General features: G+C 38.1%; 2 protein-coding genes across 5 annotated transcripts in view; one reads left to right on the top strand and one right to left on the bottom strand.

Annotated features, from left to right (window-relative positions):
* Positions 1–3,068, bottom strand: part of Usp5 (ubiquitin specific protease 5) — a 64,970-nt gene extending 61,902 nt beyond the window's left edge. The window contains exon 1 of the mRNA XM_083121431.1: positions 2,860–3,068. Within this exon, the coding sequence (XP_082977557.1) occupies positions 2,860–2,958 (99 nt within the window). The 5' untranslated portion in view covers positions 2,959–3,068. The remainder of the gene's footprint in view (positions 1–2,859) is intronic.
* Positions 3,069–28,006: 24,938 nt separating this feature from the next.
* LOC145986573 (glycoprotein-N-acetylgalactosamine 3-beta-galactosyltransferase 1-like) lies at positions 28,007–143,356 on the top strand. 4 transcript variants are annotated; one of them, XM_083120735.1, is made up of 10 exons: positions 28,007–28,142; positions 52,941–53,087; positions 130,740–130,881; positions 135,003–135,121; positions 135,839–135,991; positions 136,313–136,451; positions 138,384–138,502; positions 139,417–139,521; positions 141,276–141,433; positions 142,510–143,355. In XM_083120735.1, exons 2-10 carry the CDS (start codon positions 53,072–53,074, stop codon positions 142,768–142,770), a joined length of 1,212 nt encoding a protein of 403 aa, XP_082976861.1. In that variant the 5' UTR covers positions 28,007–28,142; positions 52,941–53,071; the 3' UTR covers positions 142,771–143,355. The 4 variants fall into 4 exon arrangements, with proteins under 4 accessions (XP_082976861.1, XP_082976862.1, XP_082976859.1 ...); XM_083120736.1 differs by lacking the exon at positions 28,007–28,142 and having other exon boundaries at positions 52,845–53,087; XM_083120733.1 differs by lacking the exons at positions 28,007–28,142; positions 52,941–53,087 and adding an exon at positions 112,629–112,767 and having other exon boundaries at positions 142,510–143,356.
* The last annotated feature ends 823 nt before the right edge of the window (positions 143,357–144,179 follow it).

The following is a 144,179-nucleotide window of genomic DNA, read 5'->3' as shown; positions in this document are numbered from 1 at the left end:
TCTGGTAAGGTTAGGTTAGGCAACCATTGTTAAAAAACATCACGACGCATCCTAGACACGTGGTTGCGTCATCTAAAACACGTGAACATCGTGTTTCAAGTGCAGAAAGCAAATGGCAACAATAGCAATTCCGTGTCGGAGAGATATTTTCCCAGAAGAAAACATGAATTGGCATTGAAAAGGATAAAACTACATTCCCGAACCTCAACGCTACAGAAAATGATTTCCGTAAGTACTTTCTTCTGTAAAAAGTAAGAAATCCGTCTCCACTATACGGAAGTGTTACCTTATATTTGTTAATGAATGTTTTCCCTTAGCATGAAGAGAAGAGCCCGAAGGTTTCACACAAGTGAATATAGCACCCAAACCGAAAGCAGCTATAATTTTACATCCATTAGGTTAGTAGTTGACAGTAATTTCTGATTTTGGTACTATTATCGTATGGGTGAAACACCTACGAATCATATATTTCGGACTTCTTTACATTGCTAACGCGTTGCGGAACATTTCTTAAGGCGAAATAATGCATTTCTAACTAAGATAATGTTTATTTTCTCTATTTATGAGTACTTACTGTTACTTGTTGTTTCGAATCTGTAACACATTATGGCCGTGATAGCATACTGGTTTAGGGGCAGTGTTGCCAACAGCACGAGAGAAAAACGGGCTAAATCGCACCCAAAATGGAGCTAAAATTCACATCCAAGGGGCTAGATTTACAAATCTTGGGTGTTTTGGTACAAAATTTCTGAAACTCAAGAACCACAACTAATCAACTGTCAAGATGAGGGGCATACGCTCAACTAAATTAAATTTTCTTATCTTAAATAATTTATTTCCCCCGTAAATTGTGGTGCAATAGATTACACAAAAGCATTACACATTTTCGGCATATTCCTCCTTCATATATATGCACACGCATACACACACACACACACACAAGGTCGCACACACGAACTAGTCTCTGGTCGAGCCTCACTGTTACGAACAATTCGTCGATTCCGCACCGCATTTCTGTAAACTTTCAAGGACCAGATGCAATACAACTCAACAAAGATTCGCATTTTCTGGAATCGACGCTATCCGTAATTCGCCTCGGGCTACACAGCATACCAAAACCAGAAACAAGGGAATAAATTGACAATGTGAACTTGCTACCTGCTCCAGAAGAGGGTTCGCAGGACGAGCTTGCAGGTGCAGAGTAGGGTCGGTTAAGTGAATTATTCTTTGCAGTTTACTTTACTCAAAATACCAAAAAACATTTCATTACTGAAAGGGCTACATTTGTAGCAAGATTTCTCTCTGTAGGGCTAAAAAGCCCCTTGGGGCTTTTGCTGAATTTTGGGGCTGAGTACGTACTCAAAAGGGCCAGTTCTGGCCCCAAAAGGGCCAACTTGGCAACACTGTTTAGGGGGCGTTCTGAGAGTGTTTTGTCGATTTATGCAGTGGTGCAACCTCGTTCACCGGAAAATATCTACTTTCGTGCCCCTATTTGAAATTATGCTAATACGTCGCATTTACGTGTAGAACTTGTAAAATAACCTTGCGATTTACCACGTTCATTGTCCATACACAGCAATTCGGAACCATCTTTCTTTCGCAATTCGGAACCATCTTTCTTTCGCAATTCGTTAATGCCCTTCCTTTACACACAACTCTCTTGCAACCTTGAATATTGACGTCAGACGAGGAATGCCTACGTGGTTAGGTTAGGCCTGTTAGGTTAGGTTCCATTAGCATAGATACAAAGAAAAAATAATATTTTCGCTAAGAGACGCGTTATCTTTGTATTGCCTAACATGAAAAAGGTCTCTCCTGTGACGTCAGAACACAATGTTGCTACAGTGTTGTGCGATAAGTGACACCCATTCGGGTCGGAACCATCTTTCTTTCGTAATTCGTTAATTCTCTTCCTTGCAACCTTGAATATTGACGTCAGACGAGGAATGCCTACGTGGTTAGGTTAGGCCTGTTAGGTTAGGTTCCATTAGCATAAATACAAAGAAAAATTGTAAAAACAGCTCTCTCCTGTGACGTCGGAACAGAATGTTGTGCGATAAGTGACACCCATTCGGGAAAAATGGCTTGTTCCGAACTCGACAGGTGGTTCTAGTGAAAACACGGCGAGGCTGAAACACTGGCTACGGGGTTGCATCGTCTTAACACATGGAACATTGCACTCTCATGCAAAAAGCAAATGGCGTGAGCAGAAACAGCGTGTCGGACAGAGATTTTCGCAGAAAACAACATGCATTCACATTAAAATGGATCAAATCTACATTCAGGAACTTCCAAAACGCTCAAGAAAATGATTTCCGTAAGTACTTTCTCCTGTAAATTTGAAGGAAATTTGAAGGAATCCGTTTTACCCATACGATAATGTTACCCTGATTTTTTTCTTTCGCTACTTTAGTGTGCATACAAATGGTTTTTAGTAAAAGCGGCGAAAGTACTCAGAGCTAGCAGGTTTTTACTTTGGAGGGCCATCCATACTTTTGGATCAAATAATTCCATTTTTATTTTTTTTCGCGCTGGAACCAATTTTATATTATGTAAAACATCGAAATCTGTCGATTTTTAAAATAAAAATCAACATAATTTTCGAGGGAATACAGTGGATTAAAGGCTCCAACAGAACAATTTCCTTTTTAAAGCCAATGTCTAGGAAGCGAGTAAGAATCCGTAAATCGCATATTTACATATACAGCCTCGCCCCAATGGTATGAAATATATCAGACCACGATCAGGGAATCTTCTGTAAAATTAACGAAAACCTATATTCACTGGAGGCAGAGCTTTATGGTACACAAGAAATATTATCATTGCATTAATTGACCTCAGCACGTCATTTCAACTTACCGGTGTATCGAACGAAAACACACACTCATCTTTATATATTCTATCACCCGGCTTTGGAACTCGGATGTCATGTAAATGCGGATTTAAGAGCTCCATCATATTAATTTCACACAATTCCCTTAGTCTTTTCGTTTTGAAAATTTTCAAGCACAACTACATAGACAAAATAATATCACCACAGATCACACACTCCTCATGCGCCAAATTACATCCATTCAAGGCATTACAATTTGTCCACAGCATGAATGGCATGAAAACAAAGTGAAGATAACAAGGGATGAATTGCATTTTCTTGAATGTCTTGGGATGGAAAACCAGCGAAAAAGGTTTTTATGAAATATGAATGGGAGGGTCGGAGGTAATTAATAGTCTCCGGGCGAGTGGTAATAAAATGTTGAAAATTTGATAACCTTGCCCAGATCTTCCACCACAATGGGTTTCGTATCATATGGCGGACGAAGATTCAAATCTCGTCGGCCTGGAGGTCCCATCAGGCTCGTAGCTAGAGGGGGGCAGGGGGACAGTTGCCCCCCCTGTGAAAAATACAGAACACGTTCCTACCTGGAATTCTCACTAATCTTTACAATTATATCATGTGATAATCTAGCAAACAGACACTTATTGACTTTGTGATTTATTAGGGTGTATGGGATTCCGTATAAGGTCGTATCAGGATTGGGGGGAAAAATTCCCTTCCAGATTAGACTTCGGGAAATGATTTCACAATTTTCAGTATCTAGAACAGTTGTGACAGTTTGAGTAGTATTGTACTAAAGGTGCCTAATGTGTTTCGATGTTTTTCTTGGATGTGTTGCCTCCCCCATGGCGCAGTGGTAGCGTCGTTGCCTTGTAATCAAGGGGTCCCGGGTTCGATACCCGGTGGGGGCACAAGTGGTTCGGATCCCACTTTAAACTGTAGGTCCAGTCCCGATTAGCCATACTGTGCATAAAGTGGACTTAAAACACCAACTCAACAACAACTCTTGGATGTGTTGCTATGAATTGCTTAAATTTTTGTTTCCCAAGCAGTGGCGTGCCCAGGGGGGGGTTGGTGGGGGTTAAAACCCCCCCCATTGGTTTCGTCATTTAAAAAAATTCAAAACAGAAATACATTTTATTTCATAAATCGCCAATATTGTAAAATGTTTACATTTGGCAATGAGAAATGTATTTGCTTCTTCAATTACTTTTGATAATATTGGAGTTGAGTTACAGCAATGCACAAGCATTCATTCATTCCTTAGTCACTGAAAAGGAAGGAGAATTTCCTTCTCAGTATGGTCAAGAAAAGAGCCGTAACCCTTGGAATGCGAACTGAAGGAATCCCTCCTCCCCTTTCTTTCACCCACGATGACCCTCTTAGGAGAATGACCCTCCCTTTCCTGTTACGACAGTGCTGCTAACTTCCCTTTTCTTTCTTTCCCCCTCTTATACCATTTATACCAGCAGAGCAAAGTTCTGTGAGATTTGGATCACTACAATTAGTAGGCAAAGTAAGTCGAAATCTTATTTCGCACCTGGATGCATATTTATTTCAAAATATCAATAATTATAATAATAATAATAATAATAATTGTTGCAGGCAGTAGCGAAGCATGGTTTTACGAAGGAGGCAAGCGATGTTTTGTACAATAGCATGCCGGGAGGAAAGGAGGGGTGAAGGATGCGTTATATAGCCCAACTGGCCCAGTCAGTTCATAAACAAAATAAAAGCAATTAATATGCCAAAATATTATACGTTTTACTCTTGTGCTCTTTACAAATTAGATATTTTTTTCTCAACCAATTTCCAGCCTTCAGTTTATTGAATTTTCTTGTAACATGTGTGAAAGATCTCACTTGAATTTGTGCGTAAATAATTTAGCAGTTGCCAACACTACTGACACTGACACTACTGGTTGCTGTCAACACTGGTGACGTAATTTGAGCTGGACCAAGCTGGATGCATGGTTCAGACATTCGACCGCCAGGTATCTTTGTCCCAAGTCCTGGTGTTCACTGGGGTTGTAGGGAGTTGCAGTATGCAAGTTAGCAAGTCGAAGTGGTCGTGTTGTGTGTTACGTTTCTGCGTGTGTAATAGATTTTTGACGTGGAACTAAAGATGGATAGGGAAAAGAGGAGAAATACGTATTAGATTATTTCCAAAAGAAACAAAAAATGGAAGTTGAAGCTTCACCTTCCACAAATAGAACGTCAGAAATGGTCGATTTAAGTTCAGAGGAATTCCATCCGAATTGCGAGAGTGAAACGTGCGAACTTTCAGACTCTTGATATTCAACAAGAAGGCATAACAGAAGATATTGCAAACCTTGTTGCAAAATTATGTCAAGGAACTGTCGAGGTAAGTGACGTTCATTATTTGATAGCAGATATATCCATAGGCGGATTTAGAATTGTTTTTCTGGAAGGCCACAACATGGGCTGTAAGCATACAATCGTGTGTGTGCAGGGAAGAGGGGGGGGGGGTGGCCGCGTGTGTATGTCTGGAAGACGTGTGTAGGATGTCACCCTATTTCACCAATAAACTTTCGCAGGGCGAGAGAACATGAAGATGAACAAGTTCCCTCAATGATTTCAGGGGCCTCACCGATGGTGGTGTAATCAAAGAGGTCCTGGGTTTGATCCCCTGTGAAGGTGCATTGCACAGTGGTACGTATCCCGATTAAAAATTTAAGTCCAGTCCCGATTAACGTATCTGAATATAAAATGGACTTTACAATCATTTACTTTTTGTTTTGTTCACGAACACTCGAAAGACGATATTACCTATCTTATAGATCCACCAAGGCATTTGAAACCCTGGCGTCGGAGCAGTGGCACGTATTTTCCGAGGTCCCAGAAAGCTTGGTGCTACTATACAGTGTATATGTATGCAACCACATTATAAAATCACGGTTGCCATGGACAGTTTTATTATTTTGTAGGAAAGGGATAAAATTTGTATTACGACACGGGATAGACTAGATAGGCATCCTATTAACTGTAAATATTCCTTACAAATCTTCTGAATATTTCTCTTGTACAAACGCAACAAATACAATAAGTAATATACGTGTGCAGTAATAAATTCATTTTCTGAAAGCATCTTTTCTGGCATCAGTGGTCGAACTAGGGGATGCTGCCTCCAGTTAAGAAAGTTTCACAAATCATACCCCCAATTAGAATAATTTTCATATTGAGCATCCTCCACCTACTGTATTGTCTCCATGTTGATCCATACAAGGATGTACCCCCTCGTATCTCCAAAATCGATCAAATATCCCCTCCCTTTTCGGCTACGAATTTCTATTTCGAGCACTGTGTGGCAAGATTTTGTCGGGCTCAGTGACAGATCCTGTGGTGCGGTACTGGGCTTCGGAGGGGAAGGGGGGAGTGGCCCCTTGAACAGTTGGTTTCGCAGTTCCATAACGTTAACATTATACAAAATTCCTCTCCATAGACCTAATATGAAAATGAATATGACACATTAATGACACTGTAGTAGAAAATGTTAATTACTGAAGGGGTTCGTATTTGTTTGTCGACTGTCAAAAAAATGTTTTCACCAATAATATAATAATACAATGCCAAAAATGTACACAATATTTAGCAAAATCATCTCCACAACAAGTACAATGTTGATTGAATTGATGTTTTAAATCCACAGTAAGGCCAATCGGGACTGGGCCTAAAGTTTAAAGTGAGATCCGAACCACTATTAGCCTCCACCGGTTATTGAACCCGGGACACCTTGATTACAAGGCGACGACGCTCACACTGAAATTAAAACTGTGGTATCGTCATCTTGCAGCAATGCAATGACGTCCAGTAAATGCTCTTGAAGCAATTGATATATGCAGTGAAGTAATATTTCCCTGGGTAAACACACGTTTGCGCATATTATGTACAATCCCGGTAACAACAACATCAAATGATAAATCATTCTCAACTTTGAGGCTGTTGAAGACCTATCTTCGACATACCATTTGCGAAGAAAGATTAAATGGGTTAGCTGCTCTGAACATTCACCGGGATATAAAAGTTACTTGTGACGGCATATTGTCAGAACTCGCACAGAAACTGTGGTACCTTATTTATTACTGTCTTTAAGACATCAAGTAGTCTTAATCTCTTTAATGTTGTTACAATGTTGAGTGTACATATTTTTTGTTTAAAAATTATATTTGAGCAATTAAATATAAAATATTAATAATTTGGAAATATTCAAGCAGGTGCTTTTATATGATGCAATAAAAACATGAAGCATCCATAGCAAATACATTGATTGCGTTCATTGGGGTAAAATCCAAGTATATTAATTATCTAATTTATTACAAGAAATTTGACCTGTGAACTGGAAAATGTATTGGATTCATAACCCCCCCCTTACGAAAATCCTGGGCACGCGCCTGTTCCCAAGTATATCTTTTGGTTATAGTGTGGTAGAAAGAGGAAGTGGATCAGGGATGGCGACAGGGGTGGGCACGGGTGGGCAAGCGCCCACCCAAAAATTCCTGTGCCCACCCAATCAAATTCAATAAGTACATATATGAATGATTCAATAAATAAGTGTTTTCTGGTGATCATAACATGTATATTTTACTTGTGAATATTATCTATGCTAGAAATGTTAACATATTATCAACCCATAAAAAGCCAATTTTGACATTAGAATGTGAAAGTACAGCGCCTTGAATAACGTAGTGTGTAAAACGCGCACGGTTCTGCGCTCTCTGGCTGGTTCCACTCGGAAATGATCCGCTAGAGGTGCTGGTGTTGACCCCGGTGCTTGGTGTTCGACTGCTTATAATGGAAGTAAATGGAGTTTTCGCTGCAACGTCTGATTCTTTTACATGAAGCATTTCTATGAATGTGATAATTGCTATGATATTTGGTACAGTGGTCCCGAAGATATTAACGAACATTCTAGACAGTCGACCACGTCCTGTTAGCGTCATACTTTCGTTAATAATACGGGAGAAAAAATACACGTGGAATGCTCTTGGCAACTAAATTTTTGTGTATGAATTAGGTTCATTATTATTATCATCATCATCATTTCTTTTAAAGATATACACACTGAAGCATTTGTATTTTTGATATTAACTGTCTTTTCTTCCGCTTTAAATTAATCGCGGCGATGATGATAATGATGATTGCATGAAACGACAAGGGGAACCCCACAAAACTTTCTTAGTGCCATCGACATGAGTGTAAGGAAACTTTCAAACCAATGGGACAAGCGACACGGGATGTTCACACGGTCACACTAGTGACACACACTTCCAGACTGTAAAATAGCATTCATTGCACATGAGGATCCAAACAGCAAACGACACGTTCATATGGTGTATTCGCGTGCTACTTGTTACTTCGGTCGGAAAGCTCCTTAAAGGAAGGGTGCTCAGACCGAAGTGACGCGCTACAGGGGGAGTTCCCAACTAAGTGACATGCGACATGGTGCCTTCAGTCTATTAGCAAGCGTTGCTTGCGAACAACAGATAGGCGACACGATAAACCGCACATTACAACAACAGATCTAGGCGACACGATAAGCCACACGTGTCGCTTTGTCGCTTCTGCGTCGCTCAAACTGGGCCATTTCCTCAATAGCTTGCAACATGTTGCCGTGGTTTGTTGTTCGCGCATACGCGATGCAATGAGTGTCTTGCTTTAGTGAGATTGCGCACCAAAGCGACAAGCGGCACGCGACACTTATCGCTTGAGGATTTCACCAACCGAACGCTGGCCTGTGCTTCCCGTCATGCCGCTACGATGTGAAATGTTGCTCTTGATTGGCTCCTTTCCAAGCAACATGTGTCACTTCGGTATGAAAGTTGCCTTGGACCGAATGACCCGTGTCGCTTTGGTGTGAAATCCTCGTATCGTTTGTCGCGTGTCGCTTTGGTCTAAAATCTCCTTGAGGAAACGGTGCAGTCAGAGCTTTTGTCCCTACGGTTCGAAAGGCTGCATTGATTTCCGACTGCTCGCTTTCAAGCGACATTTGTGGTTTGTCGCCTCGGTATGAAATATCTCTCAGGATACTATTTATATTCTATTAACATAGAAAAATAAATTGTAATACACAGTCCAAGACCTGACGTCCGGAATCACATTGCCATGTTTCTTCTTGTGTTACGCATGCTATTTATTTTTTAATTTAATTTTACTTTCCTTCCCAAATTAATGCCATTTCGTGACTGCAAATCACTCCACAAATATAACTGTTTCCATCAATTCACGTACAGACTTTCAAGACAAACAAATCTACATAATATATTCCAAAAACTAACAAAGCCGCATTACTTTCATAAGAAAATTAGCACCGACATTGATCGCACTGCCATCTATGTTTCTCATCCGTCGGGGGAACCAGTTTCTTGGGTCGTTTTCCACAATACGTTATTCAAGGCGCTGTAGTGAAAGTAATTACTAGAGCTATTGAAACATAAACTGTGATCAAATTCAAATGAATACTTCCATGAGGCTTAGGAGACTCAACATTTTGCAGGGTATGATCAAGATTAGATCAGAATTTAGGGTGAACTTGAGGACTGCAGCTTTGGGCCTCCACATGCGTATATAAATCCCGGCGTAAATAAAAACATCATCTTAGCGTTACTTCCTCCGGCAAAACAATACATTATCTCGACTTTTTAATTATTATTAGTATAATTTTATCAAGAAGACATATGGGCAGGCCATGTGACACGAATGGAAGAGGAAAGAATAGTTTACAGGATTCTTGTTGGGAAACCTGATGGTAAGAGACGAGTAGGAAGGCCAAGACGAGGATGGAGGGATAACGTTGAGATGACCTAAAAGAAATCGGCAAGGATGGGAAAGATTGGATTGATCTTGCCCCGAATAGGGACAGATGGAAGGCTTATGTTGCTGCAGCCATAAACCTTCGGGTTTAAGTATGCTAGAGAGTATAATGCTCTTTTTAATTAGCTCTGCATTGAAATTCCAGAAGTGTCCCTTTTTATTTCGTTACAATTTTTATATACGTGTCATCTTCAAATACCAATATGGTATGTTGGTAGCTTCGTTGCCTTGTAATCAAGGGGTCCCGGGTTCGATACCCGGTGGAGGCACATAGTGGTTCGGATACCACTTTCAACTGTAGGTCCAGTCCCGATTAGCCTTACTGTGTACAAACTGGACTTAAAACACCAAATCAAACCAAACCAAACCAAAGCCAATATGGTATGTGAAATATCACTTTAAATTCATTCTACTAATAAGAAGGAATCACAATAATCACTACAATACCGAAGTGAATAAATTTTAATAAACCAGTAATGTATGGAAAAAGCTACAGAATTATTCAATTGCTAATGAGTGGCTTATCCTATTTAGAAATCCTCGTCCCACACATAAAATTTTGCCACATAAATCAACCGAAAATGTCAACAGAATCTGTAGATATAGCTGAAGTAAAGAAAAAAAAAGTTGTCACGAAGTATCCAGAAGACGATTTTGTCAAACTGTTTTTAAACCCACTTTCATGCTCAGATAGGCTAATCGGGACTAAACCTACAGTTTAACGTGTAGTCCGAACCAGCGTGCATTGTGCTTCTACCAGAAGAAGGGCGGAGTCGAACACAGGACGTCTTCATTATAATGCGACAGCGTTATGCCAATGGGGAAAAATATACAGAAAGAACTCGCACCAAACGTGGCATTTTATCACCACAGAAGATGCGTCCATTTTAAGAGGATGATTGCCTGAGACAAATATTTGAGACTTTCGGAAAACAACGTCATTGTTCACAGAATTAGCTGCCTTGATCCACTAATGAAACGCTGTGCAATTGAAACTACCACCTCAACTTTCTAATAGCTATGGACTAATGAAACTCCATTTTTGGAAGAGTAAGTTGTGGTTGATTTGTTTTATTTAAAGTCATTTTTCTGCTAATTTTAATAATGACGACGATAAGGTTCAATGGTGATTAGATGAAAGTAACGAAGGGGCGAAAACAAACATATGCTCTGACACTCAAAATACAAACCCTCATAAATTATTTCCGTACTTTGACAGTGGTTCCAAGCGCCAGACTCGTTGTCCTGAAGGAATAAAGTTTCCAGGGTATGCTGTACAGAACAGAGGTTGACATTCTAGTGTGTTCGAAATGGTCACGCCATACAACCAAAGCCATCTATGAAAAATAGATGAATTATTACTGGCACGGTGATCAACTTCGATGAATTTCTTGTGTCCTAAAGAATTTTGTTACCTCAAAAAATATGTTCATGTAACCATACGTGTATTGCTTCTCTCGCATTAGTAACATGACGGTTCAGTAGTATCTGACCCCGCCAAGGCCTGTTTTCTTCGTGGGTGGTCTTTTATTTGCACGTACTTAGAATTTATTTGCACGGGTTTTAATTAATTCGCACGTACTTAGAACTAATTTGCACGGGTTTTAATTTATTTGCAAGTACTTAGAGTACTTTACATTTATGTATTTGCATGTTTATAACTTTTTATGAATATATATTTATTTATTTTATGAAAAATATGTATATAGAAGGTAATTAGAGGTACTAAACGCTATGCATATGTTTTTATATTCATTACTGCAAAGTATGTAACGTATAAATCGATAATAATTAATGTTTATAGTATTGAAAATAAGAGTTTATGGTTTATGAACAGCTATGAACGGTGGTAATGGGTGTAGGTACAGGTCCAATTACGAAAGAAGACGGTCCTGGTATTCGAACCCATGATATGTAATATTATTAATTAGTACTATGTAATAATTGCATTATATTATGAAACACGGTGGTGCAACACGCTAGACAGAAGACGGTGAACTTCGCGCTCCGCGCTGAGGGTAGAGGAGAAAGGAATTTGGGGGAAGAGCAGTCAAGGTCAAATGACGTCAGAACGTCAGAACAAAGGAAGAAGAACCAATCAGAGAACGAGGCGGTAGATTTTCAGAACCGGTTTTTTCAAGGTTAACCAGTACGCAAGAACAGGGGAAAGCTATGCAATACTGTAGGGCAGGGAAGGTATTCAACCAGACAACAAAGGATGTCTGAGAATGCGCAGCAATGGTCAAATCTCTGAAGCTATGCGGTTTCCGCCGCCAATTAATATTCCGCTCAGGTTTGCCTCCAAGGCACAGGACGCTTTAGCGCAGGTTTTTTTTATCTGTACTATGAAGAAGGGAGAGCTATTAGGGACGGGGCCTACAGTTTTCACCATTTGCTTTTATCACGGGGTAACGAACCTAGGACCCTTTGATTATTGATTTAGGTAGTAAATGTATGTTACTGTGTGCTATTTAAGTTAATTTTGAGTTTATTTTTTTTACCAAACTTTGACTTTATGTCAAACATTTTCACAGCTTATCCTTATTTTTACCAAAATAACACTATTTTTACTATTCAGGCAACATTTTTTATTAAATGTTGGACTCGCAAAGACATTTTTTCAACTTTTAACTTATTATTTTACAATTTTATGTTAATTTTTTTACCAAAATAACACTATTTATACTATTCAGGCAACATTTTTTATTAAATTTTGGACTCGCAAAGACATTTTTTCAACTTTTAACTCATTATTTTACAATTTTATGTTAATTTTTTTACCAAAATAACACTATTTATACTATTCAGGCAACATTTTTTATTAAATTTTGGACTCACAAAGACATTTTTTCAACTTTTAACTTATTATTTTACAACTTTAAGTTAATTTTTTACCAAAATAACACTATTTGTACTATTCAAGCAACATTTTTTATTAAATTTTGGACTCACAAAGACATTTTTTTCTACGTTTAACTTATTATTTTACAACTTTATATTAATTTTTTACCAAAATAACACTATTTGTACTAATCAGGCAACATTTTTTATTAAATTTTGGACTCACAAGGACATTTTTTCAACTTTTAACTTATTATTTTACAACTTTATGTTAATTTTTACCAAAATAACACTATTTGTACTATTCAGGCAACATTTTTTATTAAATTTTGTATTTACAAAGAGATTTTTTCAACTTTTAATTCATTATTTACAAATTTATGCCTATTTTTTACTCAAATAACACAATTCTATCTGTTCAGGAAAGACTTTTAGTTACATTTTCGACACACAAAGTGTGTGTTCTCAACTTCTATCTGTTTATTTCACAAGTTTAGGCTTATTATTACCAAAATAACACAATTCAATCTGTTCAGGAAAGACTTTTAGTTATATTTTCGACACACAGAGTGTGTGATCTCAATTTCTATCTGTTTATTTCACAAGTTTAGGCTTATTATTACCAAAATAACACAATCTTTCTGTTTAGGAAAGACTTTTAGTTACATTTTCGACACACAAAGTGTGTGTTCTCAACTTCTATCTGTTTATTTCACAAGTTTAGGCTTATTATTACCAAAATAATACAATTCTATCTGTTTAGGAAAGACTTTTAGTCGCATTTTCGACACACAAAGTGTGTGTTCTCAACTTCTATCTATTTATTTCACAAGTTTAGCCTAATATTTACTCAAATGACACGATTTGAACGTGTTTTTTTATTACATTTTGGACTCTCAAAGACAGACACACACACCCACACACACACACACACACACACACACAGAGAGAGAGAGAGAGAGAGAGAGAGAGAGAGAGAGAGAGAGAGAGAGAGAGAGAGATTTTCCAAGTTTACAGGATTATTCTCTAGTTTACTCAAATAACACAATTTAGATGTGTTTTGAATTATATTTTGGATGCAAAAGTATGTTTTGACAAGTTCTACCCTTTTATTTTACAAGTTTAGGCTTATTATTACTCAAATAACACAATTTAATCCAGTCAGGAAGGATTTGTTATTATATTTTGCATGCACAAAGAGAGGTTTTCAACTTTTTTATTGATTTTTGCAGGGTATGTATTAATTTTTATTTATTTTGTTTTGTATCATATATACATTTACAAATTTTTAACTTAGAGTTTAGTATTTATTTAATTTTTTCAAAAACACTAAAAAAAGTACTTTTAGCTAAAATGTAAGCCACAGAATATATTATTATTAGGGTTTACTGATTTCCACTATGCTATTTTTGGTTCTGTATTTCTACATGTATTTATTTAGGGCAGGTTACGCTTGCCACGTAGGAAAGTTTGTTTATTTTAGAGTTTGCTGAGTATTTTGTTACTGCTATACTAGGTAAAAGTTTTCTAAATATACCAGATAGAGCTCTATATACTTTTGTTTTTGCTATTTTGGAGATGATGCGATCAGCATCACTCTCCATCTGCTTTTTATTTTATGTACCCAATATTATTTTGAGGCTTAGTAAATTCTAGAGCCTATTTATGCAGGAGAGAGGGCTTGAAAATTTTGATCTCAGACAACCCACAACTATTTGTCAGAGTATTTTAAAGGATATTTTATATTTATTATGTGCCACTAGAATATCAAAGCTTGCTTAATTTTTATGTCTGTAACGCTGTTATTGTATTTCTAGCTAAGGCTTACTGGATAAAGTACACGAAATGTTTAACATTTCAACTATTTGCTTTTATACGAGGGCAATTTTTTAGTGTAACGAAAATTATGATGTGTCTATGAGGTCTGAAACCCCTTTACCGAGGGTCCATACTTGGACGCTTACTAATATTGTTTTTTCCCCTTACATATAACAATTTAACAATATAATTACAATACGAAGTTAACAGACGGCTTAGGGGCCAAGGTCCACTTTCCAAACTTTTTTACTATTCTAGAAGAATTATTTAGCTTTATAGCCTTTTTCAAGGTATTTTTGAAGTATTACTGGCTTCTTTTGGTGCATCAACACTTGGGTTATTTCCATTTGGTTTATTATACGAGGTTTATTTTTTACTCTAAGATCAATATATGTCTCCGAGGACTAAAATACATTTATTGAAGCTAAAAGCTTAGGCTGTAACTAGGGACTTAGCATGTATATCGACAATTTATAGGACAACACGAACCTTACAAAGGATTATAGGTGATGTACGACTACACGCCAGAGCTTTGTTAATCTGCAAGAAGCAGTTGCAACTAATGCTATGAGGATATAATGTTAATTTTTCATTGTTTCACAAGGAGGCTATTTTTTACACAACCAATATTTGCTTTTTCAAGTAACTACATGTACCAGAAGCACACATGCCAACACTAACTAGATTTTGATTTATACTATCTCACGTGCTAAATGTAACAAGAACACTGATTGTATATATTTTTGAGAATCCAACTATATCAGGATTTTCTATGTAAGTATATTTTTATTGACTGGCTTATTTAACAGATCAATCAGAAAGACGGCAAAATTCACTAAATGTAGGTGATTGCATGAAAATAACTAGATCAAGGGGTGACCAACAGTGAGCTGAATGTATAAATAGAGGGTTGCGCTCTATTATTCTCACCTTTGCTGGATTGGCGAAGGAACGCACTTGTGGGCAGTAGAATCTGAACGGGCTCCACCATGGCATCGGAGACTCGAAGCAGATGTTTTGGAGGATGAACCCAAGTAGGGTCATAGGCGCTACGACCAATTTGGTCATTCTTTTTATATGAGGAACCAATTTGGCCCACTCCCAAAATTAACTTAGATTGCTTATAACTTATGAAATTTGAAGTCTGCACAAGATCCGATGACAAAATCTAAAATTGTAACAACCCTGCCAGGGACTTGAACCCTGGACAGATAGGTTAAAAGCCTAGCGCTATACAAACTAAGCTACCTGCATTTTTAAAAAGTTAGTTATGTTAAGAAATATATTGAAACACCTGAGAACACTCTTGGTCTGGTTCGACAGAGAAGGAGACAACATTTCCAATTTTTTACAGACTGGGTGTATTTTTCCACTATAGAGGCCTTCACTATATGTAATTCGAAACGCTAAAGTTCAGCTAGCTTCCAAAATTGAGGTAAAAATTGTGTTTGGCGAGATTAACAAGTTACAATTATATCCAGTTACGGACAAATAAAGCTAAAAGTCTAAGATTTGCTGTACTAGCCAAGTTTTAGTAACATTTTCTTCACTTTAGTACAAATATCAAAGAAATAGGTATATTTTATTTATAATTTGACAAAATGTACTAGTATTTAATTCACAAAGTTAGGTAAAAAACAGTATTTTTTTAAAATATTTTTACTGCCTTCAAATTTTATGTTATTTAGCCACTAACAACTGGTTTACACTGCTTGGCATTCTTTAAATAGGAAAAGAAGAAATTATTTGTTTAGTATTTTTACTACTTTATATTTATTTAAGAAAACAATTCTACACTTTAACTTAATTTTAACAAATTGTTACTAATTTATATATCAAAGTTATGTTATTTAGAGTGCATAAAGGCGTATAAAGTTAATATTTGTACTTATCAGTTCAACTAACAATTATATTTTACACACAAAAGATACAGTTAAATTACTTGAATCAGAGAATAATATTTTACAGTAATTGATTCATTCAGCACTAGTCAGTACTTTTATGCATCAGAAAGTTTTCTTAATTTTCTATTACGCATGCTATTTTGGGCTATTCTTAAAATGTATTTCTAGGGCAAACTGGTTTAATTTTCTGCTTATAATGCAAAGTTGACAGTTTTCGCACAATGCATTGTACATTTGTTATATTCTCTACGTACAATCCAAATATTATGCTTATTTAATGTATAACTAACTAACTCTCTACCCTTCTTAAACCCGAAGTTTCATGGCTGCAGCAACACATGCCTTTCATCTGTCCCTGTCCTGAGCAAGATCTATATACTCCTTTCCTTCCCCACCAATTTCCTTTAGGTCCATCTCTACATTATCCCTCCATCTTTGTTTTGGTCTTCCTATTGATCTTTTACCATCAGGTTTCCCAACAAGAATCCTGTATACTCTTCTTTCCTCTCCCATTCGTACCACATGATCTATACACCTAAGTCTTCTTGATTTAATAATTCTAATAATATCTGGACATGAATACAAATTATGTACTTCTAATTTATGTAACCTTCTCCACTCATCTGTTTTAGGCCCAAATAATTTCCTAAGGATTTTATTTTCAAATAGTCTCAATTTATGTTCCTTTTTCAATCTAAGGGACCAGGTTTATTTACTGTATTTAACTTTTATTTTTTGTAATTAACAAAAATTAAAAGCTTATACTGTAGTTATTATATCTTTTTCTATCAGCTTATTTTGAAATTAATATTATTAGTTATAGTCTTTGATTTATAACTATATTGCTTTTTTATCAATTTATCTAAGAGTACACATGTGTACACACGTTTATGTAAATAGATATGCCTTTTTTCAATATTTTAGTATGAAGATTGCACTTTAGCTATTTAAGCAAGGGTAGGAAAGGTAGGATTTCTGAGAATTTGTTGCAGGATTATGTTGTCCAAGTATAGATGAGAACTGAGCTGGGAGACTGTTTTGAACATTTTCATGAGAGTTTGCATGTGAACTGTATGCAAATTGAGCACTATTGACTGTGCATGCTTCTAAGTTTGCTGTTATTTCACATCAACTTTGTGAGACTGTAGACAGTTTTCCTATTTCAAGTAGTTTTTATTGATTGTATTTGTATATGTTTTGGGGACTTAGCAGTTTTATGTTATGAGGCAGTTTGTTGTAGAATATTTTTACCGGATTGATTTGAGATATTGAGTGTCTGCTGTTTTACTTGTAATTATTTTCCTTCTTGTGTTGTGTATTTGACTATATTTTGTCCAAGTTCGTAGTATTTAGAATAATTGTTATTGACTTGTAGATGTAGGGAGTAATAATCCTTTGCAAGATGCCCTATACTTTAGTCTGAACATTATTCTTAGTGTTCACTTTTGAAGCCTTAGTATTCTGGTAGTATTATTAATGTAGAGGTAAAATAGGCTGAAATGTAGGCATTTTTTCTGATAAATTATACTCACTTAGTTGTTTCAGCAGGTAGAAGTTGCATGATGGTTTACTGCTGATGATGTTAATTTGCTCTTCTTATGTACTACGTATGATGTAGCTTACTTGAGTAATTGGAATTTTCTACTGAAAAAAGGATTGCTTGTCTATTTTATTCCTATGTTGTTGAGTTTGTCCATAAGCAAGCCATGTTTTTACTCTATTCTATGCCTTGGAAGAATCTAGATATATTGTGTTTGCAGTTTTATGTTTCTCTAAGGTTTCAGCTATGTAGTTTTTTAAACTGTGCTATGGGTGTGACTACTGATTTCTCTTTCTGGATGCCATGTTGGTTTCTGTGTATTCCTCTTGCTGCTTGAATTTGACTTTTTTTGACCTAAGTCAAATTCAAGCAGCTAGAGGAATACACAGAAACCAACATGGCATCCAGAAAGAGAAATCAGTAGTCACACCCATAGCACAGTTTAAAAAACTACATAGCTGAAACCTTAGAGAAACATAAAACTGCAAACACAATATATCTAGATTCTTCCAAGGCATAGAATAGAGTAAAAACATGGCTTGCTTATGGACAAACTCAACAACATAGGAATAAAATAGACAAGCAATCCTTTTTTCAGTAGAAAATTCCAATTACTCAAGTAAGCTACATCATACGTAGTACATAAGAAGAGCAAATTAACATCATCAGCAGTAAACCATCATGCAACTTCTACCTGCTGAAACAACTAAGTGAGTATAATTTATCAGAAAAAATGCCTACATTTCAGCCTATTTTACTTCTACATTAATAATACTACCAGAATACTAAGGCTTCAAAAGTGAACACTAAGAATAATGTTCAGACTAAAGTATAGGGCATCTTGCAAAGGATTATTACTCCCTACATCTACAAGTCAATAACAATTATTCTAAATACTACGAACTTGGACAAAATATAGTCAAATACACAACACAAGAAGGAAAATAATTACAAGTAAAACAGCAGACACTCAATATCTCAAATCAATCCGGTAAAAATATTCTACAACAAACTGCCTCATAACATAAAACTGCTAAGTCCCCAAAACATATACAAATACAATCAATAAAAACTACTTGAAATAGGAAAACTGTCTACAGTCTCACAAAGTTGATGTGAAATAACAGCAAACTTAGAAGCATGCACAGTCAATAGTGCTCAATTTGCATACAGTTCACATGCAAACTCTCATGAAAATGTTCAAAACAGTCTCCCAGCTCAGTTCTCATCTATACTTGGACAACATAATCCTGCAACAAATTCTCAGAAATCCTACCTTTCCTACCCTTGCTTAAATAGCTAAAGTGCAATCTTCATACTAAAATATTGAAAAAAGGCATATCTATTTACATAAACGTGTGTACACATGTGTACTCTTAGATAAATTGATAAAAAAGCAATATAGTTATAAATCAAAGACTATAACTAATAATATTAATTTCAAAATAAGCTGATAGAAAAAGATATAATAACTACAGTATAAGCTTTTAATTTTTGTTAATTACAAAAAATAAAAGTTAAATACAGTAAATAAACCTGGTCCCTTAGATTGAAAAAGGAACATAAATTGAGACTATTTGAAAATAAAATCCTTAGGAAATTATTTGGGCCTAAAACAGATGAGTGGAGAAGGTTACATAAATTAGAAGTACATAATTTGTATTCATGTCCAGATATTATTAGAATTATTAAATCAAGAAGACTTAGGTGTATAGATCATGTGGTACGAATGGGAGAGGAAAGAAGAGTATACAGGATTCTTGTTGGGAAACCTGATGGTAAAAGATCAATAGGAAGACCAAAACAAAGATGGAGGGATAATGTAGAGATGGACCTAAAGGAAATTGGTGGGGAAGGAAAGGAGTATATAGATCTTGCTCAGGACAGGGACAGATGAAAGGCATGTGTTGCTGCAGCCATGAAACTTCGGGTTTAAGAAGGGTAGAGAGTTAGTTAGTTATACATTAAATAAGCATAATATTTGGATTGTACGTAGAGAATATAACAAATGTACAATGCATTGTGCGAAAACTGTCAACTTTGCATTATAAGCAGAAAATTAAACCAGTTTGCCCTAGAAATACATTTTAAGAATAGCCCAAAATAGCATGCGTAATAGAAAATTAAGAAAACTTTCTGATGCATAAAAGTACTGACTAGTGCTGAATGAATCAATTACTGTAAAATATTATTCTCTGATTCAAGTAATTTAACTGTATCTTTTGTGTGTAAAATATAATTGTTAGTTGAACTGATAAGTACAAATATTAACTTTATACGCCTTTATGCACTCTAAATAACATAACTTTGATATATAAATTAGTAACAATTTGTTAAAATTAAGTTAAAGTGTAGAATTGTTTTCTTAAATAAATATAAAGTAGTAAAAATACTAAACAAATAATTTCTTCTTTTCCTATTTAAAGAATGCCAAGCAGTGTAAACCAGTTGTTAGTGGCTAAATAACATAAAATTTGAAGGCAGTAAAAATATTTTAAAAAAATACTGTTTTTTACCTAACTTTGTGAATTAAATACTAGTACATTTTGTCAAATTATAAATAAAATATACCTATTTCTTTGATATTTGTACTAAAGTGAAGAAAATGTTACTAAAACTTGGCTAGTACAGCAAATCTTAGACTTTTAGCTTTATTTGTCCGTAACTGGATATAATTGTAACTTGTTAATCTCGCCAAACACAATTTTTACCTCAATTTTGGAAGCTAGCTGAACTTTAGCGTTTCGAATTACATATAGTGAAGGCCTCTATAGTGGAAAAATACACCCAGTCTGTAAAAAATTGGAAATGTTGTCTCCTTCTCTGTCGAACCAGACCAAGAGTGTTCTCAGGTGTTTCAATATATTTCTTAACATAACTAACTTTTTAAAAATGCAGGTAGCTTAGTTTGTATAGCGCTAGGCTTTTAACCTATCTGTCCAGGGTTCAAGTCCCTGGCAGGGTTGTTACAATTTTAGATTTTGTCATCGGATCTTGTGCAGACTTCAAATTTCATAAGTTATAAGCAATCTAAGTTAATTTTGGGAGTGGGCCAAATTGGTTCCTCATATAAAAAGAATGACCAAATTGGTCGTAGCGCCTATGACCCTACTTGGGTTCATCCTCCAAAACATCTGCTTCGAGTCTCCGATGCCATGGTGGAGCCCGTTCAGATTCTACTGCCCACAAGTGCGTTCCTTCGCCAATCCAGCAAAGGTGAGAATAATAGAGCGCAACCCTCTATTTATACATTCAGCTCACTGTTGGTCACCCCTTGATCTAGTTATTTTCATGCAATCACCTACATTTAGTGAATTTTGCCGTCTTTCTGATTGATCTGTTAAATAAGCCAGTCAATAAAAATATACTTACATAGAAAATCCTGATATAGTTGGATTCTCAAAAATATATACAATCAGTGTTCTTGTTACATTTAGCACGTGAGATAGTATAAATCAAAATCTAGTTAGTGTTGGCATGTGTGCTTCTGGTACATGTAGTTACTTGAAAAAGCAAATATTGGTTGTGTAAAAAATAGCCTCCTTGTGAAACAATGAAAAATTAACATTATATCCTCATAGCATTAGTTGCAACTGCTTCTTGCAGATTAACAAAGCTCTGGCGTGTAGTCGTACATCACCTATAATCCTTTGTAAGGTTCGTGTTGTCCTATAAATTGTCGATATACATGCTAAGTCCCTAGTTACAGCCTAAGCTTTTAGCTTCAATAAATGTATTTTAGTCCTCGGAGACATATATTGATCTTAGAGTAAAAAATAAACCTCGTATAATAAACCAAATGGAAATAACCCAAGTGTTGATGCACCAAAAGAAGCCAGTAATACTTCAAAAATACCTTGAAAAAGGCTATAAAGCTAAATAATTCTTCTAGAATAGTAAAAAAGTTTGGAAAGTGGACCTAGGCCCCTAAGCCGTCTGTTAACTTCGTATTGTAATTATATTGTTAAATTGTTATATGTAAGGGGAAAAAACAATATTAGTAAGCGTCCAAGTATGGACCCTCGGTAAAGGGGTTTCAGACCTCATAGACACATCATAATTTTCGTTACACTAAAAAATTGCCCTCGTATAAAAGCAAATAGTTGAAATGTTAAACATTTCGTGTACTTTATCCAGTAAGCCTTAGCTAGAAATACAATAACAGCGTTACAGACATAAAAATTAAGCAAGCTTTGATATTCTAGTGGCACATAATAAATATAAAATATCCTTTAAAATACTCTGACAAATAGTTGTGGGTTGTCTGAGATCAAAATTTTCAAGCCCTCTCTCCTGCATAAATAGGCTCTAGAATTCACTAAGCCTCAAAATAATATTGGGTACATAAAATAAAAAGCAGATGGAGAGTGATGCTGATCGCATCATCTCCAAAATAGCAAAAACAAAAGTATATAGAGCTCTATCTGGTATATTTAGAAAACTTTTACCTAGTATAGCAGTAACAAAATACTCAGCAAACTCTAAAATAAACAAACTTTCCTACGTGGCAAGCGTAACCTGCCCTAAATAAATACATGTAGAAATACAGAACCAAAAATAGCATAGTGGAAATCAGTAAACCCTAATAATAATATATTCTGTGGCTTACATTTTAGCTAAAAGTACTTTTTTTAGTGTTTTTGAAAAAATTAAATAAATACTAAACTCTAAGTTAAAAATTTGTAAATGTATATATGATACAAAACAAAATAAATAAAAATTAATACATACCCTGCAAAAATCAATAAAAAAGTTGAAAACCTCTCTTTGTGCATGCAAAATATAATAACAAATCCTTCCTGACTGGATTAAATTGTGTTATTTGAGTAATAATAAGCCTAAACTTGTAAAATAAAAGGGTAGAACTTGTCAAAACATACTTTTGCATCCAAAATATAATTCAAAACACATCTAAATTGTGTTATTTGAGTAAACTAGAGAATAATCCTGTAAACTTGGAAAATCTCTCTCTCTCTCTCTCTCTCTCTCTCTCTCTCTCTCTCTCTCTCTCTCTGTGTGTGTGTGTGTGTGTGTGTGTGTGGGTGTGTGTGTCTGTCTTTGAGAGTCCAAAATGTAATAAAAAAACACGTTCAAATCGTGTCATTTGAGTAAATATTAGGCTAAACTTGTGAAATAAATAGATAGAAGTTGAGAACACACACTTTGTGTGTCGAAAATGCGACTAAAAGTCTTTCCTAAACAGATAGAATTGTATTATTTTGGTAATAATAAGCCTAAACTTGTGAAATAAACAGATAGAAGTTGAGAACACACACTTTGTGTGTCGAAAATGTAACTAAAAGTCTTTCCTAAACAGAAAGATTGTGTTATTTTGGTAATAATAAGCCTAAACTTGTGAAATAAACAGATAGAAATTGAGATCACACACTCTGTGTGTCGAAAATATAACTAAAAGTCTTTCCTGAACAGATTGAATTGTGTTATTTTGGTAATAATAAGCCTAAACTTGTGAAATAAACAGATAGAAGTTGAGAACACACACTTTGTGTGTCGAAAATGTAACTAAAAGTCTTTCCTGAACAGATAGAATTGTGTTATTTGAGTAAAAAATAGGCATAAATTTGTAAATAATGAATTAAAAGTTGAAAAAATCTCTTTGTAAATACAAAATTTAATAAAAAATGTTGCCTGAATAGTACAAATAGTGTTATTTTGGTAAAAATTAACATAAAGTTGTAAAATAATAAGTTAAAAGTTGAAAAAATGTCCTTGTGAGTCCAAAATTTAATAAAAAATGTTGCCTGATTAGTACAAATAGTGTTATTTTGGTAAAAAATTAATATAAAGTTGTAAAATAATAAGTTAAACGTAGAAAAAAATGTCTTTGTGAGTCCAAAATTTAATAAAAAATGTTGCTTGAATAGTACAAATAGTGTTATTTTGGTAAAAAATTAACTTAAAGTTGTAAAATAATAAGTTAAAAGTTGAAAAAATGTCTTTGTGAGTCCAAAATTTAATAAAAAATGTTGCCTGAATAGTATAAATAGTGTTATTTTGGTAAAAAAATTAACATAAAATTGTAAAATAATGAGTTAAAAGTTGAAAAAATGTCTTTGCGAGTCCAAAATTTAATAAAAAATGTTGCCTGAATAGTATAAATAGTGTTATTTTGGTAAAAAAATTAACATAAAATTGTAAAATAATAAGTTAAAAGTTGAAAAAATGTCTTTGCGAGTCCAACATTTAATAAAAAATGTTGCCTGAATAGTAAAAATAGTGTTATTTTGGTAAAAATAAGGATAAGCTGTGAAAATGTTTGACATAAAGTCAAAGTTTGGTAAAAAGATAAACTCAAAATTAACTTAAATAGCACACAGTAACATACATTTACTACCTAAATCAATAATCAAAGGGTCCTAGGTTCGTTACCCCGTGATAAAAGCAAATGGTGAAAACTGTAGGCCCCGTCCCTAATAGCTCTCCCTTCTTCATAGTACAGATAAAAAAAACCTGCGCTAAAGCGTCCTGTGCCTTGGAGGCAAACCTGAGCGGAATATTAATTGGCGGCGGAAACCGCATAGCTTCAGAGATTTGACCATTGCTGCGCATTCTCAGACATCCTTTGTTGTCTGGTTGAATACCTCCCCTGCCCTACAGTATTGCATAGCTTTCCCCTGTTCTTGCGTACTGGTTAACCTTGAAAAAACCGGTTCTGAAAATCTACCGCCTCGTTCTCTGATTGGTTCTTCTTCCTTTGTTCTGACGTTCTGACGTCATTTGACCTTGACTGCTCTTCCCCCAAATTCCTTTCTCCTCTACCCTCAGCGCGGAGCGCGAAGTTCACCGTCTTCTGTCTAGCGTGTTGCACCACCGTGTTTCATAATATAATGCAATTATTACATAGTACTAATTAATAATATTACATATCATGGGTTCGAATACCAGGACCGTCTTCTTTCGTAATTGGACCTGTACCTACACCCATTACCACCGTTCATAGCTGTTCATAAACCATAAACTCTTATTTTCAATACTATAAACATTAATTATTATCGATTTATACGTTACATACTTTGCAGTAATGAATATAAAAACATATGCATAGCGTTTAGTACCTCTAATTACCTTCTATATACATATTTTTCATAAAATAAATAAATATATATTCATAAAAAGTTATAAACATGCAAATACATAAATGTAAAGTACTCTAAGTACTTGCAAATAAATTAAAACCCGTGCAAATTAGTTCTAAGTACGTGCGAATTAATTAAAACCCGTGCAAATAAATTCTAAGTACGTGCAAATAAAAGACCACCCACGAAGAAAACAGGCCTTGGCGGGGTCAGATACTACTCGGTTCAGAAAACGAATGGCAACTTAGCTAATAATCTCTTTAATTCTGAACAGATTTTTCAATCTTACTTGTTTATTAATTATGAGTGATATTTGTCAAAATAGCCTTTCATTAGCCTAGGAATACTTCATGGACAATGAATAAAGAATTGGTTTTCCGTGCGTATTTTAAATCATTCCTAATAAGACGTTCATTTTAATCCAAACATTCATTGGCGGCGATTAGGAGGAAGGGAAGTGGGGGATGCAGTACCCCCGGCATATTTTGCCACTTTTTGCACCCGCACTATGGCCTCTTTATGCTAAGCCTTTTCTACCAAGAAAAAGTATATTGTCCTTGTCCCTCAAATGTTGGCACCCAATCGCTGCTACTACAAACATTCAGGTCAGTTGTACAAACCTTGTAAGCTAAGAAAAGTGACCCCCAAGGAGTAAGAAAACTTTTTCAGTCAAAAACTCATACGATAAAAATACTATGCTCAGGAACATGCATTTAAATTACGAGAATCTTCACGATTGTCTACCATCTCACTTTCTATCGCTGTCGCCGAATACATAAAGTCAAGTATGTGCCTTGTATTTGCAACACAAGCTTAAACCTAATTCACAGTTATTTCACTGTATTAACATGCATGAAATAATGTGATTAGAATGTATGGCTGCGCATGGGTAAACACTTCCTTGAAATGATTGTGTCCATCAGAGACAAAGCGAAAGGATGGGCCTCCCCGGTGGCGCAGTGGTAGCGTCGTCGCCTTGTAAGCAAGGAGTCCCGGGTTCGATTCCCGGTGGAGGCACATAGTGGTTCGGATCCCACTTTAAACTGTAGGTCCAGTCCCGATTAGCCTTACTGTGCATAAAGTGGACTTAAAACAACAAATCAATCCACAAAGCGAAAGGAAATGGAACAAGATGCGACAATAGATTAGAAAAGAATAAAGAGGAAAACAAGAGAAGGGAAGGGGAAAGAAGTAAGAGGAAAACCGGGAGTGAGAGAGAGGGGGAGATACACAAGTCTTAAATACACATATATACTATATAGCCTATATATGGTCTTACATTTATACTGCCCACCTTAATTTATCAATAAGGAGTTTCTGCCCACCCGATCGAAAATTTCTGGCGCCGCCCCTGAAGTGGATATTTGATTTTTGTTACTTTGCGTTGCTTTTCTGCCACTTCTAGCTAATCGCAACAATAAAGGATGACGTGAAATTGATGAAGAGAAACTCATAAACAGTGCCGCAACTACAGGGGGGCAGGGGGCATTGTTACTCCCCCTGACCTTGGACAGAAGTCAATTCTAGGGGAAGCAAACATTGAAGTAAAAAAACAAGACTAAGAGAATCTAAGAATAGCAGGACAATTGGATACTCATGATGGAATTAGTTTTCATGTGTTCCTTGCAATTTTCTACCAGACGGCCAAGGGCACTTGCAAGGGTCACAGAGGGGCAATTGCCCCCCCTCGATTTCAAATTTTATACAAATCAAAAACATTTCGTAAAATTTTCTTGCTCGCTTCGCTCGCAATGTCTACAGTTCTTATAGACCAAGTTCAGAGCCATAGCTATGGGGCGGCATGAGTCGGCCCTGGGAGCCAAACGATCTATATGAAAAAAAATGTTAAAGAGAATTCCATGGTGCCCCGTAAAATTATTGCACCCTATTAAAACAATTTCTTTCTATGAAACATAATATAAAATATTAATTATGACACTGGAATCCAAGAAGTCATTGATCAATCAAGGGATTCCAATTTGTTTGTCATGTCAGCTGTCAAAACATGTATTTCAACTATAATATAATACAATTCACACAATATTTTGCAAAATGGTTAACGTAACCAGTAGGCAAACATTGTCTGTAGTCATGCAAGAGTCTCCCCTTTGAAAGAAATAGAGTCCGTGTTGGACTAAGGGACCCATGTTTTAATGTTTTAGCAAGTACAAAAAAATGTATTAGCTACACATTTTTACCCAATTCATCAAAGTGTAGGTAATATGAAACCATTATTATTTAATTAATTCTATTTTTCTTGTATAACACAACATAATGGTGTTGTTGGATTCTCGTTAGATTCCTTTATGCGTAAAAATCTTTCATACTCGAAGCATGATTTATAAAGGGCTTCCTTAATCAGTTCTGCAGAGAGGCAATCTGCATCTGCAATCTGGAAAGGTCATTATCGAAATTTTGCTATTTGATGTTGCTCGAAGTTTTTTTTCTTTGTTCGTTGCAGTTTCAAGATATCATCCCTTTCCTGTTACTTATCTATTTTGGGTGAGGGGGCAAGTGCCTCTGGGTATCCTGTTATATCTGCCAATGTGACGCAATATATTTAAAATTTGGCCGAGTCTGCTGCCACGCACGTGTCAGCAGTAAGAATAAGCGTCAAATTTGCTGCTGCCACGTAATTTTTCTGCTAGGAGGATGTTATAAATCTTAAGAACAGATTAAGACGAGAGAAATGCAAGTTTATGGTTAGTGGGAATGAATGTACAGGTAATTTAGAACCTTTTTCTTTAGAAAGCATTTAACGATATTATTTTAATGCTAATAGAACTTAACCTAACTAGCAGAGCATTTAGGTTTATTATTAGAAGAATGCTGAAGGACCTAATCTTAAAACATTTTTGTGAAAGTAATCGCTACAACTTTACAGTATGTGTTACAGACGTAATTGCATACATAGCATGATGAAATCACGATAAAACAAAGACCGAGTCTACTGCCACGCGCATCTTTTTTGAGGTTCCAGCAGAAAAAGAACGTGGCAGCAGACACTGCCTTAAAATTTGCCCCCTCTACAAAGAATTTCTGGCTACGGGCCTGGTTCCCATCCACTATTCTATGCTGTCTTCTATCTCTTTGGTCTCCAAGTCTGTGACACGCTGCCACCTGGTGTCGTATAACTTGAACTGACTTTAACAGCGAGCGATGGCTGCATCTACATAAAAATGAAATCTTGCTCATGTGAAAGCTTTGAATAATTGTGTTGTTTATATACTAACGAACACGCGATAACCAAAACATGAATAATCGTGTCTACAGTAGGTGAGTTTTGTACACCAATTAATTGTAAATTATTCAATGTATTTTATAATTGCATGCATTCCTATCAAATTGCCGGATTGTCTCTGTTCTGTCAAAGTAGCGTTCGTTTGTTTATCAATCTTCGGCTGTGTTTTATTTGACAGATCAAAGAAATGCCAAACATCCTACCAATGCTTTCTCATTTACTATTTTATTTTGATTCAGAATGAGAGGCAAGAAGACATTGACATACTAATTCTAGAACGTGCAGCTTGAAGTCGGGGGTTTCTGTCAAGATGTTGAATTGCTTGTTGAAAGCAGAAGAGTTGTGAAGCTTTCACATGCATTGATTATATGTAAATAGATTATGAACTGCAAAATACTTCTGCCAGGTCTAAATACACACAGGAGTACTTCTCTACTTCCAAGATGAAAGTCGCAGCAGAGGTAACCACTAAGAGAAAATTATTTACTTTATTTTAAAATTCAAAAGTTTGAAAGCACTTGCCTCAGGGCATGTTCATCCATGGTAAAGCTAAACGAGATTTAGTCCCAACAGTCTGATTCACTGTTCACGGGTCCGTACTCAGGATTCTTTTGAGGGGCGAGGGCAAGCCCGAAACTTTGTGGTTATTTGATATATATATATATATATATATATAATTGGGTAACAGTATGGTCAGTGGCGTGCTCAAGGGGGGTTGGTGTGGGTCATAACCCCCCTTTTCGCCCAGTATTCCTAAATAAAAGATCATTGAAGGGTGCAAAATGGTCTGATGTGCCGACGCACCCAAAACACTTTAAATTCAATCAATCAATCCTAAATAAAAGAACGTCAAAGGTAGGAAAAGGTGGCAAAATGAGGAGTGACTACCAGAAAAACTATACGTAACACCTCCCTTTCTAAAATCCTGGGCACGCCACTGAGTATGGTATAGGGAAAACACATTTCTTCAAATTTACAGGAGAAACTACTTACGGAACTGAGTTTCTGTAGACTTTTGAAAGCTCGTGGAAGTGTTTTCTTCCTTCCTTCAATTTATTCGGCCGGTAAATCATGTATTTTTCGACATTAATGTCTCTCTGATGCACAAACGCTCTTGCCTCCATTACGTTCGATTACGTGAACCAAATACTCCATGCGTTCTATGACGTAACCCCCAGTCAGTGTTTCCAAACTCTCCATTGTTTTGCCAGAACATGACAATTTTAACTATATTTGCCTAACCTAACCATGGGGGTATTTATGAATGGTTTGTTGGGCTGTCCGTGAATGGTGTGTGGGGCTACGCATGCATGGTTCATGGGGCTATTTATGAATGGTTTGTGGGGCTATCCGTGTGGTTCGTGTGGTTTTCGAACCCGGAAAAAATACAAAATGAGTAACACGAAAGTAGGTATTTTTCGTTGAAGAAGGTTGCAACACTGCAAACCCACTGATCATCGACAACACTAGTCCAGATTTGTCCGCCATATTGTGTGTGAGAGGAACGAACAATAATTACTCGATATGTGGAAAATTGAAGCTATTTTCGTGAAAGAAGCGAAATCCCACCTTAAACAATGTTACGCAATGCATAATAGGTAAGTGCGAATGTAAAAAAATGACTAAATGAATGAGTGAAATGTGTTTTCCCTATACCATACTGTTACCACGTATTCTGCATTGTTAAGGATTCTTGAAGGTGGCATTTCGTTTTTTTCACAACAATAATTTCTATTTTCAACATATCAAGTAATTATTGTTGGTTCGTTTGTGGGTTTCGTTCCACACAATATGGCGGGCAAATTTTGACTAGCGTTGTCGATGATCAGTGACTGTGCAGTGTTTCCAACCTTCTTAACCAAAAAATACCTGATTTTGTATTTTTTTTTCAGGTTTGAAAACCCCACGAACCATGCACAACAAGGTTAGGTTAGGTAAGGCAAACATAGTTAAAATTGTTATTTAACATTAGAAAAATTAAAGATAATTTATTTCACATTTGCAAAATCACGTGGTTGGAAACACTGACTGCTTGTTACATCATCAAACGCACGCAACATTTGGTTCACGTAGTAGAAGGACATCAAGTGAACAGCTTCCGTGCATTGGAGAGAATTAATGTTGAAAAATACATGATTTACCGGCAAAATAAATTAAGCGAGGGGATAAAACACTTCCGAGACCTTCGTAAAGTATACAGAAACTCATTTCAATAAGTACTTTATCCTGTAAAATTGAAGAAATACGTTTGACGGGTATGAAAATTTTACCATATTTCCTTATCAGAGTTGTAGCTAGAGATTTCAGCGCCCAGGACAAGAATGATTTTTGCACCAAATTTGCACCCCCCCCCCCTATACCTAGATGTAGCTGGCTGGCATACTTAGACATTGTAGAAATTTTATGTACTTACTCTTTTCTGCTGAATCCGATAAAAATAAAACTTAGCATTCAAGAAATGAGGCTAATAAAAGGACAGTCGGTTGTGCATTCCACACCATCTTCATTGAAGCAGTGTGTTATTGTTCACATCTGCAAAATCGATTGCAAATTAAAGATAACTAGGTGGAGGGGTAAAAAATGAGAAACTTTAAGAAGACATTAGTTTCCTATTAAATTAACATATAAGTGCTATGTTTTATTCCTGACAAAAGGAGGTGAGAAATGGCAGGTCGGTCTAATTTCTATGTTACAGGGGCCTAGGGTGACAATGACAACCACCTATGCAGCTACGGCTGCATTTCTTACTAGTCCAATTTGATATAATTTTAAAATATTATCTATGACTGTAGAAGTACCATTTACCCCATGCTGTTACCAGCCCTAAAGAGAGAGAGAGAGAACAAGAGATGTATGCAACATTCACACACAGGCTGACATCATTCTTCGTTATTCCTTCTTTGTATGTGTTTATGATGTTAGTCTTAGTAAAGTATGTTTGACGTTCAAACTAATTGCATATCTTCGTTGTTATAACACAAACTCATACCATCGGAAAATTTTAATGGGGGAAAAATTTGAATAGAACATGGTCCTTTGCGGGAAGGTGGGAGAATCCCCTTCCGCCATGGGAATTGGTACCCTGAATGCAGTAGCGAAGCGTAGTCTTACGAAGGAGGCAAGCAATGTTTCAGTACAACAAAACATGTAGTACAACGACATGCCGAGGGGAAAGATTCAAGGTTTATAGCCTCATTTACCCAGTCGCTGGATTTGTCAAAATATCGTAATAAAGTGACTGTACTAAAAATAAACCATATGATCCGCAAACGTCACATTTACTTTTTAAAAAAAATCCAGGTAACGTTATTCATATGATATTAAACGTTTTGCATATGCGAACTTTCCGCATACGACTAAAGGGAGACGGAATTTCTTACTTACTTATTAGTACCTTTATTTGTTCATTATTATTTAATATGGTCAAACAGTGACCAAACCAATTTAGATAAAAAAAAAAAGGGAATCATTTGTTTATTTTACGCTGCATGATGTAATTTAGTATTTTTGGGCACCCTAAAAACCGCATTGGAGTAACTTAAACACTAAATAAAAAGTTAAACACAAACAATAAAAAATTCATTTCAAAGCAAAGAAACACATGCATAGACGATGTACTCACCACAATAAATTTCAAACTCTTGGTGTTGGTCGACCCCCTTCCACGATTTTCATTTTAACACTTATCTCTCTCGAGCTAAACGAAGCAATTTTCAATTGCTCAATAATACACCCGCACTTCACATCAACCGTTCCTAAATACGCGTTCATTCCGATAAATTCACAGCACAAAACACGAAGCAACAAACACTCACACTATCCCACGCGCTTTCCACAACTGCAAATGCAAGCATCCACACAAGATCACTTTGAAAATCTCTGAAACAACAGGAAGTGATACCAACCTATTTCCTTAATTTTATCCATCACAAAGGAAAGATATATCAGTTTGGAGATAAAAATTACGCGGAGGAATCAGAATCATTTCAGCAGAACGAGTATGTACATTAATATTTAAGTAATAAAGTGTCATTCAATGGCGTGCCCGGGCGAAGGGGGGGTGGATGGTAGACATAAACCCCTTTTGGCCCAGTATATCTAAGAAAAAACGTCAAAGGAAGGAAAAGATGACAAAATGGGGACCGTAAAAAGACCGTGGGAACACCACTTGCGTCATAATAATAGAACTTAAAACATATTCGGGCCTCCCCGATGGAACAGTGGTAGTGTCGTCGCCTTGTAATCAAGGGGTTCCGGGTTCGATACCCGGTGGAGGCACAAGTGTTTCAGATCCCATTTTAAACTGTAGGTCCAGTCCCGATTAGCCTTACTGTGCATAAAGTGGACTTAAAACAACAAATCAATCAATCAATCAATCATTAAAACATATTCTTGTGCTCATAATATGCAGAATGTATACGATTTACTTCTATGCCATGTACAAATATCAGTAGATAGTTCTTTCTCAGATAGCTTTATTTTCACCCCAAGTTTTATGCAAAAGCAGTCAATTTATTGATTGTAAAATTTGTGAAAGAGCTCACTTGAATTACTGCGTAAATAATTTGGCAGTTGCAAACACTGGTAGCGGTCAACACTTCTGGCGTAATTTGAGCTGGACCGACCAGGAAGCAGGGTGCAGGACCAAGGTCCGTCCAATCTTCCCTCCCTCCCTGAGAAAACTCTTCACGGGGATGCAGAAATTCCACTGCCCCAACTCCCAATGTCAACTTTTTTTACGCGTTTTACATTTCGCGAAATCTAAAATAATTTGTAATATAATATGATATATATGGAATTTAGAACAGTGATAATAACTTCTTTTAGTTATTTTATGACTAACAATTATTATTATATTTGCGATCTTGTTTACGTGTTCATGAAGACAAATATTCGTTACTAGTTTTTGCTGGCAACGTACCCATAGATGAATCCTTCTGCTTTTGGTTGAACTCGGCTATTTTCGGGAATCACGCAAGCTCGGAAAGCACAGCTTTTTGTAGAAGCTTTGTGGACGGGTTCCACCAGAATTTCACGCTTCGCCATGTGACTCCTTCGGAGGCCTTATTGTCCCGCAGAACGGCTGCAAGCATTGAGGCTGGTGCTTGCTACAGAGCTGCTGGGGGAGTTTGCGGCCACATTTTTTCACGAAATCGAGTGCGATGGAAACTAAATACGGTTAGAACATTAAGTACATTAAATGATATTCGAATTATGCAAGCAGTGCTTGCATTGCTTGTACTATATCTTCGCCTTTGCCTGAATGTGACCACTGACGCTATGGAATTATCCTTATAATGAAGAACATGTCTGAATGTGAATTAACCACAAAAGGAGGACATTTTTTCATCAAGACTGCAGTTCGAAAAAAGAGTAAATATGGTGAACTGTCCCGACCAAATCAGAACATTAGTTATATATAGAAACAGTTATAAAACTAAAATTACGAAATGTAGTAGACTGCAGACTTCTGGAGTCTGCCTCTTTCCAGAGCCAAACCCATTCATTTATGCAACAAGAAAATCTAAATTCTTGCAAAATCTTAAAAATTATCCATGTTATTTTTGTAGGTTTGCATCAAAATATTTCATGGTTCGACGGGGGAGGGGGGGGGAGCATAGCCCCATTGCCCTCCCCTTCCCCTGTGTATGGGCCTGACTGGTCAAACTTTCGATTGCAGAATTCTAATCCAGTCTTGGGAAAGTGACCTACTTTTTAAAAAAATATTTTAGCTCCAAAATTGATCCAGTTACAGTTACTTAAAAAATTAAAGTGAGCAGTGGTGGCTCAAGACTTTTCACGAAATGGGGCTGTAGTTATTTAGATCCTTTTTACATTCATCCATAATTTCAAAACTTTGTAAATGAGAGACAGGGTAGTAAATTCAGAGAATCTTATTTGGTGCCAGTGCCCACCAAAATTAATAGGGCAACGAAAAACAGCTTTGCGGAAAAAGTGAGTGCCAAGATTCTCTGTCTTAATTTGAACATTAATATAAATTTAGTTCTCTATGAAAAGTGAAGTTTAAGTTTTCAAAGCTACACTGGTCAAAACAATTAGGGGAGCAAGCAAGAAATCCCAAAACCAAAGTTGGAAAGTCAAAAGTAGCAATGTATGTTGATGAAGTGTGTGTGTCCTTAACCAGTACAATTCATCTGTGATGAATCATCAGCATGAAGAGCTCTCTAGTGACACCATAAGGCACGTGGCAGAATTTGTGATATGAGGAGCAATCACGAGGTCACTTGGGAACACCGGTTTTGTGGTGCTGGCAGACCGTAAGTGCAGGTGGGATTCAGTTGAGTAGTGTTGAATAGGAACGATGGCAGAACAACACGATTTAGGGGAATCTAGCGCATGGAGAGCCATTGGGAGGATGGAAGCAGGGCAAACATAACGTGAGGTGGCTGCAGCCCTTGGTGTGTCACGCAGTGTCATTTCCAGGTTGTGGACACGATTTCAACAGACAGGTACAGTACGAAGGAGGCCTGGGCAAGGTCGCCCACGGTCAACAACAGTTAGGGAAGACCGGTACTTAGCATTGTCGGCTCGCAGGAATAGGCAGCAAACTGCAACTGACTTGCAACGTAGCCTTGTTTTGGCAACAGGACGAAGAGTCTCGGGCCAAACTGTACGAAATCGCCTGCGGCAAAGGGGTCTTTATGCAAGAAGACCAATGGTGTGTGTCCCTCTGAATGCCCAACACCGTAGGGCCCGCAGACAGTGGGCTGTGGAACATCGTGAGTGGGGACATGGAGAGTGGAGTTCAGTTCTCATCTGGAGGGAACATGGGACTTGCAATTATCCCGCACATGTGCGCGAAGTGTCTCAGTATGGTGGCGGTGGCTTAATGGTATGGGCAGGGATCAGTGTTGGTCAACGTACCCCCCTGCACATTATCCGGAACGGTACTTTGACAGCCTTACGGTACCGGGATGAGATCCTCAGGCCTCATGTTGTCCCAATGGCTGCAGATATCAGTGATCGTTTCATTTTTGTGGACGATAATGCCCAACCTCACCGAGCACGTCTGGTTGACACCATGCTACGGGATTTGGGTATCGAACGAATGGTATGGCCAGTGTCCTCCCCAGACTTGAATCCCATTGAACATGTGTAGGACACACTCGGAAGAAGCGTTGCTGCTCGGCCAGCGCCGCCTACAACTCTGCAACAGTTGGAAATGGCCCTTCTGGAGGAATGGGTGAATATCCCGCAGGCTGTCGTTGATAACCTTATTGGTTCCATGCAAAACAGATATGCAGCTGTCATAGCAGTTCATGGCGACCACATGCCTTATTAGAGGTATGGATCTGTTGCGTATCTGTCCATTTCTGTTGTCTTATCACCGTGCTGTTCTCCTGATTTTGTGCAGTACCTTGCAGAAATCACCCCTAGAACTCTGTTGTGCTAATGACTCAATAGACATGTATTGTACTGGTTGAGGACACACTCACCTAATCAAAACACATTGCTACTTTTGACTTACCAACTTTGGTTTTGGGATTTCTTGCTTGCTCCCCTAATTTTTTTGACCAGTGTAGATCTGAATCAAAATTATTGTAGATTTACTCGCATTGCCTACCTTTTATCACATATACAAGTAAGATTTCCATGTTTTAAGTCTGTACTAATCCAAAACGAAAGTACAGTATGCTTGAGATTTGGTTGCTTGTGCCTAATACATATGCAACAACCACCATAGTATATCACACATAGGTTAATTGACTCTCAGGCATGAATTTAAGGGAGATTTCCAGATTTCGACATTGAAGTTATGGAAGATTTAGTTTCGGGAAATTTTGCTCATTTTAACATGCAGTGTCACTTCATCGAATGTATATGGAATGGATGATATTAAAGATAGAAATTAATTTACGTTTTATGTAATGTAGAGTTCACAACACAGAATACAGATTTATAAATTTGCAAATGTCTTAATCCTAACCTACATGTATTTGTCTGCTGATGCTGCAGAACCAAGCATCTAGCATCAATCAACTACTGCAAGATACAGTGGCACTTCCACACATCGAAGGCTTGAGGTTTTGCATGTCTCGCCAAACTTAAATTATATCGGAATGAATTCAAATTTCACAATCTTGATTGTTAATGAAATATACAGGAGAAATAGAATAGACCGGCAGTAGAATACGTGAGCTGGGAGGTTAAAGAAAATAGCTCTAATATGGGAGGGTTGGTCACCCTATTCACAGGGAATGAATGCTTTACTGTCAATAGTGAGCTACCAGTCTCATGATTGGAATCATTCTCAATCTCATATGAAAGTTTAATTTGGAGTACCAATAAATATGATGAATTTGGGGTTACTAATCTGCAAAAGTTTGAAATGTTCCCCTAATGTGCTAGTCATGTCTCCCTGTCTGTATCAGGTAATGGTATATCAGTAAGTTTAGGTGAACTGATAGACCTACTGAATAGTATCTGGACACAGCTTAAATAAATTATTTGTCAATATATCTGAAACCAATAAATATGAAGATCTGAAATTTTCTAAACTTAAAGATTTGCTAATACTAATTTAACATGACATGTTTTATTGCCTTGTCTGTTAAAGAGAATAATTTCATTACATGTTGAAGTTTTTATGAACCAAGACATTATCATTCAAAAATTCGGTCAACTGCTGTAGGTCTAGTTTACTACGTACTTGCAATTTGCAAATCTGTAACGTAACCCCATGGTACGTAACCTATCATGTCTCATTCAAATGCCACCATCTCAACCAGCTTTGCTGCAATCAGTACATGCATCTTGTCATGTCATCTGGGTGTGATAGCTTGATTGAACCTTAAACCTTCATTATCTTGTTTGAATTTTGAAATACCTGTTTAATGTTCATTTCAAATATTATTTGCATACTATAACACTGTAACCTATATTACTCAACCAATATTGACTAGAAGTTTTTTTGGCACATACTTAATTCTAGATAATCTGTAACTTGTACAACATGTTTCATGCATAAACTGTAAGCTTATTCTTTCATTCGTTACTAATAACCATCTAAAATTAACATTAATTTCATCTGTAATTATAAATAATATAGAAAATGCTGTTCACCATTGATCTCCTTAATTAGCACTCTCCTGCTTATTAGGCAATAAAATACTTGAAGACGATTCCACAAGTAAATCTGATACTCCTGTCTCAGTAGAGGATTATGATTGATATTAGGAGATGCAATATTTTTTTCTGTTCTGTAATTTCAAAGAAAGATAAATTCAAACAACATTTTCGGATAAGATACCAGGATTTCTTGTAGGAAGAAAAATGTGTGGATTTTGCAAACATCACACATGAAACTGGTTTTACAATTTTGTGAGCCACTGGTCAAGATCCATTTAAGTAACATAGAAATGATGTAGAGAGGGACAGAGGGCTACTGTATTTCTTGGATATAAAATTCACTTTCATTGTCACTGGGCAGTTTGTGCAGTGAAAAGTCAGGGAAGGGGAAGGACCTGCTCTACCTCCAAACACTTGTGGCATGATTCTATGTGTAGCCACCTGCTTTGAACTGTCACCAACCAGCTCAAAGTTTTCAACCAAGATCATTAAGCTGATCATTTGGATAAAGACCAGAAAGTTAGATCAAGAAAATTTCCTTGTGGAAGAAAGGGAGTTATGTATTATATGTTACTTTTGCTATTAGTCAGTTGAGTAAGTTACTGAGTGCCAGTTCCAATTACATATTTAAAGAAGTGCCTGAGTTACACCTAAAAAAACTGTTACCTGTAACTGTGTTGCACTAGTCTATTTATTATAAATTTGCCCATTCTATGTCACATGAATTTACGTGAGTGGGGACTGAATGACCCCATCCTGAATTACATTGTATTTTTCTCAAATTGACAAATCTTGTTTCTTGTGCCATAAAATTTAATTCAAGATGTGGGAACCGTAAATGCCATAGATGTTTTGTCCTGAAATGTTAACCTGTATTAATGAATACCTTCATATCTTTTAGTTTTCAGTATTGACCCAGATGAGCCCAACCCAATTTTTTTTTTTTTTTTGCCATGCACATATTTGAATAAATTTTCACCTTATTAAGTTAGAAATATTTCTGAAAACAATATTTAGCAGAGCTTTTAATTCTTCCGCTGAAGAAATTAATTGCTTTTTTCTTCTTCTTTTTCCAAGTCTTATGTCCATTTAGTGTGTATTTATGTATATGAAAGGCTATCATAAAGTGTGTTATTTAGACCTATACATTCTGACTGACCACTGGAGAAAGCCAGCCATCAACTCTAGAATTTGAAATGACATCCGGAACCAACGGGAAAATATGTCTCCCTAAGAAGAAAGTCTGCATTTTTTGTCAAATCTATGAGGGTGAACTTGTTTGCTTTTCTGGGTTCGGCACCTCCAGCTTTTGAGATGCCACCAACTCCAACTTCCTTAGTCAACAGCATTCATCAACCTCAGAATTCATGTTGTTGGTCCACAGTAGCTCAGTTGGTAGAGCATCTGGCCACCATGTGGAAGAGACCCGAGGTATGTGATCTGGACCAGGGATTTTTCCAGTAATTTCCCTGTTTCTGCACGACTCTGAGACCCACCCAGCCGTGCATAAATGGGGAGGGGGTTGATGGTGGCCAGGCTATCGCATCATCCCAACTATGGTTGAGATCAAGAATATGTGTAGTTTTACCTCCACATCACTCCATGTGCCTTCATGGCATGTGTGGACATGCACAGGGGTACCTTCAACTTACCTTACCAAATTTCATGTTTGTCTGGCCACTGTCATCTGCAGACCAGGATGGAGTTTTGCCCAGATCTACAATTTCCTATTTTCCCTCGGGATAATGTGTAAAGTGTGAAGATTACATCCTGCCATTGATAATGGTACTCATCATTCAGTTGTTCCCTGTACTGCCAAAGTATATGGGTGGACTTACTATAGTTAGCCAGGCAGTGGCCCAAATCTCCTTTCTTTTTTGTATGTACGAAACTACACCTGATGGCATCAGTCTCAGAGTAGCAAACCAACTTCTTCATAATTCTTGGATGTGCATATTGTTTTCCTTGTACATTTTTATTTTCATTTGTGGTTGTTAGAACTAAACAGAGTTAGTTGGTTTAAATGTAGGTGGTTTTAACAATAGTTACATTTTAGCCAAGCTTAAAACCATTCCCCTCCCAAAAAAAAAAATCCAATCTTTTTTTTCTTTCTCTTTTTAATCATTGGTGAAATTGATAAGTACAATGGTTAATCTTTCGCATTCAAGTGATACTTAGGTACAAATTGAATAAGATCAACTTGAAATAATTTTACCACAAACAAATTGTAATTTTCATGATTGAAGGTGGTTTGTTTATGGCTGAAGTAGGCCAAGGCCATGATTTGTTGATCTCTGTGGTGGAGTGGTTAGCACAGCATGCTACAACATCGGAAGACCTGGGTTCGAATTGTAGCCTGGCTATGGATGTTCTTTGTAAGTGTCCCTTCATGCATCATATCATCCATCATTCTTCTGTGTTGCAATTAGACAGTAGTGGCAGAAGAGCTACACTTAATAACACAAATAAAACTGTGTACTTCAGCCTTCTGGTGTGTTTTAGTAGCCATGTGAATGTGTCAATCTTCATATTTTGTTTGTAAAATTGAAGAAAACTGTAACAGTTACTTTAGGTTTTTTCTTGTCTTTTCCTTCCCTCGCCATTTTTGGTAACTAAAAATCGTACATAATGTAGCAGTCAAGAGTTATTGTATTTTGACCATTGCATCGGTGTTCCTAATTTCTTTTGCATGTATGCACACCATACACAAGGGGCCCATAAGTGTGGAAACATCCCTTTTTCTTTTGCATGTGTGCGCACCATATACAAGGGGGCCCATAAGTGTGGAAACATCCCTTTAAAACAAATACGGAAACAGGAATGAAATATTCCTATACATAATATAGGAAAATGGGAATACGGGACCTTGGTGGCCCTGAAATCATAACTCTATGGTTGCGTTTCAATAAATTCATGCGTGCATGACAAGCATACCACTTCCTGAGTCAAGCTGTTCTTGATTGGATGACAGCTGTCCATTTGACAAGGAGCCTCCCATGCTTAATACAGTTTATACTTGACCACAATTTCGGCTTTGAGAGTGGACAACCAAACTGATTTGTGTGTTTCATCTGACCATTATGTGAAGCTTGTTTCCTGTGGAGAAATACTAAATCCTGTTCAGTGACTCCATGTGGTACTTAATAGGATCCTCAATTGAGGATGCGAGACCTGATTGAACCTTTCATACGATTTTTTTCCATCTGCAGTTCAGGAAGGCATCGCAAGGGGTCCAACAGGAACCTCAAACTTGCAACTTAGTGCAATAGCAAATTAATTAAAACATGGTTCTGTTAGACAAATTTAGATACCAGCAACTCTTGAAATCAAAGAAAAATGATAGGGACCCAGAAGAGAAGTGTAGCATAATATTGAAAATTTATCACATTTAGCTCAACAGTTAATGTATACATATTACTACTCTACACACAAGTTAGTATCTACATCCAACACCAGAATTAGGGTATAATGTACATCTTGCATTGGAATAATTAATAGTAATGCGTCCCATCTTTATACGTTTTTATTTCTCAATGAAACCTCCCCCTCCACGCTAATACAATCATCCAAGTTTTTCACTAGTGCTTCAATATCAGCAGCATAGAAGTATTTCTCAGTATGTTTGACTTCATCACTGCTGAAATTATAGCTTTCGAGTAACTCCCTTAAGAGTCCAGACAGGTTAAAGTCTCTTGGAGCAAGGTCCAGACTGCAAAAGAAGTGTGGCACTAACTCCGAGCTGAGAATCTGAGTGTGCAAATCATGTGGTGGGCAATATTTTGGCGTACATTGTCTTGCAGAGAGCTGTCTTAGTACCAAACGTGTGCTAACTTTCCGGAACTGTAGGTGTTCATAAATGATTGTTCAAATTTCCCACAGAAAGTTCTTTAAGTTAGGGATGTGTTAACCGTCTGTTTTCGAGGATCAGACATACCACTCACCAGGGGCAGCACCAGGGGGACACGAGGAGGTGCTTGCGCACCCCTTAATTTTCTTCCACACCCCCTTCAGCACCCCCTACGTTTAACTAAAAACACTAACCCTTAGAGTGTCATATTATGTCATGTCGTCATATTGAGTGCCGAATGTTAAGTACTGAAGTAAGACCGTTATTATTGTGACAGGCAAGCAATGAAAGAGATGTCGATACACATACTTTCCTGTACTGGCGGCAGCCTCTATAAAGAGCAACGGCCGTTTTTAATTTCGTCAGCATTGTTGTTATGAATATTTCATCGTTTGTATCTTCAAGTGGTCTGTTTGGTTTTCAATAATTGCCTATAGCTTAATATGAGTTGTTTATTTTCCTCCTGCTTGTTCTTCCTCGCACTGAAGCAAAAATTTCAGTTGCTTTCAAAGGTAAGGTATCGGGAAATTGTAGTTAATGCGAGTTGTAACATGAAGGGTAGTTTTCTTGTTAACACGTTCTATTTATTTGTTCCACGTAACATGTCTAGTAAACTCACCATTTCAGGCTTCTTTTTTTTTTTTTTTTTTTTTAAAAAACTGTTAGGAAGATGCCCAATGTTCACGAAGAAATTTTACAGTTCGTTGGGGATAGTGCGGCAGAAGGAATTTTAACGAAGACGAAGTTGCTGTGCACTTCGCGTTTTGTCCTGAAGTAGCAGACGCAAGGTACTATGTATTTTGTAGTACCTCCATTGGTTACATTGAAAAGGTTCAAAAATTTGTTTTTAAAGACAAGGGTAATATCATTTTGTATTTCACTACATAGTTCAATAAGACTGTAACCTGTATCTGAATGTTTGCACTGTATGAACACTATCTTGGAGTATAAGACTATATCATCATATCATATCATCATGGACGTCCAGGGGGGGGGGGGCAAGGGGGCACAGTCCCCCTGGAAAATGGATGTCAATCTAAAGTTATATACTTCACACATATAATTTCATTTCAGTCAGTAATTTATGTTAATCAGAGGCGGCGATTAGGGGTGTAGTTGCTCCCCGCTTTTTGCTATTTTTTGGCCTCGCACTATCTACCAAGGGGAAGTAAACTGTCCTTGCCTCCCTTCCCCAGTTTTGAAAGGTTGCATGTGTGTTTCACGTTTTCTTTAATTTCAGCATCGCACCCCCTAAATTTCTTTACGCACCCCCTCAGCAACCCTAGATGATTAATCCTTGCGCCGCCGCTGCCACTCACTAAATGTTCACATGGACGAATGCTGTGGACTTTGAGCCACTCGACCAGCATTGTCTTGCACTGGTACATGGTTGTCAGACAGACAGTCATTGTCAGGGTTGTAAAATTATGCGTAAGAATGGTTTTCTCCTTGACATGTAAATATTCATTAAGAAATCACTTAGGAAAGATTGTAAAAATACAGAAACAAATGTACAAATCCATGGATTTTAAGATGTTGCCTCGAAAAGGATAGAGAGAGAGAATCGTGTGAGAGAAGAGAGAGAAGGGAATGGCGGAGTGGTTAGTCTTTCGCCCAGGCCGGCAAGAGAGAGACACACACCCTCTCCCCCTCCTCCATGTCTCCCCTCTCCTTCAAAAATACCTTCTTAACCCCCCCAATCGGAATCCCGCCTTGCCCCTATTTCTCTCGCTTTCTCTTTTCCTTCTTTTTTCTTCCCTTTCCTTCTCGGCCACCTACCTCTCTTTGTGCAAGGAAGTGAATGGGGTGTGCAGGAAATATATCCTTCTTCCTCTCCCAGAGAGAGAGGGGGGGAGAAAATGAAGAAGAAGAAGCTGAAGAAAGAGGAAGAGGAAGGTGATCTCATTTCACCCATTATAATTTGGTTTTGGGGGTGGGGATTGAGGGATTGAATACGTCTTCTCTTTCACTCTCCCTCACCTAGGTACTTCCCCGTTCACCTTACTACCTCTCTCTCTCCCGCCTCCCCACACTCTCTGTCTCTCTCTCTCTCCTCTCTTTGTAACTAACAATCCAGATATAACAAATTCTTCATAATGTATTATTCCGTTATGCATTATTTAATTACATGCCATTAAAACAAAACCAGTAGGATATAGTTGCATATAGATTGCAGATTATGCTTACAATTATGCTCTCCATATTGTCACCACCTCTTTCTCCTTGTCGATTATTTAGGTTAGCTTATTTTGCTTAACTAATTTACATCGCAGATCTACTCTTAAATGCAAAAAAAGATCAATTTTCTGCATGTAATGTTTGTTTCCTAATCTAGTTTCAGAGGTGCAAGTTAACAATCGTCCAGTGGTGTATTATTTCTGGAAATGTTAAAGATTTTTTTTGTTGATTATCATACATAATAACACTTTACCATGCACTATAAGCCATGCAGTACTTGTAACATTATTACAGGTATTTAGTTCAAAATATTTTGAGGATAATCTATGATAGTGAAAAAATTCAGTCATGTGTTTCTGCAGTCTGTTGCCATGAGTAAAGAACTTCGGTGGCATGGTGATAATGCCTTGTAATCAAGTGGCCCGAGTTCATCCCCTGTGGAGGCATAATGTAACAAGCATATAAAGAACAGCCAGCAGTTGGCTCTGTACCAACAGCAACTTTAATCACACTAATGATTAGGTGTTCACCACGTTACTTTTGATCTCGGTTTATACTGTAGGTCCAGTACCGATTAGCATATCAGAGCATAAAGTGGGCTTCGATCGAACTTCGTGTATAAAGGAATGCCTAGTGCGTAGTTTAATGGGGTGTAAGGGGTGGGCTTCTGCTGAGGCACCAAAAGTCAACCTTACTTCCCTGTAGGACAACCTGGGATCTGGTTCTTGCAGGCCATCTCTGGCACCTGGATCCACAGTCAGGATAATCCTCTGTGGAGTCACGTTGTCCTTGTGTGTGCCGAGTGACCCTTTACAGAATCAGCTTTTAATAGGTAAGGAGATTTCATCCTCGGAAACAGTCAAGTGTTAGTTCTTGTTATCAATTATTGAGTTTTAAAAATTGAGTGAGAGAAAAAGGTCTGTTCAATCAATTCTTGCAAATTATAACATGACAATTTCAGAGAATAGAACAAAGTCAATGGAAATAAATAATATAAAACTTCCTACTTTGAAAATAGTGATAAAATATAAAATAATTGAACAGATAACGGAGTTTTGCAACCCATATTTCACATTTCGAACACCAAAAAAATGTTGAGAAAAATGTAATAAAAGATGATAGATTAAGTGGAATTTTGGAAAACAAATGAGATAAGAAATTAAAATTAGATACTATAACACAATGTCAAAACCGGCTCTTTTATATGGTAGCGAATGTTGGACTATTCGTCAACATGATAAAACTAGAATAAATTGTCCACAAATGAAATTTTTGCTGTCTTGAAGTGGAGTAACCTTACGAGACCAAATCAGAAATGAAGAAATCCGAAATAAATGGAAGGTCGAAGCAATGGTGCAAGAAATTTTAAAATATCAGTTATAGTGGAATCAACATGTTCTGAGGATGTGAAATAGCCGTTTACCGCGAAAATTATTGAATTACAGACCAAAAGGAAAAATAAATGTAGGAAGATCATATCGCCGATGGAATGATCAATTTTTGTAGTCCCAGAACGGGCTTTGGTTACCCAGACCTGCAAGAGGAAGGAGAAGAGTGAGGGAATTTTATTGGACTTCTTTTATTTTCTTATATTTTAATTAAGGGGCTTGTCCACGTGTTGTGTGACGGCATATGTTCTGATGTGCCCATAATATAAAAATCAATGAAGCAAACATAGTTCCATGATATTAATTTCTACAATAGAAGTTAGCAAGTCCTGAAGTAACGAAACTAGATTTTATCTTTGTCATGTCAGACTGGCTCATCGCCACAAAAACTAAATGTCAAATAATCAATCTTAATTAATTGAGATCAGTCCATATTATTTCCACGTATGTGCGACAGAAACAAGTAAACTCACGGTATGAACCAAACTGCAAATGAGGTTCTCCCGACTCCTCCAAATACATCATTGAGTCCAACAAATATCTTTCAAATCAACTTCGTGCTCAGATAGACTCATCAGACGGGATCTACAGATCCAAACCACTGTGCAATGTGCGTGATAGAACCCGGGACCCTTTGACTACCCGGCGGCATCATTATCACTACGCCAAAGGAAGGCCCGTCCTTGCTTCTGGACCTTCAACATTTATGTCAGGAGGCTAACATCACGCAACTTGAATTACACGAACATGCGAAAACTGATCGTAGGTTATTAGCACCTGTGAGGTGTTCAATTGGGAAAATACTGAAGAAGGCCACGTGCTGACGCAAAGTGAAGATTACCTGTGTTGGCGTCGGAACTACAAAACCGTTAGTGATGCCCTTGTACCAAACTCTTCGCTTTCAATCACGTCCAGTGGTTTTATTGATGATTTAATATTCGTCCTCGTTTTCAATCATACGTATAAGCCGTCCGATGCTGATGAGCTGATGCTTTTACAAATTACACTCCTCAGTGAAATGAGGTAGGGCCATACATGAGTTTCTAAATAACATCTCGATATAAATAATTGAATTACTGTAAGATCTGCTTTGATGTGTAATTTATTACTATTTTTAATTGCGATGTGTTCATGCGATTGCTACGTATGAACAAAACAAGCACAAACTAAGCAGTTCTTCCCTTCATATTGCATACCCGGCAAAATCTTCTATTACTTTTTAAGCATATAAATAATCATTGTACAACGTATGGAGCTTTGATTGTTATTTAACGTCGCTTTTCTGCCTATTTTGGCTAATCGCGACGATGAGGATGAGTGATGATATGATGAAATCGATAATGGGACACTCGCAAAGAACACCCAGGCCGGAATTCGAATCAGGGACCCCTGTCGTCGCAGCGCGCTGTGATAAAAACTTGAGAAAGGGAGTGGAGAGTAGATTAAAATAGAGAAAAAGAAGAACGAAAAGAAGAAGAGAAGAGTGCAGTGGAGTCGGAAATCTAAGACAGGAGAGTAGTGGAGAAGAGTGGGATGGAGACAAGAGGCGAGAAATGGAAGGAGGGCGATATAAGATAAAAGCAGAGGAGAAGGAGAAGGGAAGACCAGAAGAGACTGGAGACGAGAGGAGAAAAGATGTAGTTGCAGAAAATATCGTCTCTGCGTCAAGAATTGATGCATTGATCAAATTATCGACATTAAACATTCAATAACATTTTAAAATGTATTGGAGAATGTATTAGATGGGTGCGAAATGCCTTTTGGTTGAGTCAGAGCAAGAAAAACTCTTCCACGTAAGATCTTTTTTACCTGCGATTATACCACTAAAAACATGAATGTAATTTTAATATTTATAGGAATTATCCAATTTTTCTCCACTTCTCGGTTCGTTGAAATGGAGGTTTTGTTATTTCCCCTCCCCCCGTCGTTAATTCCAAACTAAAATCATTCCGTTTCACACGGCGTGGGCAATGAACACAATGGGATATGTCTAAAACTTACGAAAATTTTCAAACACGTTCGTCATTGATTTTGTTCGTGACCAATCAAAGCAAATGCCTCTGTGTGACATAAAAACCCTGTAAAACCTTTAAAAATATGTAAGAACCTAAAAGAAGGCTTGATTTGGGCTCATAAACCTAAAATAGGTTCTACCAAGCAAGATATATTTTTTAGGCACTATAGAACTTCATCAGTTGTTTGGTGTTTAACGAACCGCTGACAGAACTTATTATTTCTTACATACCTGTAAAGGAAAAATAGGTTAAAAACCTAAAATCTCAGGTATACTAATAACACAAGTGTAATGTCGGAAACTAAAATATTCTGACCAGTTAAAAGCTGAGGCTGTAAAGGGGCACTCAGCACAAAAGACAGGGCAACACAGTCCTACGAATATTATACTGGCCGCAGGTTCAGACGCCAGAGTCCTGTTAGTCTGCAAAATGCAGTCTAGGGTGTACTACGTGGAAGCGAGGTTGGCCTTTATGCCTCAAGTCCAGAATGTGTGTGGCCATAACTTTATATCCCCTTCGCGCCATTGTGCCACGGTGCAATGCACAAGGGATAGCATTACCTAGGCGTATTATTTAGTGTATAATACTTGTTACTGCGCGACTCCTCTGCAACCCTACTTCAAACGGAGTCAACTAATCGGAAAAGGAAAACAAAATCCCATTAATGCACCAAACTTGGAGTAAATAGTTGGCGATTGCATACAAATAAAGAATAACCTTGGTTGCCTCTTTCGGCGGCTGTTCCCACACATCGCATGTTGCAATCACTAATGCTTCTGGCATGACCAAACTCTCCATCTAGCTAATTTGCCCCGGGGACGGTCCTTGTGACCTACAACGCTGGAAGCAGCATCCATCGACTAATCAAGGTCTGCTTCGGCAGTCGGTAGCTTGGATATTGGAGATGACACCGGTCGTTCATCATCTCCCGTGAAATAGACAGTTGATTTGGAATCGGTTGCTCTTCGTCCATTGCGGAGAATGAAATATTCTGAGCACACCCAAATGGTACATTTTAAGATGGATGGAATTTCCTTTTTTCTACTGATTGCAAAATTAACACCACCTCATGAATATACGTAATATTTTTATTTTTTTTAAAAAAAAAATCTTGTATATGTTGTCAGTTAAATGCTTTTGAGGCCAAGTGCAGGTTAATGCTAATGATAGTGTAGCTCACGAGACGAGACATTAACGTCTTGTTTTCTTTTCGAGACGAGACAGTTGTATATTTTCAAGACGAGACGCGAGCCCAGACAGACGAAATTCTAACCTCGTCTCCCGGACAAGACTAATACTAATATTGTAATTTCTCAAAATTAAGTATTTTGTATTTTGATTTCATAACGTTAAGGTGTATTTTCCGCGCCCTATATTTTTAGAGCACCTACGATTTAAATTGTATTGCTTAGTATTACAAGTTATTCGGATTACAAGATTTACAAGCATTATTTTCGAAAGCCCCGACAATATAAAGTAAGTGGAGGTATAAGATACGTATATATTTAATATATAATGAATGCGTTGTTACTATTGAATTATTGAAAATAGTATAAAATAATCTATATCATGTATATATGTGGGGCATCCTTTCGATTCCAACGTCCATACTTGAGTTACGCATACAGTACATGTAAACCATATGAGATCATACGACATATTGTAGGACTACAAACAACTTGCTGTCATCGTACACGGTCTAATTGGCACCAAATCTTCTGCTCTGCACAGAATTATACGTTGCTCTTGTTATTTTTATATACGTAGTTTACCCGGATAAAAGATGAACCTAGGTTTCACTGCACACCGATTTATAGAAGGAAAAAATGAAAACTCTTGCATGTGAAAAACATCGTAACACGTCATTTACAAATAGCCTTGAATTCTCTGTTACAGATAACAGTGTGCTGCGACAACAATAAAACGTCCTTGCATTTTTTTTTTAAACTGTTGCCTCGAACTACTGTAATACATGACAGACAACAGTAAATTCGTTTTCAGTTAGAACTGAATTTCCTTGGAATAGAAGCAGTGGCGTGTTGTTCGGACTTCATCGGGTTGTATCAATTCGCACACCTTAAAAGCATAACATGTAAAAAGATGAAGCAATAAATCATTGACACGTTACTTTTTTTTTTTGCCTACACACGCTACTGTCAAGATGGCATCTTCAAACAAATTGTTCATATTATATTGAATTCGATATTGCCAAATGTAATTAGACATACAAACACTATTTTAAGTGGACGAAGTTTGAGCTCAGGTTTTTGAAATCCATGTGAAACTGAGCAAGCTTGCTGTGTTCAGCTTTCATGTTTTAACAATCATCTGAGGACTACGAGGGATAGTGGAGAAGAGTTTACCGTATTTTGATTTCGCAGAAACAGTAGAGATGTTTGGTTGGCAATATGATTTACATACAGGCATCATTAATCTTTAGTTTTGTGACACACGACCTTGACCGTGAAAGTAGCACTGTTTTCAACAAAGGAAGAAGTAAGCATGGCAGGCATGGAGAATAGTAATAGTGGACAAAGGATGAAGCGAGGACCGTTGTTCGCTATGAATCGACAGGTTGAATGCCCTGCACCGAAATTCATAATCGGCTGGTGGAAAGGTCCTGACGCAGTATCAAACCAATGGAGCGGTGATGGTTCCAGCTTTTTCGAGACCAGCAGCAAAGTTATGAATAAGGCTAGACCTGAATTGCCGTCAACAGCCACTGGAGATGAAAATATCATACCAATTGATGAACGAACTGATTAAAGGGAACAGACGACTGAATGTGGATGACTTCGCCACTGAACTCGATATCTGCCATGCGTCAGTCCACGAAGTCATCCACAACATCCATCAGTACCGTGAAGTGTCATCACATCACAGTTGGTGCCTCGCCAGTTCAATCCTGACCACAAGTCTCAAATAATTGTAGTAAGCCTGCAGCATCTCTTGCGGAGGGAAGTGTGTGTGTTGTGACTGGAGATGAGAGCTAGGTCCACTACTTCACTCGACAGTCGAAAGCTGCCTCCATGAAGTGGAAGCACACGACATCTCCCATCAAAACTAAGTTGAAGGCAACTCCCTTAGCAAACGTTTCCTCTAGGATGTCCAAGATGTTCGTTTGTTGGAATTTGTAGACAGGGAGACCACCAATGCTGAACGGTAGTACCAACCACTGACTGCCATGGTCTTCTGTCATCATGAGTCCTCCTCCTGACAACAACGCGAAATCCCACACGGCGACACCAACTGTCAACCCTGTTGCCACCATCAGTAAGGAGCGCCTGGATCACTCGCCCCATAGTCCTGACCTGGCGTCCAGTGATTTCTGGAAGGGAAGCGATTCACCACCAATGCAGCAATTTGAACAGTCGTTCACCAATTCGTTCGTAATCAAGCCACAGGTTTACGAGCAAGGATTCTCCAGACTTGTGAAGCAGTAAAAGTGCATCGGTGCCGGTGGAGACTATGTCAAAAAATAGGGGAATAATTCCTCTAGAATAAAAACCCTTGCAGATGAGATACTAGGAAAACTTATTTTTAAGTACCGCTCATGGAAATTGGCCACAATTCTTTTGTAAATATTTTCGAGTTACAAATGGAGATTGCTCTTGCAGTCAAATGCTGCATTGTTTGCACATTCTGAGGGCGTTGTTTCTCTTCATATTTCCCTCTCAGCTAATATTTTCTTCCAAACAAGCGATGATCAGCATTGCTTACTAATACTAACACCATCATGGAAAGAATATATACACTTTAGTTTAAATTATCATTGTTGCGTTACGTTAGTCTACTTGTTGACCTCAGAACTAAGATATTCTAAACGTTACAAGGTTAACGTTTGTGCAATCTGAAAAATACATCAGAGGTCAAGGAAGTCGTGTATTTCCGTAATATGCAGCTCTGTAGTCGAGAATATACGGTGGTTTTCGCCGTATACCCTCTGGTTAACCTTATTCGTTAGCGCATACCTTCTACTTTCATAGAAGTTAAATGATTTCATCCATATATTTAATAGAAACATAATCCAAAGTTACTGTTTAACGTTTCGAGAAAGTTAGAGGATACCCTGTGAAAATTTTGTGGTACGCCTACTACAGCACTGGCAATATGGGGTGTATGTTCTTCGTGACGTAGGGATTACGGTTAGCGAGTTGACAACATAATAGTTTCTTTATATTTTCGTCTATTGTAATACTTCTGGAAAAGGCATTGAAATATCAGACTGGTGAATACCCTTGCTGTGTATGTTGCCTATACTATAGAGATGAGAACGAGACAGATGTTTATAAATCGGAACGAGGTCGAGACAGTGCCAAGTCTCGTCTCGTCTCGCCTTGTCTGGATAGCATCCATGGAAAGAAAATAAGGGGGGTTCCTGCCCCTTGGATTACCGCCATTGGCCATGTAATGGAGATATTTGCTTACCCAAAATTTTATTTCGGAAGGGGCTTGACCTCAAGCCTTACGCACACACACACAGCCTACGCACCATCCTGCGGTGCGTATGACAATAGCGTCGTGCAGGTTCAATTCACTGACCATGGATAATACAGTTTGGAATTCCTGACTTTTAAACATAAGACGCTGAGAGAAATATGTTTTTTTTTTTACTACTACTACTACTACTACTACTACTACTATTATACCATGCACACACAGACACGCATTGAGCTTTGAATTCTTCTTTAAGCTGAAGTTTTCGAAACCGCGAGCAGAACACTGCTTTCCCGATGGAGTAATGGTAACATGTCGCCTTGTAATCAAGGGTGTTCAGGGTTCGATACCCAGTGGGGTCACACAGTGATTCGATTTCCACATTAAACTGTCGGTCCAGTCCCCATTAGCCTATCCGTGTGTAAAAGTGGACTTAATAAAGCAAAACTCAAGAACTAAACACAAATAAATTAGCTTTAAAATATGTTTTACAGAAATATGTATAAATTGAATGATTCTGAAGAAACTCTTTGCTCCAGTAAAAAATATCTGAATAGATGATTTCGATCATTTTAAGATCCAACTTGGATGAATTTTCCCCACATTTTTTCCCATGAAAATTGTATTTTTCAATCCTACATTTGCTATCATGACTCCTTGGACGTCGGGACAGGGTGCCCCCCTGAAATTAGCATCGTTCATTTAATGTTACTAAAAATCAGAAAACATGAAATGTTTATTATTAATAACAGGAATATAAAGTTCACTTAGTATTCCAACAGAATAACAAAAGTAAAAACTTCGTCAGAGAAAAAAAAAATGGGTATAAATACAGGAAGAGGTTATGTTTTCATATTGTATCATTTAATGCAAAGAATAAATGGTTTCACACTTTTCAAAATTCCAAAATTAGTGTTTTATGTAAGAGGTCACATTAAGTTTTATAGCTTTTTCTTGAATAAGATATGTAACAGTTAATAACAAAGTAGAGTAACTATGCATTTCAGTACGCTAACAGCCTGAAATGTGATAGATATTCACTCCTCTGGTGAATCGATTAGAAGTGTCTCCCAATGGATTTGTAATAATAATGATTTGGAATAAATAGGTTTTTATTATATTATAGCTATTATTGTACAATCATAACCATGAAAATAGTAATAATAATTATGGTTTTTACTTTTGAAGTAAAAGCGCCGGCCTCCGTGGCAGAGTGGTTAGCACAACGCGCTACAACTCCAGGGGTACCAGATTCTAATCCCGGTCTGGCATATGTTGAATTTGAATTTTGAATTTGAATTTAAAATTGTGGGTGCGTTAGCACTAAGGCTATTTTGCACCCGTCACATTATACGGGATCCAGCCCCTTATCGTTACAAATAACAACTCTATCGTTGCAGAAATAAAATCATAAAATATTAAAATGTTCTGACTTTCGTTAAAAGCTGAGGCTGTAAAGGGGCACTCAGTACACATAAGGACAAAAGAACAGGACAGGTCTGGCATATGTGTTCTCTGTGAGTGTTCTTTCATAAATTTCATTACTCATCTTCATCTCCGCAATTAGCCAGAAGTGGCAGAAAATCGGAGTAAAATAAACCAAATCAATAAAACCATGCCTGGAGCCCCATTAATCCCTCCCATCAGTACGCACTTGACCCTTCCTTGAGTACAGACTAAACTTGGAAGCTCATTTTACTTCCTGTTCCATGGTAAAGAATCAACGAAGACTGTGGCTGGGTAGTCGCCCACTGTTGACAAGAGAGATAAGTGGGTTGCGATATCGCTCGGCTTAGTCGAAGCGCGGCCGCGGGAGAGATCGGTTGGCAGCGTTCACTCTCCTCGAAGCGTTCACCAACGTTGCTTGTTTGCTTGCAGGGACTGACGCCGGCTTCTGCAGGGGGGCGTGTGAGCCAACATGGTGGCGACGGATGGACTCACCGTCAGGGGAACGTGATGGCCCATGCTTCGATGCTCGAGCGCACCAGCAGGACTGATCTTCCCAGAGGATGACCGCTGACCTCGGTAAGTGCTTTGCTGTGACCTTGACATACATGTTGTAATTACTAGCTTTTGAGTACGATATAACGTTCATGATTTTGTAGCATAGAAGACGTCTGTAGTTGATTGTCACGTTTCTGATTTTTCAAGGAACTGGTTTCAATCACGTCTTGCAAAAAACCTTGTGGAACAGTGGTGGAGGAGGATTTGTCGAGTTTGCATATGACCTAGTTCAAAGGTTTATTCCGAATTTGCAATCTGAGATTTAATCTTCCCAACTCTTTATCATCCCTGTTGGGAGACGACGACAGTGAATTAGCAAATGTTTTTACCTTTTTGAGAAGAGCTGGTCTCTTTCACTGTCTGTGAGGAAGTTTTTAGTGCATTCTTTCCTCTTTAATGTGTAGTGTTTGTCTCGTGCAAAACCCTTTACAACCTTGCACTTTTAACTTTTCCCAAGGGGATTTTTAAGCTTTTTACACTTTTTACGTTTAGATCTGTTTTCTAGGTGAGCGGGGCCATGATATATGGTGGCATTCTTCCCTATTTTGTGACTATTATTAGCATTGCCCAAAATTATTAGCTTCCTTAACCTAAATTCAACAACAACAGGCCAAAGCCCTGTGATATTATTTGTTAAGTGTTATATGCTTCCAAAATACCCATGGTACCTTTTTGGCACTTAATAACAGAGGTATTCTTGGAAAACGTTTCGCAATATTGGCATATTTTGGTGGACGTTTTTGCTTCTAATTAACGTACGAAGACGAAATTTTTCATGTTTTTAAATCTTGTAATTATCCATGTACAGCTGTTTAGACCATTTTTGTACGTAACCACAGTTCTGAACATCCCCATGAATTTTCCTCATGGTACGTACTATCACGGAAGCAAAATCATTGTGTCATCTGCCTATATTTGACAAAAACCGAGGTAAACCGACATTGTTATATTTTGTGGTTATAACCATATTTGACGTGGTTTCCCACGTGATCCTGACAGAGATATCGAAATCCGAACTCGCGTTTAATAGACATGTTTTTGTAATATTTACATAACAAAAATTTCAGCCGACTCCCGTACCGGAGTGGTTATCACATCACGCTACGTTGCCAGGGGTCCTGGGTTCGAATCCCGGCCTGGGCATGGATGTTTGTGAGTGTCTATTCATCAATTTCATCCTATCTTCGGGAATTAGCCAACATTGTCACAAAAAGCGAATTAATGTCGGTAATATGAAAAGGGGGAAATAGCGTAAGATAAAATAATATGCATATTGTTGATGACTACTTTATCCTCAATAGGGGAAAGATAGTTAACAATATATGTATATTTTTTTGCGTATCACTAAGAAAGTTTAGGCACAAAAGTCGTAAGATAGTATCAGTGTTCCCTTTGCGATATTTGTAAAGCTGGTGTTACGGAAATATGCATATTATCATAAGAAAAATATCGTGTCGCTTAGGTCTGAAAGCTCCACGACAGAGAGAGTACAGTCGTTTGATTACATTGATTTTGCGTGAACGATTAGCGTGTGATGAGTGCAATACAGACATCCGCAGGCATTTCACTGAGAGCATATAACATTGATTTCCGAGGACACGTTTTTATGCACACACACAAGAGAAAGTGATAGGAAATGGTAGTAATGTTGACGACTGACTGACTCTGTGTGGTGGTCATAAAAAAAATATAGGCTCTCTATGTTTCACAGAAACTTATGGATGCCCCTTTTTCATGATTCTTTATGGGGATGGTGGCTCTCTGGGCATAAAGGAGTGCTTTCAGAATTGCCGGAAGCTTGTTTGCGATTCCGCAGCGCAGGGGAGGTATTTCCGCCAGTACACAGCTGTGTTATGTTAGTAAAGTTGTGATATGATGGTAGAGGAACATTTTTATTTTTAACTCTAAACTTTTGTAGCATGAGAAAGTCTCCCCTTGCGTAGTAATATGTTCTTGTGATTACTTCCCGGATTTGAGAGATGTAAGGGGTGACTTCCCCGGAAGCACCCACATGTCAAACTGTTTTCCACGTAGCACATCCTGGATTATATTATTGCAGGCTAACGAGGCTCTGGCATCTGAACCCTCAGCCAGTATAATACTCTGTAAGGCTTGTGTTGTAAATCCTGCCCATGTTTGTTTGTGATTGTCCTTTCGTCAACTTAGCCTAGCCTCCGTCACGGCGTAGTTAGCACAGCGTTCCGGGTTCGAGTTCGAAAGGACGAAATGACAATCACAGACACACATGGACAGGCCACAACACAACCCCTAGAAACCCCTTTCTTCCTTCCCAACCATAATAGCAGATAGTAAGTCACCTCACCACTTCATATTCAGTGTGCTTCAGGTGGGAAACCGCTCCTGCCACTCTAGAACTTCTACTTCATTTTCACGGCACCTCTATTCTGAACGAACAAGTGGATCATATTCACGGTGTCTCGAAAGTCGCTATCTATTTTGAAAAATAATTGGAATTACCAAAAGCGGGGTTCTGACATGGAAAATACGTATATCGATTAACTTTCTTACATTTGTAGATGGTGTCTTCATCACTGAACAGAATTTGATTAAGTTCATCATCAGTGATATGAGTCTGAAACGGAGACTTTTAAGAATTTACTAGAATTCGACACAAACGAATTAACGTTTTGTAAATACCAAAATTTGCACTAAAGATATATATCTTCATGACACTATAGGGGCATGTTACGTATGTGACATTTCACACACAAATTGTAAGGTTCTAGACACGAGATTTGAACTTCGTGGTGTCTGCTAACAAATTAAATAAAAAATTGAATATGATGGCATAGTCTGAATGCATAAAAAACATTAACAAAAACGTGTTACGTGTGACGCTTTAAAAATGCACCAAAATTTTTTACTTCATTTGTTTGTGAAATATATAGGCTGCAGATAAGTTTTGTTCCTGAAATATGCATTCACAAACATTTAAACCTTAATGTATTTGAAAACAGTAATAATTTTCAGATTAATTTATTTTATTTACCTGGAGTAGGACCAATTTTCGTGGAACGCTCCTATAACATTTTTTAAATAACTTATAATATCATAGGAATTGACTTTATGCTTCTCGCAGGAATGTTAACTTATGTGAAGGCTATTTTTTACCTGTGGCTTATTCCGTTTCTTCCCACAATAGGATGTTACTAGGTTAATCATCCATCACGAGATTCGATGATGCAACAGGATGTGCATGGCTACGTGGCCAGGAACAGAAACTGTCAATTGGTTTAGCCTAGCACGAGCGACTGTTTGCCTACGGAAGGATGTTCCCGCTCGTTTTATTCGAAAAACCACTTTCCTCTTGCATTTCCTACTGGCAATGGCGCGCTTCTTAAGCGAGAGTGAAGAAAGATGAAAATCGTTCGTAAAGAGCCTCCTTTATAGCGTTAACGGATGATGTCATCCTCTTGTGCTTGTTATTGCATTAGCGCCTCGTTGAGGGAAATTGGAAAACGTCGGATATGCAGCTGCGACGGAGGAAAGACTTTGGAGCGTGAATCACTCATTCTCGACCTGAGGATAACTTCAAGAGGGATGCTCTTTCGCTCTGAACGTTTGCTTTGGGAAAGAGATTTCTTATTTGTTGACAGTATAGAAGTAAAAGTGAAAGAGACTGGCCTGTGGCCTCACGATTGGGCTGAATGGAGGGGAAAGGGGGATTAGAAGCTAATTGTATTGGATTCGAACCCCCAAACATTGTCTGTGTATCTCCTAAGTTCGTTTTAACTCCATTTTATGCACAAATATGCTAATCGGAACTGGACCTATAGTTGAATGTGGGTATCGAACCCGGGAGGCGTTTTCTGGTAGGGTTAAATCTTGTGTAACTGTCTCGCCTTCTGATCACCTGTGGTAGATCTGAATAAGTCGCAAACTAAAGCGAATGTGTTGCTTGCGATTCTTTTTAAATACTACGTGCTCTTGTTTAACGAAGTCTCGGACAGTAAGTATTAATCTCGGGGTGACATTATCGGAAGGCTCCCAAATGTAAATCTCTCTTCCTAGTGCATCGTGTAAAAAATTCTGGTAATGCCATGAAATCTACTGATGATTCACTGAGAGTTCATTCTACAGGGTGGGCCAAAAGTTACGATCTGAACATGTCATTCGAAAGAAAATGTGGCCATCAATGTAGAAACTGTATGGAACTCGACGAAATACATTAAAGAGTGAAATTGAATATGAATGCATGCAAAGTAAAAAGTAAAGTGCTCCCCTGTGATTTACCCCGCGTTTATCCCCCAGAGTTTCCTCCAGGTACCCACTTTATACGACGCTGGGTGGGCGCCGGAGCCGCTTCAACATGTGGAAAAAATTCCGGTTCTCCGCCGCCGGGGATCGAACCCGGGTGTCTCGCATTGTATACGCCCTAACTAGACCTAACGCTACCGCGGCATGTGAGAATAAAATAACGTGGTTTTTAACGGCTGCTTTCGGACGGACCTCTATCTAAAAAACGGACTCCTAACCATTGTAGTATTGGGATTGACTGACATTTATCGTAAACAACGAATTATTACTACACACATTACTAAATGATTAAGAATTAACGTATGAGGTTTGATTATACTTGTTATGCTAGTTGTGGTAGGACTCTTGAAAGAAATTGCCCTGCTGGTAACTTTTCAACCAAAGTGCAGCACTAAAAAAATGTTTTTGACAGGAATTCATTCCATGGGCAGGAAATTGTTCATCCTCCCCCCCCCCTTTTGCTTTTCATTTATTTCTCTCCCGACTGCCATGAGAGTGATGTTGCGGGGTATGTAACTTCCTGGAGAAGACATTCGAACCACGACTTTCCCCTACGAAGTGTGTCAGAGAGTTAATATTATCGAGCATATCAATTCAGAGGACCTTGTACTGTCGGCAGCACGCAGCGACGATTTTCAAAATGACTGACACGAACGAGATTTCCGATCACTGGATCTCCCGCCTCCCCCGTTGAATCAGCAGCACAGGAAGCCCCACGTTGCATCCGATTGTGTGAAGCATGGAAAGCGAAATTGAAGATCCGCGAGTGCGTCGGATCCCTTCCGCCATTGTAAAACAATATGCGGGGATTGTCCAATAATTTGTGGACACACTGCGGGGGTGACCAGAGGCAGGGAGGTGCAGTCTGGCGTTCGGAAAAGTTCGGAACCATTCGTAAACCTCCACGGATGACGTCAGCCACGGAACATGTCAAAGACGAGCACCAGCAACGGCATAGGAATTCACACTTCTTCCGTGTTTTCGGAAATAAATTTGTTATAAAATCGAATGAATGTTCTAGCGTGTGTATATAAATAAATGTATAGCTATGTATAGAGCAGACTATATCTAGTAAACTGTGTCGCTGAAAGTTAACTATCAATAGAATTACATGTAATCAAAAGCGGGAAAGCCGGCTCGGAGGTGGAGCAGAGAGGTTTGTTCAGAATTTTCTATTTGAGTGGTGTAAATTCGTGTTTATGGGGGTGAAAAGTTATACTTAGAGCCAAAATGACCACAAAGTTGTCCTTTTTAAAACATTGTGTGGGGTGTTAGGGCGAAGTTCTTGGATAAATCACTGGGGTCGAGATATTACAACTTCATGTTTATAATCCAAAAGTTACTTTTTTAGCACTTTCATCCTGCAGTGTTTGCAGTTTCATTATTTGTTCTTCAGCACATTTTAATTTCTTTTTCAGAGTTTCCAACACACTATCTTGTTGGAGGTTGGGTATATTTCCTGTACTCAAAGTCTCTGAATTATGTGCCATGCAAATTCTTTTGCGAGGAGACAACTCTTCAAGTGTGTCCGCTGCTCGCTTTCGAATCTGACGTTTATTGGCACGTAAACTCCGATCAATTATGCCTTTGGCTATTGAACACTACTACAATTCACCACACAACCACGCAAATTTAAACATGATACAGCGTTTCTATTAAGCTGCGGTCTACAGGTAATAATACTCAGCAGTTCTGCATACAGAAAATGCGAAGAGCACACTGTCGCTGTTTTGGTGTTAACAGGATCTAATCTCTTCACTTTGAAACCCACATCTTGCACGTAATCGGATCCTTTAGGAACGAAAAATAGCTTACACCCAGGCACGTATCCAGGAATTCCTTTCGACGAGGTGGGTGAACACCATTTTTTAAGGGGTATTTTATGTTTAAGGCCAGTGGTGGCAATTTTGTTCTAAAACTGGGGGGTTTTGCAAGGAAAGTTCACTTTCTCTTGATAGACAAGGCTTAGCATTAGGACATAGTGTGGAGGCAAGAAAATGGGGAGCAACTATCCCCTAAATCGTCTTCTAGAATACAGTTGGATCGCGAAACAATTAATGCACAGTGAAAACCCTTCCGTTCCCAACACATCTAATGTTTCTTCTCCCAATATGGTTAAATGCTTACTTATTTATCTCCAGTGATGTAGGTTGGTGGGGTCATAGCCCCATTTGAACGTCAAAGACAGGAAAAGATGGCTAAATGAGAACTGACCACCAAAAATAGTATACGTAACCACTTTCCCTTCCGAAAATTCTGGGAACGCCACTCGTTATCTCGGACACATTTTTTGAAATCAAGTCCCCAGAACTTTTTATGATTTCATATTGGAGACTGAAGTAAAGCGCCTTGTACACGATCAAATAAATCATGAACAAGTCCTTGAATTGAACACTTAAAAGGCAATGAAGTCAGAAACAACGCAATTTTTCTCATTGGATCCAAGGTCCGGTCAAAGTATATCTATTTAGGAATGGTTCTAATTAACGCATATTTATCCTCATTATATTTTAGAATGTTCCGCAGATAAACGATTCATAGATATTGCCAGTAGTTCGACTCCTCTTATTCAAGAACATTCCCTCTCGCGTCTTCCAGAGATTAGAAATTACAACGAATCGCCCTACGTGTGGAGCTACCTTTGTTTACAGCTTCCAAATACTGACAAGTCTCTACATAGTGCTCAAGTTCACTGCGACGACACTGAAAGCTCAAGTAAAGTTTACGTGCAATGTTATCAACAACAGGGTAATTCTCCGTCTTGCTTTCATAAGTATTTATCTTCTTAAATTATCGTCACATTATTCAAGAAGATAAAAACCTAATTTTATGTAGTGTAAACTGAAAAATTACCTGAGGGGACTCGAGCCACCTGATCCCCATCTTGGGTACGCGCTAGTAACAATAACAGGATTATAGAACATTCTCAGTCATATTATTGACGAAGCCGAAAGCCTAATTTTATCTAATGTAAACTGAAAAATTTCCTGGCGAGAGGGGGGTCAAGCCCCTAAACCCCACTTTGGATGCGTGCTATTATCAATAACAGGGTTACAGAACATTCTCCGTCTTGCCTTGATAATTATTTCTCTCCTTAAATTATCGTCACATTATCTTATTTCACACAACAAGAAACCAAAATCCTCATTTTATCTAGTTTAAACCGAAAACTTTTGCTTAGATATGTGCCTGTCCTACTGTATTTCTTGCGTTGTTCGGGCACAAAGCAACAGCACAATTGCGCGGCATTTTCCTGAAATGTTATTGTTGAAAAAAAATTCTCCACTATCACACAAGAGCTACAGAAAAAGAAAACACAAGGCACTTACACACAAATGCAGATCCTATAACAAGCGGAAAGGTCTGTGACAGCGTCAGTTCTGTCCCGTGAGTGACGTCAGGGTTGGGAACGCCCACAACCCTATTTTTTGAGCTTCGGGAGGGAAGACTGCGCTACTTTCTCAACTATATTATATACTTACTTTGACCAGAGGGGCATTTGCCCCCCCCCCCCTTCTCCTGAGATATCTTGGAAAAGTTCATGTAATTCGAATGGTGAAATTGTAACGATATTTTATTACACATATTATTTTCTTTGATTTACAGGCTGTAAGTTACAGCAATTAAATGCCATGTCCAACGAAATAATTAAAAAACGTTTTAGAGAGATTAGAATCATGTTGACAGACGTAATTAAGGGTGTGCGGGACGAGATTGGGAAGGGAAATCTTGTAATCTCAACGTTCGGGACTGAAAAATTTCGATATCTCCCGACGCGGTAAAAATCTCGAATTCAACACACTATTTCCCCCCTCAAGTGATTGTCTTTATATGATGTCATATGTCACTACTGAACTGTGAACCCCGTTCCTTCGTATTTCCATAGAGAAGAGGAGGTTGGAATAAAAACTGTTAATTTCAAGAAATTTCAGACACAGCTAATGCAGAAAATAACAAAAAATAACCACTTTTAAGCAAGGTGGATTGATTTAAATCAATTTTAATAAATAATTTATAGAATAATGTACATAAGGATTTTTGTAGATATCAGAATCAATTTTGGTGATAGTACATTAATCTCGTAATCATTTAATAGTGTTTGTTAGCCTCTAAGAAAGGAAAGAAAATATATGTACTGATGGGGTGAAGTTCATAAGAATGGAAATGTAAACTGTAAACACACTTAAATTCCTTTTGATTTAAATTTCAATAATTTTTATAGGCAAAAATAGCAAACATTTTGTGTTAAAAGAAATTCCAAATACTAATCATGTTAAACCATAAAAAATGTCATTAACATTAAACTGTAAATAAACATGGCACTGATATTTTGCAAACTATCATTTAAAAAAATTGCCAAAATTCAGAGAGTACATCCAGAATATTTCATTTTCACTGGAAGAGAAGTTACTGAAATTATAATTTCATTAATATTGAATATGTATATTATCAGAAACAGAAAAATATATATTTACATGTAATTTTTTATTTGTTTAATTAAACTCCTCAGGGCCATTTACTAGAAAAAGTGTTTCTATAAAGAAACAAATCTATATGCATTGTGCCAAAAACCATACAAGCAATTTTAAGCGTGTTTTTTTATTTAAAAAATCGATTGAAATCCAAAAAAAATCTGATTTAAATAACAAAATAGAAATCATGAATTTTATCCACCATGTTTTTAAACACGATTCTTTGGAATTTCTACACTGTTCAGTATCCCGACAACTCGGGAAATCATTTTTATTACTACAGTACCCTTCTGCGGGTAAAGGAGAGCAAATTAAATAGTTTCTGTTTAATATCTGTGCATCATGAAAAGAGTACAAAAATACGAAGCATCATTCATAAACAGTGTAAGATGTTTATGGAAAGGAAGCAAGGTGAATCCAGTTTATTTAAATAGTGGACTCAAGTCTGAAATTGTCAACAACGCCAAAGTATTTTCGATTCATTTTCAATAAACGGTAAAATATTAGTTTCTATGACTGAAGGGCAAGATGTGAAATCTTACTCTGACCCCCCCCCCCCCCCCGTAAGAATAAAATCCTGCAGACGCCCTTGAGTCTTTCATGCACGTCCACAAGAAACTTAAAAGTCCTTTCGTGCTATGCGTTAACCACGCTTCACAACGAAAGGCCGCTTGGCCAGCTTGGCCCTTCAAGGGCTGTTGGCGCTACCGAACATCCATTCATCATCGTTCATCGTTCATTGCCTGTAGGAGGAGTTTTCACTGAAACCTCCAGGCTTTCCAATTTTGTGAATTAACTTAGTGGTCACACTGGATCCGATTTCTGCCTAACTTTTCCACTGCCAGGTTTTGGCTGAGTCAAACTGACATTTGTTCTGTCTATGTGGTAAATGACATTAGGTCAGTGTCCTGATAGAGGTTGATGTGCAGAATGTACCGAAATGGCCGACGAAATGCTACATTGGAAAACCCTTTGTGCTGAAAATATTATGGAATGGACGAGTTAATGAGATTTTGAAGTTTATTTTTACATTTATGCACATTTTTTTAGGGATGTGGTAGACGGGATTTTGTTTTTAAATCCCGACGTTTGAGAAGGTAAGATTTTGCATCTTTCCGATTAAGTCGGGAAATGTTCGGAATATCCCCATACTATGAAAATTTCGAATTCTACACACTATTTGTACATGAAGCTATTGGTTTTTGCATTTCTTGAATAAAAACTGTCGAGGAGCAAACTATTCCTGATTGTTACAATAACAACGCATACACAGCCTATATATAATCACATCATAAAATTTACTACTTGAATACTATAATTTCAGTATTCAGACTGACATGTAGAATTTATCAAGTTTTAGAACATTAACATAATAAATTTATGATAAAGTTTAAGATTATCTGTGAAGGTTACAAAAGTTGCATAGACATGCCCACTAGCACTAACAAGCACTAACCTGTGTTATAAGAGTATGGTTTTACTTTTAGTAGCTTAGTGACTGTATGTGCCGATGATTTTGACACGCCCACCTCTTGTGAAACACGGCGTAGAGGTTTGTTTGGAGAACGTTCTAACGCTGCACCAATATCATCGAGTTTTGCTTCGGTTAGAATCCGTCGTTTTTGCTTAGGTGTTTTAAAATTTAACGATACAGTTTCTCGTAATTTAAGGACAAGATGTCTAACCGTATCTCTGTGTGGAGTTGAAACGCATGGGAATTTCTGTACAAATTACCTACACACGTCTCTACACGAGTTTGTTTTCACGTAGGTACGTGTCATACATAAAAAAATCTTTGTTCTAACGTGAATCTTGCGGCTGGCATTCCAATCGTCTCACTGACACGTCACACATACACACTACAATAACACAAACAAGTAACTGCAAGTAACCAAGAATAACACTCTTGCGCACAGTACGAAATTAACACGCTCTTGGTTTACATTGCTCGCCATTATATTTACAACTCTGTCTTCATCTAGTCGCGAAGGAACAAAAACCTCGAGCTCGGAGATTTCGGATTGCAAGGAAGCTCACGAACACCATTGACTTTTAACGGTTTCTTCTACAGCGTAATCTTGATACAGTGTTGCACATTCAAAACCTCCAAACGATCCCCATCGGCACAAAACTCTTTCAAGGATATAAACTTAAGCAGGACGTTACTGGTCAAAACTATGATTAAAATGTTTTATTATCTGTGGCTCTTAACATCGTTTCTAAAGCCTATTTATTTGTGCATATAAGAGCAGAACTTGGATGAATTACAGAAGAACCTTTGCGTGTTATAACACAGGTTAGTGATCGTTTTGCAATATTTATATAAATGTCTGCATATGTCTATAAAAATAAGCGGGCATTACAGGCCGCAAATGTCGGCATCTCCGTCAGCGCCGCCCGCCACGCTTCTCCCGATCTCTCGGCTGCAGATCGAAATGAACGCACGGTATAATATACTGGAGGGTGGCTACTGCACTCACCAGGAATTCCTTTAATTCCGGGAATTATGAGTGAATTGTGCTTGAACTTTTCTCCGTAGACGTGAAAAATTGCAATTTTTAAAAATCCCAATTGCATTGAATTTATACATATTTTTTAATGCTGAGGCAAGTTTTTCACAGTTCAGCTTTTATTTTTTATCGAGGAAGGAAAATAAAAGAAAGCTGCATGAAAAATAAAACAGAATTTTCTCAATTCGTTTGCTTAGTTAGTGCCCTTTGCAGAACAATCTATCTGACAGACGAGAGATTATTGCAAGATGAAATATCATGTAGTTGGTAAGTAAATTTGTAATTCTTATGCAATTAACAAATTTAACATTTGTTTGTAGATGTATTTCTAGTCTGAGTATGTGAAATGACAAATGTAAACTTCTCACCGTATATATACAGTATATACATACACACACACCGTTTAATTGAATCAGAATTTTTGGTTAAATTGGAATCGCACAAATCTTTTATATTGTGTATGTGTGAGAGACGATAATACCTAAGTTTGAAATACAGAAAACATCTGCTTGTACCTTTGAATATTTGAAAAGTTCGCCTTGAAAAACGGAAATTATACTTGAATTTTATCATGGTACTAGAGTGGCCACCCTGCAGGGTGATCCAAAAGTTAGGCACCATGAGACAACTCCATTATTAGTGCAGATAGCGAAAATGAAAGGAGAGGGAAATTGTTCTACACATTTTTTTTATTTTACTTCGCATTTCTGCACTTTTGGCTAATCGCGAAGATGAGGATGGGTGATGATATGACGAAATTGATGAAAGAACACCCATGCCCAGGCAAAGATTCGAACGCGGAACCCCTGGCGTCATAGTGCCGTGTGAGAACTACTCCGCCACAGAGGCCGCGTGTTGTGTTGTCAGTCTAATTTTAGGATGCACCGTTGAGGCTGCACACAGTGCGAGCCTCAATAACAAGGGAAAATGCTTTACCACATACCTCGTCGTTAACAGGGGCATTTACGTTATCCCAAAATAGTGCAGTACAAGGTATATTAAGAATTGATGATCGAGTACAGTTCGAGTTGCAAAAAAGCCGGCTTTTTGGGGGGGAAAAACGGAAATTTTGGCTCTTTTGGCTTTTTACCAATTACAGCTAACCTATTTCACTTGAAGTTATTGTTATGAGTTTACAGGTTTGTAGTGACACATTTTACAACTAGCCAAAGGAAATTAACATGATGTAGCAGTCAAGAGACAGATATTGGCGAATCCCAGTGGGCACGTATTGCATAGTGGTTCAGATACAATTTTAACTCTAGCGAACCAAGGAGGGGCATCTCTATTTTTTAGATTTTTCAAATGTTTGAAAATAATAAATTACATTGTTTCCTAGGATGTTCAAAATATTTCTTACTTTTGTTCATAAAAACATAAATGTAATGTAATTAGGAGGCAAAATGCATTTGGTGCGCAAATCACGCACCATCTTTGAATGTGTCTCATTCGAGACACTCATGCCAGTGACAGTGAATAATTGGTTGGTAATGATTGTAATTATTATATTTAATAAACAAATACATTTCTGCAAACTAGAAAGCATTAATAAAAATTATAATGGATTTTGTGAGTTTGTGAATGATAAAATATAGCCTATGTGAGACACATGTAATAATTGTTTATTATTTTCTATTAATGATAGTAATTTTTGTAATTATGTATTATAATTAATAAATAACTGCTTATGTAATCAGCAAAAGAAGCAGTGATTCAATAATAAAATGGTTTCTTGAATTTTTAGTGATAAAAAGGTGTGGGCCTGTGTGTCGTACCCTGGTATTTACCCATACGGCACGGGTAAGCTAGGGTTAAAACTGAACGTGTAGTCCTGATGAGCACATCTGGCCATGAAATGGACTTAAAACAAGCTTTTACATGTTTGTGTCTGAATTTAAATGTTGGATGTCAAAAAATATGAAACAAATGTTAATATCAAAATATTCTATGTTTCGAGACAATGAAAAATTTTATTGTTCACAACACATATGCAGAAGTATACATATTACGTGAATGTGTGTATATATCCTGTTTAACTGAGCTTTCAGACGGAGGCGACACGTGGCTCTTGGAAACCAACCCTTAGAAGTAAATGCAATCTTTCGAACCGAAGCAACATAAGCTGCAAGTGTCTCTTGTCACTTGATCTGTACAGTATTCTCAGGGAACTTTCAGACCGAAGCAACTAGTGACATGTGTCACTTGGAAGCAAACCCTCAGTAATTCATTCAACCTTTTAAACCGAAGTGCGACAACAAGCTAGACGTGTCACTTGCATGTTGCTCGGACTACACTACTTTCTCAATGGCATGCATCGTGCCGCTTCAGTGTGTTGTTCTTGCATGCACGGTGAATGCTTTACTTTATACTGAAGGAGACTGTGTCGCTTGTCATGTGTGACTTCAGTCTGAAAGCTCCTTCAGTGCCACACATCGTGTCGCCTCGGGTCTTGTTTCTGCATGTGTGGTGAATGCTTGTTTATAGACTGAAGGGCCCCATGCCGCTTGTCACTTCCATCTTACACCTCCACTGTAATGTGTTACTTTGGTCTGAATGTTCTCTATATTTAACAAGATTGTTAGTTACTTCATCAGAGATTAAGATTTAATTTAGCCTGTAAATTACAGAAAACAAATTCCAAGTACTGTCGGAAAAAAATCTGGCGTTTCGATAGAAGGTTCCTTTCATAATCATGAAGGGGCCTCTGGAGTGGCATAAAGTAATGCTTTGCCTTGTAATCAAAGGGGTCTGAGGTTCAACCCTCAGTAGAGGCAGAATGCTTCAGATTTCGTTTCAAACTGTAGGTCCAGTCAGTGGCGGCTCTATCGGTGTGCACTTTTAGTCTCGCGTCCAAAAGTGTTATGCAACCCCTGTCAAATACTCGCACCCGTTTCTGCGTACATAATGATGCTTAATATATTGGCAACCCAAGTTTTGATCACCTTTCCCTGAAAATGAGGCTATGACAGTTATATTTCATGGTTTTTTTAACACTGATTTTTTACAAATTTAAAATATTTCTGAAATTATCCAGCCAATCACGAGAAGAGCGATGCTATTGTGCAATACTGTCTGAATGCCTTAGCCGAGACCATGGACGAAAGTGCGCATGCGCCAACCGGACGCGTTCAATGGCTAATTAGGGGTGACTGAGCTTTGAACAGGAAGCGGGTTTCTTGAAAACCGTCTGCTGTAGAAACAGCAATGAAGTTTCAACGTAGTAACATCGCCGCCAAAGTACATACAGAGATGTTTACGAATTATGTAAGGGTTATGTAAGCCAGTCATATACTATATCAGCAAACATAGCATATCAGGAAAGTATTCATATCGTCACATTAGTAGATAAACTTGTTTGTAAACCAGTAGCTTTATTTTAGATCATTCAATTAAATTGATCTTCTTAGTAAATATTATAATTAGCACAAATGTACACAACATTAATCAGGATAGTATTCAATAATAATAATAATATTGTTGTATATAGTATTATAAATATAAATGTAGTAACTGAATGGCTTGTGACATTTTCTAGCATAACGAGTGTGTTTTGTAGAATGTGCAACAGGGGCCAAAACGTCCCAATTTTCCTCGTTCCACTTCGAAACTGTTTTTTGCGAATTGTAAGAGCCATCACAAACACAACACAGAAAGCTGTAATACAACAAGCGAACCTACGCAAGCGAAATACCACAGGGTAGTTTGGCGAGTGCATCTCCCTGCTTCCCCTCTCAAGTTTGGAATCATCCTTTCCAAGTAGTTTCGTCTTCCTTGGCCGGACTGTATGTAATTCAGCATCGATAATCTGACAAAATCACTCGATACATAGAAATACCGATCTACAATATCAATACCATTGTCGATTTGCAAGATATTTCATAAAAACTTCCTCCTCTGCTCCGTTGATATTAATGAAAAAGGAGAATAATAACATTGGCGTACTCCAAAGAAGCCGATCCAACTACCACATGGAGGAAATCAAATTGTAATCTATCTAATAGCTGTTGTTTATTTCTAATGACAGACTGATCGAACCAAGCAAATCAAGCGAAATCGAGAGCAAAATAAATCTTAAAGAAAATTACAGTACTCACTCAGTTCACACTGCCCTGCTTCGTACTTCAAAATTTTCCCCTCCCTTCCGCCGTATATATATATATATATATATATATATATACAGGGTGATTCAAAAGTCGCGCGACATAGGACAACTCCGTTATTTGTACAGATACCGAAAAAACGATAGAGGGCAAAATTGTTGGACATATGTTTGAAATCATGACCGTGATGTTGCATTTGTATTATTTTCATTGTGTGCAGGAGACAAGAACAAAATTGTTGGAAAATACATCTTAAATCACGACCGTAATGTTGATTTTTTTCCCAGTAATCAACAACAATGTCCCAGTACACAATTCAGGAAAGGTTGGAAATGGTTCTTATCCATGTTGCAGGGATGAGTCTACGGGAAGCTGCGGAGGAATATCACAGACGGCATCCAGATCAACCACCGCCACATCATGCAACCATTGGTCGTTGACTGGAGCGGTTCAAGGCAACAGGCAGTATCCATGACAAACGACGGTCTGGGCGGCCACGTACAGCAACAGATCATGCAACCTCAGCTAGCGTACTAGCTAAGCTGACAGTCAGTCCAACACGGTCAACACGAAAAGTGGCTCAAGAATGTGGCATCAGTCAAGCATCCGTGTCCAGGATAATATCCAGAAATCATTTCCATCCATATCGTGTGCATTTTGTCCAGGAACTGCATGGAGATGACACAGATAGACAGGTGCAGTTCTGTGAGTGGTTTACTGAAAGACGAACGCAGCAGCCACACCTTGAAGCTGATATTCTTTTCAGCGATGAGGCCTGTTTCCATCTGAACGGAACAGTGAATAGACATAACGCTGTGTACTGAGCAACTGAGAACCCATACATTGCTGTAGATGCTCATCATCAGACTGACCCAAGGTTAAATGTGTGGTGTGGCATACACGGGGATGTTCTCATCGGTCCCGTATTTCTTAACAACAAGCTCACTGCTGAACTGAGCATCTCGAGATGACACTCGTGCCCTATTTGGGTAATCTACTCCTAGCAAAACGACGGGGGTTTTCTTTCAGCAAGATGGAGCACCGCGGCATTTCTGACTAATAACTCGCGAATTGCTGAATGAAGTTTTACCTGGGCGTTGGATAGGTCGCAGGGGTCCCGTGGAATGGCCGCCTAGGTCGCCAGATTTGACACCACTTGACTTTTTCCTCTGGGGCCATCTCAAATCTGTCGTGTACAGAAACAGGCTCCGAACACTGCAGGAACTTCAGGAAAACATCAGAGGAGCCTGTGCAGCAATAACACCTATGGTGTTACGTAATATGCGCAAGAGTTCTGTGAACCGTATTCGGATGTGCCGTCAACAGGATGGCAATCAATTTGAACAATTCCTCCGGTAGTGTCCCAGCGATGCAGCTGCTGGACATGTCAGTTCAGGTCTTTCCTTTGTATCAGTTTGCCACTCCGTGCGGTTGGTATTGCTATTGCGATTGTCAATTTTGTTGTTCGGTCGTAAGTGGAGTACGGCTATGGCATTGATTTGTTTGTGTTTCTTTCCGTTTGCCATTTTGGCAGTCATTTTGTTTTGTTTTGTTTGTGATTTCAAGCAGACTAGTAAATGGTCCATCTGCTGTCGCAACAATTACGCTCATGATTTCGAACAATGTATTTCCTACACTTATGCCCTCTATCGTTTTTTCGGTATCTGCACAAATAACGGAGTTGTCCTATGTCGCGCGACTTTTGAATCACCCTGTATATATAGCTGCAGTTGTTACTGGCTTTGTAGCTAACTTCCCTCCAAAAATTAAATAACGTGAAATATTAAGTCTCTTCTTACGCTATGTACAGTTTCCCTATTCATCATGAAATCAAACAGTTTGCACGAGTTTTTGACAGCGCTAAACAATTTTGCAAGTCTGTAACACACACACACAATGGAAAACAGCTGGCTGATTGATGTACGCTCCCTCCGCGTGGGTTGATAATTCGGCTACTGCGCCACAGGGCCGTTTATTTTGCCCAAGATTCACTAAGCATGCATGTTTAAAACACCCGTCTCGCTTTCAGTTGCCCTCCTTACCTTCCCCCTTTTCTTCCCCTGTCGTGCTCGGGTCAGAATCGGAGGGATAATATACCATCGAAATTTCCCTTTTCTTAAATAAAATAAAAGAATTAAAAAATAAAAACCTCAATTTGCAATGATGTATGTATGGGTTGCCTCGACTCTGTCACACGATCTCTAATGGAATGGGTTTGCAACACTACATTTGCTCGCACACCGATCGCTGCGTTCACGGCTTTCCTAAATGATGCAACCTCCCCTCACACGGCGCTCAAGCCAAAAGACCCAATCAGCGTCCTCTACGCGACTGCTGCAACAGCGTCATAGGGAGCGAGACTAACATTTGTTCAAGCCTCAAGCCCCGAGCGCGGCTCGGTCTACGCGTGTTGATATCAATGATCGCAGGCTTCTCTTGGTGCAGCGGCGTGGGAACACTTGATGTTTCGAAGGAGATAGAGTTCAATAAATAATAAGGATTGCATTACAGATTTATTTGGGTGTGCACGTGCGAATGTGCGAATAGGCAGAAGGCGCTACTGGGTCCAGTACAGATTTCTTAAATAGATTTTTTTTTTTTTTTTTTGCCATTTGCGGCCAGTCGTATTTACGTCTGCTTCAGTTTTAGTGCCAGTGGTTTTCAACCTCCGGTCTGCAAAAGGTACGTTGCACGCAGGGGTTGACGACTAATTTAAATCAAATTTTATATTTGACAGCAAGTCTATACATAATAATTGAACTATGATTATACCATAGTTGATATAGTAATATTAATTAAGGGTGCATATTAATTTCCATATAAACTTTAAAGATCAGAGATGTATTTATGAGTGAAATTGTTGGGATCAGACATTGACTTTTAAGAAATAAATTTACTGGTCTGTGGTCTCACAAAGGTTGAAAAGCACTGCAACAAACAGCCAAAATACATGACTAGTTGCTACGTGCCCAGGTTTAGCGGCTATTTAACCAAATTATACATGATGTACTGGAAAGGCAGAATACAAATACATTTTACCGAACACAGAATTTAATGTAAAGTGATTTGATACTAGATTTTCAAAAGCTAGAGCAGTATTTTCTTTTTTGCTTCATGTATGTGTTCGTTTAACAAATTCAAACTTTGAAAATCATATCATACTATTAGGCTGTATTAAAAACACACAAAACTACTCTAGTTATGTAAATATGTTTATACCACGTCCGAAATATAAGATAACACTCTGGAAGAACAGCCCATTCAAAAAAGCCAGCTTTCTTGAAAACACTGTTTATATCTAGCTACGAATTTTATATTGTAAATTGTATTTTATATTTAGAAATGAGTGTCTATTTTACAGTAGGGAGATAAACGAAAACCATGGAACAGGAAAAATACTGCCAACTCCTGTATTTCCATTGATTTTCAGACCCTTTTGTGAAAAAAGCCGCGGAAAAAACGCCGTTTTTTTTTTAAAAAAAAAAAAAGCTTGCTTCTTTTTTCGACCACTTCCAACTCTAAGTACAGTACAGTTTTGCGATTATCTCCTTTCACAAGAATGACTGTTCGGGGAATAAATTATCTTTGTAATTTAAATGACACTTCATGAGCAACTCTATTCATTGCGAAACCCCCGACACGTTCGTTCGCCTCCCAATGCCATCTGCTCAGTCGGCACGCGCACATGCGGGCCTATTGTCATTTCATGTCTTAGATTCTTTAAGGGATCTGGATCATTGGTGGCAGCCTTGCGTTCCCTTCTGCTCGCTTTATTTTCAGTTCAGATGTGCAGCTCGTGAAGTTTTGTTTCTGCATCTGCTGCTAACGTAAATAGGCACGCAATCAAAATGGCTGTGTGCGTCATAACCCAAGTGATTCCTGCGTCATGTCAAGCTGAAAACTGGGAGCAATTTAATCGTTCCATTAGGTATTGTGTCGCTGAGATGTTTACGTTCTTACCCACACAGATTATGAATATTTTAATTCCTTTCGAAATGTCTTTGATACCTGCTAGTCAAACAAACTCCAAATTTTGGGTTCACCAGATATTTCCTCCATCTCAAATTTTAAGTAGGGATGGCTACAAAATCCGGATAACGGAAAATCCGTACAGTGAAATACGAACATGATGAATTAAAGAATATGTGGAAAGCCCTTAAAGCAGATAAACGATAAAACTGGATAATTCACATATTTGGATATCGTTACATTTCCGATAATCCGAATTCCGATATCAGAATATCCGATATCCGGGTCTCTTAATCCGAAATCCGAATAAAAACTATCCGATATCCAGATAAAATTTTATCCGGATTTCGACATCTTTAATTTTGATACGAATTTTTAATATTTTTTTTTCGAAATAACCCAGACACATTTCATTCCAACTATTATTTGAAGTATACTGAAACTGATATATTAAGTAATTACATTTGAACCGTGAGAAATGCCAGTCCATTAGATTCCCGACTTTTTTTTGTTTTGTGTAGTCCATGGACCGATCTTCTTAATGAATTGCCTGAACTTATTACTACGTTCCAAAGGCTTGTTAATGAAAACATTATCTCATATTCAGCCCGTTGGTCGGTGCTCTAGCCTTTGGTGCGAGCGTTTCCGCGCTGTCGACTTTGCCTTCAAATGAAACAAAACGGCTGCCAACAATCAGTACTGCTTGGCAACAATTGATTTTAGGAGAAACCTGATTGAATTGGTACAATGTACAATTTCAATAGACTGTGGCTCAACCTATATACCAATGGTTCCCAAAGAGTGCGCCGCGGCGTCGTGAGGCACCTATAAAATAACGATTACTTTACACATTTTTTTTATATATATATATTTTAAATATTCACTGACTGAGAGCAATGTAGTCCTTCCAATGTCCTACGTGTTTCCTACCCTGTTCGTGAGGCGCCACGAAATGTTCCAATATATTCACTGAAATGATACTTGTTAGTCTTTTAGAATGCTTTTAGAATGAAACCATCGCATCAAATTCAATCAATGACATGGTTGTTCCACATATGTGCTTATTTTATACATACAAAATATTTCTGAATTTGAAATGTGTTTATTTTTTAACTTAAGGCAAGCAAACGAACTACACTACCGGAGCGTTGCAAATGTTAGATAGGTCTACATTCTGACTTGGGCGCCGTGTAAAAATCTTGAAACACTAAGGGTGCCGTGAAACGAAAAAGTTTGGGAACCCCTGCTATATACTGTCGACGATTAGAATGTGGTTTGATTAATCCAGTGGTTCGCAAAGTGTGCGCCGCGGCGCCCTGGGCGAAATTTTGCAATATTTTCACTGAAATGATATGATTGTTCCAAATGTGTGCTTATTTAGTGCTTTTTACACATAAAATGTTTCTGAATTTGACAGGGACGGCGCCAGGGGTGGGCACGGGTGGGCAAGCGCCCACCCAAAAATTCCTGTGCCCACCCGATTGCCCACCCAATTAAATTCAATAAGTACATATACTTCGAGATATATGAATAATTCGATAAATAAGTGTATTCTCGTGTTCATAACATATATACTGCTGGACAAAAAAAACCGGACACTTGCATTTTTTGTGATAACGCAATGGGTCGATAAAAGCTCTGGTACAAGGGCTAACTAAATGTTGCAGAAACTGAATTAAGTACGAATGCATAAACAAAGTCCGAGCCTATGAATGGTGCATATGGTACTACATGATCTGCCGAACATTCTGTAATATACCTGCGAGCTGTTATTGCAATTCAGATGTCAAATATTAAAGTGTCCGGTTTTCATTGTCCAGCAGTATATATTTTACTTGTGAATATTATCTATGCTAGAAATATTCACATATTATCAACCCATAAATAGCCAATTTTGTCATTAGAAAGTGAAAGTAAATACTAGAGCTATTGAAACAAAAACTGTGATCAAATGAATACTTCCATTATTAAAAGCAGTTAGTAGGCTTAGGAGGTTCAAAATTATGCAGGGTATGATCAAGATTAGATCAGAATTTAGGTTGAACTTGTGGACTTCAGCTCCGAGCCTCCACATTACGTATATAAATTCCGGCCTGGGTATGGTTAAAATAATCTCCAAATAAACAAATAAAAACATCATCTTAGCGTTACTTCCTCCGGCAACACAATATATTAGTTTGATTTTTTAATTATTATTATTAGAATAATTTAATCAAGAAGACTTAGATGGGCAGGCCATGTGACACGAATGGCAGAGGAAAAAAATAGTTTACAGGATTCTTGTTGGGAAACCTGGTGGTAAGAGACCAGTAGGAAGGCCAAGACGAGGATGGACGGATAACGTTGAGATGGACCTAAAAGAAATCGGCAAGGATCGAAATGATTGGATTGATCTTGCCCCGAATAGGGCCAGATGGAAGGCTTCTGTTGCTGAAGCCATAAACCTTCGGGTTTAATTATGCTAGAGAGTAAAAAAGGTAAAGTGTTCCCCTGTGCATAGCACCACGCCATGAAGGCGTATAGGGGGTGTGGGGGTAACGCCCCACACTTTCTTGATCCGGTCGTGAGTGGGGGTGATGTGATCAGCATCACGCCCCTGACCGCCTTTACCCCCCAGGGTTTCCCCCAGGTACCCATGTTATTCGACGCTGGGTAGGCGCCGGAGCCGCTTCCACCGTTAGAAAGTATAATATAGTTTTAATTAGCTCTGCATTAAAATTCCAGAAGTGTCCCTTTTTTATTTCATTACAATTTTTATATACTTGTTATCTTCAAATATCAATATGGTATGCGAAATATCAACTTTATATTCATTCTACTAATAAGAAGGAATCATAATAATCACTACAATACTGCAGTGAATAAATTTTAATAAACCAGTTATGTATGGAAAAAGCTACAGAATTATTCAATTGCTAAAGAGTGGCTTATCCTATTTAGAAATCCTGTTTCCACACATAAATTTTGCCACATGAATTAGCCGAAAATGTCAACAGAATCTGTAGATGCAGCTGAAGTAAAGAAAAAAGTTATGTCACGAAGTATCCAGAAGACGATTTTATTAGTTTGTTTTCAAATCCACTTTTATGCTCAGATAGGCTAATCGGGACTAAACCTACAGTTTAACGTGGAACCAGTGTGATTGATTGATTGATTTGTTGTTTTAAGTCCACTTTATGCACAGGAAGGCTAATCGGGACTACACCTACAGTTTAAAGTGGGATCCGAACCACTGTGCGGTGCCTCCACCGGGTATCAAACCCGGGACCCCTTGATTACAAGGCGACGACGTTACCACTACGCCATCGGAGAGGTCTAGGAACCAGTGTGCATTGTGCTTCCACCAGAGGAGGGGGGAGTCGAACACAGGACGTCTTCATTATAATGCCTTATGCCTTTGGGGAAAAATATACAGAAAGAACTCGCACAAAACGTGGCATTTTATCACCACAGAAGTTGCGTCCATTTTAGGAGGGTGATTGCCTGAGACAAATATTTGAGACTTTCGGAAAACAACATCATTGTTCACGGAATTAGCTGCCGTGACTTGATCCCCTAATGAAACGCTGTGCAATTGAAACTACCATCTCAACTTTCAAAGAGGTATGAACTAATGCAACTTCATTTTTGGAAGAGTAAGTTGTGGTCGATTTGTTATATTTAACCTTTAAACAGCCAAGCCGGTTTTCGAAAGTAACCCCTCTGTCGCCGCAGCCTTTGCGCACGATTTTTAAATTTTTACACTTATCTTAGAAAAACGTTATATCTCTGAGACTATTTGAGCAATCTACTTCGGATAAATTTTGTTTGAAAACAAAAATATTGGAGCACTTGACTGTGTACAATTTAGAAAACCCAAGGGAGAAAAACGGGGTTGGGAGAGGCCAAGTCCCCAAATTTCAATGAAAAAATCGCGTTCGCCCCCCTCTTCTCCCGTTATTTTTGGAAAAAGGGAACAAACTTTTGCATTGATTTCAAAGAATAGACATTTTGCAACAATGGAAAACTTCTTTCAAGTTCTAGTTCTCATACAAGCTGAAATATGACCCAATATGTACAATTTGCATTTTCGCTAAAAATAGCTAATTTGCATATTAGAGAAAGGGGGAGGGGGTGGGTTTTCTTCCATATGACATTTCAAAGTTTTATCTCAACATCTGTCAGCGTTTACAACCTCACATACAATTATGAAGGTCCTAAAAGCACGTGAATGTTGTAATCGGCACCATGGGTCATATATGACCCATTGGCTGTTTAAAGGTTAAAGTCATTTTTCTGCTAATTTTGATAATGATTACGATAAGGTGCAATGGTGATTAGATTAAAGTTAGGAAGGGGCGAGAACAAACACAAGCTGACACTCAAAATACAAACCCTCATAAATTATTGCTTTGACAGTGGTTCCAAGCACCAGGGACTCGTTGCCCTGAAAGAATAAAGTTTCCAGGGTATGCTGCACAGGATAGAGGTTGACATTCTAGTGTGTTCGAAATGGTCACGCCATGCAACCCAAGTCATTATGAAAAATATATGAATTATTACTGGCACGGTGATCAACTTCGATGGATTCCTTGTGTCCTAAATCATTTTGTTACCTCAAAAAATATGTTCATGTAACCAACCATACGTGTATTGCATTGCTTCTCCCGCATTAGTAACATGAGAGTTCAGAAAACCAATACCAACTTAGCTAATAATCTCTTCAATTCTAAACAGATTTTTTGATCTTACTTGTTTGTGAGTGATATTCTGTCAAAATAGCCTTTCATTAGCCTAGGAATACTTCATGGACAATGAACAAAGAATTTGATTTCCGTGTGTGTTTTAAATCATTCCTAATAAGACGTTCATTTTAATCCAAACATTCAGTGGCAGCGATTAGGAGGAGCGAGAAGTGAAAGATGCAGTTCCCTCGCCAAATTTTGCCACTTTTTGCCCCGCACTATGGCCTCTTTATGCTAAGCCTTTCCTACCAAGAAAAGTATATTGTCCTTGCCCCTCAAATGTTGGCACCTAATCGCTGCTACTACAAACATTCAGATAGATTTGTCAGTTGTACAAACCTTGTAAGCTAAGAAAAGTGACTCCCAAGGAGTAAGAAAACTCTTTCAGTCAAAAACTCATACGATGAAAATACTATGCTCAGGAACATGCATTTAAATTACGAGAATCTTCACGATTGTCTACCATCGCACTTTCTATCATTGACGCCGAATACATAAAATCAATTATGTGCCTTGTATTTGCAACGCAAGCTTAAACCTAATTAACATTTATTTCACTGTATTAACATGCATGAAAAAATGTGATTAGAATGTATGGCTGGGGTATGGCTGCGCATTGGTAAACACTTCCTTGAAATAATTGTGTCCATCAGAGACAAAGCGATAGGAACTGGAACAAGATGCGACAATAGATTAGAAAAGAATAAGAAAGAAAACAAGAAAAGGGAAGGGAAAAGAAGTAAGAGGAAAATCGGGAGTGTAAGAGAGAGGAGAATACATACGTCTTACGTACACATACATGGTCTTACATTTATACTGCCCACCCTAATATATCAATAAGGAGCTTCTGCCCACCCGGCAGAATTTCTGGCGCCGCCCCTGTTGAAATATGTGTTTATTTTTTAACTTAAGGAAAGCAACCTAGTGCAAATGTTAGATATGCCTACATTCTGACTTGGGCGCACCTGAAATATCTTGAAACACTAAGGACGTCGTGAAACGAAAAGTTTGGGAACCCCTGAATTAGTCTGTTTTTCCTCTATTTCGCTCACTTTATGTCGCTCCCCCCCTCTTTTCCCTCACAAGTCTTAATTTCTGCTTATGCTGTAAAGATTCAAGGCCATATGTATACCTCGAAGGTGGATTGAATCTTTTCACGAGATCTGTTCATCTCGTTCAAGCTCATGGGGAATATGGGAATGGTTGACTTAAGCCAAAGTGGGTCCTTATCATCGAGATAACTCCAAGCTTGACTCAGCACATGGCTAAAAACCGTAACTTACTGGCTGTAAGAAACATTGTTGCACATAAACCGGCAGCAAAGTCCTAACATTGAGTCCAATGAAAGTGTGTGGGACAGCTTACGTCAGACGTCTCCAGTCGTCCGAGGAATCTGGCTGAACTTGTGATTTCTTCAGTTGTTAGAGAAATGGGATGTCAGCAACATCAACAAACCTGTGGAGGAGTCGTGCAGCTGCTGATAGGTTTTTAAAAGGGGATGAGGTGTTACGTGATAATTAGCTAAGATATCCTTTTGCTTACAGTGTGTGGTTGGTTAAATTTCCCCCGAAGGATGCAACTTTTAAAAGAAAACTGACAAAAACTGCAGCTCGTTCGTGATTTCCGGCCTTAAATATCTCTCCAGGCGATTTGTTGTTGATCCTCAGTTAACGTAGTACAGTCATAGACACTTCTGAGTTGTAACGATTCCATTCAAAGTTAATGGAATTGTTATAACCCAGAAGTGTCCGTGACTGTACATTACACCCTGAACTGCACTTCGCTGACTAAAGAGATTCTGGCGTCTGAACCTACGGCCAGTATAATTTTCTGTTGAGCTGTGTTCGGGGGGGGGGGGGGGGGTTGTCCTGCGTTTTACCTACGTGTGATGAGTGCCCCTTTACAGCCTCAGCTTTAACCCAAGTTAGAATATTTTAGTTTTTTTTTTATTTTATATGAGTTATGTATTTTAGTTAATGGTATAATCTGACTGGTACAAAATAGCCCAAGTGCTGACGCACCCAAAATTACAAAGCAGTTGAATTAAACGTTTAATTATATAGTTGTATTCGTGCTCCACCCATAATAAAAGATAATAGAAGCTCTGGATGAATCCCGACACAGTATGAAGCGCGTTTACGACTTCGAAAATCCCTTCCGTCGAGGATGCCGTACAAACGCCGTAATTGTAGGACAACAGGAAGAATTAAGATATTCGATCACGTTTCACAGAACACGGTGACGGAAAACAAATTGTTGATAGATTTCGCCTGCACTTTGAACACTGTTCCAAGGACAGTTAGCGATACCGGATCTGACGTCAAATTCGAGTATGTCATCTGACTCTCGGACGTCGCAATGTGCAGATAAAATCATGCTGTTTAGAAATGTATTAACGATTCAGGCGCATGAGTGCAACGAGGCGGCCTGTGGCTTTTTTATAACATTAACTGTGGTCATTTGTCAGCGATTACTCGTTGTCGTAGGTAGTTCCAAAACTTACAATTTTTTACTTCCCGTAGGAATTTATTACCTCAAAAATATTTTCCAACCGTTTAACTCCTACCGTAAATTTGTAGTTAAGGAGGATTTTGTCCTTATTTCGAAAATGGTTCTGTTGATTAGACTGTTACGTTCCTTGCAGGGTTAATCCCTCTATTTCTGTAGCCGGGAACATGAAAACTTCAATGGCCTGTACTGAAACCTCTTTTCAGGGTAGGTGTTCAAGGAAAGTGAAACTACTGGATACATTTTACTGCAAACGTTTATTATTTCCACAGGGTTGAGTACATCCAGAGGAGAGGATCACGAGGACTGGAGCTTGGGTATTTAAAGTGGGTGGAATTTGGATGTAGAAGTTAGGAACTTGTGATAGGTCGAGAATCTAAACACTTCTGCTTAACCCAGATGGTGTAAGAAACTGTAGAAAGCTCCTGGTGTCTAGAGACCCAACTCCTCTGTCCAAAATTCAGACGGTGGAAGAAAAACTGGAGCTTGGTAGTGTCGAGAATCCCAACACTTTAGTCCAGAATCCAGACAGTTAGCTTGTGGGAGGTAGTCGAGAATCCCGACTTATATGCGTAAAATCAGACTAAAATCACCTGAAAATCTCGGGGTATTTATAGTCATGCTCTCAGCCTCGAACCCTTGTCTTTAGTTATTTTATGACATAATATTTTGTATTACATGCAAATAATCTGAATATACATAGTTGAGTTTGTGAATTATTCAAAGTGAACTGACATATTATTTTAAATTAACAAATCTGGACCGTAAAGAACCTTCATCTGTAAAGTATTTCAATTCGGTGGTCCTGAAACCTTTTCTTCCGGATCAATTTAAATACGGTCCAGGAACCTCTTCGCAATGAAATAATACGCAAGTTGGACCGAATTTAAATCGTGCGAGAGAAAAAGGTTCCAGTGCTGCAGCGGAACCCAATGGAACCCATTAGAATGTATGGATGGGTTCATGGACCTTAACAACCTTAACATAAAGGTTAGTACATCGTAATGAATAATTTCACGATTGCCGAATCCACGTTTACATCATAAAAGTTATGTACATTTAACAATTTAGTTTATAAACAAGCTTTATGAAATCTCTTCAATATTGACCTTTTTAAACTTATGACTCCTAAATTCTTAACATATCTGACTTTGAAATTGTGTTATGGCGTAACAAGAAATTTAATAAAAGAAAATTATCATGTGCCCATTGTACCGTGCCACGAGGGGAAAGGGTGTGCAGGTAAGGCTCCATAAATTTTCGACCTTGGCCGTAAGTAGAGCTGATATGATCAGTACCACGATCCTACCGCCTTTAATCCCTCCCTCAGAGTCGCTTCAAGGTGAACTTCGGTTGGGGGCTGTTAGCTCCAGAGCGTCTTTATACGGGAACATCCCACCTGAGATGAACAACCCTGGGGATCGAACTGGGGTTTTTCCGGTGGAGTCAGGCAGATACCCTAGCGACTGGACCACCGCATCTATTTTAAAATGTAAAAATTGTAAAAATCGAAATCTGCTTTTTCCACGAGCAACGTGGAATGTCTTCAATGTAAACATTGGATCTAAAAAGAATTGAGGTCGTACCAACAGCTCAAATGAAGAGATTGCTAAAAGGCAGCAATGACTGTGGTGTGCTTTGTCTTGCGCAAGAACTTTTCCCTTCCAATACATTTAGTTTGCTCACGCACACGAATGCCCAACACTTTTCTTACAAAATCTACGGGCACCATTATGCTCTCGTGGAAGTAGACCATGTAAACATTATCAGTCACACATGTCAGCATGAATTTTGAATATTAAATGTAGAGAAATTAATTTCGTACAAAATTCTCTCGCGCGCACGCACATTTAATCATAGACGGGTCAAAAGTACGGGAGTACCCACCGCTGGCCGAGTTTTCATAAGAACAAAAGTAATGCGCGAAATGCATGAAAATATTGTAAAATATAGCCTTGAAAGCAATAATATAATAATAGACTCTACTTCTTGCCGGTACACTACTGTATAAGGTTGGATGAAAAATCCTGGAAGAAGACAATCGGTCTCCATGGCAAAGTGGTCAGCGTAACGCGCTACGAAACCAGAGGTCCCAGGTTCGAGCGCTGGTTAAGGCATGGATGCATCTGTGTTTGTCTCATCAGTCATCACCCATGTATCGGTTCAACCTCAACGTCGCGATTAACCCAGGAGGTAGAAAAACAAACCTATTACAACACGTCCAAAACGTAGAATTGGAAACAGTATGGAATAGACTGAAAATATTACTATTGACCTCCCGCCTAGCTGAATAGTTAGCACTGTAGTCTTTGGTACGAGCTACTATGGGACTCGATGCTCAGACCACGCGTCACCCAATGAAACCCCGCTTGGCAGTCCTTGTCCTGGAAGTACTGTGCCGCCATGGGGAGGAGAGGTGTTACTAAGGAGAGTATCTTCGCATCAATATCAAGTACTCTTTCCGTTAAGGTACCATTCTATACTCTATCCCTGGAATCTCAGGAGCAAGGCGGAGCGAAGACTACACGCTGATGCAAACGGCTGGTAGCTGCAGTCGCTTTTCCCCTCCACGCGATCTCGTTCCCTTGCCCGTCTTCCTCTTCATTGGTCGAGTCCTCTTGAGTCGTAACTTGCACAGAGACTTGATTTCGTTCGTTCGCTCCAGACATTCCAGGGACAAAGTGTAGAGAACTAGAGAGGTATAGCTAAAATCAAATGTTCGATTACCTTTGATTTTGTTTATCATTCCGTCATCCAACGGGTGCAAGGAGAGGAATAAGAAGCCAAGCTTCGGATATAAAGGAATGTTTCCTTCTTATTCGTTTGATGTCGATGGTAAGTGGTGCCACCTGACGCAGATCTTTGGAATTTGATCCCCTTTACGGCTGACGTAGCACCTTTTTAGATTTCTACCAAGGTGCTTATCGTTTCTTTCCTCCTCGATGTTATCTAGGCGTTATCATTTCTTACATAAACGTTAACCATTTTAAGATTAATTTCTGTGTACAGAATAAAGCGGAAATCCTTCGGCAGTAGAAATGATTAACGAGCAAGAAACGGCTACCTACTCCTCTACGGCTCTACAACAGTATTTTCATTTTGTTCATTGGGTCCTCTACAAGATAAAAGATGTATAACGTTGTAAATCTAGTATGGTTTAAACACTTTTCGGCTTGTATCTCGGAAATTAATAAATTATAATCAATACAATCGACAGGCAAATAGTCCATGCCGAAATGCTGTTTAGATAAATTTTCTAGGTGGGCGTGATTAGTTCACAAGATGCCTTCCTGTGCGGAAAGTTATCCTGTCAGTTCACGCATGCGTAGCCCGCCAAAGTGACAGCTATTAGTCGAGCTGCTTTCCCAAAATATCAAACTGATTGGTTATGTGTCTGCAAGTCGCATAGATGTCTCCACCAGTGGTGACTCGTGGCTTTTTCGGAGTGTAGGAGTGTAGGAACTACGAAATATTTAAACGTGAACCTATAAAAATGGACGAAAATAACATTGACAATATTTCAGATTTTGCAAGAATTTATATTTTCTTCCCCTCTCCCTGTCATCGTGTGGATTGACGGTAATAAAAGGTGCTGCTTAAACTTCGAAATGCTTCTAAATTGTGGTAGGATTAATTATTAATTCTTTATTTTTTTCGGATAAATGTAATTCTGCATCTACTTTTCTAGAGTTTTGAACTTGCGTTACTTATTTTTAGCAGTTATGTAATAGTGTAAATTTTACCCAAAATTGTTTAAAATGGTGCAACAAAGACATGGGTTCAACATCGAACTTAAAAAGGTTTGAGAAAATTGTTTATCCCCAACTTTCTACCGATTTCCTACCATAAAATCACCTGACTAACTAAATCGGGCAGGATGAAGAAAATATAGAGGATGGATCTTGGCAAGTCTAGGTGCGTTACCCCCACACCCCCTATACGCCTTCATGGCGTGGTGCTAAGGACAGGGGAGCACTTTTTATCGTGGCATGGTTTTAAAAAAAGCTTTCCACCAGTGGCGGAGCGTGACCTTTCCAACAGTGTAAGCCTAGTATGACGAAGGCTATTTCCCGTTGTGCTTATTTTTGGGCTGACATGGTTAGTGATTTATCCACACACACGCCCCCCCCCCCCCCCAATGTTTTCAGAACACTTCCCTGGAATTTCTCACTAAATTAAAAATTCTGGATATCTGATAAATAAGTCAGTGTTATTCCTATCACAATGAGTAACGTATCGATAAAAAATATGCAAAGTTAGATGAAATGAATAATAATAATAAACAAATGAAAACAGAAGGAAACAGAAAAGTGCTGAATACTTTTACAGCCGCATAACCAAGTATCAGCTCCGTACCATGAATCGCAAAATCGGCGCACTTTATTTTTCGTTTCTGCTAGAGAAGGAAGGGGTGGGCCTACCTATATTCACAAGTTTCTTCTTGGCTAAATCCTTGCTGAACAACGGCGTCTTCAACAAGTTCTCCACATCACCGCACAATCACGCTCATTTTATTCCATAATGCACTTCACTATCACACAACAGCACAGGGACGGACGACAGTCCGCTTTTCAATAGATGGAATTCGCAAAAGCAATACCTCGAGACTTTAACAAACGCACAACAAGAAGGGGGAAACAAAAATAAACCAGATCCAAAATCGGTCACTGATCAAAGCAGTGATTTTTCGGACTGTGAGGGGAATATCCCTTTCGGATATAAATAAATGCCTCTTTTGCCTTAAAATTCCCTATATTTAGTAAAAAAAATACAATATAAAACATAAAAGAAATGCTCACAAATTGTAGGGATATATCCAGAAATTTATATCAAAGGACATGTAAGTGCTTTCTTAGGATAGTGTAAAAGCAAATCTAGCACCTAAAAGATCATAAACAGACTTTTCGTACGTTGTTCGAAGAGTGTTTGAATCACGGACTATGTAATTAATAATATTTGGTTCACATTTGACATGAAATTTGTAAAATTGGTTCAATCTTCAGTTTTCATTAACATTTATTTATTTATTTCACTTTTTAGCTAAATTATTACCAGCTGAGTTCATACATAAACGGAAAACAGAGATCTTAATATTTCTAATGTTTATGCTCTCCTACAAGCGAAAAACAGAAACAACAAGAATTTAGTACATCAATGTGTATCTAGTTTTCCCGTATCCGGCTCATTTCTAGGTTTCTCCTTTTTCCCCTTCCTGTTAGTTTTTTGCTTCAGAATTCGCTGTTCCTGGAAAAAAAAACTCCTTGAAGCACCACCGGCTCAAATTTCCTTTGCAGTCAACCATTCATACCCGACAACGCTGGAGCCCCTCCTTTGCAGGACCTGTGTCTCGCTGGCGCGTATTCAGTGAAGCCAACCCAGGCATAATGGTGCTAAATCTCGCACAAGTTTAAAAAGTCGTTTGTAAGTTGGAGATATAAATAAAACAACAGGCCGCTTTTCGTTGTGGTTGCATTTTCTCAAACTTTTCACATAACGTCGAACCCATGCCGTTGGTTGAACCATTCGAATTTATATTTGTTTTTGTTATAAATTAATATTTATAATATGAAAATCCCAGAAGAATTTAGTAGTATGTAGCATAATTTCGGAGTTTAAACGACACCATGGATGTCCAGAAGGGGAAAAGGGGAGGAGACACTTCCTGAAAAATGAATGCCCACCATTTTCACACATATAATTTCATTTCAGTCACATCAAATTGTTAATTATTGTAAGGGCGTTGCAGAAAAATGTTAACTTCTAATTGAATTTTGAGAAGGGAAATATACCTAGTTTACCCCAACCCCTGAAAAAAAAAATACTTTGCTTAATCCTCCCTGGTGGAAAGAAATACTGCGGACGTCCATGAACAACACTTTTTCTAAACATGAGGTTTGCAACGCTGCTGTAAGCCTCTGTCCGTAGGTTTACACACCTAGGGTTTCGACGCGCTCTTCTCCATCCAGATACGGTGGGCGACGGTAGCACTGCTCCTTCGCGGTCAGAAATTTGTACGGCAACATTCAGACGGCTTACAACTTCCCCAAGCAAAAGGCGGGAGTTCTCATGTGCCATCTGGTGCTGAAGTGTTGCAATCTAACAAACAGGATCTCGAAGACTGGTATCGGGCCGAGATGAACTTTGAAGTTTTTACGAATTTTGCCATATAATTACATACATTTTACTAGAACTAATAAAGTGTAAGCCCGGCTTACACGGCTCACCTGCTTTCCACTGAATCGGTATACTACCTTTCGTTTGCAACATGTCCGCTGGTGAAGTAGAAATAATATTTGGACATAATTTTATTTTTATTTCCTGAAAACATATTTCTTTGAATTCTATTTCCCTCTCCCAGTGATTGGCGTTTGCAGATTATGCTAGAAACGGTTCTAATTGTCAACAAAGATCAAATTGTGCTTGGTTTAGTAGCATTTTGTTTGTTTTGGCATCGCTGATTGAGGAAAGTCTTGCTGGTTCCTCGATCCTCGCCGATCTTTGTAACATTCCCCCAACTCCCTTGCACTGCCCCTTCCACCCCCCACCCATCTGTCTGTAGGATGACCGCCGAGGTTCCTCAGCGAGCGGCAGAAAAGCCCGTGTCCATCGTCTTTGGACTGCTACTGGAGCGAGCTAGAGCAGTCAACTCTTGACAGTAGCTATACTGAACGCAACTCCAACTAGCGGCTGGGAAACAGCAAATCAGCGATCAGTTGAATTTTCTTCGACTGAGATCTGGCATTTTCGAGTCACAAGGTACCGAACGTTGTTCGCGGGACGAAAGATATGAGCGTTGGGTCCACCACATGCTGCCAAACGTACCGTAAGGCGAGAAAGAGTCTTCACGGGCAACGGTATTGTCAACACCAGAAATCACCGGGGGTTAATGGTACAACTGCACACGCGGTCCTCAACGATGTTGTTTTCGGAAGGACCACCCACAGGTCGGAATGCAGAAGGACACACAGTCACATAAAGACAACTGGCAAGAACAGAAGTACGCTTGGCAACTTTGCTTCGGGAGAGCGATGTGATGCCTTCAGCTTTTACTTCGCAACTGAGTTTGTTGACACCCATCGGACACGCCCCCGAAAATGATTGGGGGACAGAAAGGGTCAGAAATAGCCTTCAATGTCAGGCGGCAATTGTACGTACGGTTTGCGCTCATAATTTTATAACACGCATTAAACTCCTAAAAAGTAGAGAACTGGAAATAAGTAAAAATGAACTGTAGGAAGTTCCTCACTTCCTACATTGAGGAATCGCCCCTGGTCTCCACTTCAATTCACTTCTATTACACGTCAGAATGCACATGGGGAAGTCTTTTCATGTTATATCCCGATTACGTGGTAAACAATGTAAAATGTAAATAAGCGTAATGCCAACAACTTTAGAATACGGAAAAGCGATAAAGTTTAGAAGTTGACGATGAGAAAACTAAGTAGTTAATGCGTATATGCCAAAACCAAATGTTAGCTTGCATCAGTTTCTGAATTCAAGTACTCGGGATAAAATTTATGTACACTTCGCAACATCTTATTTGACCGCTCTGAAAAATTTCAAAGTCCGGAATTCGTAAATTTGGCAGCATAGCGCTTCAGAGCCAACTAAGAGTAGCCAACTTTGCAACATTTCTTCTTCCTGAATGAAAACGCTCGTGATTTTTTTTTTCATTCTTTCACATTGCATAAGGTAAAGATACCCTAAAGCAGTAATAAAATATATGAGTAGACAAAAAAAATGTTAAGTAGAAATACGAATGTTGAAAATATTTCAAGATTCTTCGTTCTGAATTTGAAAATAGGAAAATGTATGTGCATTGTGAAACACTGAACAGGTTCTCATCCACCTGGAAAGAATTGCGGTCACATTTGAATGCAAGAAGGCAAATTTATGATGATTTTATGCGAAATGTTTAGTAAAGATACCTTGCACAACACCAAACGATTCTGCAAAGTGTGTCTTTTCCTTGGTTCTTGGAGAAAAATGGTTCGAAACTCCGGCACAATGCTGCTTCAACTGAGATTAACGTGCTTTATTGAGCTTTCAGTTAGCAATCTCCTGGAGTAGTTGGTTAGATGACAACACTTTCGTTTTTTTACTGTTTTCGTCAAGATCGAAACATCGTAGGTTCAAATCCCACCCTTTCCTTATTATTTTTTCCTTTTTATTTACCGAGTACGAAGTGTTCTAATAACGTAATATAATATTATATATTACTGTAAATATGTATGCGATGCATGCTCAGTGGCAACGATTGGGTTTCAAAACTGATGGGGCAAGGTAGGGGGAGGGGGGGAGGGCAAGGACAGTTTCTTTCCCTTTGGTATATAATGTTTAGCATAGTGCTGGGTCATCTGCCCCTCCACACTCCATAATCGTCGCCCCTGTGCATGCCTCAAGTAATGCTTCTACTAATGTTTTTAATCTTTCAGTGATTGGCAGGATTTTAGGAAATACTTTTCCTTTCATTCAGCTGTTATAAGTTAACATATATTAAGAACTTACATGTCAATTTTCTGCATCCGGAAATGCTGGACATAAATCGCATAAATATCAACGGAAATATCCAAGAAACGTAAGCCCCGCCACAGGTTAATTTTGCAGCAACTTTTCGCATACATAGACCCAAACGTGCGCGCAGAATATAGTTCCGCTGCAATACTGTGGATTTTCTCCCTGCCTGTGATATGAACAGTTCAGCGGTTAGGGCAAGACTGGCACGGGGATGCTGAGCGCCGTTCTCGAGTGGATTGATACATAAAATCTGCTGCAAACTTAACCTGTCGCGGGGCTTTATGCACTCGGTTCGGATCCCACTTTAAACTGTAGGTCCAGTCCCGATTAGCCTTAATATGCGTAAAGTTGACTTAAAACACCAAATCAACCAATTCATCTCCTTTCAGAGTGGGCCTTCTGTGATACTGTATTCGGTCAGCATCCGAAAATACAGTTCTGCTTCGCGTATACCAGAGTGTAATTGCATTTAATATTGTGGCTAATTTTACTTTAACACTACAGATTAAAGCGATAACGGTGTCCAGAAAAAGAACCTCAAAGTTGATCTTCACACAAAGTATTTTAATCCATTGCCAAAGATTTCAGTTAAGAATAATATTTTGCTTTTCCATTGACCGAATTTTCGATTCATGGTGAATTTGCTAAAAGGACCATGTCAAGAAATCTAAATATGTAAGTTATACTAGTAAATGAATTTAAAATGCACGAAACAACAGGGGAGAAGAAAAATAAACCTCAAAAATAAGTAAAAATGCAACAAAAACTGTTAAAAATACTGACAAATAAACTAAAAGCCAAAACAGGCCGAAAAATGCAAAAAAAAAAAAAAAAAAAAAAAAAAAATGTAAAATAGAAAGTGTTTTCCGGCTCTAACTGAAGGGAAACGGACATGATATCAGGTTTAGCATTGTTTTTAAAGGTCAGAAAAAAAGTAAATTTTTCATCAACTTCCGGACCCTAATTAGTAATTATCACCATTGAAAAAGTTGGAGGTAGCTTACTTAAAATGTTCTTACTGAGAGATCGTATCGTTCCATATCTCCACTTCATAATAAAGAAAAACATCAAGTTCATATTTCGAAAATGACTTGTAGTTTTCCACCACGATAATACGTATGATTTTTATAGTTTGAAGTTCGTTAGTATTATCTTTCAAGGTTTCCGTTGTTTTAATTTCGCACATATTTTATATTTCATACGTTGAATATCCCTTTCCTCTCTCTTTTCATAACATAACCCCACAGCGCTACAGCCCATGGCGGGCCTTGGCTTACCTACCGACTGCTGGTCTCCCTCCCACACTGTTCCTCCGTCACCGGTTATAGCGTGGAGATCTTAGACCAGTATTGGGGTGACTCCTTTTCGCTCTCCTGTTCCTACTTTAAACAAACAACAAAATACTTCGTAACTAAACGATTGCTTGTTCAAAACACGGAATTTTTACACAATTTACAAAATATGACAAAACGCCAATAGACATGTTCATCATTTTTCCCTTTCAGCGTTTCTCGATTTTATCTGAATTCGTTTCCTCATGAAAATTGCCATGAGGAAATTATAGATATGACATTATGTGTGAATTGGTTTCTTCAAACTGGTAACAAATTTTAACGTGAGCTACATGGAGAAGAGGTAGCGTGCTTGATTCTTACGAGGGGCGTCGTAGGTTCGATTCTCCACCTAGGCAGAATTTTTTTCAGGGGTATATCGTTGGGTGAAAAGTTTATCCACTGTGATAAGAAGTTATTTCGATGATAGGAGGAAGTCACATGCCACGTGGAATGCGCAGAATCAAGTTACATAGAGCTAAGTCTGTAATGGTGGTTTCGAATATTGCAAAGTTAGTGGGGAAAGTTTGTTATATCTGATACTCGTACTTTCTGTTCAAAGGAGACAAACATTTTAGATACAAAGCAGTGCGATCATAATGAGGTTTTGATTTTTTTGTTTGTCACCCACTATATAAATACTTATTAGTAGTTTCTTATCGAAACGACCTTCGCCGCAATAACAATTTACTTATGTTAATTAGCGATTCGCTATTAGTTTTAGACGCATGGTAAGATGGTGGTGAGGGGATTGACAACAGTCATTACGAAGGAACGGACAAAAAATTACCAATCTTAGCAATTTAAACTCATTAAACGCTCTCCTTCGTTACAGTACTGCACTACATCACTACTTAACATAACTGTATATCTTTTTTCAGTATATCGAAATCAAATATTTAATATTTTAGGTGTCAGTGAAGAACAAACAATACCTAACTTAAATAACATTACATTTTGCATCCTGAATACATATGATTTTGAATTAATCATGATGTGTGTGTTAACACAACTTATGAACAATAACTAAAAAGAAAAGTTTTAACTTCAAATCCTGGAAATCTCTAACTTCTAAAGGGAAATATGCGCAGAAGGGACGTTCCTCAAATGTGCATGGGATTTATTTTTTAAATATTCTAATATCAAAGGTATCTGTTCAGCTAACAAAAAAAAAAAAAGAAAGAGGAGAGGGTGGGATTTGAACCCGGGACCTTTCACGCTTGATGAAAAGTAAAGATAGCAGCGCCTAACCAACTGCTCTACGTTAACTTAATGACGTTGTCCCCTTAAAAACATGTTGACGTTTATGAAGACTCCCACCTTCCTGTGTTTGAAGCACATTTTCTCCACAAGTCGTGTAAAATATATGTTTTTGAGAACTGTTCGATATTATGCAAGGTATTGTAAATAAAATGTCGCATAAACACTTCACAACTTTGCTTCTTTCTGCACAAACTTGATGGCAATTTCCTCCAGGTGGAGAAAAACTCTATTCAGTGTTTCAAACCCCCCAAATTTCAAGTCGAGCAAGAAGAATCGTAAATATCCTTCAAGGTTATTTTTCCAATTTATTATTTCTGTTTGATTGCGTATTATAGTAGCGGTTTATAGTTTCTAAGTTCTTGGAAAGTGTTAAATTGAAAACCTATCACCGCAGCGTTTTTCGTCTAGTGGAAGGACCTACTCAAAGTTGGCTACTCTCACCTGAATCTGAAGTGCAATGTTGCTAAGTTTACGATTTCGGGACTTAGAATTCTCTCGGGACGGTCAAATAAGATGTTGCGAAGTGTACAAGAAAATTAGAAGCAGTCTTAATTCTGCTCATGTACGACTCCCGCGTAGCTAAATAATAGAGATTTAGATATTTTTTCTTTGTTTTTGTATTATATTTTGGTATGCATTTGCCGAGCGAAGAAATTTATTAAAAACCAAGCAATTAAACCTCACAATAATATTTTGATGACTCATGATCGTTAAAAATGAAGCGTTGTTTAGTAAGTAGGAGGAGGGAGAAATAGACGTTTTTGGATCAAATTGTCTACACAAGAACTACAGAAATTAAAAACAACGGCATCCTTGTGTCAGTCTCGAGACTTCTTTATTTCCGTCCACCCAGTTTTGCATCATTTATCAATGCTTGAAATGAGGGGGGTTTGTATCCCCTCAGCTAGCAAAATTTTCACAAAAGTTGACAACCCTAGCTGAAACAGTGATTATAATGTTAAATGCTTATTAATAAGGCCTTTGTGGGGAAGAATATTGGAGTGCTGAAAAGAAAACACTATTGCCAATGTAATTTTATAACAGGAAATATTAGGTTTTTGAGAAAGTATTGGCAGTAAACGTGCAATTTGGCACCAAATAAAAGTTGATACGCTGCTGCAGTGATCCAAATGTTTCGTTGTACGGTTTAGCAACGCTCATAGTTTACGAAGGCGGGGAATCAATACCTCGTTTACATTACACAACGCCGTAATTAATGCAATTGAATTTTGTTCATTGGGCTAAAATTTCGTACCCACTAAGGGAATTAATTATTCGCCAACCGCAGCTTAAATTTCCATCCATATTGTATTATTTTTTTCGGATCTTAATTCACAGAATTTGTATTCGTCAAGGTCTCTTTTCCTCTCTCTCTCTCTCTCTCTCTCGCTCTCTCTCTCTCGCTCTCTCTCTCTCTCTCTCTCTCTCTCTCTCCCCCTTGTAATCGAGAGGGCCTTGGAGGCACATAGTGGTTCGCATCCCACTTTAAACTATAGGTCCAGTCCCGATTAGCCTATCAGTGCATAAAATGGACCATTCCGTAAGTTAAAGAATTGCAAAAATCCGCCCTTCCGATGTAACATAAGAAATTTCGTATGCACAACTGGGGAAGGACGAGCCGCGGTGGTGTAGTCGGTAGGCGGTGAATTGCGGCGCGGGAGACTCGGGTTCGATTCCCGGGTGGATGATCTAAGATCGAATTCAGACCTTATCACTGCATAAAGCGGCTCTGGCCTCGAATAAATTGGTACTTGTGGGGTAAAGGCGGACGGAGCGTTTTGGTGATTAGCACATCGCCTCCATTATGGCACCTCCGCATCACCCTATGTCCGTGGTTCTCACCCTTTCTGAGAGCGATTCTTAAATCCCTTCCTAAATTTTAAAATGTATGCATTTCCTAAATTTTAAAATGTATGCATTAATCAATATCTGCCCTTGAAATTAAATATTAATAAATAAATTATGGCATAATCATAAAGAGTATTGGTTCGATTATTTTGATTGATTTGCTTTATTTGAGCTTTTCTACCACTTTTGGCCAATCGCTAAGATGAGGATAGGTGATAGTGTCATGAAATTGATGACGGAACGCTCACTAAGAACACTCATTCCCAGGCCGGGATTTTAAACCGAGACCCCCTGGCGTCGTAACGCGCTGTACTAACCCTCCTCCACGGAGATCAGCAGTTAGGGTATGTTCATCTTCATGCTTCTTGACAAAAATAAAATCTGGTTTATATTAGTTGCGTGAATTACTCCGGGAATTATGCGTGAAGTTTTCTTCGTAGACGTGAAGAATTGCAACTTTTATTAATCCAAATCACATTGAATTTAAATATATATATATTTATAAATGCCCTGAGGCAAATTTTTCACAGTTTATCTTATATTTTTATCGAGGAAGGTAAAGATAGCTGCGTTAAAAATAAAACAATTTTCTGAATCCATTTACCTTGTCAGTGTTCTTTGCAGAACAATATATCTGACAAACGGAATATTTTTTCAAGATAAGATATCTTGAAGTTGAGTGGGTAAATTTGAGTTAGAAATTCTTACACAATTAACAATTTTTCTTAGATTAGTATATCCCGTAACATTTGTGATTTGTGTTTGGAGATTCGAGCCTGAGTATGTGCAACGGCACCTTAAATTAAATATTTTAAATATAGTATATACCGTTTCATTGAATTGAGTTAGAATTTTTTGATACGTTGGAATCACACACAGCCTTTACATTGTCAATATACCGTGTTTATATGTATCTGTGGTGTGAGGCGGTAATACGTGGATGGATCAGAAAAAAAGGTTACAACAAGAAATGAAAGAAACAGAATGAAGATGGCTATACACACACATCACTTTTCCACGTAATCGACAAGGCGATTGAGACGTCCCTACTCATTGAACCAATTCGTGGTAGCTGCCTGGGCGCCATCGTAGGGGCAAGTCCGGGATGTATGGGGGAGGGTTCCACACTTCCCACCCGAATCATTTCGTCCCCTCGCGCCGTATTCACGTCTTGTTGCCGAACTTGGACGTCCACTGTGTGTACTATGGCGGCTTGCTACATCCTCCCTTCCCGATTCATATGACCTACGCCATTTCGCAACATATTGTCTACTGATGACACTTTCACCATACACTTCCACGAGTTGACGATGAATATCCGCTGCCGGAACATTCCTCGACCACAAGAAGCGTATGACACTTCGCACTTCCACAGCAGACCAATTCTGCAAACGTCTCGCCATTGGTTCGGCTACTACGCCACTAGCGGTAAACGTAAAGTTATCGAACCTCACCACTGGTATATGGCACTATCTGTTGCACCTGCGGGTAAACCAAGTACTTACCTCCTATTTCGTGCATTCACAGAGTGCTTGTTGTAACCTTTTTTTCTGATCCATCCTCGTACGTAAGGTTGAAATATAGAAAACATCTGCTTGTTCCCTTGAATTTTTGGAAAGTTCGCCTTGAAAACCGGGAATTATACTTGAATTTCATCGTGGTCCTAGAGTGGTCACCTGCATAAAATCTTGTAGTTTCCTGAGTCCAACATCACTAAATTGATTTAGTAAGTGCTGATTTTCATTGGCACGTTGAATTTTGAACACCCGAGAAATTGATACTAATCGATTAATGTACACCGGTAAAAATGATGCCAGGGCCCGGTACCTGGCCGCGACCCGGTGGTTGAGAAACACTTCCCTATGTGACTTCTTTTCAATGTGTAGGGAGAACGGGAAACTCGCTCTTTTTTTTTTTTACTGAGGCGTTTACCCCAAGGCTTATCTTATTGTTTGTCTCAGTTGCTCACTTCATGGCACTTTTCTGTTCCAGTACTTCAGGACATTGAAGTATCCTGATCGTGAGGACAGAAATTCTGGCGACATCTGACAAGCTTGAGAGATAATGGAGAACAAAATAGGTGAGGTATTGTATGCGAAAATATCTTCGTGGCTTTGCCATTTTCTTATTGATAAAAAGGAATATGGTGCATGTATAAAACAATATAATGCAAGAACAACGTTTTGCGAATGTGTTCAGGACATTTACTCGTTCATTGCACAATATTCGAGCGAATTTCTAATGCTTAATCGTTGTTGTGGACGAATAAATGTTGAACTTTTGCTTAAAAGTCCACAGAACGGCTACTCGGGAGTTAACCTACAACTTAAAGTGAGATCCGAACCACCATGTGCCTCCACTGGGTTTCGAATCCGGAACCTCTTGGTTACAAAGCTACAGCGTTACCAGTGGACGAAGAAATTAACGTTGCAGAATCTGAAGTTTCGGCGTCGAAAGCCAACTTTGCAAAACCTCCAAATACAGTATACTCCTTCGCACGTCGATCGTTGCATGGTTACTCTGATAAGAACGTGAATAATCTTGTAAAGATAATGAAAATTGACAGCGGTATTATAATTTGCTAAACGAAGTCAACATAAGATAATTTACAACCTGCCTTTAGGCAGCCATGAATTGTATATTTTCCAATGGTGTTGATGGGCCATTCCTGTTAATTGAAACTCCTTAGCAACACCACCATATTAGAAAAAAACTGGGAGACGCGTGCATGCGTAAGAAAGATGGAGTAAGGTGAGCAGCAGTAATTGTGTCACTCGCAGAGACCTGTCATGTATTGATTCCCGTTACTGTTGTGCTTGTTCAGTAGAAGGTAATTTCTGGAGCTTTCGTAAGAAGGATTTATCCATATATAAATACAAATTAATATTTTTTTTTACATCAGTTCTTTATGTAGCTTATGGTTTCATGTCGTTTTGAGGCATATATGAAATTCCGATACTAACCTACCTTTAGTAAGCCCTTAGAATTTGGATCGCTAAGAAATTCCAAGCTGGCTTAGGGTTGAGGAGCGGGTCGTGAATGATAAAAAACATGGTTTGAAACTGGAATCTCATAGTGACTCAGTTCAATTTTATAAGCTAATAAACATTACACCAATCAGTGCATTTCACTAAAGAATGTGTGACCTTTACAGAAGGCACACGAGTGCCAACCACACTTCCACGTACTACACCTTGGAAAGTTCATTGTAGGCTAACGAAGCTATGGCGCCTGGGTAATCATTTTCGAAACAAGTTACTACCCGAATTAGTTCTATGCAACACCAGCTTCTATTATTGTTATGGATATTTTAGTTCTCGGATATTTGTATTGCTTGAAGGGCTCATCTTCCCATTATAGACATTCACAAGTTTCGTTGTTGGGTTTGAGCTTATATTTTAAGTCCACTTTATGCACAGATGAACTAATCGGGACTGGACGTACATTTTAAAGTGTGATCAGAACCACTTGGTGTGCCTCAATCAAGTATCAAACTCGATACCAAGAAAAGGGGAAAGAGGGCAGGAAGAAGAGCAACTCGATACCCCTGGATTACAAGATGTGGCTCAAAAACTGTTAGCACCCCTAGTTCACAATACCCGACAAATATAATGATTAGAATTATCATGCTTGTGCCTTTTTCTCAAATTAACTTACAGTCGCTGTTCCTTGGTCTATGGAATTGATTTCAGACAACTATGCTGTCTTTTATCGAACATGGAAATGTCATGTTCAATTTTTCTTTCTAAAATGTACGTCATGTACTCAACAGCAACGTGGTACCGTTTTTGTAGACAGCATTATTTGAAAACCATGGTATTATATTAATTTTTAATGTACCGTCACGGACACTTTTGGGTTCGAATGAATACATTGATTTTCAATGGAATCGTTACAACACAGAAGTGTCCGTGTCTGTACCTAAATACTATTAGAACAATTGGCTCCTTTCTTTTTACCAGAAGTGTGTGCTTTATTTCTCCTTTATCACCATTGCTGCGGTTTCAACGTCGCCGAAGCATGTGTTGTTATTTCACAGCACTTTGCCTTCTTTCTGTTTCGACACATGAAAGGCCTTGAAACCTGTTGATGCATCGCTAATGCTTTCTTTGAAATGGTGATGTTCCTTGCCAGGCCTTGGAAAAAGTTGACCGAAGTACTTTACAGAAGGAGAGCGTCATCGGCAATCTGTTATTACGGATGAACTAATTACATTGTCATCTGCCATGTTTGGCTACTAGAGGAACAGGCGTACTTTAGTGTCCTTGGATTTGAATTTTGTTACCACTCTTTTTGCCCAATTCGTTATTATGTTTGCTACTTTATTTAAATACTGCCTTCTAGCACCTTTAGATTAACGACGTGGGAGATGAGAAAGTTACAATTGAGAAAAATGCAGAAGGAATGTGAAAGAATTGTCGGTGGCTTCGAAGCATTCGTTTCAAGAAACAGAAAAACCATGAAGGAACCGGTCATTATCAGCACGTGCCCAAGATTTTCGAAATGAGGGGGGGGGGGAGGGTTACGTAACTTATTTTAGTAGTCAGCCCTTATTGTGCCATCTTTTCCTACCTTTGGCGTTCTTTTTTTTACGAATGCTGTGCCAAAAGGGGGATTAGGACCACCACCAACCCTTCCCCCTTGGGCACACCACTGGTCATGATGGTCAACCACCGAGCTTTGGAAAATTAAGCCAACTCAATTTTTTTCGGCGGTGTCCTTTGTCAGTTTTGCTCTTATTTAAAAAATTCCCTTTTACATTTGCTGCTTTTAGAATGAACATGCCTCCATGCCGGAGAGGTTATCACAGCGATCTAAGACGCCAGAGGTCCCGGGTTCGAATCCCGCCACCGACCTGTTGTGAGTGTACCTTAATCAATTTCGTCAAAGCATCACTAATCCTCATCTTCGCGATTAGCCAAAAGCAGAAAAGCGAAGTAAAATAAACCAAATCAAAAAAAGAGAAAGTTTTAGAATGAGCAAGGTAAATCGGTTTACTCCCGAAGTCTCCAATCAACAAACGAGCCGATGACGTCATCTCAACCCAGCACCTATCGCTAACCCTCTTGCTCATGTTGTACACGTTGGTAGGCTCGCTAGGTAGTCAGGTGATGTTCTGAAAATAATCCTTATCCTCACAATTTCATATGAAATGGCAAATGGCAAGGCAATGGCAAAATCCGTTGCAACACACTCCTTCAGGAATTCCACTTTTGAGTACCTATGCGCAAACACGTAACACAAACCTATTTTATTTTACGCAGAAAACCCTAGACTGGAAATTCAAAGAATGTCTCTCTTCTGCAGACTTCCCACGCAATATAATGACCTCCCATCAAGTATTGACATATTCAATACAGAGTACGCCTTTCGGTCTTCTAGAAGAAAAAAATGTTTGCAAATAATCGAATGTATAATACTTATTTGACTTACTTTTGTTAATATTTTTGTTATTTTTCATATATTTTTTTTTGTTGCCAATTTCAGCCTAAAATGGTCATTTGTACTGTATCTGGAATTTTCTCAATAAATAAATAAATTCGATTCCTTGTGAATGGCCGAGCGCGTTCATAAATTGCATCCGAAAGAAAGTAACTTAGGTTCCGTTCATTTTCATCTCTTTGAAGCAAACGTACCTCCCCCTCCCTCTCTCTCTCTCTCTTTCTCTCTCTCTCTTTCTCTCTCTCTCTTTTTCTCTCAGATCGAACATAAAATCACTGTTTTTGCAAATGCCAGGGACCTTGTTTACGTAACCTCACTGTAGTTCAATGAGGTGTAAATATAAGTGCTGTCGTTATCACTCTCAAGTACATCGTTCGTGGAATCGATGGTGATACGGTGATATTTCGTAATAACCTTGGGCTGAAATAAAGTAATCGCCTGATATCTTATGGATTCGAAATAGAAGGTGGAGTCAAGCAAGGTGATCCCTTATCTGCAACGCTGTTTAGTATAGTGATAGACTCTGTATTGAAAAAGATGAAATTGAGAGGAAACATATCAACAAGATTAAAACAATGTATTGCATATGCCGATGACATCCTTATAACAGCAAGGACGAAAAAGACATTAATAGAAACATTTGAAGAACTAAAAAGTGAAGCTTTGAACATGGGGCTCGTAACTAATATGCAGAAAACTAAATATCTCAGATGTGTAAAAGGTAAAAGCTGATTACAAGACCTAATTATAAACGACGAGAGAGTAGAAGAAGTGAGATCTTTCAAATATCTTGGATCAGTTGTTAATGGCGACAACACAATTGAAGAAGAAATTAGAGAGAGAATTATTCTAGGTAATAAAGCATATTTCGCCAACTTAGCCCTATTTAAGAGTAAACTAATATCTAAATCTGCAAAACTGAGACTTTATTATAGCATAATAAGACCCATAACCACATATGCATGCGAAACTTGGACCCTCAAAGACTCATGTAAACAGAAACTCTCAATATTTGAAAGGAAAATCTTAAGAAGAATTTATGGCCCTCTAAAAGAACCTGATGGAAATTGGAGAATACAAACCAACGAAGAACTCAACAAGTTAATCAGGAATGAAAATATCATAAATTTCATAAAATCACAAAGACTAAGATGGTTTGGGCACGTAAATAGAATGTCTGATGAAAGACTAGTAAGAGAAATATATAAATGGAAACCACTTGGGACACGAGCCATAGGAAGGCCAAAGAAACGGTGGGAAGATGAAATAATTCAAGATCTGAAAGACATGAAAGTAAAGAATTGGACGAAGAGCATCCGGGATAGGAAAAAATGGAGAGATGTTGTTGAGAAGGCCAAAACTTTCAATACATGAAGTTGTAGCGCCTCAAGAAGAAGAAGATGATATCTTATGGATGGGAGTGAGCAAAAGCACCTCGTTGTAAAAGTTTCACAGATAACAAACACACACGTAAAATGGAGTGTGATGTATAATAGTGCCATCTTGACTTACTTTTGTTAATATTTTTAGCTTGTATTTAGCTTGAGTTAATGTGTCGATTATAAAAGAAATTCCTCTATAAATGTTAAAATTACTACAGTGTTCATCTCGTGAATAGATCAGTATGCTAAGCTAGAAAACATAGATTGAATATAAATATGACTATTGTAACTATCCAGTGGATTAAAACACCCTTCATAAATCACACATTATATTTCAAAGGTTGATCTGGTAAATTGGAGCGCAAGTGATAATCCAACGCTCTATGAACTTCATTTCTTGATATTGTTATTGCGTTTCAGCTTTGCATGTGAAGCTTTCATATCACGAAATGATTTTGTTACTGTTACTTTTAACAAAATCTTTTATAACTTCGTCGCCTTGTAATCAAGGAGTCCCGGATTCGAGGAGCAGTGGTTCGGATCCCACTTTAAATTGAATTGAATTGTTGTTTTAAGTCCACTTTACGCACAGATATAGCGGTAGGCTAATCGGGACTGGGACCTACAGTTCAAGGTGGGATCCGAACCACAGTGCAATGTGCCTCCACCGGTGCACATCATTAAGAATAATTCGTTAACAAACACCGTAAATGTAGTTTACATAGTTTTGGAAAGCGTTTGAACGCCACGTACATTCACGTGGCCATGGGTTCGGATTCCACCATGAGGATCCCCGCAGTAGTGTAGCGACAATGACATCCTTGACACCCTTCTAGCGATACCAATAATTTAAGTAAATTGGCGGAAATTCAGGGTCACCTTCGTTTCTGAGGTGACATAAAGCCGTAGGAGTGATTAATGAAAGCTGCAATACAAATAGATATTGACATTCTTCCGGGAATCCAACCGAAGGTTCTTTTCTTTAGTTTTTAACCCTCAGTTAACCGATGTGGACAACGTGTGCAAACGGTAAAATCGTCGAAGCTCCCTCCGATGTACTTGTAAATAATGGTAAGCTGGCTACAGGTACACTTTTTCTCTTTTTAGTACGTAAAATGTTTTTCTCCTAAAATTCAAGTTCACATGCGTTTTAATCAACTTTTTATATGCTGGACACACACATGAATTCGGATTTTTTTGCTATTAGCGTATAAACAACGTTCATGGACTCACTGTAAAAGTAAGAAGACAGATATTCTTACATATTTATACCTTGAATTGTTAGTATCTTTTTTCAGTGAAATGTTCATTAAAAACTCGAAGCCAGTATTGTCAATTGTAGTCACCTCGGCGCCCGAATACGTTCAAATTCAAATTCTTTATTTGCGTGGGCAAGGTTCAGCCTGAGACATTTCTACCACCTAACCCGTGTCATAGATTAATTTAAATTTATAATTTTTATACATATGTGGTTACAGTATTAATACAGTATACAATAAAATGTACGATTTAGTTACAGAATGCTACTCTTGATCAAGTAATTGTAATAAATGTTGTAGGAATAAAATGATACAAAAATTGTGAAAGACAACAACATAAAAATGAAAGAAAAAATATGTATACAAAATACATAACATAAACGTACAAATTACTTCATAGTATTTGAACGTTATGATCTCGCCACCAAGGGACCCAAGTTCGAGTCGTGGCGTAGGCATGAGTATCCCTTTTCTGGCGTTCATTTATCATTTCTAATCACCATTCATTCGCATCCTCGCGATTGGCGTAAAGTTGAAGAAAAGCGACGTAAAATGTTAAACATGTCACTTCTAACATGAAAACTTCAGAGAATATAATAATGAAGTGTTCCCCAAAATTAATATTTACAGGAAAATTATTACGGACTATCACCCATTGGATTCTTTGTTCATCGATGTTATTTCTCCTTTGAAATTCCTTTGAAACTTTCATTTCCTCGAAAGTTATTTTTCCCACGCGTGATTTTTTAAAAAATAACTAGCCCCAGTGTATTTTATCTCCGCAGATAAGCTTTCCGTTGATATTCAGAAATTCCAAGCTCTTTGGCCGGCATTCACATACAAGAAAAACATTTATTGCCCCATCAATACTTCGCTCGGTTCCTATCAAAAGAGCTTCGTCCTCCTACATAGTCCATATCTGACCCATACCCTCATAGAAGTTTTTACTATTGCTTAACACAGGGGATCCGAAACTTTGACACGTGCCAGTTTCGATGACACAATGAAAGTTGCAAGGAGGAATGGTTTCTCGGAATCGACGAGAGATGGCAGCACGCTATATAAAGAGGAGCAAAGGAAATTATAAAAAAACTTAGAGCGGAGAAGAGGGATTATATATATTATAGTAAATTGAGAAATATATAAAAGAAGAGTTCTAATACTGTAAAAGAAATAAATAGAATGTTGTATATAGTAAATTAAAATAATTAAGAATATGGCCGCATATGAAACGTTTAGGAAAGTTATTAAGTAAGCGAACGAATTCAGAAATCTATCTCTTTCTGATTCTCTGGCGAGGAGACCGTCGCCATGTTTTGGTTGCTTGTCCCCGATGGCGCTGTTGTCAAATTAGACGCCCCGAAGCACTTTACGGTTGCGCTCTTTATTAGTCGCACTGGGCCATCGGCAGCGCTTGTTATTAGCGATCCTGGTTATTTCCCTTGGTTGTTGTTTTAGGAGGAGGCGCTATTGTCAGATTAGACGCTCCTAAAAATCCTCTATAGCTTTGTTTCAATTCTCTACAAGGAATGCAACATAATGATTTGTCTATATTATTGAGAAGAGATATGGTAAAGAGAAATATTTGCGAGAAATGAGAGAATAAGACTTTTTCCAGTGGCAAAGAAGAATAGAAGAAATAAGAATTTGCTGTGGAAAGAATAAATAGAAGAATTTATCGAGAATATAAGAATATCTCATCGGAATATAGAAGATAATAAGAATTGCTGCTGAAAGAAGAAATAAGAATTGATATGAATAGAGGAAATAAGAAACAGCGATGAATAAAAGGGGATGACTATTTTTTTGTAAATAGGAGAAAGAGATTGTCATAAAAGGTAGAAGAAAGAAAAAGAAGATTATCCTTTTACCAAAGAAAAGAAGCGGAAATTGAAGAAAGAAGAAGCCATTCATATATTTTATCATAGAAGAAATTGACGAAAGAAGAAAAAGAAGCCTTGATTTCCTATAGAAGAAATTGATGAAAGAAGAAGCAGCCTTTATTTCCTATAGAAGAAGATTTTTGATAGAAGAAGAAGCCTTTTCGATAATCAAAGAAGAAGCAGCCTTATAAAAGAAGAAGCCTTTTCGATAATAAAAGAAGAAGAAGCCTTTTGATGATAAAAGAAGAAGAAGCCTTTTTCCTATAGAAGAAATAGATACAAGAAAAGAATACCTTTTCGATTATATATATATATATATATATATATATATATATATATATATATATGTATTTTTCTCTGTATTTTGTATTGATTATCAGAATATAGATCCGCATTTTACTATATCCTCTTGGCTATAAAACGCTTTTTTATTCGGAATTCTCGAATAAAGAACCTATCCCCCTGAGATTAAGATATCTGTAGCCGTGGTAAACAACATTTAAGTACGTACCCCTGAATAATAGTTTTTCTCATGGCATTGTAACCATGAGAGAAGAAGCAGGAGATGTTTCATGAAAAGAGGGGTATTTTTTTTTACTTCTCGAGGTAATGTACTTTGTGAGTCAGCGTTTTATTTTTATTTTTTTAAATTCTGTAACATTTATCATTAAGTAACAAACCGAGAATATTGCTCCTTCCTTTGCTTTTTTTACACACATACATACATACATACATACATACATATATATATATATATATATATATATATATATATATATATATATATATATATATATATATAGGATGTTTCCGTGCTGATGATACAAACTTTCAGGGATGATGGAGAAGGGCACATGTGTCAGTTTGAGATAAGGAACCAGTCACCTGATCTGACCCCACTTGATTTCTTCTTGTGGGGTCATGTGAAAAGTCTTGTGTAAGTCACCTGTCGAGACTGAAGAGGATCTACTGGCAAGAATTCTCGCTGCCTGCGACATTGTTCGAACCACCCCGGGGTTGCTCCAGCGGGTACGCCAGAACTTTGTGCGACGATGTCATGCCTGCAACTAAGCTGGGGGACGCCAGTTTGAACAACTGTTGTGAATGTAGCAGCTGTGAAACGTGTGCAGGTAATAAAAGTATTACATCTTCATACACCGATTTTCGCTTATAACTTTCGACTAAGTCGTTTCCGGACCAGGGTTCCATATTTCAAATTGATACAGGTGTCCTTCTCCATCATCCCTGAAAGTTTGTATCATCGGCCCGGAAACACCCTGTATAGTTTATCGAGGAAGTACGTATAGATAAATGTCTTTTCACACTCATATTGCGTAAATACTCCTCCTCTTTCCTGTAAAGCGCATTGGTGTTTTATTACCTTGCTGCACATTGCTTGAACAAGGGGTGTTGTGCTTTTAGAATTCCACGCGAAAGAGCCACGTTACTCAAAATAACATACATACAGCTGTTGATAGAACTATCTTGAAATGTAAATGACTAAACCATACATTACCATAAAATATATTGTAGTTCATGGAGGAACGACTGTGATGAAACGAAAGTAATAAAAGTAGTGGATTTGCCGTCCCAGGAAGGAAGGATTTAATATAGTTATTAATGCTGCATGTAATAACCTAGATCACCAAGGTATTCCTTAGGACACCTGTTTAGAATTTTCGATGGTCTTTTTTATTACATCGGTCTTTCTAATTAATATAAGAATCAACAGCTATCGCATCATGCCGATGAAATTGCAAACATTTCTCATCATTTGACACATTGTCTGCACTATTGAACTGAGAATGTTGTTCACTGTATGCATATTGTTAATACAGGGTGTCTGAAAAGTCGCGCAACCGATACTTTGAATGTGCGTAACATCAGTACAAAAAGCGATAGACATCAACTTTGGATACATTTTTAAACATTAAAGAAGAAAATGATTCTCTACATGAATATTCAGTACGGGAAAAGTTACGAAGTTGTAAAAAAGTTTTTGTACAAAGTAAAAAAAAAAAGCATGGATAAAATACAGCTATGGAGTCGCTTGCAATAATTTTCGATGGTCTCTGTGGTTTGATTGATTTATTGAGTTGGTGTTTTAAGTCCACTTTATGCACAGTAAGGCTTGCACATTAAGGCTAATCAGGACTGGACCTACAGTTTAAAGTGGGATCCGAACCACTATGTGGCTCCACCGGGTATCGAACCCGGGATCCCTTGAATACATGGACCGGTTTAGAAGAAAGTTAACTAAGAGTATGTAAGTCTCTTAAAACCACGTGTCATTTTTGTATGTTATTATTTTTGTTGTATTATGTTATTATTTTTGTCCTCATGTTCTATAAAATCGTTCCAATGTAAAATGGCTAACGCTGTATTTGGAATCTTCTATTAAATAAATAAATAAATAAATAAATAAATACAAGGCGACGACGCTACCACTGCGCCATCGGGGTGGCCCGATGGTCTCTGTGGATACTTATCGCTCTGATAAATGAACGATAAATGTTTACGCATGCTTTACAGACGATTGAGGTGGCTAATTATTGCATATTCATAAACTCTGTAGCCCGTTACACTAATAAGGATATCCTTAAGAAAAGTAACATGAGAGAATGTCAAAATGCCATAAAAATATATTACAGTGGAAAAGGCGTTTGCCTCTAGAAAATAAACCTCCTTATACAGGAATAGTCGTCGGAGCAAGTTGCATGGAAACTACCTAAATTTCCTTTACACAACATAGTTAAATCGGTTCAAGAATAAAGTAAAGGTAAGTAAAAATATTACTGTTTGGTGTGAAGAGTATCCAAATAATTTATTTTCTTTGTGGAACAACACAATGAGGCGTCAATGGTTGGAGAGAGAATAGGTATGGTGTTTCCGGTTTCATTCTGTCTTCCTTCCTTTACATCGATCCCTTTTACCTGTTATCGTAGGCATAGGGCATTTTTTCTCAAATGTTTCTAACATTGTTTCTTTTTCTTAATTTGGTCCTAGTTTCCGTATTCCTTTTGTAACAGGGTCAACAAATTAATAGTTCTTTTCCGATTGAAAGTAACTGATCAAAGAGACTACATGCACAGACGCATATTTGTCACTCTGCCGAACAGAAATCCACCCTCCCCCAAACTTGCCATGTGGTTGCATTATGTTTTATCTGTTGTTATCATCGCTCTAATAAATTCAGAACACATACACTAGCACACACGATGTAACATTGTAATATACGTGTGTACGGCAGAGAGATGGGAGAGCATGTCTACGTCCATATCACTCTGAAGCAACGCATGTTATTTTTGCAGCCAAAGAATCTAAATATTCCTGGTCGTCTGTCTTGGTTTTGTCGATCGTGATCGTTCAGTGTCCTTTTCGCATCATGTTCCTGTGATAAGTACGTGGGCAATGGTTTTCCAGTAGTCAGGACTGCACAGCATGACATGTCACGCCACGACGGTATCAGATTAGACGCAACACTTTTAAATTGTGTCAAAGCGGAAGCCAAGACATATTAAAATTTTCTGATTCTGTTATCGTATTGTACTTTGCTCCTGGCTGTAAAATGTACCAAATATACCATTTTAATGTTGTTTTTTTTCTGTTCATAGTGTGGTGAAATTGCTCCTCCTTTCTCCTAAATATACTCGCGCACGATCTAGAGATTGAATCACAAGATAGGTCTGCACTTTGGATGGGAAAGCGAGAGATACAGTTAAATATGAAGTTGTGTAAAATTCTGCATGTGCATTTTTTCCCTTCAATATGTAAAGCCTTCAAGGGCAAATGTGCCGGTGCGACAATTACCGGTTGTGAGTGAGACCATGGGACGTGCTGCAAGCAGCTGACGGTGCAGGCCATTTGCACTTCACTCGGAAGGAACTCCTGCAATATCTGAATGGCAAAGTCTGATTTGGGGGGAAGGTAGGCCCGAACTTGCTATCTCAATTCACAAAATATCAACTACCTAAATGCACTATTTTTACATTTTTGTCTGGCACCTCTGGAATGCTTACTTTAAATTGGCCAACCTATTTCGAGAAAATATAATTTTTGCTCCAGTTGAAATAGAAACATATCATTAGTACAAGCTAGCGGCGGGTAATATCTTACGTTATACAAATCGTATATGCTGTGTAACTGTTTGATACAGCTTTTCATTGGCTTGTGATTCGTATCCCCCCTCCTGTCTGGAGAGACAGTTGCTAACGCACATGTGGAATGCCGAGAAACACCTGCACAGAATTTCTCTTCTGTGGGTAAGAATGCTCATACACACGCTACGCCAGGGGTTATCATACTTTCGCCTTACCACCAAGAAACGTTACGAAGCTTTCAATGCTAACATTTAAAATTATTGTCCTTTTTATTTCTAAGTGGATCCTGTTCCCGTAAGGGTGCAAATAGCTTCAGTGCAGACGTATCCACCATAATGTTTAATAAACAATACTACAGACCAGAAGTTTTATCTTGGTTCAGTTCACGCCACTAGTGGTCTGTCGGCTATTGTCGTCAAACGTATGTTTGGTGCAAGCATGGCGACTGGCCATGCTTTTGCATAATCACAGACACTTCTGGCTTGTAACTATACCATTTATTTTCAGTGGTATCGTTTCAACGCAGAAGTGTCCGTGACTGTACGAGCCCTTCGAAATGGAAAGCAAATAACATTAGTGAGTTATTCAAGTCATTAGAAGGCAAAATCTTTCCCGCTCACCATCTGAAATACCTGTTGTGTATATAGAACCTTAACCTTAGAAATTTATACTCTAAAAGTATATAAACTGGCAACCAAGTGTTCAAATTCCCCTCTCAAAGCGAAGGGCGAGCTCTGGCTGGCAGAGAACATTGCACGCGCTGTTTAAACGGCACTGTCAGTGGGTGGAACCACTCACGTAATGGTTGACTTAATCTTCCGACAGACTACCGAGTGGCGGGAGCGGTACCAGGATAAACCTTCCGAGGTATAATTCTGCACATAACACCCATCGTTAGCACGACGAAAGGAAAGTAAAACAATATACCAAACTTCGGGAAGAGCGTTCATATTTCCGTCTCAAGTCGAAACACACCTCTGTGATCAGTAGAATGGAGGAACTAGCCCAAGGAAAAGATGTTTCATGTGCGTCATTCATTACAGTGTTTCCATCTTACACGCAAAACTCACCGCATTGCGGAATTACTTGACTCGGATCGTCCCAATTTCAGTCGAATGATAGTTAATTTCAGCCAAACGAACCTGGCGGACATTGAGTCGACAGAATTTCCAGAAAATGTTTTCTTCGGTGGGAAGCATTTTTTGCTGACCTAGTTCTGCCCTCTTTATTGATCCTTGGACACGAAGCACCTGGTACCAAGGTAGATAGATGTTCATAATTTATCTCGGTTGTCACTGGCTTGTGAAACGTTTTATGTTCACAGTCAGAATGCAGTAAATATTCTTGCGACATGCATTGTTCTGTATCCAAGGAAGGTGTGACATGGTAGAACATTTCCAAAGCTTTGCTTCTTTCCTTCATATGTAGTATACATATGTCACTATGTTATTTTGGCGTTACATTGATAAGTACAGCGTATAACTACACATATGCTGTTTTCTTACAATATAAGTTAACGTAATGTAAATATACAATAAATCAGCATTTATTTCAAACATGTGTGAGTTAACAGTAAATATGCACTATTTAGCCAGCACATCGCAGTATTTTAAGCAGTGCAGAAAAATTATATTAATACTGAAATATTGTTGTATCGGAAACGTAGTGTGATCATTTTGGAACGAATTGTCAAAGAAGTATACACTCCTTATTGAATTTTTCTCTTCGAAATTTTAGAAAATTTTAACTGGCGAAAATGGAGGTTTGCTTGATTTTGGGTCTTTCCTTACGTTGCCGCCTTATTTATACAGTTTAATATACTATAACGTGCATTTTGTGTGTGTGTGAGGGAGAGATTTTAGGTATTGTTAATGTGTCCGTGTGCTGTATGTTACTTTTAGTAAATTTTAAAATTGGCGCAAACTGATAATGACCAAAGATTTGTCTGTGCTCATTGTGAAAATTAAAATCGAGGTAGGTAAAACAGCAGCGCTGACCGCCGTGTTGGAATGGTTAGCCAAACACGCTGCGCCAGCGGCCCCGGGTTTGAATCCCTGCCTGGGATGGGTGTCGTTTGTGAATGTCCCCTCATCACTCATCCTCGTCGTCGCGAGTAGCGAAAAGTTGAAGAAAAGCGACGTCAAATAACCAGAATCAAATCAAATCCAAGTTAAAACAGCGGAAGCAAAAGTTCAGGCGAAACCGAGACTGACTCGATAGCTCAGTTGGTAGAGCAATGTTACGGTATGTTAGACACCCTGGTTCGAATCCAGTCCAGCCTGCATTTTCTGCCTAAATTTCTACGTAGATTTTGTGTGTTTGAGAAAATATCGGTAAATTACGTTAGAGATGACACTTCCTGCAGTCTTTTGCTACTGAACTCGCAAGACAATTTGAGAATCGTTACCTTAACGAATTGGTGAAGTTAACTCCCGTTGCTTTTGTTGTACTCGTACTTTATTGCTATCTCGCTCATTCTGCGTTTTTTTCGGAGTTACTAAAATGTCAAGCGGGTATGTTTCCCGTTTTTTTCAGTCTGCGTTCCGGCAAATAATTTTTATTTGACAGCATTTTTTTTAGTATTCTGAATAACGATTTCGTCCCTTCACAATCACTATTTTTATATAGCTAACCAGATTCCCATCTGTTTACGCTGTGAAGCTGCCGTAGTGGCGTTACAGAAATCTGGATGCACCCGTAAATACTATATTAATCGATCTCCTTTCGCCGCGAGATCAACGTAATCTTATTGTTTTCTTGTTGTTAAGATATGAGACAGACATTTTACGCGTAGCACAAAGGATGAAAAATGAAATACTAACTCACGAAGTAAAAATAATCGCAGCGCAGGTAATGGGCAACAAAGTTAAACGTATTTCCACTTACGATCAAGCTTTGTGTCCGCGCGATGCTACAGTGACACAAAAGAATCTGCCTTTGATGAGCAGACGTGCCTCTTTCTCTGCGTGTCGTATAGCGTAAGAAGCGGAAACGTGACGACTGTAATGTAATGCGAGATGGCTTCACCTTTGTTCGCTGATAATGAAGAATGATCCCAAGTTCTCCCAGGAGACGGGAGTATAAACGACATTAGTGGTTTTGTGTGTTGCACAATTATTGAATGTGACTCGCTGATGAAAGCGACGCGATGCAATGAATTTCGACTGTAAAGAATGTCTCGTAATGGAACAAATTAATCATCTGTTTACAGTTTGTGACATTCAACAGAGTAATTGCAACGGAAGCGCCAAATTGTATTTTACTATAATTCAAATTAAAGCAGGCCAGCTGACCTCCGTGGTTAGCACAGCGCGCTCCTACCGGCCTGTGCATGGGATTATTTGTGAGTGTTCCCACATATATTTCTTCATATCGTCACTCATACTCATCTTCGCGATTAGCCAAGAGGGGCAAAATAAACGAAGTAAAATAATTCAAATCACACAAATCGATTCCCGGGGTGGGTAAACTAAGGTCGGATTTTGTCCCGCATAAAGCGACTCTGGGGCCCACCCAGCGTAAATCAGTAGGTACCTGGGGCAACCCTGGAGGTAAAGGCGGCTTCAGCGTGATGTAGATCGCATCACCTCTAAAATGACAGAGATCCTACCCCCACATCCCCTAAATGTACCTTTATGGCACGTTGCTAATGCACGTGGCCAATCAAGCCATTAAAACAGGCCACTACGATTGCCATTAAAATACAAAACAGTTTTCAAGGAGTCTGCAGTGAATAAATCAGAGTTGAGCAACTCGTGTGGACTTGTGAAGGCCAGCAAGCGCTCCGTGCGATGCGAGCTTCCCGCCTGCATACTGAATCTCATGGGCAGTAACCAGTAGCAATACTGCACTGGTAAGAACCATATGGGGAGAGGTTCTCACTGCACCAACGCGATCTCCCGTCTCGCTCACTCCCCGAGTACCGTTGCTCGCCCTGCAGTCTACATGTGCATACGAGAGCGTTCCTTCACAAATACGGCGCGTTGCCCAGGCCTGGAGTAAATAAATCGCATGAAAAGCAAGTAGCAACACATCTTTCAAATTCTTTCTGAAAGAATCCAAATTTTGAACGTGACATTCACAAGGAGGAATCTCAGGTTGATTTATTGAATCTGTAGAGGTGAATTCTCGTAGGGAATTCTCTTTCGAATTGTGCCGCTTAATTTTTCTCGTTTCCCTTGTTTCACATAATAGGGGGAATGAACTGAAACGTAGTCGCAGTTCAACGACAGAAAAAAAATAGTTCTGTATTACTTGCTCAGAACTGTTCTTCTATGGAAAGTTAGTTATCAAATCCTGTTTGCAATGTAATTTAGGTTTGTCTACTTTTAAGGATGAAAATTGCCGGCCGCCGTGGCGGAGTGGTTAGCACATCGCACTACGACGTCGGGGGTCCCGGGTTCGAATCCCGGTCTGGGCGTGGATGTTTGTGAGTGTCCATTCATCAATTTCATCATATTATCACTCATCCCCATCTTCGTAAATTAGTCTAAAGTGGCACAAAAAGCGAAGTAAAATAAAGCAAATCAATCAATTAAAGGTGATAATGGAAGGTGCCGATATTAATTGATAAATAACAACCGTATCGCCGATATTGAAATCATTAGATATGTTATTTTATGTTTCTGTTAGTTTTATTAATACTTTTTCTCTTGTTAGATCTTATATATATAGCTCTTGTCTAGTCTTACGGCGGGCAGCCTACATGCTGGCAAAGGAAGTGGGAAGCGGGGAATACGTCGCAGAACAACCAGACAACAGCGGTAGCGCCGAGAGACACGACGTGGCGGGAAGAAGTACTACGTGAACCTCGTTCTACAGGCTACTGCGTTTCTTATCGCGCAGGATTGGTCGCTTCCCCGCTCCTCACTTTCCTTGCCAGCATGGAGGCCACCCACCGTAAGACTGGACAAGAGGTGTAGTAGTAGCATATTGCACTCATGGAGGAAATGTGTGTATGTACAGTTTCCTTGTAATCTATTCTCATCACAAAGGCATGGAATCTTGTGCGCATGTGGAAGAGCTGTTAATTTGCCGTCTTCTCGAGAAAGAAGTAATCAATTAATACAAACGTCGCTGCTATACAACATCGACAAACTATCATAGCGTGTCTCGGTAAAGCGGTCAACTGACGATCTAACCACAGAAGTTTCCGGGTTCGAGTCCCAGCCCAGGCATAGGTGCTCTTCTATAAGTACCCCTTCATCAGTAGTCATAATTCATCCTTATCATCGCCGTTAGCCTAGGTGTAGATGAAAAGCGACGTAAAAAAGGTACGTTGTTTTTTTGCCGACAGTTCTTTCTCGCCATCGTAGTTCTGTAAATATACATTTTCCAGTAATATTTGTAGGGACTATTTTCTTTAACAAGTGTATTAAATCATGAAAATGTTTTATCTGTATAGAGATGAAGGAAACTGTACAAATCGTCAAATGTGATGCTCAACATGGGAACTATAATTGACTGTACTCGGTCATATTAACATAGAGATAGTCTTCGTAATACATAATTAAATTGTCGGCTCGATGGCTGTGCGCGTAAAGTGGTTGACTTCCGATCTCGCCACCCGAGTTCTTGGGTTCAAGTTCCGATCTTGCCATGGGTGTTTGTTGTGAGTGTAATCACTCATCGTCGCGTTTGACCAAAAGTGGCAGAAAGGTGGCTAAATAACAAAAATACAAATACATAATTTAATTGTATTTCCTTGAATATTTATTTCCCTATCACACATCGTGATGCGTGACTCACCGTCCATATGAGATATAGATACAGATGAACTTTCCTTCCGAAGACAACGCCAAAACTATGTGACAACATTTAAGATTTCGTAACAACCTAATCTAAAGAATAATTCGGACACACATCATAGCCAAGTCGCATCTATAACGAAATCGCCTATTCATTCAATTTTATCCCCGCCTGAGAGCTGTGGAAAAGTGTCCATTCTAATGTGGCAGTGGATCGGGTTTTATTGTGAGCATTTCGCCCGACGCAAGCATATCCCAGGTACTCAGATGTGGGGCTAAACGGACAGAAATGCCACAGCCTTCTCGCAGATCCTGTACTCGTACGTTCGATTACATCGAATGCAGACACAACGGTCACTGCTTCTACTGTAAGTACCATTCCTTCAAGTGAGGGTGTTCTTATGTTTCCATTGGTTTCTCGTCCACTAGACCAGTTTGCTTGATCATTTGAATTGTGGTCATTAATGTACGCAGGATAGTTCGTAGTTAATTATATCTTGTCGCTGTAGTACATATATTCTAGGCATACATTATGCGTGAATATCAATAGGGATTACCAAGAAGTCCAGATGACTTTATATCCGTATAGTTAAAATAATGCGGATAAAATCTATGATACTGTACACTGTAATGACAGTCTAAAAACCGACAATTTCCGCTACCTTCCAACCAGGCCCGTAGCCCGAATTTTATTTCCGAGGGGGGGGGGGTATCCCTTATCAGCAGCTACCATCTAATGGCCAAAAAGTAGGGGATAGAAGCCCTGAAGATACACTTCTCAGTAAACCTATGTAATATAGGACTTATCATGCAAGAATACTAACTAACTAACTCCCTAGCCTTCTTAAACCCGAAGGTTCATGGCTGCAGCAACACAGGCCTTCCATCTTTCCCTATCTTGAGCAAGTTCTATATACTCTTTTCCATCCCTACCGATTTCCCTTAGGTCCATCTCAACGTTGTCCCTCCATCTTCGTCGTGGCCTTCCTACAGGTCTCTTACCATCTGGTTTCCCAACAAGAATCCTGTAAACTCCTCTTTCCTCTCCCATTCGTGCCACATGGCCTGCCCACCTAAGTCTTCTTGATTTAATTATTCTAATAATATCTGGACATGAATACAAATTATGTAGTTCTAAATTATGTAACCTTCTCCAATCACCTGTCTCCTCATCCCTTTTAGGTCCAAAGATTTTCCTAAGGATCTTATTTTCAAATACTCTCAATTTATGTTCCTCTTTCAATGTAAGGGACCAAGTTTCACATCCATATAATACTACAGGCAAAATTACCGTTTTGTATATTTTAACTTTTAGTTTCTTAAATATTAAACGAGAAGACAAAAGTTTATGAAGAGAGAAGTAACATGCATTTCCTGAATGAAGCCTACTTTTTATTTCCTCTTTAATATAATTTTCATTTGTTAATATTACTCCTAAGTATTTGAATTTGGAAACTGGTTCAAATGAGTTGTTATCAATAATTAGATTTTGATTATTACCTAACACTTGGTTTCGGCCTGTAAGCATATACGTATTTAGTTTTCTCTTTGTTAACTTCCAAACCTATCTCTTTAGCAGTTTTGAAAAATATTTTAGCATTATTCTTAATTGTATTCACATCATCCCCCAGTAAGTCTACATCATCTGCATATGCTAACAACTGAGTCACACCATTTAATTTTAGTCCTTCTTTAGTTTCTTTTACCTTCCTAACAGAATATTCTAAGGCACAGGAATACTAATGAAATAAATTAATTACTAATGTACAATATTAAAATTAGATATTCGTATGATTTCGTTACCCCGAGCCCCTTCCATGGCTACGTGCCTGCTTCTAACTTCTGTAAGAAAGTACCATGACCATTTTTTATAATATTAACGGCTATTACGTACTTAATTAATGTATTTTTTTAGAATATATTTATGGTGCCCACAAATATAAATTATAATCATTATCTATCTTTGTGCAAGATAAAATATTACAATTATTTTTTTTTTTGTGGATGTCTCAATGTTGTACAGTCACGGATATTTCTGAGCTGTAACAATCCCATTGAAAGCTATTTGTGTCGTTACAACCAAAATTTACCGCGACTTAACGTATATGTGTTTGTACATATAACGTGTGTGTGTGTGTAATATTTCAAGCTGTTACCGTCGTCATGTTTACCCCTCACTCTAGCCATAGCACAAAGATGTGAGTCATGAATGCACCTACACTCAAGAAAATATTATTGCATCCCGTTTTTTTTTCTAATTTAACAGACTGTTAAATTTTAACGCCAGAATATTGTAAATTTTACGGTAACTTTTAACAGTGGACCCATTAACAATTAACAAATGATATGCCCAAAACATTTTGATTAAAGTTGACGCGTTTACTTGGTTAACGTGTAAGATCTGAAGCGAGATTCCGCCACGAACGTGGGTGGGGATAAACAGCGGCGAGTTGTTTTCGTCCAATCACACTCAACCTTCGGCCAATGGGCGCAGCTGTCATTCTGCTCGTCTACTCCACGTGGAGTCACAACCGTGCGGTGAATGTATGTTGGAGCTGCTGGGCGCGGTCCGTCGACTTCAAAGCCAGCCGTTCGTTAACGTAGCCAGCGCGTCGACTATACTACAGTATTATGTTAACATTCTCTGTTTAGTATTGTTAGGCCATTATTTTGTTACATGTGTATGAAGTATTTTGAAAACTTTTGAACGTCCGTTATTATTATTCGTTCATAATGATTGCATTAATATTCTCCCGAATATTTAAAGCACTTGTCGAGCACTGAAAAATATATTTTCAAGACCTGTAACACTAACTTTGGACTTATTAAAGGCGTAACAATACAATACTGAACGAAACGTTCATTAACAAATAAGATGAGTATAATGTATTGCTCTCTGCGATAAAAATATACAGTAAAGTTAATGATTCAAATTTATTTTGTGTTCATATGACATTCATAATGATTTATTTTGTGGCTCATTCTATCACAAATCCGCGCTTTAAAATAGTCCTTTATTGCTCTGATCCCTCCATTTCTCCACGCCTGTTGAAAGTATTTTGATGGTACTCAAGTAGGTATAAAGCAGTTTACGTCGACATCTCTAGTCAAAGTTGGCAACACTTCAATTATGTTCTTTGAGGAGTTGACGATGGTCCTTAAATTTCCACTTGAGTCTAATCCGTGTTTAATTACTTGTTGCTAGTTCCTTTTGTGTGTGTTTCAGTGATTCACATAGCTAGCAGGAAGGCTGCTTTTCGTTGATTTATTGAACGTCGAAATGGCTGAATGTAATTTTACAGCACTATCCCTTTGTGCTTATCGAAGACTCGCAGTCACTTAAATCAAAGACTCAATTCACATTCGTCGATTTTATGCGGTCGTGATTCGTAAAAATCTTTTGCAATCGGATTTATGGTGGTGACTACATTGTTTTGAGTGCCTACATAGCCGATATTAGGGTAAGGAAATCTAGAGACTTTGCAAAGCATCTTTTTATCCTTTACTAGTTATTAGAGCCCGCCCGTCCGAGCGCGTTAGGTGGTCCAGTTACGATCTCGCCACCGAAGTTATCTGGTTCGAGTATCTACTCTACCTAAACGTGGATGTTCTTTGTGAGTGTCCCTTCATCAATTTTATCATATCACCTCTCATTCTTTTACCTTCCCATTGTCTGAATTGAGGTTAGTTGTGACTCAGGAAATAACGACCTCAGGCAGAGATAGTTTGATTGTTACAGAATCTATTAATAAAAATAAAATATTAAATACGGTACAGTATCAAAGATAAAAACTGTTTTTAGTTCACTCTTAATTTACCGTACCTTGAAAAAGTCGCCTTTTGGACCCTCTGCGATGGTTTCTTCAGGTGGGATTGCACTATACTCTGTGGAGCAATGCCGCGCATAAGGGTAGAGAAGGTGAGAAAGCGAGTGGGCGGAGCAAAGCCGTGCCCGCTGCTGCAAACTGCTGGTAGCAGCTATCGCGTTATCCCCTCCATGCAATCCCTTTCCCTCTCACGCGTCCATTGGCCTAACCATTTCGAGTCACTACGTGAATCTGAAGTATTTTCATTCGCTTGCTCCACAGACTCCTGGGACAGTATAGTTACTCGCCCTGTGTACTACCAAAACAAAGGCAGGTAGGAAATCCTGCTTGTAAAAGTTAATGTAAGAAGATTTGTTGTGAAGTACTGTACTGTGCTTAACGATGCTAACAATGATAATTTTTCATGGACATTTCATTTTTAGGTTCACTATAAACTATATCTGTGATTATTTAGCTCATTTAAGTTCACTATAGCAGAATGTTATAGGACTAACTGTACTTACCAGAAATATAACTATTTTTTCTTATTACTTTGGTGGATTCAACGTACTCACTTTGCCATCCAATTTGTAATCAAGGTTACATTTTCGGTGGAATCATTCAGATGGTTCGGATCCTATTTTTAAACTTAATGGCCCAGTGCCGATTATAGTATTTGTGCATTAAAACAAGCCTTTCATGTTTTTATTTCGATATTTGATTGAAGAAGAACAATTGTTGGTTCAAAGAACTTGAGTCTAGACATGACATCACAATGATAGTTGACACATGACACAAAGTACCATCGATGAGTTGCATGTGAGAAAAGACAAATAAAATTTTCTGCCCTGGAGTTGATGCAATCATCCACTGTTAGTGCGCTGCTCGTGCTTGAAGTAGCCAACAATGAATACAAAGAGTTGGAATTGTCCGTCATTTACTTGGCCACTCGAGAAGATGGCTATTCACAAGAAACCTCGCGGAAGGTCTTCATGAATGGAACCGTCAATTTACCGTGAGTTTGAGAAACCTTATTTACTGAATTTCTTTTGTTAACTTCTCTCTCTCGTCTCTTAACTTGTTACCAATGAAACAAGTCTGGTTTTAAAAGCTCTCGTTTTCCAGACTTGGAGATTACTACAAACAATGCCTGTTCTAATGCAATCCATATTTATTTGCGTGTGAATGTTAGGTGTATTAACAAAGAGTTTTCGATTACTCGAGTATTCACTGGACCTCCCCGATTGCGCGGTGGTAGCGTCGTTGTCTTGTAATCAAGGAATCCAGGCTTCGATAGCCGGTGGAGGCACAGTGGTTCGGATCCCAGTCCCGATTAGTCTTAGTGTGCATAAAGTGGACTTAAAACATCAATCAATCAATCGAGTATTCACTGTTCATAACTGCCAGCTACAATCAGTGCCGAATCTACAAATCTTGCCCCCCCGCGCAAAATATTACCAAAGGCTCCCTCTACCTATCTACCTTTACCCCCCCCCCCATATATAAAATAGTTAAGTTTGTTCATAACTTTAGAATTAATTCAATTCTAGGGTGTTCCTTTAACTGTGTAAAACCAAATTGAGTTCTTTGGAGTTTTTGTGTCTCCTTTTCATCGAGACAGAACAGATAATGGTCCTTCAGGAGAAGGAAGACAGGGGCTCCAATTTCACACACAAACACGAAGAATGAACATGCATGGACATTATGTTCTTACTGCCGTGGACAAGTACTTCATGATCATTGTTAACATGTATGCGATATAAAATATTGTAATATTTCAGTAATGTTTGCGCATATGTTAGGCTGATCATCACATTATACAGGGTGGTAGCGTCATTGCCTTGTAATCAAGGGGTCCCGGGTTCGATACCCGGTGGAGGCACAAGTGGTTCGGATCCCACTTTAAACTGTAGGTCCAGTCCCGATTAGCCTTACTGTGCATAAAGTGGACTTAAAACACCAACTCAAACCAAACCAAACCAAACATTATACAGGGTCTCCTGAAAAACACAAACTTTTCATTCAACCAGAGGAGCCATGGTGTTACATGCCCTGCGCTTTGCTTTATCATAAAACACTCCCCAAACCAGCCATTGCTTCAGAAATATGTAATCTGCTATTGTGTCTCAGAAAAAAAAAAAGTTCCTTATGTGAGATATAATTGAGCGAATATCTCGGTCAGCGTTTCATAATATCTACCGTCATTTCGTATCTATCTTTCCAGAAGGTTTCTTGGAAATCGGTCGTTTTCCTCAATCTCCGAGTTCATGTGGGGAACTCCATATCAACTCCCAGACAACAGTTATCCCCCTATCGGGTTCTCTTTCTTCTCCCTCCCCCCCCCCTCTCTCTCTCTCTCTCTCTCTCTCTCTCTCTCTCTCTCTCTCTCTCTTTGAAACGAAGAAGAGAGAGAGCTCTCCCTCCCAACTTCCTGTTCTCACTTTCTCCTCCCCCTCCCTGTTTTCTCCGCTTCCTTTCTCTATATTCCTTTTCCGGAATGTCTGGAGTAAGAGAACGCGAACTCGTCCTGGGCGCACGTTACGGGTGTGTGCTTCGTCCAATGAACGCGCGGAGGGGGGGGGGTTGCGCGTGAGGGGGCGACTCGACTAGCCAATCGCACCCTTCTCCAGCTAGTCTGGCCCCGCCCACAAGCTTTCGCCTCTGCGCGTCGATACTCCACACATTCCGGGAAGGTTGTATAGAGAGAAAGAGAGAAGGTGAAAAGAAGAGCCTTGTCTCTCGACAACCAAAACTCCCTTTAAAATTTATCGAATCCACAATAATCTGATAATTGCACATGAGATTTACATAAACTTAGGAGAGTTACTCTCAACTACTTCCCCATCTGCTTCTCAACATGGATTGTCTCATGCGGGAGTTGATCGAATCCTTCAGCTGTTAACGTATTAACTTCCCCATAGTTTTCTCCATCATTATGGACTGGATAACTGGATGTTGACAAGGAGTTCCTCACGTGTTCCTCCTCTATTACACGTGTTTTCCCAAGTGGAAGTCAGTGTCAAGAGACCAATGGAGACGTCCTTACGTGTAGAACATTCCGCCCGCATGTTTTGTTCGGATTCTGCTGATAAACAAGACAAGTCTCTTGCTGCCATTGCTTTGTCGTAATGGTGCCCGACTTGCGGATCACCCTGCTGTCAACGTAATCAACGAATGCGTTTCATAAGAGGCAGTGTATTCAGCATTTTCCTATTTAATCTGCCTTGAAGAGATCGATACAAATTAGCGTTTGTAGGACGTAACTATTCGGCATCCAGAAAATTATCAAATAACGCAAGGAAGATTAAGTGCAGCCGGAGAAGATAAGACTTGTAGGAGGAGCTGGTAGATAAGGAGGCAGAGGGCAAACAATCATCACAGGAGACTCAAACCACCAGTCTCCCACATTCGCGTAGTGCATTAGTAATGACATGACATGGGAACGTGATGGAACTGTGTGTGGGATCATGTCATCTATAGGTGAGATATTTTTTTTGGGGGGGGGGGGGTGTCAGTCTTCTGCGCCAGTTGGAACCATTGCTTAGCTAGTGACAAGTGTCATGATTTGGTAAACATATTACTGTGAGGAATCTCAGGATTTGAACACCCTTGACCACACTGATGTCACCATGTGACTGTAGCCTTACCATATGGAGTGACGTGGTTCTGTAGGTGAATGGTAAATTGCACAACCACCTTCTACTTCTGTTCGCAGATTTGAGCGATTTAAACCACGTTGGTTTTTAGACAATTATTGTTTCTCTTGCATTTTTCATATTTAAAAGATAAGTAAAGAGTTTGAGTTTTTAAGTGCACAGATAGTTAAATCGGAACTAGGCCTGCAGTTTAAAGTGGGATCCGAACCACTATGCAATGTGCCCCCACCGGGTATCGGTTGTCCGTGAGCTTTTGTGTTATTACAGAAATAATAATGATACATTTATAAGTGGGTTTATCCCTTAAGGGGAAAGACACACATTTCGTCACGGTTTCCTCACAACTTTCACAAATCGGCAATATGAATAACACACTTCACTTGACTAGTTACTGCACAATAAATAAAGTCCTCCTACAGTTTAGTAACCACACAGATGTGCCACTGCCAACCCTATAGTTTTGGTTTTTTGACTTCAACGGACGCTTTGGCCACGTGTTACTCTTAAGGACTAAAAACTAATTTGTAGACTAAGTTGACAATGTTAAATGACTTTTTTTTATTTAAAAAATCCCGAATCTAGTTAGCAGTTGCTTCCAATCAAATTAACGGAGACGTTAGTAGACATACTGTGGAGGTTTTTTTTTGTTCAGGGAGGGTAGAACCAGATTTTATGAAATGTTTTGCAAGTTTTAGAATTTTAAAAGATCACAATAAATTTATGTGGTCTTTGACTCATAGCCAGCCCTTTAAATTTGCCAAGGCCGAGGCTCCAATTCTGTGCCTATTACTGCCATATCTCTGTATGTCATTTTACTAGCCTAGCGACTTTAGGGATTAATGGCACTGGCACATAATCTAGAAATCCTATTTGGCTCCCGGCATGATCTATAAGTGTAAAGCAACACAGCTTAAGATATGATTAACTTTCAAGATAAAACTGATAAGAGGATTGGAATGACTGCACCTTTTTAAAGGAAGTTGCTGGTTTTCTTAACAGTTAAAACAGTACTGTGATATTTTTGATCCTTTATTATGTTCATTTTTAGTCTGAATTGGGGAAACCAGTCGATGCATGCTCGATAACTGAGGTATTGCGTCTGGGAAAAACCAGCCGGTATAAAAGGTGGCAGGGCCCGGTACTGGTCACGACCCAACCGTTGAGAAACACTGTCGTAGCGTGTAGAGATATGGCACTGTACGTTCTTAATCTCCGCACACGGTGGAGGCACATTGCACAGTGATTCGGATCCAATTTTAAACTGTAGATCCAGTCCCAATTAGCCTATATGTGCATAAAGTGCACAAAAAAGGGAACTCACCTCGATCTCAACCTTAGAGGAGATGGCGTCATGCCCAGCTACCTTTGCCCCTTCGCCCAAGGTAACCCCAGGCACTATCATCCATTCATGAGAGGCTCAATGTACCCTAGAGCCGCTTTTCACATCTGAACTCGAGACCTGCTCTACCATGTGGCAGTCATACAGCATACCACCTGGGTCATCTTCGGTATAATATATATACCGATATATATATATATATATATATATATATATATATATATATATATATATATATATATATAACAATTTAATCAATTACTTTTTGATATCCCCTCGTAATATTACATGTTTTGTTCATTTCAATACGTCACTTTTATCGACATTTGATTTAGTAATCCAATTCGAATTCAAACAGTTTCAAGCAGAATGTCAACACTATCCCAATTTATACGAGGGTGATTCAAATGAAAACCTTAATTATTTAGTATGAGGCAAATGAGGAAATACAAAAAAATTATACATTCATCATTTTTCGACGTAGTCCCCATGACGTGCAATGTACGTATTAGTGCATGGATACCTCGTGAGAAGAATTATTTTGGTTGTGACTGTAGCCACTCGTGCATCGCGATTTTCATTTCATCGCTTCAAAAATGCTTGCCTCCCATCGCCTCTTTGAGCCGTCCGAACACATGAAAGTCACTGGAGGCGAGGTCTGGTGAATAAGGTGGGTGTGTGAGAAATTCAAATGTCATATCCTGGATTGTCGCAACCCTTAGAAGGACAGTATGCGGTCGGGCATTATCATGCAGTAACAATACACCTGAAAGCAGAAGTCCTCGTCGTTTACTCCTCATTTTGGAGCAGATCTGCATAAAATGTACTAGTCACCGTAACTCCCTTTTCCGAGTAATGTTCAAAAATTACCCCATTTGCATCCCAGAAGAGAGAGAGCATGACTTTTCCTGCTACTGGTTGGGTTCGGAATTCTTTGTGTTTTGGCGACGAGCTATGGCACCATTCCTTGCTCGATCTTTTTGTTTCAGTTTGGTGAAAGTGCACCCAGGTTTCATCTCCTGTAACAATTATTTCCAGAAATCCATCACTTTCGACCTGGAAACAACGCAAAATTCCTCATATGCATCGACGCGACGGTCTCTCAATTCAGCAGTCAACTGTCGTGGCACCCATCTCGCCGACATTTTATTGAATCGCAGGACATCATGGACAATACTGTGTACTGAACCAACACTAATGTCCAAAATGGCGGCTATTTCCTTCACAGTAATACGCCTGTTTTCTTTCACAAGCTCTTCCCCTGCGGCGATGTTTTCGATCGTCACTACTGTTTGACCAGCGATCCGAGAGCTCCAGTTGGCAAAGTGCCAAGAAAAAGGGGAAGTTGGCGATAGGAAGGCAGGCGCGAGAACGCTGCTCGCGGTTGCACGTTGAACAGTGTTACCATTCTGCGAGGATGCTTATCCACCAGAACATAGGTAACGAAAACCGAGGGACATGCACTACCATGCCGTTTGCCAATTTTAGGTTCACTGTTGGTATTGAAGAGTTGAATCTCGATTAGTGTTATTGTGCTGTGCTATTTTTTTATATATAATATAAAGACCTTGGGAGTAAAACGTCGCAGTGAATGAATGGATGTCTAAACACTGCAGGCAAAAGTGACAACAGCGCTTTACGGAAAAACAGGTGGTGGCCATGGACGTCCGCAGTATTTTTTCCAGGGAGGGGCAAAGAAGGTTTTTTTTCCAGGGGGGGCAAACAAGGCACATTTTCTCCAAAAATAGTGCTGTTCCCTAAAAACGCATTGCTTAAATTTGAATTTATGGTGATCATGCAATAATTAACACATATTATTGTGGCTAAAATGAAATTATATGTGCGAAATACATAATTTTTGGATGACTAATTTTTCAGGGGGGGCGTCCCCCCCTTGCCGCTCCTTCCGGACGCTCATAGTGGTGGCTCGAAACCAGATACGGGTCCAGTCGGCTTCCTCTGGGGGTTGGGTCAAAGATGCCGAACTGGCGCTACGTTCAAGACTTCAGCTTTTGCAAAGACGCCTCTCCACGGCCAGAGCACTTCCAATATCTTGTGACAATATTCTCCGGTTGGCAACATTGCTCTCTTTCCCCACGTGACACTCGCGCTGCTCGCGTTTCAGAGAAGCGGTTCCGCAAACTCCCCCAATTTACGACTGGACTCTTCTACTTCGGGCATGCGCAGAAAACTCGAGAGCTCTCGGATCGCTGGTCAAACAGTACGCGGTGTGCCTAGCCTGGTCGAGGAGCGTCCTCCACAGAAGTTACGCCGCTTTAAAACTTTCTGCACCACTGATACACTTGCTGCAGAGACACAGACGAATCACCATACTGCGCTTTCATCCTTCGATGAATTTCAATTGGTTTTAACACCTTAACTGCACAAAAGAAGGCATCACAGATCGCTGCTCTAATGCTGTGCATGTCGACAATGGGGCGGCCATCTTTTCCTTCTTCAGTGTTACAGCGTCATGTTTCCACCTGTTGGTCATTCTTTCAACCACAAGGATAACTCCTGCCAACTTACAAACCAATCGCACAACTTTTAGGAATTTTATTGCACTTTTGAGGTTTTGATTTGAATCACCCTCGTATTTGGCTCTTTTACTTTAGTGCAAGGTAAACATTTGGATGCGGATTATTTGTTGCTGTAGGTTCATCCTCATCTTCGTTATTCGCCAAAGGTGGCGGAAACGCGAGGTAAAATAAATCGGTCAATCAATCAATTGATTCTGTAACCCGACATAACACAATAATTCAAATGTATATTGCTGTACCACAAACTCCCCCTCCCCCAAATTCGAAAAAGTATGCCCTAAGTTATGACTTTTTCTCTTTGTGTCAGTTTTCTTTAGCTTATCGCGACGATGAGGATGAATCATGTGTCGGTGATATTGACGGTAGGACCCTCACGGCCAGGCATGAACCCGAACCCTTGTACTCAACGCCCACAGCTATTCCAAATCGTGTTCAGATACCATTATTTGAACTGATTGAATTAATATGGATAAAATGGCATATCAGTAATGCTATGATACAAGATAATGGAAAAAATATGCGAGGTAAGCAGTTTTCCGTGTTTATTAAAGATTGAAGTAACGTACGGGTAATTTTCGTATGGTTTATTATTCAGATTATACAGTAATTAAATTTGCTTCACACAGACACACAAAACGATAAATCAGAGTAGTAAATAATTATTGTAAAATTTTAAATAAAGAAACAGTATTTTATGCAGTCTTGTTCATGGTATTCCTATAAATGAAATATTGATTTAAATTTTTAAAAACCTAGATAACCCCCAATCCCCCAAGCTGCTGTTTTTTTTTTCAATCCTGGCTCACAATATATGTAAATTATTGATTACATCATGAATTCTCGAAGAATGTCTTATTTCTACTGTGTTTTCCTCCACGTGTATAAGCTCATTGACATTCCCGTGAGGCGATGTGGTATAGGCTACTGCCCTATCTCCACCTTTCATCTGCAGATGTTAATAAGCAGTCGCTCCTCCATTGCAAATACGACGAGGATGTTCGATTGCGTTTCTCAAGAAAATCACAAGCCGTTTGTCATCCGATATTGGACTCGGTTACAGTGCCTGCAACTCGGTGACAGAACGCGTTAACTGATCAACTTTCGATCTCTCCACCGAAGTTCCCGGGTTGGAATCCCTCCATGGGCCTAGGTGTTCTTTGTGTTCCTTCATCAATTTAATCCAATCATCACTCATCCTTATTACCTCTGTTGGTGAAAAGTGGCAGAAAAGCGACGCTAACTAACAAAAATGCAAAGAGACGTAGGTGGTAGAGAGCAGACAATAAAAATATACGGGATCAATTGTCCAAGAGGATGTGATGTAGGGAAGGATGTGGCATCCTTCAATTGTTGTATTTCATCATCATTTAAACTTTGTTTATGTAGGCGTATATTTGTAAATTTTGCCAACTTTTTTTGATGCGTGTAAAGTGCAGATTATAATGTAATCATATCCACAATCTGCAACATCACAGAAAATAGCGTGGAAGGTGGCATTTTTCACTGGCCTAGGGTCGGAGTCTAAATTCCGCCATGTGTTGGAGGGGGGCGGGGCAAAGAAGCTTGACTGCTTTTGCAGTGCCGAACATAGGACGAAAAAAATCATATTTCATAGCATTTCAAAATGAAAATATTCCTAACGTTCATTAACTTCTGTGTGAATTTTGCAACTTCGAAATGAGTGTTGTAAATATTCCACTAGGAGCACGGTGGGATATGATGATTACCTCTGTCGCTATTTTGAAATTAATTTAAGAATGAGCAAGGTAGTTCAGAGTGTCACTGAACAATATCCTAAATAGAATTTTATATACTCGCACTCGCATCCTTTGGCGTCACTATTGTAACCATTAGTGTTGCCCACGGGACGAGACGGGACAGGCTTTTAAAAATTCGAGACGAGACGAGATTGATCATGTGTCCCGAGACAAACTAATATTTTCGAGACGAGACAGGCCAAAGTGCCGTCTCGTGGGCAACACTAGTAACCATGATACAGCCTATATTTTAATAAACGTGAAAACGTTCGCTTGCCGAAATATTATTAAATATGTGTTGGTTTTACATGTTTAGATCTCTATTTTATTGCTGTGGCTAATCCTTACCTGCTCAATAAACAGATTAGTCGGGTCTTACTCTCGAGTGTTGTATAATGCACTTTATGATCCTCAGGCTTGTTGTTTTGATGCTCGAAGTGACGAGATTGCACGCTTAACTGTCCGAAATAGTTGGCTGTGCCGTTCTAATCTTCCAGAGTTATATCTCTTACTTTGTTTTAGAATTTCCACGCTCTCTTGTATCAACAATAGTTTTGATGGGTTAAATTGCCTTCTGGTCTTCACGGAAAGTAACAAGATTTCAGCGTCATCTGTTTATGACTTCACTGTGTGGCACCGGTCTTTATACAGGCATTCATAAACCTAGACGAGAATTCGGTACAAGGACGTCCGACTCGCCCATTAAGGCGTATTAATTTTTTAGAAGCTTCGTAGCACAAAGCTCTTAATGTTAAAAGCCTCAAGCTGGATTTTTTTCGGGTGCTCATAAAGAAACCGAGAAGGAAACTAGGATGTGATTCTCCTTAGCACGAGCCTGGGGAGAGTAAAGAGGACGATGACCCCCACCTTGATGTCTAAAATTAAGCAACCACCTATCCAAACATCTAAAACAACAAGCTTTTGTTCCGGGTTCGATACCCGGTGGAGGCACATGGCGCAGTGGTTCGTATCCCACTTTATACCGTAGGTCCAGTCCCGATTAGCCTTACTGTGCTTAAGCGGACTTAATACACCAACTCAAACCAAACCAAAACAAGCTTTTGTTAGACTATCTGTGCATAAAGTGGACTTAAAATATCAATTCGAACAAGGTTTTCTTAACAAAAGAATAAATGGCGGAATGATATCTTCGTCGCCTTGTAATCAAAGGGTCTCGGGTTCGATACCCTGTGGAGGCACATAGTGGTTTGAATCCCACTTTAAACTGTAGGTTCAGTCCCAATTAGCCTGTATGTGTATAAAAGTGGACTTACAAACAAAACTCAAAGCACCGGGACATGTGTGTCTCATCAGGTGTTGTGGGTATGCCATTGGGAAAGGGGCCGGCCAATTACGAAGAATTTCTGTCCCAATGGTTCTCAGTTAAATAAAAAGGAATTTGGCGCGGAATTCCCATATGTTATGTAGATGTTTGTAGGACATATTTTAAATATATTTTGTTTTTCATTTACTTGGATATGCATATTCACTGCTAGTTTTTCATAAGTGTATATCCACTGTGGTATATCCCACCGGGTGATTGCTATTAAATGCCAGTAATGATAAATATGATACGGAATACATAATGATCAAAATAATGAAAATATGAGTATGCATGAATGACTACTTGATGGACTACCAGCGTCCCTTATAAAAATACCTTTGCCCCCCACTGGGATATACATGCTCCAGGCACCGCCCCCCCTCCCCTTCACACACACAGAATGAAACTGGTGTGCATATTGCAAATTAAACTTTTCGCAACATATTCAAGTTCAGAGTATCGATTAAACAGAATAAACCAAAATTTCTCAATAATATATAAAATTGGGTAAAAGGGTAGACAAGCAAATAGGGATGCCTGAAATTGAGCAATCACCCACTTCTAAATTTGTGATGATCACCCTCTAAAGGTCTACAAAAGTGATACGAGGGGCGTTCAAGCCAATCCGAGATTTTTGAGTTTATATAGATGAAAAGAACAAATTTCAAGGTGTGGAAACTGCTTTTATTTTTCGACGTACTCCCCTGCTACAATTATACACTTATCCCATCGTTTAAATAATGTCTGGAAAGCTTCGGCATAGAAGGATTTGTCAGTAGGATGGCTTGCTTCACTTCATCATCTCTCCTGAAATGTTGGCCTCCGATGAATTCTTTTAGGGGTCCTAACAGGTGGAAATTACTTGGCGCTAAGTCCGGACTGTAAGGGGGTTGTGGGAATATTTCCCAGCCGATTTCTTGGAATATTTGCATAGTGCGTTGAGCGGTATGAGGTCTTGCATCGTCCTGCAGAAACACACCACCCTTCGTGATCAAACTAGGCCGTTTCTACCTCATATTGTTATGCACAACATGCAGAACACGACAGTAATATTCACTGTTGAAAGTGACATCACGGGGTAAAAAATCCACGTGAATAATCCCATGTTTGTCCCAGAAAACACTTGCCATCACTTTATCTGCTGACTCAATTGTTCGAAATTTCTTTGGTGAGAACGCATGCTTCCACTGCTTCGATGCTCTTTTCGATTCCGTAGTGAAATGCTGAACCCATGTTTCGTCATATGTGATGATGTGATCCAGGAAATACTGGCCTTCCCTGACATAGCAGTCCTTCAGTTCAGTACAGACTTCCACTCTTCTGTGCCGGTCAAAAGTGGAAAGCTGTTTTGGTACCCAGCGTGCACTAATTTTTCTTTTCGAAATAGCAAAATATCAATTATTGTGTTTACTGTTCCTACCGAAAGATTACACACCTTAGCAATTTCACGACAGGTTATACGACGATTGTCAATGATAAGCTGTTCCACGTGCTGAATGTTCCCAGGAATGACTGCTGTGGGCTGGGAACCGCCACGACCGGAATTATCGGTGACAGACGTACGTCCGTCTTTGAAGCACTTGCACCATTCAAATGTCTTACTGCAGCTGAGTGTTCCATCACCGTACTGTGCTTGCAGTTTTCTGTAAATGTTAGCGGGTTTTATGCCCTCCTTCACAAAAAACTTCATCACCACACGCTGTTCCATATACACGTTCACACTGTTGTCCACCATCTTGAATACTGGTCTCTGGACTGGCATGTGCAATGAGCACCGCCTACCAGTAACAGGACACAGTTGCCAGTTCCTACTGCATGCACTACCTCCACCCTGGGATTTGTTTTTAAACCTGTAAAGAAAAAGTCCCGGATTGACTTGAATGCCCCTCGTATGATTACCACCCCTCCAAAATGATTACAATTAACAATAAATTGTGTATTAAAAATTAAACATAACTGTACTCTAATGTTGGGAAAGTGAAGCAAGTGATCACTTCTGAAACTAAAAACTTGAATTTTTGAAAAACCTGTTTTTTTTTCTCCTGAAGTCTATGTTATTTTTGTCTGTTATTAACGTTATTTTCCCCAATATTTATATTTTCAAAACACAAGCTATTCTCATCATTTGAATTTAAAAAGTTTAATCCATGCATTTTGGCCTCTTGTTTTCGCTACAGTATCTCAGTAGAAGAATCCCTACTGATACCCCTTATTGAACCTACCTGCTGAGCACGGAAAGAGACAGAGACTATAATTTGTATCGTGAAAAAAGTTTTTTTTTTTTAATTGTCTCGTATGTTTAATAGTATTTTTGTTATGAGGCTTGCACCTGTTTCAATTCTATGCATATTAATGGGTGTCTGCAAATCTCATACCGACACTGGCACGCACGAGTTTATGATTGTACATAATTGTGTGTGTCACTCATATACATATATAGCAAGTGGAATTGATACATGACAACATAGACATATTGTTTTAGTTGCAAGTTTAATGTCCCAAGAAGAAACACATTGAACATCTAATGCCGAATGAAGTTTCATTGCCATAAAAACATACATTCGCATTGTTTCAGTTTTTATTGCACAAAACCCGCACACATTCTGCTATGTTATTCCCAATGGTACCAGCCACACAGAATTTTTATTTGAAAATAGAATCTTAAAAGATATTTAGACCTGGAAGAGATAAAACAGATGTGTGGAGACTGAATAGCGTAATCTAAATTCATCTCCTGACACTACTAGAATAATTAAATCAAGAAGACTTAATTGGGCAGGTCATGTAGCATGCATTGGAGAGGATAGAAATATTTACAAGATCCATGTTAGGAAACCTGATGGTAAGAGACCTGTGGGAAGACCAAGACAAAGATGGAATTACAATATTAAAATGTACCAAAAGGAAATTGTAAGAATGGTCAAGATTGAATTGATCTTGCCCAGGATGGAAACAAATAGAAGACTTACGTTGCTGCAACAATAAACCTTTGGGTTTAGAAATGCCACAGTTAGTTGATGCAGTAAACATCACGATCATGTAACCAAATTGTCCTGCTGCACAAAAATCCAGGTGGATATTTTCCTTCGTTATTTTTCTACTCTTTTTTTTTTTGTTATTTGCAATTGTGTTACTACATAGCATAATGTTCTACTGTTAATCTGTTAATATAATAGTATTTTGCCTAGAACAGTATTATAAAACCATGCTCGTGCTTTAAACATACAACTGCACGACTAAGCATTATGCTTCATATCGTTCACACTCACCTGATAATCAAGGAGGAGCCTTTGAGTAAAAAAGTGGTGGAAAAGTAACTTATTTGTAACGAACAACTGGAAAGCATTCATGTCATTGAACAGTTGTAAATATCAACAGCTACATCCACTATTTAGAAGTGGATAGGATTAGCACCTTATGCAGAAAAATATGTGGAACAAAATTAATTTCAAACACATTATCATGACACATTACTAAACTTCATTTTTTCATAATATCGTGAAAAGTAATTAAATTTTTATTGGACATGTCCCCTAAATGCAAATAATTTTAAAGTAAATGAAAATAGTTAAATATGTTTAACCTAAACAAAATATTCTAGTATTGAAATACTTCTCCATTATGTCGAATTCTTATACATTAATTGCACCACTTTAACCCTATGTGTTTGATTATATTTTGCCAATCTTATTTGAACTCACATAAAGCAGTTATGTATTTCTTCATTTAGGTACCAGGAAATTATTCCTGATACTCTTAAGAAAATCCTTAATTGATTCTCTGAGAAGCACTTTAGCAAAGTGAAGCAAACTTACTACAGCAGACTTTAATAATGTACAGATGCACATTTAAAGAGACGTGTTGCTTGTTCTTATTGTCATCAATTTCTAATGCTTGATTTTTATTTTTATTTTACAGGTCAGGTGATACTAAGGCCTTCTGTGGGTCGCACTTTCGTCCTCACGCTTGCGATTGGAATTACATTTGGTTTCAGTTTTGCCTACATTCTCCTAAGTGTAACTCAGTACTCTGGCACGCAGCTAACATGGTTTCATCCAAGGTGAGCATTAAATTCCCATACATTAATTGTAGTATTTATTTTAAGAAGAAATTAGTGAAATGTCAATTTTAAAAATAATATCATGTGCTCAATATTTAGACATCTACTACTGTCCCCACTCCCGTTCCCTTGGATGTCGACTTACATTATCACGGTGGCTACTCACCGGGAATTCCGGGAATTATGCGTGAATTATTGGCTCTGGGAATTATGCGTGAATTCTACTTGAATTTTTCTCCGTAGACGTGAAAAATTACAACTTTTATTAATCCAAATCCTATTCACATTTTATGCAAATAAAAATTATTTTCATAAAATTTTGTTGCTCACTTCGCTTGCAATTACTCATTTTCATAGTCTTATCAAGTTTATAACCATAGCTAGGAGGCGGCGGGAGTCAGCCCTGGGCGCCGAACTATATAAATGAAAAAAAAGTTGTAAAATTGATTGATTGATTTGTGTTTTAAGTCCACTTTACGTACAGAAAGGCTAATTGGGACTGGACCTACAGTTTAAAGTGCGATCTGAACCACTGTGCCATGTGCCTCCACCGGGTATCAAACCTGTGACCCCTTGATCACAAGGCGATGATGTTACCACTACACCATCGGGAAGGCACAAAAGTTGTGAAAGGGAGAATGCATTGGTGTCCCATGAAATTATTTGCACCCTATTAAATCAATATTGATTTCATCCTGCAAAAAATTAGATCCAAAAATTTTGAGAACTCGATACTTGAATCGTAGGAATAAAAACTGGGATGATATTAATGATGTAAAAGCACTGAATCTATCCAAAATTTCGAAGTTCTTTACATTAATGCTGCCACAAACAACTCCACCCATCTGAAGGCCAGGGCATGCCAACCAACTTTTTTTGGGGTGACCCATGGTCTGAGCATCCAGTCCCAATCACCGCTGTTTTTTGGCTTTCTAGACTGGAGACCACCATATCTTCTTTCCTAGTAGCTCCACAATTGTCCTCACCATGTTAAGTCAACCCGAAATGTTGGGGGTTCCCACCGGGACTGGGACCACTCACTCCAAAGCTAGATCGCTAACCACTATGCTACATGGGAGCCCTCTTCCCAGTAATAGGTATGATTTAGTTTAGGTTGGTTTTAAGTAACTTTTTCTTCTAATTTCATCTACCATCGTCGTCACGATCAGCCCAAAGAACAGAAAAGTGAATCTTTTTATCATTGTGGTGCCCATTTGCCTACTTGTTTTAGGAGTTTTTAGTGCATACAAATCCCCACCCATACTCATTACTTTCTAAAACAAAAGATCTATGAGCTTTGCACTACTGGAGTATTACCAAACACACTGCCCTCCCTCTCCTCCTCCTCTGGAAAAAATCTTGTGGACCTCCAGGGCCTGAGTACTTTAAATTATAAGAGGAAGTTGTAAAATAATAAAGGTAATGCATCATGTCCAACAGAAATGATTGTATGCATGTGAGCTCATGCGGCTGAATTCCTATAACATGTTGTTGTCACCGAAGTATAAATAAAACTTTCTACCAATTTTATTTTTGGAAATTCCAGCTAACTTAATTTGTGGCTGATTGTATTCTGTTGAAATTGTATTGAGAAATCCGTGTATAATGCGCACCCTGGTTTTTGTTGGGGGAAAAATGACAAAATTATATCTCCAATAGAATGTGCAGTATAATCCAGGTTCAAGAAATGGCTTTCTTAGTTGTAGGTCGTAAAGTTGTTGCTATGCCGATCAAAAGTGAATGACATCCTACCTATTCAATAAGTCACCTGTTGCTATGTGGACCAAGAGGAGAATATCCTTTTGCATAAACAATAAGTTACCAACCCATGCCACCTTCCCCTTTCCCTCGATAAGATGCATGCTTGAACTCTGCCAGAACAGCACTGCTTTTCTTGGTGTTGCAGAACATTACATTACAAAGTGAAAAATCGTGGGAAATTGCCTTTAAAACTTTATACGTGGTTTTGCTAATTTCCTCTTTACTTGTTCTAAAAAAAACTTCAAAATGTATATATTTTCCATGACTAATGTAACATTTATAAGAGGCACATTCAGGATCCTCAGACTAGCAGTTAGCAGCACAAGATTTCTTCCATTAAGGCATTTACACACACCATGTATGTCATATTATTTGGCAAGTAATACATTTTAATTATTATTTTCATTTTCCTTATCTTTTCTTTCATCCAGTACAATAAAAATCAGAATGTTCCTTCATTTTGTGATGAGCTTATTTCAATCTCATTGCACATTAGTGTCACCATCTTGAATGGAATACTTTTGCCATATTCAGAAACTGCATAATTTAAGCTTTACAAAGATATATAAGATGATAGGGTTCCGTAAATATGAAAAATCAATGCAAGTGTCATAAAATCATGGAATGGCCCCGTAGGGTTTCATGTTGGCTGTCCGAATTATTCAGTGTATATTACACACCACAGTTTTTGGGAGCAAAAATTTAAAAAAGTGTGCATTATACATGAATAAATACGGTAATCTGTGTTAGTTAACTCAGAATAAAAGTCTCAGGCTTGTACGCAGCAAGTCCTGGGATATTAACTGAATCTCATTCTTCTGTCTGAAAGAAATTGAGGCCAGCATTGTGATGTCTTGTGTGAATTTATATGATAATACCCATGAGTTTCCTTCCTATTCTTTGTTTGATTGTGAATATAAAAAAGCGTGACTCACGCTTAAGAAGCATGTAAATAAGTGTATAAATATTACATTTTATAAATTATCTGCTTTGGTCTATGTTTAGCTGAACATATTTCCTAGATAAGGCAGATAATTGTAAAAATTTGTAATGTAAATTATCCAGTTGCAAGTAATAAGGGCTAAGTCTAAAATGGTTGCTTTTGTTATCATTTTCATTTCATAAATCTATATTCACAAAACTACAATGATTTCATATCTATATAATGCAATATGACATGTGTTTAAACAATGTATTCTCATACAGTTGTTTAAAGAATTTCTGAAAGCCTTATTTGATGATAATATAGGTTGTTTCTTACTACACATGTATCAGAGGCGTGGCATGTATGTAGCTGGTGTTACCGCAGGTAACAGCAAAATGTAAAGAATTAAAAAGTTGTTTCAATAAAATGACAACATTGTTAAATACGTTAATGAACACTGTTCCCGTCGAGTAGATATCGCGTAGGACATTTTATCTGCAGGCGACAGAAGCGAAGAGGGAGGCCGTTCCGCTTCCCTGAAGAGGCAACAAGGGAGAAGAGGGTGCCAATGCAAGGAAAGAGCAGGGAAGGACTTATGGAAAAGAGCTAATTCCATCCTAAAATAGGAATACCATTTCTGTGAAGCAACTAGAGGTAGACTGCAAAGCCAAGGCTGGATTGAACTACAACTGAGACCAGTTAGGTAATAGACGAAAATATAGTTCCTTGGTGTGATTCGTGATTTGGACAAACCTTGCTCCAAAATACTAAGTTTGCAACAGTAGTACGTATACAGCTGGGCTTCCTTTCCACAAAGGAGCGGAGTTCTGTTGTCTACTCAGTGCTCACCACACAAACGGCAAACTGACCCGAGAGAAGTGTGGTTCTTCTTCTTCTTCCACTTCGCACCTCGTTGCAAAGAAACAGAGACAGATGAAGAATTGACAAGGGTCTACCACTATTCATTGAATTTTTGTGGTAACTGTCTCATGAGTTGTAGTTCTTTCTAGGAGTGTTTGTGGCTAAATCACTGTGCTCATTGCAAAACAAGAACGAAATAAACAAATATCTAACTCTAAGACATGTTTTCTTTACCAAAAGGGGGGTGGGGGGGATGTAATAACATCTAGCAGGCATAATTGTCGTACTTATTGATAGCCGGTAACACTTTTTAAAAGCCACGCCACTGACATGTATGTATGTATAATTGCAATATATAGCAAGTTGCAGCTGCATTTACACCATTTGCTGCATGGGTACTAATCGGAACCTGGCAATAACCTGAAGAATAAGACTATTATACATTAATATCTCAAGTATGTGTAAACAGATGTTGAAAGAAGATGTGAGCACATCAAACTTACATTATAAATTCAAATTTGCACTAGTATTTGTGTGAAATTTGAGTATTAAGTTTAATATATTTGTTTTGTAGAAACTTGGCATCCCTAGAAAGTCGCCATGCAGATCCTCATCATCACTCGGAAATGTTAGATGTTCCTGGGCCAGAAGAGGATGTTCACTTTCATAGTCACGATGAAGAATTTCATAAAGGTAGTGATCAATATCAATATGTTTATTCATCATTCGCATCAAAGCGAATAATGTTTAAATAAAATGTACTTTTCTATTTTGAAACATTATTTTTCTTAACTGAATAAGGATAACAAGCAATTTTCTGCTTCTCTTGTAGTGCATGACATTAATTTAACATTATGTTTTTCATATTTTAACTCATTTTTATTTTTTTTCGTATTTTTCATAATGATACACATTGCTTGTCAGACTTCATAGCTTTCAAACTTTCAACAAAAAGTACAAGCAAAATTTCATCTTTCTTACACATGACACTTCCTTCAAACCAACATTTTATTTGATATTTAAAGAAAATAGAGATTTTTTTTTATCGTTTAAGTATAATTACATGAAATTAGTAACATAGTAACAGTGCCATTGGCTAAACAAATTCTTGGTGTATGTGATAAAATCTGGGTCCTTCACTTTATAACTGATCAATGGTAGTTGAATTTGTTCATGATTTCATGATAGTTATTCATCGTGAATCAACCGCCACTGATCGGTTGCAAAGAAGAGATAAACACTGGTTAATCTGAATTTCTAATATAATTTACAAAGGATTTCTTGTACTGTATGTAAATAATTAAAATTTAGGATTTCATCGGTTGTTTGCCATTTATAACAATCTGTGACCCAAGTCTGATTTCTGTCCATCCCTTGTGTTAACTAACACATCAATATCTGTCATTCTAGATGAGGACATTGTAGCGAGGAAGCTGAAAGACCAGGTTCGAGTCCTGTGCTGGGTAATGACGTCACCCACAAACCACCAGAAGAAAGCTAAGCATGTTAAAGCTACTTGGGGCAAGAGGTGCAACATCTTACTGTTCATGAGCTCACAAAACGGTATGTCTACAAGAAGCATAAGAGAATGTATTATTATTTTGTTCAAACTAACTTGACCATCAACTAAATAACTAAAAAGTATGGAAACTAAGTGGAATGCTTATTAGTTAGTATATATGCATACCATAAGTATTTCTTCAAGATTTACAACAGCTGTTTTTTCAAAATTAACTTTAATTTAAACTAATAAGAACACACATTTCATGGAAACAAGTACTGTATTCTCATTTTTGGCAAAATGTCAGTGTTTCTTGTGGTTCATAGTTTCAGTGTTTATGCTGAATTATGCTCTATATTAATGTTCACCATCTTTGCTTTTAGATTCTTCATTGCCTTCAGTTGGACTGCCAGTGAGTGAAGGAAGAGATTATCTCTGGGCTAAAACCAAAGAAGGATATAAGTATGTTTATGAACATCATTTTAATGATGCGGATTGGTTCATGAAAGCAGATGATGACACGTAAGTTTCACTGTTAACAAAAGAAAATTGTGTATTTTTATCGGTAACAAGGCAGGGAAGTGCCTTATTGAATGCAGCACGAAATTGTAAACTCATATGGGCAATTTAAGTAAGATATTGTTTATTAGAAATACTGGGGCCGCTCTTCTTAAACAAAACTAGAAAATTCGGGAGCATGATTCAGAAACTTAAAAAAAAGTTTTGTAACCTGAAAAGTATTTAACTATTTTTCCAAATGTATTGAAACGGATAATATGTGTCAATATTGTCCATCTGAAATTGAATCCAGAACTTTAATTTTAATTAGAGCTTAGCTCATACACATACCGATGCCGATACTATTTTCGATTTCCACCAATTCAGGTGCTGATGCTTGAAAATTGTAAACAGTACACACTTGACAAAGCCACCAGACAGGTGACGAAATTGATCGCGAGCAATAACTGCACAGAAAAATTCAGTGAAAAATGCAGGCTTGACCAGGACTCTAACCTGGGTCTGTGGCATACTGTGCCATTGCTCTACCACTGAGCTAGCCTGGCTTCACCTGATTTTTCGCTGCTGCTGTTTTGTCTGTGTGAAATTATCTTTGCAAGTGCTACTGCAACGGGATCTGTTGCCTTTGAAACACAGTAGACTTCAACGTTGCCTTGTTCCTCCTATCTTCATGGAGTTAAAAATTGTTCAAAATATTGATATTGGTGTGTTAGTATTGCACTCCAATTATGTGCATCAGTATTACCTGTTATGTAATCGTAAGATTCAGTATTTTACAATATCAGTGCAAAATAAATGGAAACTTCAAATTATGCATAATTTCCAGGATAAATATACTCCACAAAAGTGTTGCACAACATTTTTGTGGACCCAAAAATCAAAAATGTTTGAAAAGTGTAAGCCAATAGTAATACATCAGTATCATCTCAATCATAATTTTAATTCTATCATATATTTACAAATAATATAACTGTACATCACTTTTCTACCTCATTTGGTTGATCGTGGTGGGATAAATGATGATGCAAAGAAATTGAGGAAAGGACAAACAGAAGGAGCACCCATGGCTAGGTCAGGTTCAGGCCTCAAAACTTGTGCTGATTCTGTATTGGGTCAGGCACCTTGTCAGCAAGCCCAGGCCCCTCTGGCTAAGCCAGTACACCCCTTTCAGACTAATATAGATGTGCACTTTGAAATAGCATTTGTTGTTTCATGCAGCACTTAAATTTATCCTTATCGGAAGAAACATGGGTGATTAGCAGGGTGAAGATTCGTATAATTATCTGAATGTTGGTGACAATGATTATTTATTAGTGTACAAAGTTAATTGGATAAAGTCCATTGTTTGTTTCTTTACATGCAAATGCACATTTCTTTGTTACTGAATTATCACCGGTATATCTTTGCAAGATGCAAGGTTTAGAGTTTAAATATATGAAATTTAAAGTTGCATATTTAAGGTTTTAATGCATATTTTGTTTGATATTGCACATATATTTTCTCACATAAGTATAAATGTTGCAAATGTCATTATGATTGATAAATGTTGTGTAAAATTGTCACTGAAGATTTAAATTCATAGTACATAGAAGCACTGTTGAATTCACTTCTTACACAAATATGTAATAATTCTCTGTTTTCTTGCAAACTATCACTTGATTTGCTTATCGATTTCGGTGACTTACTGTCGCCATGAAAATGTTTTAAATCACTATTCAACTACATCATCACCCAATACAGAATTTAGCAGATAGGATGATTATTATTTTTAATTCTTAGGTTACTTTCAAATATACTCATTGTCATATCTATTTTTATTTGTTGGTGTACAAACATGTAAAGTAACAGATTTTTTAACATGTGGTTTTGAAAGTGTTAATGAATGCACCATATACTGTTTCCTTACGTTTATTCTTTGTCTCCTTTTTCCTTCAGGTATGTCATTCTTGAAAATCTGAGGTACATGCTGTCTGCTTATAATCCATCAGATCCAATATACTTTGGCTGCAGATTCAAACCATATGTGAAGCAAGGATACATGAGTGGAGGAGCAGGTTAGTCATTTTAAAGTAAATGAAGGTACACAAATAAATACATAGTCATGGAGTTTTCAGAGATTCGAATCTACCATTGTAGAAATTACAAGGAATAATATTTTGCATATGTAGATGAGTTAGTGGATCGGACCTGTTTATGCTATAACCCTTTCATGACTGAAGGTTTTTGAGAGTGCACTTTTCAAATCTACAGTGATGTCAAATAAATTGTGGGGTTTGGTTTTATTATTTAAGTACAAGAATCAGGCTCTAATGGGAAGGAAATTTTGATATCACTTCCATCAAGCACATTGAGGAGAAAAAGGGGGGGGGGGGGCAATGTAAATTTTATACACCACTTTATCAATGGACAAAGCTTCATAATGTAGTTTGCAACACAGTATAATGGCTAACTCAATTCCTTTGTAATAAAAGGGTCCCAAGTTCGATTCCTGGTGGAGAGACTGTCCAGTTACTCTCCTCACATTTTGAACTACATCCAGTCCAAATTACTCTCTCTAAGCATAAAGTTGATTTAAAACAAAACTTTGACTCCAGCATCACCTGTAATTCATAATAAAGAAAACTGTCATTCAACTATAAACATCCATAGCTGCTTCCTCTTATACAATAATCATAAAGCAGCGTGTTGCAAACTTTGAAGTTTATTTTAAGTCCATTTTATGCACAGATAGGCTAATTGGGACTGGACCTGCAGTTTTGAAAGTAGCTCTGAACCATTATTTGCCTCCACTGGTTATCAAACCTGGAACCCCTTGATTGCAAGGTGATGTTTCACTATTCCATCAGAGAGGCCCTGTGTTCAAAAAGTGTAAAGTTCATGGTGGACACCTTGTATATACAAGTGATACATTAGTGTGTGTGTGTGTGTGTGTGTTTGCAACATGGTAACTTTTCCTTTTCTTTTAAAGGTTATGTGCTAAGTAAAGAAGCAGTTCGGCTATTTATACAAAAAGGTTTACCAGATAAGTCAAAGTGTCGTCAAGATCATGGAGGAGCTGAAGATGTGGAGATGGGTAAGGATTGTGTTGTTTTGATTATATAATGTAATTTCATGTACATTTTATTTCGAAAACATCTGTATTTTGCAAGATATTTTGTGACAATAGTAACACATTAAGTATTTATCGTGTAGTTTACAGTTGTTACCAGCATATAAACTAGGGTGACCATAGTAGTTTGACCCAAAAACGGGACATCCCAAGGAGATCAGTTTACCTCCCCCCCTCCTCCACTTAAAAGATCTGTTAGGCCTAATTATAAAATACTTGTTATTTTTAACATATTGTTATTATTTATTAAAGGATGGATCACATAAATTATACACTACAAACAATAAATTAAATATGATCTCCCATTGTCAAATGGTATTAATTATTATAATCTCAGTATGACTTAATAGCATTTCTCATCCTTTCTGATCAACCTTTCATGTTAGTTCTACACTGAAGTTGATTAATGCCAGAAGAACCCATCTTCTGGAGAGCAGCTTTATTCTTCATCAAACGTTTATACATCTCCCCATAAACCTCACCCCACATACCTTGTGTCATGAGGCAGGAACTTTAAATTCTTGTTGCAATTCCGTAAAGAAACTGCATGCTTATTCACTACTCTACAATAACGGAACACATACAAAACAATTGGCTATATATTTTTTAGCATGAAATGTATTTCAAATTTAGACTTTGTTTTCACTATAACACCTATATTTTTATAAAATGGGACAAATAGGGCTTTTTAATAATGTAGATGGGATGACCGGGACTCTCCCAGTGGTCACCCTAATATAAAGGCAATTTTTGATGTAATATTTCAGGAAAACACATGCTCCCTTCATCAGTCATTATTTTTAGCTTCATTAAATTTCTTGTAACAATCATAAACTACAAGAGAAATAATTGCACAATATGTACATACAAGAAAAATCAGATTTAAGTTCCTACAGTAGCATATTCAGAAAATTTGACCTGGTTTACTGCAACAATTTGGCAATTATTTTACATATTTATTATAATTATTTTATGTATTTATTATATATTAATTAGATATACCGTGGAACCTCAATTTTACGTTTTTCAGGGGAAAAGCTTAAAAATCTTACAATACAAGAAAATGTAAAATCAAGGAAACTTTTATAACATTTTGCTATGTTGGGACCATGAAGAGTGAGCGTATAATGTGGGAAAATGTAAAATCTGGGTTGCACTGTAATAGAAATACCAATGCAGGCATGCAAGTAAAACAAAAACAGAAGTCAGACTAGCAATTTATACATATATGTAAAAAATGGTTTACCGGTGGTATACCAGGTAACATGGGAGAATAAACCATTTCGTTGCAAATATTCAGTGCAAATTTACATATACATGTACTTAATGAGAGTGATATTTGACAGGGGTACATAATTTACATAATATTTTGAAGCTTCCAAAGAATAGGTTGCAAATTTCCCCACCATTCAGTGGAAATTGTTCAAATGCCACACACTACGTAATTGCCCATTGTAACACCTGAGTTTTATTATGCTATTGAACTTCAAAGGGAAAGCAGTGTCATATCACAATAATAATGCAGTAAATTCTCAATTATACATTTCTCAGGTGACTTTGGCTAAAATATGATAATGTGGGATATGTAATATGTAGGAAAACGTTTTATTTGGGGCATAAAATTTACATGAGAAGATGGAAATTTCACTGTACATTCTATATTGTTGTCTTTCATTCTTTGGTAGAAATTGTCACCGGATTTATCTTTTCTTGTTCAGGGAAATGTCTAGAGAAAGTTGGAGTGAAAGCAGGTGATTCCAGAGACACACTTGGAAGAGGCAGATTTTTCCCATTTGTTCCTGAACACCATCTCATTCCAGGCCATGTGGACAAAGATTTCTGGTATTGGAAATATATATATTACCCTAGTGAACAGGTGAGCTTTTATGGCATTGTTTTATTTTATCTGCAGTTGTGATGCTATCCCCCCCCAGTTAAGAAAATTTTCATTAAGCATCCCTCCAGCTAAGATAATTTGATACGGTGATAGGTATCCCCTACCTACTTCATTGTCTCCGTATTAGTTCATAAAAGCATACCGGCGGCTAGAAATTTCCACTTCAGAGCACTACGTAACATATTTAACTTAAACTTACACTTGGTCTCCAATCAATATTCTCTGATGATGAGAGCATGTATCCATTCAAAACAGAAATATATGCTAACTTAACCGGGCTGGTAACTTGAGACCACTTGTTTGAGTCAGCACTCAACATTGTTCCTTCAACTTTCATGGGTGGGCCTCCTTTTTCACATATTATATTCCCTGGACAGGAACTTTTCACGCATGCCCTTTTTAAGCTTGCTGCGATGTTAAAAAAAAATCGTAGCAAGAGAATTTAATTGTTGTAGAGGTTTTTTATACAAATGTGTTTGCCAAGTCCTCATGCCATGAATTTTACCCATTGTGTGGAAAAAGCTATAATTTTCAACGATTCTCAGTCATTGGACTGGACCTTTCATCAACCTCTTTTATTATGAATTGTTGTTAGCCCTGGAGACTGTCCTCATATGTTATCCTCACTGCACAGTTAAACTGACAATCAAGCTGTATTTTATTGTTTGCAAAGGAAAATGTGTAATATATAGTCACCTGTATTTAGCTCATCTGGTGTATTTGCAAGTCGAAATTTTACAAAAAAAATCATGAACCCTGTATCCACCACAATAGACCAAAGTGAACGAAAAATGTGCTGACATTTTCAGAATATGTTTGTTAAAAATAGTAACAATAAATGTACTGCTTTGTCATTTCAGTATGTCATACCTTATTATGTATGTGAATAAACAAGAAAGGACAGAACTAAATTATCATTGTAGATTTCAATATATGACATGTTAATTGCTGCCATGTTTAATTCGAAACATGTAATGAATACAGTAACAGCTAAAAATGTATTATCATATGGAAAAAAACAGGTTTTTAACACAGCTTTTTTTCTGTTATTTTAGGGTATGGGATGTTGTTCAGACTCAGCTATTTCATTCCATTATGTGAATCCTAATCAAATGTATGTGATGGAATACCTCATATACCACTTGCGGCCATATGGCATAACAAGTGGTATTCATCTTACAAGTAAAGTTGATTCTACCGCTATGCAGCTTAGCACAGCATCTGAAAAAAGTGCACAAGAAGTCAGCAATTTCATAGACAAAGACACAAATGATAAAAAAACAAATGGAAAAGACATGAACATGAGTAAGAGTTAGAACTTGCCAAAATTCAATTTTTTTTCTTTCAAAAAATGCAGAATCGTAGCGGTGTAAAAGACAAACAGTTTCCAGTGACTTGTTATACACATTATCACCTTTGGAATAATTTGCACTCAACGTATGAAAAAGACAGTATCTTTCATGGGATAATATGTGCCATATTGGAATACAAGTGTTCACTGAAGAGTGTGTATTTAGACATTTATATACACTTTGTGTATTGTGTGATTTTTCTCTCAGCTCAAGATAGTGCTTTTTTTTTGTATACAAGCTGCTGTATTAGGCAATTAAATGATTTTTGCTGGTTTTATCAAGTTGTATGAAGAAAACTTACTATGCTATGAAATAGCAATATTGCCTCAGTCATTTTTTTCTAGGAAGATAGACTTGTTATTTATTTTCATAAGTTTCTTTGCTTGTTGTTATGTTGACCTAAATATATAAGTTATTTACATAAACAGTGTAATATTTTGACTGTTGATTATGTGATGTGACCTTACTAAATAAAAGTATTGATTATTACCATTGATTATCAATTTATGTAAACCAGTTGCAAGAAAAATTTGTGAAGAAAATGAAAATCAATAAAAAAAACAGAGAAGGAAGTCGTTCATTATTCTTAATCAGTACAAATTGTATGGTAGAATACTTTCATCTGAGCAATTCAGTGGTCACATTAATGCATTGTGTGTAATAATGTAAAATTATTTCAAACCTTTTGAAACTTGACAGATTGGCAATGCAGTGCAGAGCACATCTTTGTCATCTGATGTTTCCATTCTCCAGTTGCCGACTTCCATGGTAGAGTGGTTAGTACAGTGCACTATGGCACCAAGGTTCCCAGGTTCAAATCACAGCCTGGGCATGGCTGTACTTTCATTATTTTCATCCTCATCTTTACGATTAGCCAAAAGTGGCTGAAAAGCAAAGTAAAATAAACCAAGTCAATTTTGGGATGTTCAAAACAAAATTTTATTCATATTTTTGGGTCATGTTTTATGCATATTAATTGATGAAATGCATTATGAACAGACAAGCATTAATGACAATTGCAAGTAGAATATCATAGCATTGTACCATGAAATGGTAACAGACTGCCACAGAGGTTATCACATCTTTGGCTGACAAAGTGGGCAAATCAATGTGCACATCATATTTCCCCCTTTTTTGACTAAACTCCTAATAGCACGATGTAGTAGTGAAACACTGTGATTACAAGAACTTCAACACACAGTAAAACACCATTGCTCAAAAAATTCAAATTTCACACCAACTATTTGCTATTTTTCTTGCCATAAAGAAATAGCATGGTACTTGAATCCTTCTCAGAGTAACTTTCCATCTTGCATAGAGTGACCACAATATTTGGGCTCCAAAATGGGACATCCCCAAGGAGGCCAGTTTAG

This window comes from Lepisma saccharinum, chromosome 4 (genome assembly GCF_977018435.1).
Source record: "Lepisma saccharinum chromosome 4, izLepSacc3.1, whole genome shotgun sequence".
Lineage (NCBI taxonomy): Eukaryota > Metazoa > Arthropoda > Insecta > Zygentoma > Lepismatidae > Lepisma > Lepisma saccharinum.
This window is presented reverse-complemented; position numbering and strand designations above follow the sequence as displayed.

Coding starts and splice junctions, on each gene's coding strand:
- LOC145986573 (XM_083120733.1), top strand. CDS start 112,689: ATGCCACAGCCTTCTCGCAGATCCTGTACTCGTACGTTCGATTACATC. Junction 136,452..138,383: donor ATGAAAGCAGATGATGACAC/GTAAGTTTCACT, acceptor TTTTTCCTTCAG/GTATGTCATTCTTGAAAATC. Junction 141,434..142,509: donor TATATTACCCTAGTGAACAG/GTGAGCTTTTAT, acceptor CTGTTATTTTAG/GGTATGGGATGTTGTTCAGA.